At 36.9% G+C, this 142,105-nt stretch overlaps 13 protein-coding genes, 1 long non-coding RNA gene and 1 pseudogene across 29 annotated transcripts; 4 read left to right on the top strand and 11 right to left on the bottom strand.

Annotated features, from left to right (window-relative positions):
* Window positions 1–9,459: 9,459 nt before the first annotated feature.
* Window positions 9,460–19,827, bottom strand: LOC131666054 (large proline-rich protein bag6). Of its 6 annotated transcripts, none has more exons than XM_058938399.1 (21): window positions 19,652–19,827; window positions 19,161–19,301; window positions 18,902–19,022; window positions 18,048–18,248; window positions 17,754–17,952; window positions 17,550–17,665; window positions 17,207–17,417; window positions 16,907–17,033; window positions 16,597–16,797; window positions 16,329–16,527; window positions 16,015–16,158; window positions 15,728–15,932; window positions 15,413–15,666; window positions 15,180–15,311; window positions 15,023–15,104; window positions 14,811–14,943; window positions 14,429–14,732; window positions 14,226–14,359; window positions 13,792–14,145; window positions 13,588–13,713; window positions 9,460–11,629 (listed from the first exon to the last, which is right to left on the bottom strand). In XM_058938399.1, exons 2-21 carry the CDS (start codon window positions 19,221–19,223, stop codon window positions 11,180–11,182), a joined length of 3,756 nt encoding a protein of 1,251 aa, XP_058794382.1. In that variant the 5' UTR covers window positions 19,224–19,301; window positions 19,652–19,827; the 3' UTR covers window positions 9,460–11,179. The 6 variants fall into 6 exon arrangements, with proteins under 6 accessions (XP_058794382.1, XP_058794386.1, XP_058794385.1 ...); XM_058938403.1 differs by having other exon boundaries at window positions 13,588–13,692; XM_058938402.1 differs by having other exon boundaries at window positions 16,015–16,149.
* Window positions 19,828–25,330: 5,503 nt separating this feature from the next.
* On the top strand, window positions 25,331–39,989 carry LOC131666055 (chondroadherin-like protein). 3 transcript variants are annotated; one of them, XM_058938407.1, is made up of 10 exons: window positions 25,331–25,822; window positions 26,372–26,524; window positions 26,603–26,751; window positions 29,960–30,128; window positions 31,750–31,883; window positions 32,237–32,498; window positions 33,829–34,107; window positions 34,269–34,544; window positions 35,075–35,276; window positions 38,541–39,989. In XM_058938407.1, the coding sequence occupies exons 2-10, from the start codon at window positions 26,381–26,383 to the stop codon at window positions 38,762–38,764; spliced, it is 1,839 nt and encodes a 612-aa protein (XP_058794390.1). In that variant the 5' UTR covers window positions 25,331–25,822; window positions 26,372–26,380; the 3' UTR covers window positions 38,765–39,989. The 3 variants fall into 3 exon arrangements, with proteins under 3 accessions (XP_058794390.1, XP_058794389.1, XP_058794388.1); XM_058938406.1 differs by having other exon boundaries at window positions 26,372–26,751; window positions 34,302–34,544; XM_058938405.1 differs by having other exon boundaries at window positions 26,372–26,751.
* Window positions 39,990–41,077: 1,088 nt separating this feature from the next.
* LOC131666122 (uncharacterized) lies at window positions 41,078–42,512 on the bottom strand. The gene is made up of 5 exons (XM_058938521.1): window positions 42,495–42,512; window positions 42,088–42,342; window positions 41,778–41,999; window positions 41,500–41,706; window positions 41,078–41,359 (listed from the first exon to the last, which is right to left on the bottom strand). The coding sequence occupies exons 2-5, from the start codon at window positions 42,248–42,250 to the stop codon at window positions 41,205–41,207; spliced, it is 747 nt and encodes a 248-aa protein (XP_058794504.1). The 5' UTR covers window positions 42,251–42,342; window positions 42,495–42,512; the 3' UTR covers window positions 41,078–41,204.
* Window positions 42,513–49,531: 7,019 nt separating this feature from the next.
* LOC131666059 (porphobilinogen deaminase) lies at window positions 49,532–51,412 on the top strand. 2 transcript variants are annotated; one of them, XM_058938412.1, is made up of 3 exons: window positions 49,532–49,687; window positions 50,032–50,853; window positions 50,923–51,412. In XM_058938412.1, the coding sequence occupies exons 2-3, from the start codon at window positions 50,049–50,051 to the stop codon at window positions 51,117–51,119; spliced, it is 1,002 nt and encodes a 333-aa protein (XP_058794395.1). In that variant the 5' UTR covers window positions 49,532–49,687; window positions 50,032–50,048; the 3' UTR covers window positions 51,120–51,412. The 2 variants fall into 2 exon arrangements, with proteins under 2 accessions (XP_058794395.1, XP_058794394.1); XM_058938411.1 differs by having other exon boundaries at window positions 49,534–49,687; window positions 50,032–51,407.
* A 2,081-nt stretch (window positions 51,413–53,493) lies between these two features.
* Window positions 53,494–55,274, bottom strand: LOC131666108 (puromycin-sensitive aminopeptidase-like). Its single transcript, XM_058938498.1, has one exon. The coding sequence runs from the start codon at window positions 54,092–54,094 to the stop codon at window positions 53,543–53,545; it is 552 nt and encodes a 183-aa protein (XP_058794481.1). The 5' UTR covers window positions 54,095–55,274; the 3' UTR covers window positions 53,494–53,542.
* Window positions 54,342–55,630, bottom strand: LOC131666083 (puromycin-sensitive aminopeptidase-like; annotated as a pseudogene).
* A 1,634-nt stretch (window positions 55,631–57,264) lies between these two features.
* Window positions 57,265–59,189, bottom strand: LOC131666082 (hydroxysteroid dehydrogenase-like protein 1). The gene is made up of 4 exons (XM_058938447.1): window positions 59,138–59,189; window positions 58,802–59,038; window positions 58,393–58,736; window positions 57,265–57,594 (listed from the first exon to the last, which is right to left on the bottom strand). Exons 1-4 carry the CDS (start codon window positions 59,187–59,189, stop codon window positions 57,373–57,375), a joined length of 855 nt encoding a protein of 284 aa, XP_058794430.1. The 3' UTR covers window positions 57,265–57,372.
* A 2,649-nt stretch (window positions 59,190–61,838) lies between these two features.
* On the bottom strand, window positions 61,839–63,405 carry LOC131666124 (hydroxysteroid dehydrogenase-like protein 1). Of its 2 annotated transcripts, none has more exons than XM_058938523.1 (4): window positions 63,240–63,405; window positions 62,787–63,023; window positions 62,374–62,717; window positions 61,839–62,247 (listed from the first exon to the last, which is right to left on the bottom strand). In XM_058938523.1, exons 1-4 carry the CDS (start codon window positions 63,379–63,381, stop codon window positions 62,032–62,034), a joined length of 939 nt encoding a protein of 312 aa, XP_058794506.1. In that variant the 5' UTR covers window positions 63,382–63,405; the 3' UTR covers window positions 61,839–62,031. The 2 variants fall into 2 exon arrangements, with proteins under 2 accessions (XP_058794506.1, XP_058794507.1); XM_058938524.1 differs by having other exon boundaries at window positions 62,107–62,225.
* Window positions 63,406–65,629: 2,224 nt separating this feature from the next.
* On the bottom strand, window positions 65,630–69,534 carry LOC131666099 (hydroxysteroid dehydrogenase-like protein 1). Its single transcript, XM_058938481.1, has 5 exons — window positions 69,256–69,534; window positions 68,190–68,365; window positions 67,780–68,016; window positions 67,294–67,637; window positions 65,630–67,156 (listed from the first exon to the last, which is right to left on the bottom strand). The coding sequence occupies exons 2-5, from the start codon at window positions 68,320–68,322 to the stop codon at window positions 66,941–66,943; spliced, it is 930 nt and encodes a 309-aa protein (XP_058794464.1). The 5' UTR covers window positions 68,323–68,365; window positions 69,256–69,534; the 3' UTR covers window positions 65,630–66,940.
* A 2,812-nt stretch (window positions 69,535–72,346) lies between these two features.
* LOC131666100 (inactive hydroxysteroid dehydrogenase-like protein 1) lies at window positions 72,347–76,783 on the bottom strand. The gene is made up of 4 exons (XM_058938482.1): window positions 76,346–76,783; window positions 73,980–74,216; window positions 73,353–73,696; window positions 72,347–73,279 (listed from the first exon to the last, which is right to left on the bottom strand). The coding sequence occupies exons 1-4, from the start codon at window positions 76,503–76,505 to the stop codon at window positions 73,073–73,075; spliced, it is 948 nt and encodes a 315-aa protein (XP_058794465.1). The 5' UTR covers window positions 76,506–76,783; the 3' UTR covers window positions 72,347–73,072.
* A 5,314-nt stretch (window positions 76,784–82,097) lies between these two features.
* LOC131666104 (carbohydrate sulfotransferase 11) lies at window positions 82,098–86,155 on the top strand. Of its 2 annotated transcripts, XR_009302075.1 has the most exons (6): window positions 82,098–82,342; window positions 83,801–84,160; window positions 84,284–84,568; window positions 84,629–84,858; window positions 84,932–85,485; window positions 85,557–86,155. XR_009302075.1 is itself a non-coding variant. In XM_058938489.1 (5 exons), the coding sequence occupies exons 2-5, from the start codon at window positions 83,852–83,854 to the stop codon at window positions 85,095–85,097; spliced, it is 990 nt and encodes a 329-aa protein (XP_058794472.1). In that variant the 5' UTR covers window positions 82,098–82,342; window positions 83,801–83,851; the 3' UTR covers window positions 85,098–86,155. The 2 variants fall into 2 exon arrangements, 1 of the variants encoding a protein (XP_058794472.1); XM_058938489.1 differs by having other exon boundaries at window positions 84,932–86,155.
* Window positions 86,156–89,916: 3,761 nt separating this feature from the next.
* LOC131666085 (uncharacterized) lies at window positions 89,917–94,498 on the top strand. The gene is made up of 3 exons (XR_009302066.1): window positions 89,917–90,186; window positions 90,374–90,545; window positions 91,334–94,498. It is a non-coding gene; the product is annotated as an uncharacterized LOC131666085 (long non-coding RNA).
* Window positions 94,499–94,542: 44 nt separating this feature from the next.
* LOC131666084 (cytochrome P450 9e2-like) lies at window positions 94,543–97,548 on the bottom strand. The gene has a single exon (XM_058938448.1). The coding sequence runs from the start codon at window positions 97,413–97,415 to the stop codon at window positions 95,904–95,906; it is 1,512 nt and encodes a 503-aa protein (XP_058794431.1). The 5' UTR covers window positions 97,416–97,548; the 3' UTR covers window positions 94,543–95,903.
* Window positions 97,549–102,340: 4,792 nt separating this feature from the next.
* LOC131666066 (cytochrome P450 6g1-like) lies at window positions 102,341–104,470 on the bottom strand. The gene has a single exon (XM_058938425.1). It carries the CDS (start codon window positions 104,353–104,355, stop codon window positions 102,691–102,693), a length of 1,665 nt encoding a protein of 554 aa, XP_058794408.1. The 5' UTR covers window positions 104,356–104,470; the 3' UTR covers window positions 102,341–102,690.
* A 584-nt stretch (window positions 104,471–105,054) lies between these two features.
* LOC131666067 (cAMP-dependent protein kinase catalytic subunit PRKX) lies at window positions 105,055–111,403 on the bottom strand. 6 transcript variants are annotated; one of them, XM_058938427.1, is made up of 6 exons: window positions 110,805–111,060; window positions 109,855–110,066; window positions 107,589–107,751; window positions 107,050–107,313; window positions 106,037–106,367; window positions 105,055–105,857 (listed from the first exon to the last, which is right to left on the bottom strand). In XM_058938427.1, the coding sequence occupies exons 2-6, from the start codon at window positions 109,946–109,948 to the stop codon at window positions 105,711–105,713; spliced, it is 999 nt and encodes a 332-aa protein (XP_058794410.1). In that variant the 5' UTR covers window positions 109,949–110,066; window positions 110,805–111,060; the 3' UTR covers window positions 105,055–105,710. The 6 variants fall into 6 exon arrangements, with proteins under 6 accessions (XP_058794410.1, XP_058794413.1, XP_058794411.1 ...); XM_058938430.1 differs by lacking the exon at window positions 110,805–111,060 and adding an exon at window positions 110,646–110,667; XM_058938428.1 differs by lacking the exon at window positions 110,805–111,060 and adding an exon at window positions 110,563–110,584.
* Window positions 111,404–142,105: the final 30,702 nt, after the last annotated feature.

The following is a 142,105-nucleotide window of genomic DNA, read 5'->3' as shown; positions in this document are numbered from 1 at the left end:
GGAAATAAGCGACTCTGATAAACCATATAGTTATATAATTTTACGAAGCGTAAATCCACGGAGAAGCGTACTTTGCATATATCATCGTGTACAACGTTACTTAATCAACGACAATTTACTAGATGAACGCGAGGGGACGCGGCATTTTCACGTCAGCGTCGCGCGTGCAGCGAAAATAACATTGTCATCAATTCATTAAGCAATTTTCAATTCTTTTTTTTTTTCTTCTTCCATGACGACGTGCAATTCCAAAAGTCAAATATCCCACATTTTTTTTCCCCCCAGTGTAAATCCACACGCACGGCAGCAGGCAGAGTAGCAATTGATAAATCGACGAGCGTGCGGCTCTCGTCGTTGACGACGAGGTAAACACGAGCAAAAATTAATTGGAGGCTGCCTGTGCGTGAGCGTCATGCTACACCCAACGGATCATTTTAAAACTCTCGTTATCGGTTCGATCTGCGATGCTTGTCACACCTATTGTTTCCGCTCTCGCTCTTTGTCGTCAATATGTATAGTACCGTTTGTGTGCAACTGTTTTTTTTCTTCATCCGGTCAGGTTTCATTAGTCCAAATCAGCGATTTTCAAAATAATTTGCTGCCGGTCCCATTGTTATAAAAGGCCACCTCTATTATTCGTAAAATCATCGTTCTTCAATTTGCCTTTGTCCCGATTTGCATGCACACGCCTCTCGCGCTTTTTTCGTGGCTGCACACACACACACACGTGACAATGCACGCGAGCACTTTTTTCTGCACGCGGTGCGCGTATATTATTATGATTCCAATTTCCGTTCGCTGCACATTTTTTGTTGTTGTTTCGTTCAATAATCAATTGTAAAAGCTATTATTTGCGATCACCTCGTTTTTCAATTTGCAATATATTGGAGCATCGCGCTGAGGTTTTCGGTTTATCAAGTTTTCAATCAAAAGACTAATTTCTAAAGCGATCAGTCCATTAATTAATCGCGCTCGCTCTTTTATCAAACATTTTCGTAATACCCCATGAAATTTCTGCGCTGCGAGCTCGTGTGATACGAATTCATACGACATATTCCCGTCTGTTATATAAGTTTTGCCGCAAGTTCGAAGCCCTCGCTGTAAAAGCATACTTCAATAATCAGCTCTCGCTCCAAACTGCTGTGATAACTCTGCGGATGATGAAATAAAATCCAACCCACTTTCCGCGGGGACGTGCGCTGGGAGCACCCCGTCCATTTCTAATTTCAAAGTTAAAATAAAGCGCACGCTCGACAACCGAAAGGGGGAAAAAACGTATCCTCGCTCTCTTCACGCGGGTGGCATATTAAACAAAGCTCGCGTAACGCGCGCGTCGCGAAAATGCTCGCGCGAATGCAAAAGGCAGCTCCGCGACGTTATATTATTACATATGCGAGAAAGCGCGACGCGGAAAAAAACTCTCGAGGATCGCGGAGGATGAAGAAGCGACAAAAAAAAAAGAAAAAAAGAAAAAAAGAAAAAAAGAAAAATAGAGATGTGCACGTAGATGTAACGCTATCCCTCTATATACGAGTGTACGCCCGAAAAGTTTTTGCACTCGACCTCCGTGCTGCTGCATGTGAACATATAGCAAACCAACGCTGGACTTCTTTTATTTGTAAGAGTTTTTTTGTCCAAGACCGAAGAATCAAGAAAGAAAGAAAGAGAATAACAGAGCAGGAAGCTCATTACATATCGAGCGTGAAAGGAAAAAAGTATCTCGCCCTAAGTGCATGAGCTCGGGGTAAGAGAGAATAAATAGAGCGAGAGAAACAGCAAGTTGAACGCTAATAATTTGCACACGGGAGGGAAGGGGCGCGGCAGTCGGAAGAACTCTCTCAATTACGTTCAGTAGCGCACGGCGGTGAACATCCTAATTAACCCGGGTAAATCTTGGCTAAAGCTAAAAGCTGCGGAGCGCGATGGCGAATAAAAAAGGAGCAAAAGGGGTAGGGAAAAATCATTAATTCCGACTCTCCGCCTCGAAAACCGCGACGAAAAGCTCTTTGGCTTTTTCTCCGCACTTGCGCCCGCGACCGCTGCTATATATAGCTGAACCGCAGCCATCGATGATAGATTTCAAAAAAAAAAAAAAAAAGCCAAAAAAAAAGAGCAGATTTCATAATTAGGCATTCGACCGTGCGGCATAAAGAAGATAACGGCAATTTGGTTGTCCGCTCGACAACAACAATAATAATCGGCAAAGTTTGACACGGCGGTCGAGTGGGATAAATAATTTGGTGGATTTGGTGCTTGCTCGCGCGGAATATATTTATCTCCGACGTGTCAGTGAGCGAGCGAGCGAGAGAGAGAGAGAGAGAGAGAGAGAGAGTCGAATTAACGTAAATTCAGCGGCTTTTACAAATAGATACGTATTCGGCACATTTATTCTCTCATAAACTGCGCTGTCTGCTCTGCGGCATATTCACTTACACACGGGCACGGGCAGACTCACAGAGAGAGAGAGAGAGAGAGAGAGAGAGAGAGAGAGAGAGAGAAGCACTGCAGACACGGTAGTAGTATACTTCCTCGGCGAAATAGCTAGCGGGCCTGTTCGTAACCACCCATAACCGCCCCTTTACGTCGGCCGAAGGTTCTACTTGATTGCCAAGGCATCTTAAACCCCTCGCTCTCTCGCTCTCTCTCTCTCTCTCTCTCTCTCTCTTGCATTCATACAGCCGCGGCAGCGGTGCCGGCAGTCCGCACGGACTCGAGCTCGCCAAGCTTTAAAAACTTGGCCGACCTATCGGCGCGCGACTTTTACCGGGGCGACCTATGAAAAACCAGCGACTCCGCCCACGGCGAAAGAAAGAGGCGCGGCTTGCGCGCCGAAAAACTCCAATAACGCGCGAGTCTCATTGAACGGCGACCAATCGCGGCCGACTTGCAGTCCGCGCGGATTCTTGGGGCCGACGCGCACAGACGTCCGCCGCTGCCGCTCCGCGGGGTCTGACCTTTATTCTACGGACGCGTGTATAGGCTCCGTCTTTTTCTGGCTTGCGCGCACTCGCGAGAGAACTACCGAGCGCGCGATTTTTTAGACGCCGCAGCGAGGTTTTCGCGCGCGCAGAGGCACAGCTCCGCGAGCCAATTAATACCCCCCGAGAGAAAGAGAGAGGGAGAGAAAGAGAGAGAGAGAGAGAGAGAGAGAGACAGCGCTAGAGGCAGCGTTGCCTTTTGTTCAGCGCTACACCACTATACACGCGCGATGCTCTTTTCGACGGCGCGCGGCGCTGATGCCCAGTCCAGGCCCCTTTCGCTGTCTTGTTTTTCTCCTTTTTTCTACAAATTTGTCGAGCTTTCGGATGCGAAAGCTTTAACAAGGCCGGTCGGAGCGATCGTTAATTAATCAGAATTAACGCGCGGCTCGAAATGATGTTCGCTCGATAAAGTGTAATAATGATTAATTTGGCATGAAACCAAGTGGAAACTCATCCGGCGCGCTTTGCACAACAGCTCGAGAGACAAAGAGAGGAGTTTCAGCTCATTATTCAAGCTTCTCTCTACAAGCGCGTTAAAAAGCGAGCCCCGAGAAACCGAGCCGGGTAGGCAGAGGAGCCGGGGCAAAAGAATATAATGAAAAAGCAAATGTACCGGGTATGTATATAAGCAAGGCTAAGAAAACGAGCGAGTAAAGAGTGCGCGCGCGCAAAAAGATGAAAAATAAAGGGAATAGATTAGCCTCCGCTCTCCGGCTGTGTATGCCTTGGAACGTAGCCCGGCGCGGCGTGCGCGCGTAAAAATTTTATTCAGCGAACCGCTCGTTGCTGTTCCACTATCGGAGGCAACGCCAGCGCAACGCGAGCGTGCAGCTAGAGCGCGAGACTGAGAGAGAGAGAGGAAGGGAGGGAGAGAGAAAAGAAATCGAAGCGACGTATAAGTATACAATAACCCAGAGGAGAGGACGAGCAAAAAGACGGAGAGTTGCCGACGCGCCGCGAGAATAAAGTGGTTAGTAATTGATGTTGCACTTTTTCGAAATAATGATCGTCGTGTATTTTCGTGGCTTTGTTTGCGCGTCGTGTAAAAAATGACGAGCAATCAGATAAAAGCTCTTAACGTTTCGTTTATAAATTAGACACGCACTCGTCCGACAGCGCCGACTCGTTATATCGTACGATTCCGTTCAGTTTTTCTTTCAAGACTGCGCTGCAGTTTGTCGTACATTAATCATTTCAAAGTGAAACTGAATCGTTTTGCGCTCGAAGCCATGTATAGCTGTTCGTCAACTGTAAAAACACTGTTGCGTGCACGCGCGAGATAAGAATTTATTATGCTCGTTAAAAAAAAAAAAAAGACGATGAGGTACGGTTGGCGCTGATAAAAAGGTGTTATTCAATCTAATTATTGCAATTTGACGTAACGCGGAGAAAGGAGCTTCAACATTCGCGCGAAAAGAAGAGGCAGAAGTTAATGACCAGGCGTGCGATGCTCGCTGTGAACAAGTTGAAACTCTTGCTTTAGAAATGGAGAGCACGAGTCCGAAAATAAGAAAGAAGGGAAATGATGATAAATCGGGGATTTGGTACAGAAAGTCGCCATCTGTGATTGCCAGCGCGAAGCAGCGTTCGCTCGCCTGGCTCGCGGTCAAGCAGCGGCGGCGGCGGCGGCGGCGGCGGCGGCGGCGGAGTGGCGTTGACATTGCATTCGATTTGCGCGCTCGGCGGACTCGCACCTGGCACTATACGGCCGCGTCGCGCGGATGCGCGCGCCGCCGCAGGCCTACTACAGCCACTTTGCGGCGCGTCCCCAATCGGCAATCGCCGGCAATTGCACGTTTCTATTTAGAAATTGCTCGCGGCCGGCGCGCGCAATTTCGAAGAATGCTCCTGAATTGCCGCTCATTGTCGCTGTCGCGGCCAAGAAGCCTCGATTGAACATCCCAGATTCTCCTCTCTTCTAATTCTGCCTCGCGCGCCCAAAGGCGTCCTTGTTCTTTTGTTGCGATAACACTGGGCGTCTCTCGCGTGCGCCGACGGTAATCGTAGCGCTCGCGATGTTTCGCCCGAGAGCACACCGTACTAATCGTGTATTATAAGTGCGCGTGTAAAAATGGCAGTGTACGGGTGTGATCGTCGGTCTCGTAGTGCGAGCGCGCAATAGAATTAATTTGTCGTGTGCTCGTCTCTGCTCGTTGTGCATCCGCTCGATACGACGCGCGCTCACATTCTCAGCACAGAGATGTCACCGGTTAATCACCTTTTACGCAACTCCCATCCGAATGCCAACCCTATCCTTATTTATTCGTTGCTTGAGTCACTGTTTTGATTAATGTCGAGCCATTCGTTTTCTTTCGTATACATTCTGACACGGGTAAACTGCTTTGAAGATGAAGCGACTTTTGGTACAGAAACTCTTGGCAAAGACAGTTGTGCCACAGCATAAAATAATATTCAATCAATTGCTTGCTCCATTTGAATTTGACGTCTCCGCGTGAAAACCTATTGAAACGTATAAATCGACCGAATTCGCACGGAAAATACTCAGTGATGAATGGACGATAAAATATCTTCTCTAAGACATTTCCACATTATGAAATATTACTCTGTTATGAATATTCGAAATATGCCATACCACACTGTGTGCAGCTTTGTTGAAGAAAGTTTATTCGACTATTGAACTTGAGCCTATTAATAGCATGTCACAAGAGCTATATCATTCGCGAAATGAAGACAAAGTCTTTAATCTGAATTGCGGATAAATAGATAAGCAAATCGACCAAGCAAACAGAAGTACTCGAGCAGACGCGCGAGCCAAAACGTCAAGAGAACGAAGACAAACCGCAACGGGAGCGGAAAACTTTATATAACATATCAATTGTATCCCTGTCCGCTCAAGCGAGTCGAATGAGAAAAAGAGACTGTTTGGCTTCTAGCCAAGTTATAATTCACGACGTTAAAGCACAAAATCCTGCGTTGCGTTGAAATTGTAACGGTGTAATACGGTCGTTTCCACTACGGTTAGCTCGCGGCCGTCCGCACAAATTATTTTTAAGGAGGATTTGGGAGGCGCGAACGCTTCCACGACTAAATGACGAGCCGAGCTATGACGCGTCAATCGCGCGGACTGGATTCAGGACGAGGAGTGATACTTAGGAAAACGAACGTGACAACAACTTTATATAAAGGCTTTTAATCATAAAACAAAACAAGTAACAACGAAAACAAATCAACAACAAAAATAACAGCTCAAAATAGCGATCTCAACGCTGATTCTCTTACTCGCGGAGATGAATTGATGGTGGTAGGGCTGCCACCCGATTTACTATACTACTCTTACTTCTAACGCAACAATGATACGACGCCCGTATGGATAAATCGGCGATCGCAGCCGACGGTATAGCTGGTAGGTCTGTCGCGCTACCGGCAACAAGTAGACACTCAAAGCATGTGTGAGAGAGAGAGAGAGAGAGAGAGAGAGAGAGAGAGAGAGAGAGAGAGAGACGGCATCGACCTCGTACATCGCCTCCTCGCTCCGTCGCTGTTGTCGTCATCGTCGTCTCCTGTTGCTGTTGTTGTTGTTGTTGCGATCGCCGTTGGTCGCTATACACCCCGCTGCCTGCTTCTCCTCATCCACATTTTTCGCTAGCGGCAATGGTCGCTCTAGTGCGCACCTACGTCACTTCGCCGCTAAAACTCACACGCGCACCGGTGTAGAGTAACAATTCAAAAGTGGTTGGACGTGACCCAGCCAGTACCACACCTCAATCCGCGCCCCTGGCGTGTCTCCAAACTATTCCTTGTCGGCGAGGGCGCGGGAAAAACTCACAGAAAACCATAAGAAAAACGCGTGCGACAGCCTTCACTAATACTCAACGAACACTAAACTAAAAATCGGCTCGAGGGTGCGCACGCAACTCTCGATCTTTCCTTCCTATCTTCTATCTTCCATCTCTTCTCGTTCTTCTGTCTCTCCCTCTCTCTCTCTCTCTCTTCGCTCTTCTTTTCCTCTGGCGCTCGTCTTCGCGTGGCACCTCACAAACAAAGACAAGTACGAGTGTGTACTCTACGTGCATACACTCACAACTTGGCATGGCGCGATTCTCCGTCACAGTCCCTCCGAAGTAACCGATCCTTTCCATAGGATCGGGGGCTATTTCCCGCTCTCGCCGTCCGGGCACCTTGCCTCGGCTGGGACATTCTGCCTGACTACACCCGCCGATGATAACAAGGACCAAGGGACCAGACAGCGTCTCGCCGGCAGCGTGTGGACTAACTGCCAGAGAAAAAAAAACAAAATAAAATAAAATCGAAAACGAACGCAAAAAGAAAATACATCTAAAACTCAAAAGAAAAGAAAAACCTTCCCCGGGAAACCAAATTCAAGAAAAAACAAAAATCAAATGAAAATACAAACCTGAAATTAAAATAAATCCATCACCTAAATAGAAAATCAAAAGAAAAATGAAAAACAAATCAAATAAACCTACCACCATAGCTCCCCTTACCTCATTGCTCCTTCACCCCTGGTATTCCTGGCGGGGGGAGGCGGAGAGACCTCGCTTGCCTCCGCGACGAAGCACAAGCGATATCCTAGGGTAGACTAAATCACTCTCCTGAAACTTGACAGACCAACGTCTGTCGATGTCGAACCAATGCCAGATCGTAATACCTCTTCCGTTTGTTCTGCGCCTGTTCAATGAGATTCACCGTGAAGCTTCGTAGCACGTTCAAGCACTTTATAAAGTCTGCCCATTCCTCAAGAGAGAGACGCACAAATTATCCTCGCTTCTGGATTTCTCTACGTAGGTTCTTTGCTTGACACGATTCCATACTAAAATTTAAGAACGCAGGCGACACCCTCGTACTCGCCTGAAAAGCCGTGTTCATCGCGTGTCAAAACTCGTCCAGATGCTTATCCCAGTCGTGATGATCACGATCTACGAAAATCGAGATCACGGTCTTCAACGTCTTGATCGCTCGCTAGCAATTGGTGTTAGGATGGGCATGACACATGTACAATTCCGTACTCCTTCCGGATACCCTTGAATTCCGTCCCGCAGTAGTTTTTACTACTGTCGCTCACCAAATATTCGGGGACTTCTCGCCTGAACAAAATAAATTTTTCAAGGGCACTCCTCAAGGTCTTTCCGGTAGCAACCGTTAGTGGCTGAACTCCACCCACTTGGTGAACAAATCTTGGAATACCACCAGATCCACCTGCTCGTAAGACCCTTCGGTACGTCCTTTTCGACATTGTACTGTTAACATGACTGCTCAAACAGTTGCACTATGGATTGGACTTTTGAATATCAATGGAAGAATAGAATATGGATTAGGGAATCAGCTTAACAACCAAGAACACGAATTGGTCATATATCAAACCAAAAACCAAGTTGCCAGAACAAGAACAATGGTAAATGACGGAAGCGTGGTAAAATGCGAGAAACGAGTAACTTGTCACCACTGCTGAATGATGAGCAATTCCAGTCCGCAACTAAGCAGCAGGACATCCTTACTGAAAACCTCTGTTACTGTTGTCGTTCTTGTTGTTATTACTGTTGATGTTCCAGTTGCTATTTCTGTTGTTGTTCCCGTTACTGCTGTTACGGGTGCCGCTGGTTGCTGCGCACCTCGTTGCCTGCTGCTGCTGCTCGCCCGTCTTTTTCGTTACCGGTAATGGCCGCTCACGCACGCACTGATGTCACCTCGCCGATACAGCGCACCGGTGCTGGTGACAATTGAAAATCAGTGGCTGGGCGCGATCCAGCCAATAACATACCTCACTCTGCGCAACGTGCGTGACTCTAAACTATTCCTTGTCGGTAATAACGCAGGGAAAACACCGAAAACCTATAAGAAAAGCGCGCGTGACGGCCTTCGCCAATACTCAGCGAATACTAAACTAAAAATCGGCGCGAGGGTGCGCGCGCAAATCCCGATATTTCCTTCCTATCATCTATTTCTTACTCTTCTTCTCTGCCGCTCGTCCTCGTGGCATATATCTCAACAAAGGCAAGCATGAACGTGTGCTCTACACGCACACACTCACAGCTTGGCACGACACGTGGACCTCGGCGAGTGCCCGACGGCAGATCGCCGGTCATGCCGCATATCTCCGTTACAAAATATACAATGCCAAGTAGCTGTCGCGATGATAATTTAATTGAACTTCGCTTAGCTCTTTCTCTTTCTCTCTCTCTGTCGCTAATGACTTTGTTTTCGAGTGCTCAAGTACTTGAGGAAATTTTGATTTAATGATTGAAGATCAAATTGGATCGACTTTCAAATCAGATATTCGTACACAAACTTCTTTTGAAATAAATCCGCCATGCTTTGCATAATTCCGAATTGATCTGTTTTTTGAGGCTCCACGTTATTGATGCATCTTATCTCTGTAAATTCGTTTCGTAACTTGGCTTGGTTAATCGCAAGTTACGTCAGAATTGATTCAAATTCGTTTTGACTGGGTTTTATATGGCAGTTTGGTTTGTAATAAATCAATGGTTTAAATGGAAAAAGTAACATTTTATTTGCAAATTAAGGTAGGATATCTGGTTTTTACAGACATATAATGAATTAGATTAGACACGTTATATTTTTTCTTAATTTATAAATAAATTTTAGATAACTTTCCTCGTTCAAGTGACGACTGACCGTGTTAAGAAAATGTAATAATTTTTAAAGAAAACTACCTGTGAAATTTATCGATAATGAAGGTAGTAAATTAAAAGAAAGGTAGTATTGGTTACAAATAATCGAAAGAAATGGTAAATGCTTGAAATTCATAGACAAGTTCTCAATGTAATAATTAAAAAATTATATGCTAAATTTCAAATTCCCTTGTTAACTGTAATTGAAGTGTCTTCAATTTAAAATTTGAAAATTAAAATATAATTTTAAAGATAGACAAACTTTATCTGTTACAATCTCGTTTATAAATAATAATGACGGAATGTTACTATTATGTTTTTTTTTTAGAATTAATGTAGCGAAGAGCAGATTAAATAAATACAAAATTTTAATCATTAACTTTAAACGTAAGCTGCCATGTAAAGTCAATTGATTGTTCAATAAACGTTTATGATAAAAATCATAAAAACCGCCTCTGTAGCTGCCGTATATCTTTTTAATTGATCCATCACTTGTTTGACAATAATCCATCACAATCAATCAGTAATTACACTTTTTATTACATAGAAAAAGAATTTTCGTCGTATTACTAATTTTTGATTGCCTCTACTACCTTAATATGATTGAAAAAAATTTGAATTTTTTGACTGGTCATTTACTCAAGTAAATCGATGTTGAAAAAGGAAAATTATATTAGATATTTCTTAAAATACAAACTATCGCCTTTAAATAAATTTTTTTTTTCTTTTTTTAATTAATGGACATTCATGTACATCAGTGAGAAGTAAGAGTTCATCGCTTTCACATGATTTCATTAATATTTGCTATGATTATATAAAAGACAGCGAAATATTATGAAATGACAAATTATGTAAAACATTATCCTTACTATACTTACCAATATTGATATTATCGTTATTGTTGTTGCAGAAACTATAAATAAAATGTCAAGCACAAAGTTAATAGTGCTACTTATATTTATTATATAAATCTACAGTAACATTTTAGATGTGACGACGCTCTTGGACAAACAAGTACCACAAACTATATTATTTATATTTTGCCATCGAGCAACTTTGATTCAACTTCTACGTTCTTTTGTGTACAGTACATCATCTTATAAAAGAGAAAAAATTGACTTGATTTATATTTATAAAGTAAAAATAAGTTAAACAAAATGTTTAGAGGGGCATCAAAAATTCTAAGAGGCCTCGTGAATTCGAGACTCGTAAAGTTAATTATTTGTAAGACAAGCTATCTTCTGACTTGTGTGAAGTGTATATTCAGTACTAGGAGCACTTTAGAAAACATTTATCAAATGGTAATAAAATTATTATAAAATGTTTTTTTAATGTCAGAAAATTTTCAGAGTGCTTCCATTGCTATGTTCTATAAAAAATGTAAGCTCAGAGCTGTGAACCATCAACAACTACACTCTTTTCTTGCCAAAGAAAAGAAGTGAAATTCTCATGTGCAAGTTTGATACTAAAGTCATTATAGGTTTCAAAGTTCGCATCACTTATCCCAAATGCTCATCTCCAAATGGAAGCGACAATGAGGACAATAAAACAAAAACAAATGGCGGCCAGCTGCATCCAGGCCAGATCCTACTTGCTGGAGCTCGACGCTCCACTTGGCGCCTCGTTGTCCTGCTCTCCTCTGGCAAACACTTTCGTCGCATTAGGGAACCTACGTGAGTTAGGAAAATCAGGTGTACTGAGTCTACTTGGATGTATGCAGTCTCTGATGGCATGACCAAATGCACTTCTGACAGCTGGTGCATTGGCAACAGCATTAGCTGAACCCTCGACTTCGTCGACACGTGAATGCGAAATGCCTTCACGAACTAAACGTTCTACAGATGCTGCAATAGCTGTGCTAGTTGGCGTTGGACTCATAAGAAGCTGAGGTTTTTGCTGCTCAATGAGCTTGCGACGCTTTGAGGGCATCGAACTTAGATAGGCGTCGCTGAAGGGAATCGGACCTCCGTTTAATGCGTCTATCTGTACTTGGCGCCGCTGACGTATTGAATCACGGGCTATGATTGGCACCCACTCCTGGACAGAGAAATCAGATTATTTTAGAAAACTAATTTATTAAGTTTTGATGTCTTGAAAACGAAATGATTGACGGTTAATTTATGTATTTACAATCGATCAGTCCAATCAGTCTGATACCTTAGTGCAAAGCCAGCACTGGGTGTAGCTTGAGAATCTATGTTATATATTTTAGTATATATCACTTATTGTTAAGTAAAGTCTAAAAAAGAACTAAATTTTTTTTCTGAATTTAATTCTTATTTAACGCTTGAGCTGATTGTAAATTAACTCATGCAATGAATTCTTAACGTGGTAGCGCTACTTTATTTTGATGAGGCATGAAGAAACCTTCATACCGAATTGATGCTAAGTTATGATTTGTGCAGAATATGTATAATAATTTTTAACATATCTATTTTTAATATGGATGTTAAAAGTAAGGCTGTAATTTGAAGATCAAGCACAAATCTATTAATATTTAAGCAATCTAACGTATTTTTTAATCTTGCGAAAAATTATATTATTTTTATCACACAGTAAACTCAATTTATTTAAATAAAATACGGTTTAATAATCAAATTAAAAACAATTGTTATACAGTTATGAAAATGATGCAAACGCCAGTATTTTTTTACATGCTTATAATAAATTCTCAAGGAGAGTGTGAGGGACCGAAACACCCGGTTTTCTAAAACTTGAAAGAATAGTCTCTGGTAATTACAATGTACAAAAAGTGTCAGATATATCTCAGATGTCTTCTACGCCTACATATGCCATTAATATGAAAAATTATGGAAATGAAGATTTATATCTTTTGCTCATATCAACCAGCATTTATTTACTATGATTTAAAAAATAACATATGGATAGTAGAAACCAAGAAATTCCATTTTGATCAGTTTAGTTGATGTCTTTGCATAACCAAAAATAATGTAAAACGACTATTGCTGCTTTATAAAATAAATAGAAAACAACATTAAAATTGATATTGTTTACAAAATACCCTAAAGTATCCGATGATTATAATGATTTATGATTAATGTTATCTCAGTTAAAATTCGCTGTTTTAAGCATATAAGGTATCGAACTAAAGCTTTTGATTTCTATTATTTATATTATTTCTTAAGCTTATAATAAATAGATTGTTATTGTTTTATTATTGTGACTTCAAGAAGTATGTTAACGTGGAACGCTGTGGAGGTAAACTAGGTACTTGTACGCATTAATCTTGTTTTCCTATAGTTATGAATATGCACTCACCTTCCCCACCATTCTTTAAAAATGATGTAGGAGGATAAAGTTTTACTCGAATCATGACTGGTCCTACAGTTTATGGTGGAATCTGAACCACCGGAATCACGGTAACAGACATGGGAAAATTTAATTTCTCAAAATCTTCACATGCCCGGGGCTCGAACCCACGACCTCTTACACAAATGTCTGGGCTCTTACCAACTGAGCCATACAAATCCTATTTTAAACTACGGCGATAGAAGTCAGTGTTAAGTTAACATTATACGATATCTAAGAATAAAAAGTATATGAGATAGTTCTAACACTTTTTTCATACAATGCGCGCTACCAAAGACTATTCCTCCAAATTTAAAAAAATCGGCGATCCATAACCCTGATAAATCTCTCTTCGTGTAAGTGAGCTTTATGATTAATATTAATCGCTATAAGTAACAGCTAAAAGGCAATGTAATTGACTACTTGTATACTAAGACTGAAATATTGTAAACAAACCTCAATTAATTGCGTCTGCGTTTGTACCATCTCACAAATTTAATTTGTCAATCTATGTAATAAAAGGACTTAATCTATATATTGTAACATAATAAGTTAAATATTACAATCTCTTTAATGTTTAATTTTTTCTCGAGGTTTTTCTAGTATAATTGTGAGATTTTTCAACTAATAAAAACTTATAATTGAATTGTATTTTCGTAGTTTTACAAATGTCTGATAGTACTTACAGGAGGTACATTTTCTGCTCCAGGAAATGTTTCAGGTATATCTTGACCAGCAGCGAGATCTATAAACCCAGCTATTTTATTTTCCGATGCCTCAGTTTCCATTGGCTGTTTAGTGAATAAAGAAAACTATTGAATAAATAACAATTATTGAACGCACTATATAATATTCATGCAGCACATTAAAGTATGGTTTACAATATTTACCTCAGATTGAACCTCCTTAATTTCCTCGGTTTTTTTAAATTCTGACTTGGCTGACGGCTGCTGTTGTGACGGAAAAGCTTGAGCTTGTGCTTGTGGTTCTGATTCCGGTTCAACCTCTGGCTTTCTATCAACTGACACACGTGGGCATGCACGTTCAGGAACAGCAGCAGGAGCCGGTGCTGGTGGATCTTCAGCTGGTGGTGCACTGGGTCGTTTGTTTTTGAACACAAGTAGAGAAACGATTTCATCCTCTGACATTTCAGTTGTTCTTATCGCATATGAATCGATTCGTTGTCTCAGCATGTCTAGGATTGTTCGTTGGAAGGAAGTAGGAAAACCACTAGTCAAGCGAATCTGAAATTAAATTATGTAGTATCAATACATTTTCAATCGTTTTCGATTTTTTGAATTTTAATGAGATTGAATTATCTTACCACAAGAAATCTTACTATGATATCAACTGTGGCTTGACTATGTTGCATAACATATTGAAGTATTGCAGTAAACTGGTCGTCTAATTTCCTCGCCAGTGCGATTGCGCGTTGTGCAAAAGTTGCATTATCTAAGTCTGTAAAATAAGTATTTATAAAAATAAAAACTCATGAAACTTGAAATTCAAATGAACTAAAAATGATACCATTATTAAACAAGAGTTTTAAGAAATCAAAGCAAAATCTGCGCAACACAGCTTCAAAAGTCGCCGCTATATCGACTGGTCTGCGTACTAAGTCTTCATGAGGTATTTCAGGTATAATGAAATTCCGCACATATGGCCGGTGAAGTAAAATAATCTGTTCAATCACGAGCTCTTGAAGAGTTTCTTGTGATGTGTTAGGGAAAGAATGTTCCAAAAATTCACGAAGAGGTTGACGCAGATTCATTAACGGTGTCGTTTGACCAATATTTAATTGCACCAGGTTTCCCATTGTAATATTTCGCAACTAATAAAGAAATAAGGGATTTAGAATACAATTTCAAATGTGTTGTAAATATTATATTCCGTTGGATTTATTACGCACCAAAAACATCCCAAGATCATTTAAAAAGTTATGTCTAGTATTCGATTCATTGACACGGAAGTTCATCGACCGCAATAATTCTATTAATGGTAAATCGTTATTTGGTGTCAAGTGTACCTCGCTAGCATTTGGCCTACCAATACCGTACAATTATAAGTTTATCACAAAAAAAGATCGATAACAAAATTTAAAAATTGATAACATTCACTTACCCTCCTCCAACAAACGAAATATGTACATTATCACTCATGGAGCCTTGTAATAATTCTCCTAAATGCAATGGTAGATCCATGGCTGCAAATTTATACAGTCAATTTTGGTTTCGATACAAATAGTATATTTTGAACTTAGTGATAATTTTTTCATTACCTCCTAATCCCTGTCCAGTGTTGTCAAGAATATCACGAGCAACGTTAGAATGATCAACTAGAGTAAAAGTAACTGAAGTACCGCCAGGCCCTTGCCTAGTGGATGTAGATGTTGATGCAGATGAGCGTGAAGCTAAAAGATTACATACACGTATGACTTACAAAATATTAGATACCGCATTAAAAATACGCTTTCGAGTTTTAACATCAATATTTTATTGGTGTTTTTCTTACCAGACTGGGAGCGATTGTTACTTTCCGTAGTAGAAAATTGATTAGGTTGATTGGACTGAGAAGTAGACGTAGAACTGGTTGTCACTGGAGGATTTCTACGAACGTGATGTGAATTGCATGGTAAATACGGATCAAAATCTAGATTTTGACCCATGCCCATTCCCATGTTCAATGGAGTGTGTGGATGCAAAACGTGCGGTCGTGACGTACTACGAGTTTGAGTGGATGTCGTGGGATGCGTACCAATGTTACTCCTTCAAATAATAAATATCGTTAAAAAAAATTAAGTTTTAAAAATTTACCGCAATACCATACCTAGCTTGAGTACTTTGTCCCGAGTTTGAAGCATTGATATCCATCTGCTGACCTATTATGGTCACAAAAGGTACATTGGACGTTGCATTCCCTCCGCCTGTGCCTCCTGAGGCATCAACTTGGAATGCACCTCTATCGCCCAATACACTTTGGAGAGCGTCACGTATCAAGGCAAACGGTTGATGCATATACATATTACTAGAACCTAATAAAAATGAGACAGATTTTTTGTATGCCGAATTGAAATGCAATTTATAATATAGATTTGAATATTAATTGAAAAGTACCATTGTTGCTAGTACTATTATTGTTATTAGTTTGATTCTGATCATTTTCGGTAGCATCCATTGAATTAGAAGAATTTAAGTCAACTGTATTTTGAGGACTTTGTTCCGTGGACATTTGTACTATATTTGAGAGATCTAGAAGACCTTGGTATTAAAATTTATCATTAATAATAATTGTTTTATGGTTAAAAAAATTAAAAAAGAAGGAAACAAATCGATCAAACTCAATAACAAAAGAAGCCTCATACATTATGAAACTTTCACAGAAAAATAATGGCTACAAAAATTTTAAAAGTTTTAATATGTAACATTACCTAACAGAGATGATTGCCCTTGACTTTGTTGTTGTCCGTTAGTACTTTGAGAAGTCGTTCGATTATTAGCACTAGTAGATCTGTTGCCTGTCTGATCAGAAGTTGCAGAACTTGGTGATGACGGTCTTGTAGCTTCATTTCCTTCATCCATAGAATTATTATTGGTGGAGGCAGAACGTCCATTGAAATTGATATGGGACTACATTTAACATTGCATCAATTAAATAAACTGTAGTAGATTAGTCTTCATGAGTTGGAATGAAATTACCTCGACATGAATAGGTATTCCTGCTTGTAAGATAGCTGAAGATTGTATGATGATCGGTCGACATCGCAAATTTCTTGGAGGTTGTTGTCCCATGTCTACAATAATGTCACTCAGTGCGTGAGAAGCGTGAGACAAGTAATGTAAACATTCACTGACACCATCGATAACTCTTTGATTTTCTGCGACCCCTTCTGGTCCCGACTGAAATAATTTATAACGTTTATAGCTGAATATCGTTTTGTTAATTTAGTTTGAAATAATGATATCTGGATAAACAGAAAGCGGAAGGTAGAAATAATCGTTAACTTACAGCTCCTGTTGTAAGAATAGGATCAGTTGACATTAAATGGCGATAACGGTCGATATATGGCCTAAGTCTATCTTGGGTAGCAACTAATCTTTCTAATAGTTCAGCCATTAATGGTGGACGAGGAACGCTAAAAAGATTAAATATAAATAATTTCACAGTTAGTCTTTCATTTACTTGGCAAATGCGGCAAAAGTTGCCAATTGTACGACAACGTAAAGTAAAGACACGATACAATATTATCAAAATATTGATACATAGTTGATAACATATATCGATTTTCTTTATTTTCGGTAAGCTTACTGAAGTGTTGCTCGGCGACTATTTTGACTATCATCAGCTGTCGAAGTTTCCGGCCTGTCGGTTTCTACTCTTTGAAGCTCTGCTTCATCTGGTGTTCCGGAACTCTGCGCTTGAGCATTTTGTAATTCTAATTCCGATTCTATTATTCGAACTTGGTCATTTTGATCTGACTGAGTTGAATCCATTACATTCATAGAACCTCCGTCATCAGCTACAAGATAAATTAGCATTATACTTATAATTATTCGTAACTACATTTTTTACATTATTAATAATGTACAAAATAAAGTTACGAATATTAATATGCTGATTAATAAGTTATTTTTATTTTTTGGCTATTCACCTGGTGATAATCTTATGTTGATAAGAGCTGCAGCAGAGAATGCAGCTGCCATTTCGGATGCTGCTTGTGCTATTCTATTGACGTCGCTAGTATTAGTTTCATTATTACCTGAATTACTGTGAAAACAAGATGTTTTAGTTATAGTAAAAGTTATGATAGAAATTACAAAAAAAGCTTATGAAAATGTATTGAAAAATAGCTTACTTTTCTTGTTCTGTTTCACCACCAGGTGCCGAAGCTTGGGTTGATGATTCTGATGAATTATTTTCAGTTGGATTAGGATGAAGCGGTAATGAAGGATCGTCTAATCGATCCATTAATTGAGAAGCTTTGTTTAACATGTGTCTAGCAGTAACCAAACGACTATTGGAAAGAGTGTTACTTAGTTGAGGTGCTTGCGATCCTATAAAAACAAGGTAAATGAAATAAATATAATCATTGAAATGCCTAAAATGACAAAATTGACACAGATGATTTATTAATCAGAGTTTTACTTACCATGGTTTTCAACCACTTCCGTAGGCAATGATACTGCACTCAAGTACATTGCATTTCGAGGAAAATGTCCTCGAAGATGTAGGCGCGATCCACTTTGCCATCCTTGGTTATTATTTTGTCTTTGACTTTCATTACTGGTAGTGCGTGACTCCGCTTGTGGAGGAGCACGCTGAACTAAATGTATAACTTTGCCATCAACATCTAGATAACAAGATAATTGTAATTTATATTATATTATATGCAACGGTAAATAATGTTTTTAAATATCCTATAACTTTTAATTTATTAGAAACTCAATTAAACTATTGTTAATCATGGAATAGTGCAAAATAATAAATATATAGTCCAATAGAATATGTATTAGAACATATTTGATCATAAAATCGATATTCAAATAATGTTCTGATTCAAAATATTGAGTAAAAATTAAACTGACTATAAACAAGTTTAAGAAATATGTTCTTCATTTAATTTAATTTATTAATTTATCTTTATAGTAAATAATCATAAGAGAAATAAAATTCTAACCTACATTTTAATTGCAGTAAAGAAATTTTTCAATTATTAGTAATAAATAATATTAATAAATTACTTAAAAAAACTGATTGTTTATATTTCGTTCAATTTTGTTTATAAAAGTATTATTACTTTTTAATACTCATAATTAAAATGTTTAACTGTAAAATTTGAGAAGGATAATTATGAAGTTTCAATAATTGATTTTACATTAGAATATTTTGTAAGTTTGGTAGTAAGTTTCAGAACATACGATGAAAAAGAATATACTTAAATAGTGATGAAACAACTATAATAGAAACCAAGTGAATCTTGAAACAATTAAGTGTTAAACATACTACCGTAATCGGTGAGTTTTTTCTCATCATGCAAAACTCTTCCACAGTAAATCAATCTTTGAGAATCAGCTGGTATGGAAACAGTTTCAGCTATGTGTTCCTTGAAACCACGTACTGTAATCTGTATTAAACAAAATTAATACTACTAATAAGCTACTGAACAATGAAAATTTGAATTTGTAATAGATCAAGCATACATCAAAATTCAATATGATAAAATGTGCAATAATCTAAAAAAATTAATAATAGTAAACCTTACATCGTCATCACAACTGAAGGAATGATTTTGTGAATCCAAGGTCTTGACTGTCAATTGCAGCATTTTTACGGCGTAGCAACCTTCTTAGGTGTTTGTCAAAGTTTTATTCTGATAAACATGCAATAGCAGCACGTACAAATCCTATTAAAACAGAAATAGTGATTGATTATTCAATTTAAAACTTATCAATTAGCTGTGCAGTAATGTAAAAGGTGTGTACCTAAAGATGCTCACTTCGTAAAAATATAAAGGCAACGATCGCTTGGTCGCGTTGCTCTTTAAGAGAAATAAAAACGAATTTTAGGTTAAGCGATTAGTGGGATGCCGACGCGCGCACATATTCAACCACAAATTTAACAAATATGTATATATATGTATGTACACGTCTTTATTTATATGTATGTGTATACAATCCCGCGCAGTGGATTTTCTAAAATAGCGATATATGACGAAAAAGCTTGGAAATATAAAATTAGATTCGAAACACTCACGATTTAGAAGCAAAGGTCCACAGTAGTTAATATCAACTGGATGAAGAGCAACACACATGTACGTAGAGCACGTAACGTAGTACTTTTTTGTTGTTGCAATTTCATGCAATGTTACGCCAATTAGATCAACACTTGCAAACGTGGGTGTCTACTTTTTTACAAGAAAAAAATCAACAACGGCAATGGATGGAATTCATGGAATGGAGCTAAATAATTTAGCAAGCTACTTCATTGGTCGACAGAAAGATGGCGTTGATGGTCTCAACTCGTGGACGATCAAATATTTTATTTGTCTGACATATTGTAACAATGTACTAGAAAACTTTTATTAGAATTTTATCGTTACCTCCGTTGTGCTAACATAACCATAATTATCGATATATATTGAAAAAATGCATTTAAATCGCAAGTTTTTCAGTATGAACATATAGATATTTCGTAAAAGTCTTGATTTAAATCACATTTGAATGTTATTGTCTTAGTTTTACAGTTTACGTGTAACTATAAATTATACGTTTTGTACGCTCAATACTCCAAAAACCTGACGTTACCAAAAAACATACACACTTTACTTAAGTGAGCGACGGGCAATTTTAATACGCTCATAATGTTACAAAGGAAAAAAGCTCATTAAAAATGCACAAAGCGTTACGAAGAACATTTGAATATTTATCCGTTCAAGGTAGAAAACACGACCAATTATGACTCTCATCGTATAATTTACAGTTTATTATCCACGCGTGTTTTCAGGATTACACGCGACTGTACTTTATACATCGTTCGGCGCCTTAATATGGAAAATTATATATTTCTTTTTTAATTCCTGTCGCAACTGGAGATTACGCGTGTGATTGATGCTTATTTTGGCTCTTCGGGCTCTTAGTCGATCCGAAATAAAAACAAAGTTCGGCTGCAACAGTTTTGTTTGTTTTGTCTATTGTTGCTAATACATTTAAATTTAGCGGCAGAATGAAATGCAGCAAGTCTACTATAGTTCAGCCGATCGCTAATTATAATCGAGAACCGTTAATACAGAGAATTGTTTGTTGCGCGCGAAAAAAAAAGTAGAAGAAGAGATGTCTAGTCTGCTCGATTTAACCGGCGTACACAAGAAGGCCCTTTTTGTTCTGTTTTCCTGGCCTGGTGCGCGAGCGCCGAGTTTTTCCAATACCGGCATCAGGCATAGCCAGACGAATAAAACGACACGGTATGGAAAAACGGTTTCTAAGCGGCGGTGACTTCGACTAGATGTGATTTTTTTTTTTTTTTTTTTCACGCTATCCTATCTGGATTGAACTGAACGTTAATTGGAAGATTAATTCAACGCTCGTATTCTGTTTATTTTTATTTCGGATCACCACGATATTTGTGGGGGAATTAGGTTTTCCTAAATAATTTTCCTAGTGTGAATCTCCAGAATCGAGCCGAATTCGGATTACGCTATTACGTTTTGTTGGCACGCTCAAATATTTTCATTATTTTTCATAACATAGATTGCCTTTTGCTTTCATGCTTGACATTCTCAAGGGTAAAGAACAAGAAGTCTTTAATAAATTTCGCGGAAGAATATTTCTTTCATTAATCCAACTTGATCGCGTAAAAAAGACTATCCTGAAAACAGGATGGCGACTCGAGCGAGCAAGAGAGATTACAACCGAACTAGGACTTGAGTAGAGAGAGAGAGAGAGAGAGAGAAAAGCTCGAGCGTGTGTAAGTAAAGTTTTCTTTACAAACGCAAAGCCCTCGTAATGAATAACCTGATAGCTTATTCAAATGAGCCATCAACGTGTATTTCCTGCTGTCGCGGACGCGCTCTCGCAAAGTGGAGCACGCGGAAAAGCCTGGATCGAGTTTTTTTTTCTTCATTTTTGTCTCTCTCTCTGTTTCTCGCAACAACGTCGCGTGCGCGAAGCCTTTTATTTTCTGGCGCGTCGTGCCTTGGCGCCAGGCCGCATTCTCGAGCGACGACTGTACGCGCTACTTATCTCTTTCTTCGCGCGGCGCTCGCCCGCGCGAGTTATAAGAAGTTGAACCAGTAGCAGTAGCAGCGATCTTTGTAAAACGCGAGCGAGCGTGTCCAATTGCTAATTATAGGTATGGGCTTGTCTGTCCCCTAATTTTCACGAAATGCGGTCTTTGTTAGAGTCGCCCAATGCTTCATTTATCGGTAACAGCTTGAGATCTGTAATTTAGCTCGATCGAAAAGCAGTGATGCGTTATTCTTTTTAAAAACTCGAAAAGACTTTCAACTTCACTTTAATATTACAATTAAATGAAAAAAAAAAATTAAATAACAATATTTTTGCCGTCCAATATCCTCTGCCAAAGAAGAAAAATGCTCGATCTCGATATCAGATGCCATAATCGCTCGAGCTGAAAAGGATAGGTTTTCCATATCGATCACATCCAACGTTATGGAGAGCTCGAACGTTTCCATGTTTCCACGATATGATTATGGAAATGCCGTGAAGGCGCAGGCAGTAGTTTAGGATAAAAGCTTGAGACGTGGGGGTGCGCCTCGTAGTGTTCTCCATCAATCTTAGGTGAAAAAGGAGAAGGCTGACCTTCTCGCGAGACAACGTTGTCATGCACACAGAGAGGAGAAGATGAGCACGCGACGAGAACGTGGACGCAAGAGGCAATCGACCTGAAGGCTTTTCCTATTCTCTGATTCATCACATCATGCACACAGCCTTCCGTCGTCGACATGCGCTTTTTAATCCGACGCTATTTCATGTGTGCATATTTCTGAAAAAAGGAGAAAAAAATAACAGCGGGCCCAAGCTCGAATACTCTCGCTCTTCGGTACAGTGAGCCCTACTAAATTTGTTATTTCCTAACATGTTAGAGCGCGAGACGACTGCGCGCGATGCACGCGACAAATCGTCTGCGAAGGCACCCTATTTCTCGGAGGAAACTGTGACCCTCGGGACAGCTATGGAAATCAAGTGGTTAGAAGATTTACGAAGTGTTTCGGGAGCTTTTTAATGTCAAACGGCAAGACAATAGCTTTCCACTTTGCGTACACGTGCACCAAGTGAAAACAGTCGCGCGACAAGTAAGCGCGCGAGAGAAGAAGAAGCCTGCAAAAGAGACAGGAAATTAAAGAGAAGAAGCAGATCGTAGACGTTAGTCGCGACAGAGTCCGGTCAAGGCGCGACACATGGGGTCTTTAACGGTGCTAAAAGCTCGCAAATGCGTACTCGACGCGGCCTCATGTGCGTCTTTATTTCTTTAATTGTTCATGGCGACTTTATACCCTTCTTTCTCTTCCTGATATTATGCAGGTACATAGGCTTGAAACATATTTTTCGCACCTATTAAGCATGTTGTTTTTGGCGTTACATCAATTTCGGAGCGACGATTTTGATAAATATCGTGCTTCTGTTGCGACTTTTCGTCAAGTTGTACGTTGTCGGTTTCGCGAAAGCAAGCTGCTGCCATCGCTTGTTCATAGCTCGTACGTTTCGGATTTAAAGTTAGCTCGAGAGTTAGCTTGTCGTTTTGCAATTTTACGAGACTGACATTCCCGAAGCATACTCGTGCATTCTACTGCTTAATGGTTATTTTTTTAACACTTCATGCGCAATGTTTCCCGCACACTCGCGCAAACAAAATCGAACTTTGCACATTACGTATCAAACAATGCCGGAACATACATGTTCGGGAAAAAGATTACAGTTTCGTGTGCCTTTCCGGTTTCGCTTCGTTTGGGCGTTAACATTACGCGAGTCAACAATCTACTTTTCCGCACTTGTATCGCAACGTACTATTTCTCAAATCTGTTTCAAGATTTGTAGGAAATGTTCGTTCTTGAAATCATTGCATACATTTATACTCCACTATTTTTATGAAGCTGCTATGAAGTTCACGATAATTGTTTCAATTCTTAATTATAAAAATTTGTTATACACAATTGGAATAGAGGCACGTGTTTTGAATTTAGTACTCTGCGAATTCCGCCGCGGAAACATATACGTTTCTTAAGCTTCAGCAGTGAAATTGAAACGTTCAGTAGTTGAATTGATATAAATTAAGCTGCTAGAAATCTCGGTACAGTCATAAAGGTCACAGAGTGTTAAGAAACTCGGTGCTATTGAGCTCATAGCTACAAGAACTTTATGTACTTTGAATAACTGTCTTTCCGATAAAGATTTTTCATGGTTGAATTACGAAAACAACTTTTCTTATTGTACAAGACAAAGTGTTTTTTTTACTTTGTAAATTACACACCTTGTCAGGAAATTGAGCTATTTGTACTTTTCCTTATTATTAAGGATAAAAACTTGTAAATTCTACTGAAGAATGTTATCATTCGGGAGGTGATATACATCAATTGAAAAAAATTTTTTAAATTAACAAGATAATTTACTAATCAAATTAAAAGTTATGTGAAATACGTTTGCCAAAAACTGACATAATTGGAAACACTGTGACAAATTGTTGAATTCTCTTGATAATAATTACAACTGACTTTAAGTAGTTCAACATATTTTACAATTTAACTACGCCTTGTTAATTCATCGATTAAAAATCTATTGAACTGGAAAATAAAAACAAATCGATTACAATTACATCGTCTTGCAGACTTCTTAAATTTATCAATATGGTTTTAAAGTAAGTTGCAGCAAAGTCAAGAATGTATGAGCATGAGATTCAATAAATTGTTCGTGTAATATTTGCGTTTCTTGATGGCCTCAGTCGAAGACTGAACGCACTTTAGGGGCAATTCTACTCTCATCTGGTGTACACACTTTAGGTGGCGTAAATGGCTTTAATTCACAAAGGGGAAAGAAGATATCCGAGACACACTTAATATTATGAAACATCTCATCAACTGATTCGTTTATATAACTTATCTCACGGCTATTTGGTACATACATATACATGCCGTGCTTTCATTAAAAGCCTGATTTCCATTCATAGATTCTTCCAATTGGAACGATCTGATTTTTTTCTCTCGCTTTCATTTTGTAAATTTACTGAACCAATGAAGAACTCCTATAAAAAAATCATAAAAAATAAATAGCTAAAAATAAAGTAAACATATCGACTTTGTGGGATATCGAGTGTACATTCCGATGCTCTATATTTGTATAAAATTTCTCCTACTCCGTTCGCCTCCACTGAAGTATTTATGGATCGTTAGGATGATAATAAACGACATTTTGATTGTTTAAGCTTCATAAAACTTCGTCCATTGTCTCAGAATTTTTTTGTTCTTCTTCGTTCGTCTCTGTAATAATATGGCAATAAAATTTTTTTCCCTGGTAATATTTTTTGTTTAATTATGCGATTATTATCAATTGAAACATTTGAAAGATACATAATTATTGGCTAAAATCGACGAACAATGTTTCCGGTTGAATGCGCGAGCACATTTGTCGAGAAACGCATAGGCACCGACTGCAGCTTAACCCAAGATCTTCCACCTTCTTCATGGGACATGTGCTTTGGAGACATGCAGTGTTATAGAAAATTCCTCCTCCCCCTCTCATGTCGAAAAAACGCAGCAGAAAGCCCAGCTGGGCTGTCTTCCCTTCTTGAATATCCCGTAGAGGGGGAGGGAGAGAGAGAGAGAGAGAGAGAGAGAGAGAGAGAGACGGAGAGCGGCGGCGGCGGCTGGACTATAAGTAAGCGCCGCTTGGAGGCTCGCGGCTTAATGTCGTTGCCGCGTCCGTGGCGCCAAGAAGGGAAAAGTACGCACTATCCGTAATAATATTCCGACAGACGCACTGCGGACTAGAAGCTGACCGTCAGTCCTCGTCGTCGTTTCGCAGCTTTTCTCAAAGCTGTGCTTTTTTTTCCTTTTTGTGCAATCAGTGACAGTGCGTCGATCGTTAAGAGTGCGCTATTTTCTTTTGTTGTGCGAACGCGCATGGTCCTAGCAAGGGATCATCGCGGGTGTGCGACATTTTCCTTTGAAAAATTGAGATAACTTTAGGGAAAAAGCGACGCAGGAGGAAAAAAAATGAAACACTGCGGCTGTTTTTCAATGAATGTGCATTAAGAAAATTTGGTCCCTTCAAAGAGCTGTTTCTGATCAATTGACAGTGACACTAGTAGTTTGGTAGTTTGTTTTTGTTCTTCGCTGGAAGAGTCGTTCGCTGTAGAGAAAAAATTGAAAAAACAGTCACTTATCGATTGAGAAATACCAAGATTTTTTCCAAGGTAGGCTTGCATATAATTTATATTTCAACATTACGATTATACAATCGTGCATTAAGATTATTCGAGCAAAATTTTTAACACATTCTGAAACATTGTCTGTTTAATGGATATCGTATCATTTCACATTGATAAAAGCTTTGACGCATTCAGAAAAACTTGGCATTTCAGTTGACTGCTTGGATTTAGTCAATAAATTCGTTAATTATCAATCGTCATTGAGTGAAGTCAAAGAAAAAAATGGAGCGTGCAATTAATTATCACTGTGGCGCCATACAGTTGCCACTGTAAATGTTCATTCGTCAATGGGCTGATCGCTCAACACTGAAACACAATGTATTAGTGGTCCGTTTGTAAGTTGCTCGTTTTTTATCGCGATTCGGCTGTTTGCGGTACTTACATAAAAGTACAGATATTACAAGCGAGTTATCGCATTAAAAAGATTTCGTCATAATTTCCATGACATTATAACATTCCGAAAAGAATGTTAGCATGCACTTTCTCTGGTGAAATGAGCAATGGTTGACGCTACGAAATCACGGTGATTTGCAGGCATTGATAATGTCGGGCCTGCTATACACGCTGCTGGGCCTGGCGGCGAGTACGAGTCTGCATTGCGCGGTACGTCGCGAAATAAGCCCATGCACTTGCCGCCAAGAGGATTTTTCAATGCCGGTGATCACTGGACCAACGTCGAGTCAAGGCGTAAGTCCAGTTGTCCATCCGGTCACGCACGGCGAACGAATCGAAGTGGAATGCGAGAGAATGGAGTCGTTTAATCAGGTGTCCGAGGCACTGAGAGGGAGGTTTACGTTGGACCAACAGATTATACTCAGGGTCTCGCATTCCCAGCTCAAGGACATCTCCAAGCACGACTTCAAAGAGCTCCAGATGTCCATTACGCGGCTCGATCTCAACTACGATGGCCTCGGGTTCGTACAGATTCTTCTCTTTCTTTTTCTCTTCTTCTTCTTCTTCTTCTTTTTTTTATCTTATCTAGTTTCACTTTGTCGCGAACTATCTTACTGCTTGAAATTGTTATTTTATTTGGGGTGTAAAAATGTAGCAGTCGCTGGACTGTATAAGCTTGGCGAAGACTTGTGTTAATACCTAATCCACATTTAGTAACGTAAGCGAAACAAGCGAAATAACGAGTGCGGTTGAAAACTTATTCTCGAATTTCTCCAGTTATTTCTCATCAATGAAACTTCCCAATGGTGACATTTTTTGAACGCCACTTAATTATCACTTAGTGACGCTCTGATAGTGCGCTATCGTTCGAAGCTAAACGTTAATAGTTTGATACTGCCCTGAGGCAATCGGTTAACCTTTTGATTGAACCACACGCGTGTATTAAGTCCGAGCATATCTTCACTATACTACTTAATTCCTCAAAGAGCGACACAATAAAAAAACCAAGCTATACTTTTTCCCTCTAGAATCAAGTTCATAATCGTAAACTCTTGCCCAACAATGTGTCTGAGAATGTCTTTGAAATCGTTACGTTAAAAAGTTCAATTTTTAGCGCGAAGAAACGTTCGGAAAAATCGATCATTGGCTTTTATTATTCCGCGCGGCGGGTGCGAGTGCATTCACGCGATTTGCATGTGCGCGCTGCAGTTGTTTGCGATGTGTGCGCTTTGTAAACACGAGGCGCCGCTGTCTGTCTAACGTGCAGACACCGAGGGGTTGATTATTGACAGATGCTTCATTAAATGTCATTATATAGCGATTTACGACGCGAACACTTGGGTAACAGGTCAAAGTTAAATTTTTGCCTTACTATCGTCAACAACTCGCAAGAAATAATCGCCAATCACGTGACTACTCTTACAATAAACTCTCAATTGTTCACGTACGCAGGCGAATTTCCGTGAAATACGAATCGTCGCGTTACGATGTCGCTCGCGGCGTAATGGAAGCGGTTTTTATTTTATTTTTACCACCTCGTAGCAAACAATTTTTCATGCAAGATTAGTGTACGAATAACACTCGTGGCGCTGTGATATTCAAGAAATGACAGAGGATTTAATTTACATTGTTTTAATATGATGCACGCGAAAAAATAGATGACGTAACAATAAAGGGCAAAGAGGAAACCGGTAGCATCGCGACAAATTCCTTCAGACGTATAGGCGGCGCCGCCGCCGAGTACACGAATGCCACGTAATTAATACTTAATCTTGTCTGACCTTTTGCGGTGCGCGGGCCGCACGCGAGTGAGAAAAGTACCGATGTCGCGACGATCGACCGCGCGCCTTTATCGTCGCGTGTAGTTAAATAATACGAGCCACTCTGGCGAGCATCGCTTCGACATGAATGATGAAACGTTACGATGGAACTTTCAATTGCATCGTTCATGCGTTCGCCATGGTGCCTGTGCCTTTCAGGCTTTCCAGTTCGATTTCGTTTTTATTCAATTTACCTTGCAGACACGTCATCGCATACACAAGAATTTGATCAAATCAGTGGCTTTATCTCAAGTGACACTTTTCGAACATAATTTTCTTTATCTGGTATACCCCATCGAACTACGTCAATGCGTTTGGAGATTATTCGCGTCAATCGTCGACATTTTCTCTGCCTCTCATCTCATTAAGTATATTACTTCGAATGGAGCGTCTGAGCAGAAGCTCTTACTGGTAGGATAATAGGCTATAAAAAATGTCTAAGAGTCGTGGGCAAATGTCGAATGGAGTAATTTTACTCTATTTTTTCTGATATTTTCAATCTTACAATTCATTTTTTTATTTTATAAGAGAGCTTTTATATAATATTACATTTATTCTCATAGCTGCAATTGCTAAAGGTGTCTTAGCGTAAATTCTGTTAGCGTTAATCTTTCAGTTATTCAACAAATTTAACACATACTATAATTTAAAAGTTATGTGAAAAACAAATTGTTTTTTCAAAGTCAAACTTCTACTATTGCATAATGAATTTTATAACGAACGTATTAACTTTCTAGAGTAGTGAATTTTGAATGACTGCATAATGCACTTGTTCAATAAACAATGATTCGAATTCGTAATCGACTGCAGCATGTCGAAAAAATGTAAAAAAAGAGATAAGGTGTATATATAAGAAAAAGGCGATAAAGGATGCTGTAGCATGAAACGTGAGCAGAATCTCGACGACGATAGCGCACTTATCACTTTTCTCGTGGCGAGCGGCGAAAAAAAAATATTCAGAGTTTGTTTATTGCTGAATCGTCACTATAATCTCAGGGGTCCGGCCTCCGTCGAATAAGCGAGAGAGGAAAAGCACAGATAAAATCGTCTATTTTATCATCCCCCGAAAAACACGTCGATACTTCGAAGGTTAATTTGATTTTTCTTGGTGTATCGCGATGAATCGTCCGCGTGGTTTTGACGTTTGATCGACGGATAATTCGATCGCACTCTCAAGTGTATTATAGACCTCGTGGAAAATCCCATAGAAAACAACGATTGAATGTTGATTTTTTTTTTCGTTTTCGACACATCGCTCGACTGCTCTGGTATTTTTCACGAGATGTGCTCGCGTTATCGGAGTTGAAACTCCTTTTTTATGCGACGCGATAACAGCTTTAACGTTAATCATTCGCGATTGCTTCTCTGTTCAATAGGAAGTTCAATACACTGCGCTAATTGCAAGAGTTCAATTTCGTGGTCGAATCTAGCGATCCGCTCTGTGGCAGTCTAAACATCGCATTATACGTATCGGTGTAGTTGAGCGCTGCCGCGACGACGTGCAGACTGCGACTCTGCCTTCGTGATCGTTATCCCGCTACGATGCGTCATTCTATCTGGTCAATGAGTTTGAAAAGTCTAACGCTTCTACGACTCATTGACGATCAATCGAATTAATAGTTCTGATGGCAATTGATTTTTCATTACGGAACATTCAATGTCGCTTCATTATCATTTCATTTGCAATACTTTTATTTTTTCCGAAGAAGATTGTAAAATTATCTAAATTACACAACGCAACAATACGTCTATTAAGCAATTTTCATTTTACTACAGACAGTATGTTTATTGTAATTGGTTTAAAAACCACTTATTTTGTGTTTTAAACAATTGATCAAGGCGACTTATGAAAATAAAAATAATTTCAAAATAATTTCCTTTTCTAAATTGTCCGACTTATTTGTTACAGACTCTTAGATGCAGAGGTGTTCGCAGGCCTGGGTCGAACGCAATACTTGAGCTTGGCGGACAACGAGGTGCCGACAATACCGCGCCAGATGCTCTCGCATTTGTCGCTGTTGCGGACTCTTGACCTCAGCAGAAATCGGATCAGCCGCATTGAACCTGATGACTTCAAGGTAATTCGTTATTACATCTTATATGCCTTCGCTTTCACAACGCCGATATAAACATTTTTTGTCGAGCACCATAGTGAATTCGCGTGACAATTAAAAGTGTCAATAGGAAGGATTTTGTAAAGCATCTTTGACGTTTACATCAATTAAATTTTATTTGTGCGTAACCTAGCAACGAATCTATGATAAATCGAAAAAATATTGTTTTTCAAATCATCAATACATGTTTACGCTTTGCTCGGTGTAGAAAGTTTGGAGGATCCTCGTACGAGATTGAGACATTGGATAACACGAACACAAAGATATCGGATTATGCACTGAAAACCCAAACATTAGTTTCTATTTTTCCGATACATCCGGAATCGCAGACAAACTAGAATAACTGCAATAAAAATCGTTGTTTATCATTAGCGACGAAAACAATACAGATTTTTACATATACGTATACGTCTATTTGTATTCAGTCGCTTCTGTCTAATAACTCGGTCAAATTCATGAGATAGCCGCGCAGTTAACATAGTTATATTCACACTTGGAGCAGGCGGAGAAAAGTTATTTACTAGATAGAGCACGTGATAAGTCACGCATCGCATATGTGCATTTTCGACGCAGACGTATATACGTTTGAGTTGCTTCAGAAATGCAAAAGCCTATGGCTTAATGACGTTTGATTAAATGATTATGCGTGCTTTGCTGTCGAGATAAGTCACTCTTCTCGCTGGAATCGTTAGGGTCAGTGAATCTGTTGATCTTGTTGTTGATGTCTGTCGAAAGCTGCGTATCTCGGTTCGACGCACATAATGCTCACCATAATTTGGAAATTGTTATTGCAATTGGGATGAATTGCGATCGAACTCGAGTAGCGCCGATCGTTATCAGAAACCAAAGTCAATGCCCGGATTCAAAACGTTCCTTCGTGTGAAAGGTCCACCTTCGAAAACAGTGCCCTCGCTTATTTCTCTACGTCAAATGAATGCTTATCGCGGCCGAAAATTGAGCCTGCCACCTCGTCAACGCGATACAGAAGGATTTTGAAACTAGCCACATGCTGTTTGGGGGCTTCTCCGCTCTCTGGGTCAATCTCTGATCCCTAGAGGAACAAATCCGAGAGAGCGAGAGAGAGAGAGAGGCGCATCTACCGTCACTGCTATCGCGGCGCCTCTAAACTTTTCAATGTCAGTCTCCGCGGCGCTCTCGTTATCGTATTCCAGACGACACATACGCAGGGGCGAGAGAGAAACAAATTCGTGTGGCAACGTTCATTTTGTAAATGGCCGAGGCACGTTTCTTTTTATCGCCGTGCTGTCTCTCTGCTGCTACTGTTGTTGAGACTGTACGGCTGACCGATAGTCCAGACGACAGCCTATGTTTATCTGATGTGATCGTTGAAATTACTCCTTTTAATGCATTAGATTTTCGTCCAATGGAAGGTAATTGACGGAAACGTATTGTGAAAAATGCGGTCATGTAGGATTTTCACGAATAGTAAATTGGATAAAATCACTAGATAACATTTATTTTTTATCTTGAACTTTATTAACAAAATTAATATCGATTTTTTAACGTGTTCGCACACTGTTTGAACATATGTTGAAGTTTGTTTCTTAAAACATTTTTTTTGCAGTATAATCCAACCTTACAATATCTTCTTTTGGCTGGCAACATGATATCTGAAATGTTACCGGGATCCTTGCCTCCTTTGATCAAACATCTTCATGTTGGAAGAAATGAGCTATCGAGCCTCAATCGTACTCTCAAGTAAGTGTTCGTTAGACTTGGTCATAAATAAAATGACACGTTCTCGCAAACAAAGCAGGACCGCGAATAATGAAAAACGTGAAAATCGTAATTAGAATCAAGGCCGATAATAGTTTCATAAAAGGCAATGAAAAGTCGATAGAAATGATTTATTAATCTTTCTTACCTACAAACTAAGTCGCAGAATGAATTATTGCGATTATTTATTGTACTTGATTGTGCGTGCATGACGTTTGTTCGCGATTCTTAATCGAGCGCTACTCCATACATTTGCCCTCTAAAAATGACGCTTGAGCTTGCCTTCACCAGAACTCTTTGCGCTTCATAAAACAATTATTTTCCGTGCGTTTTAGAGATCTGAATCAACTCGAGTGGTTGTTGATTAATTCGAATGAGCTCACGTCGTTGGATGGTGAATTGCCATCTTCGGGACATAATTTGAAGATGCTATATGCAGTGGACAACAAACTGACTCACTTACCTGCTGAATTCCGCTTTCTTCATCGCCTCGAGTCTCTATTTCTTCAGCACAATGAGATAACCAGTCTTGATGGTACCCTGCAGAAGGCCCGCAAGCTCAAGTTCCTCGAGCTTTCTTATAATGATCTGCAAGTGGTGAGTTTAATGTGATTCGTTATTGCTTTATTTTCGTAGACTTTCGTATGTCTAATAAACATTAGTTTTGAGTTCGTGCACCAAGGCGATACATAATTCGTGCAATAATTGTTTATAAGCGCGCAAAGAAAAATCGATTTTTCAACTCTATGACTTTGAGAATAGAGCGCGCGGTAAAGTTTACGACGACGTGACATTAAGAATACGCAATTGCTTGAATTTTTCGCACTAATAATATTAGCAAAATAGATTTCACGAGCATCCGGATTGGTATAAAATCGGTCGCTCAAGTCCGTAGAAAAAACTTGGGTCACAGCGAGGAAGAGAGGCACGCCAAAGACATCAGCGCAGCGCGCGAATCTCCTTCTGGGCTGTTTGATAAGAGAGAGAGAGAGAGAGAGAGAGAGAGAGAGAGAGAGAGAGAGAGAGAGAGACAGAACGTGCGCGCGCGAACGGGATATTAGGTGCAATTACCGCAGAAAACGTAATTACCGAATCGAGTGTTTCCGTCGGCGTGTGCGTTTACGTCTCATTGGATTAAGCTGGTGCTTCCTCCGTAAGATGTGCCACTTGGCAACTGTCTCTTCTCTCTCGTTTTTTTCTTCGCGAGGCGAGAATTCGAGACGCTCGATTAAGGCGCTTATCAGCACTTCATTTTGAATGGTTTTAATGAAGGAAGGATTCGATTAAGCACTCGCTTGCTCGCTGATTCGACAATGACTTTTTATTCGCTTCGTTTCCATTCAATGATTGTGGGCCTTTTATCATCGCGAATTGTTACTTTTTTTTATTTTTCGGGTTCTCGTGCGCGATACTTCATTGGTCAAGTGATTTAATTGATGCCTCGTGTATTTCGCTTGCATGTGTATGGCCTACCGCGATTTCATATACTGGTGGCTGATATTTGGCAATATGCTATGCTACTGTGATAAGAGCTGTTATATAAACTCTTTTAAAAATTATTAATTGGCACTCGGTGTCGAATTTTTGATAAATTATTGTCGGAAAAGATTATGCTTACAAATAAATTTCAATAGTGTGTCTTATCATTCAGTTCCAAAGCGACACGTCGTCGTTTTAAAGAACACGCTGACTATCTGATACCTCTTCATGATACTGGCAAGGCCATTTATTTAGCAGTGTCAATAATGACTTTTTCTTTTCAAATACATGATCATTTATCCAAAGAGTTACTCGCAGTGGGTTTTTACCGGGATTCGGAATGAATCATAGAATACTAAGAAGTTTATTTACCAAGTCAGTTTTGAAAAATCAGTTTTATTGAAGGTCCCAGGCCTGTCGATAACAAAAACAAAATGTATAACTTCAGCTTAGCGAAGATGACTTTGTCGAAGCTGAAATGTTGGAAGACCTCGAGCTCGGCCACAACTCACTGAAATCATTGGGCGGTGACGGCACCTTCAACCCCGATGGTACATTCAAACTCAGTGCTCTCTATCCGTTGAAAGCTCTGAAATGTTTGAATCTAACACATAACCAACTCACCGAATTCTCTTTCACATCTCTGCGTGGGTTGCGCGAACTGCGTATGGTGGACCTTTCCAGCAATCAAATCAGCAGACTTATGCGCGCTAGACCTCCCACGGAGGTAATTAGAACAATCAGTTTTCACCCTTTTTCTCTCTAAACGGGCACAAATTTTTATTACCATTAGATTCTTAATAAATCGCTCGATGGTCATCGATTTATTTTGAACATTTCCAAATCACGAGTTCGACAAGTTGAGCGTGTATAAAATTGTATTTCAAGCGAACGATCCTTTCTCCCACGGTGGTATTGCAGAATTTGGTTGAGGAGGAGGATGACAATGCCGGAGCGAGTATTCAAGATTTGCGATTGGAACACAATCGATTGGCGAATATCGAGGGTTCGATTTTCACCGGCATGAAGGAACTGGAAAGGCTTAATCTTAGCCACAATGCTCTTGGACCAACACTAAGCCTGAGGGATCTCAGGGGTCTTGATGGTTTGCGTGTCTTGGATTTGTCCTACAATGAACTTACTACTCTCGAGGATACGTCTGAGGTGATTATTAATCCATTTTGATATAAGATTTATTATTTTTATTTGATCAACATTTCATTAAGGTTATTTTTTAAATATTTATATACTGATACTTTTGATATCATGAGAAAAGAGGATTATTAGAAATTATTTTACATAGAAACTAAAAATTTGCTGTGTAAATGGGGATATCTCATTTTAAAGCTGTCCCGCATGTGAATTAATTTTTTTTCAATGTTACGCGTATGTTAATATTTGTTAATGTTCCACAAATTGCTGATGTTAGAAAATATTTCACGCATATTGATTTTTTTTAATACTCGTCATGTATATGGATTTTTTAAGTGTTCGACGATTGTTAATTTTAATACCATCCGTAACCGATGAAACACTTTATGATAATAAAATAAGCTTTTTACGTTTCAAGGAAAATATGTTTACATACTGAATTAATCGTTTACTTTCTTTGTGATTTTGTCTTTAAAAAAATACTTTTCCATTTTACTGAGATTGAATAAAAAATTGTTTGCTTTATGTTTGATTCAAAGCAGACGTGGTTACCGCTTTTAGAAGAGCTCAATTTGTCTCATAACAAGCTGGCAACCCTTTCGGAGCGCGATTTCCGCGGTTTCCCTGGCCTTTGTTGGGTGGACGTAAGCTCCAACAAAATTAGCACCTTGAAGCCTGAGCTTGTGGCTAACACTAGGTGTACCGTTCATGGTGTACCAGACGTCTTACGCATCTATTTACAAGGTAAGACGATACGAAATCATTTTTTTTTATTGTGTCGAAACGAAACAATAATTGTCACCGCATTTTTAAGTACTCATTAATTTGTATTTTGCAAATTTCAGCGAGCTCAGCGATTTTCATTGTAAATTTGTCGTTCGATAGTTTGATATAAAAGTTCTTTCTTTTTAACGAATGCAATTTCCACGATAAAAGTTTGATGTTATTTGACGATAAATAGACATATTGATCAATAGTCTTGGTAACATAGAAATTGTGCACACGTACAGAAGATTCCATGTTTGTCATAAAAAGTAGATTAAAAATTCAAAGTCATCTAAAACGCCAATAAAATTCTAGTCGAAAACATTCGCTTACTTTCTATAATTAACAATTGATAACTGTATCTTATTTCCAAGCAGAATGAATTCATTTCAAGCGATTGATTCTAGAAACCTTGTAAAAGTCCATCAACCGTTTACGCATATATGCATACGTCATTATGCAAAATGACAGATACGCCGCATAAAAAAAAAGTCTGACGCGCGCGTGACATTCGACACGAAGTGAGGAATTTTTAGGTAGAACTATATCAATCGAGTCAGACGGGACATGTCACACATATTGCAAATTGAACGTCTTTTTTTTTACTGTCGCTCTGAAATCGGATAGGCAGTCTCTCGAGCAAGTGCAACTGCAGTTTTCATGCCAATTATCTCGGCCATTGAACTTTTAAGCTTAGTATGCAGAATTGTAAATATAAATATGCATTGGATAAAAAATATTTTTTCTGTCTAAAGAATAACATACAATTATAATTAATAATTTGATGAATTAGGTCGTTGTGATTTGATTTAGTTAGAATTAACAAGATTTTATGGAAAAAATATATTTAGTCCAGCGTATTTCATGGCCATCGCAATCACCGATCGACGCTATAGATCATTGTTCGTAGAAAAGTCATGATTTTTTTATTTTTTTGTTTGTCATCCAAATCCAAAAATTATAGCCAGTTTAATAGCACAAGGTTGCAATCATGAAACAAAAAAATTGAAATTTTATTATGTTCGTATTTTTAGGAATTGTACATTAAAAATTAGAGATAGCATCGGCAAAAAGTTCAGCAATTAAGTTAAAACAAAAGAGCAAAAGAAGCGAGTGCAAATCGATTGATTCAAAGTCATCGTAAAACTGTCACCCACAGAGCTCGGCACACGAACACATTACACGCAATCATAATATCGACCAGGCTCCATAGCGCCGGCGACTACTATATCTGTGGTCGCTACACAGTCAATTGAGCGCGACCGATTCTCTCTTGATATGTACACAACTTTTTTTTGCCGTGTGTCCAGTGATGCAAACCGTATCCTCTGTCAACGTGGCACTTAATTGCTCGATGAAAATAAATAAGCTTCTACTATTTTTTAATTTCATTTTCAAGGGTATGAATAATATTTGCTTTAGTGACGTAGATTTTTTGAATGCTAACCTTGCGGTGCTTGGATTATCTCAACAACAATGTGTAATTGCGTCAAGGGGAATCTAATGTTTGTTAGGATGTTTCGACGATTTACAACATTGAAATTGAACCTAACACTCTTTTCGTACAGATAAACATTGTTGCAGCTCTTTTTTTGTTTCCCACGCGCGATTTCTTTTTAACATCCAAGTATAAATATTTGATACGAATTTCATCGACATACGCGATATCATTATTTTCAAGTATTAAAAAAAATGGAAATTTCAATTGATATGCTCAACATCCCTGCAGGCTTGTCAGAATTTCAATTCCGGTTGCAACGGATGACAAAAAAGCGAAAATATCTTTGTTTTTCAAAGTGGTATAGCCAAACACCGGTCGCATTTTTCACACCATTGTAATCCCCCACGAGTCGAGCGAAAGATAGGCTGGCGACGATAACCCTCGGACATGCGGCGCCGTCGATCCGGCGTATTTCATAAGCCCCCGTCGTCGTTGCGCGGCCGCCGGCGCCCGAGCTTGTCACCGATCGACTTTAATTTATTGTCGTCCGGCTTTCCCTTTCTCTCTTTCTCTCTCTCTCTTGAAGTGTGCGTCACGTACTATCCAAACACTGTAAACATACTACTTGACCCATCCTCATTTTTTCTCTTCTTCTATTATCTTTCCCAAGCTGAATCTTCCATTTTCTGAAAGATTTTTAATAGGCCGGCTTATTGATGGCGCTTCGTTGCAATTCTGGCGATCAAATAGACTTCTCACCGAGTCCTATATTTTATCTCACTTGAGGTCATTTAGAAAATTTGAAAAATTCTAAGCGATATTTCAGTAGTATTTCCCTTCATCGATTATTTTTAATAGGATTTATAAAAATCATTTATCATCAACACTTGTATTACAGTGAAATAAAAATACCGGTCATGAGATGTGAATTATCTCGAGGGCACAACTGGATGAATCCGGTTAATTGGATATTCAGATTTCATTCTATAAAAACATTCTAGCATGTAATATTGCACACGTGGAGTGCAATTGAATTATTCCGATAAAAAAATTTTTTACGTCCAAAGATCAAGCAATAATTCTTTTCAAAATCAATAACCCAATAAAAATAATAGATTACATAACTAGAGAGGGAAAGTATTGTTAAGCCCGTAGTACGTGGGAATTGAAAAGCGAGGCGAAGCTGTGATCGTCAATTTCCCGGGCGTGGTGCGTATGCTACTTTTTTTTTGCCCGGCGAGGCCGAAATTAGCAAGTTACCGACCGAGCTGCGGCCGGGAAAGTATTGGAGAGCTTGCCAAAATTAAAAATTTCTTGGCCTAGGTATGTAATCACTATTTAATGTGTAAGTGTATCGTACGACTATTATCTGAAGTCTCTACGACGAAACTTTGTTGCTTCTCGTACGCACAACATCGATAACCCCATTGACACGAATAAATGAAAAGAACTAGTGATAACGGAGTTTTCCTTTTTACTTTTCCCGAACGTTTACGATTATTTACGGCCGCGCGCAAGCACGAACAAACGTCATTGATTTCTCGAAAAATTAGGGAAACAGCTCGTCTAAGACCCATGTTTTCTCAATGAAACAAATGAAAATTTAATTGATCATTATGCGACAATCATTGTGCGCCGTGGTCAACAAGAATCCCTTATTAAAGCACTATCATTTGATTGCAGAATCTTCAGTTCAAAAGCATCGTGAATATTTTTCATAATACGATGTACAAATTTACAGTTACAATAGAAACATTTTACGTAAAGCGTGAAACACTAACGATTTTCATTTTATTTTCCAGATAATCCAATACTATGTGACGCCGGACTAGCAGATTTAACAGTAGCTCTGGAGGTAAACCATGCCAAGGTTTATTGGGTAGCAAACGAATGCCCAACAGCCACACCCCCAAAGACGACAACAATTGAACCAACACAGCCACCTCCGTTGCCACCGACTTTGATATTAGCAGCTGCAGCAGCTGCCTCAGGTAGCAATGTTTCGTTTGCTGCGACGCTCGAGTAAAGCTATACATGTGAAAATTTTCTTTTTCTAAATGTTATTACCAATCCTCTTGTACGACCGACACTCCGTTGTCGATGATTTATAAAGTTGAAAGGAAAAACGAGATATTCCGACGAAGCAGTATATATGAAACATTAACACTATTTTGTCATAAGTGTTTAAACAAGTTGTTAGGTATTAGGGTGAAGCTATTTTTCAACGGGATCGATAAACCAAGATGAAGGTCGGTTATTACGAATTGAAATTATCGAAGACGGTATAATACTTTGTGCAAACTACTTGTTATGAAGAGATATATATTTTTTTGGATAAACCTTGATTGATGATTTTTACACGATTAAGCATTCCTTATGAATTTTTTGAAATTTAAGCTGAAAAGATCAACATGAAAGTTTAATCGACATTATTTAATTTATAAATTTAATAGATTTGGATTTTTCTAACTCGAACGAAATTTAACTCTGCTTAAATTTTTATTTAAATTGCGTGGTCTTATTAGATTTAAATTATTATATATTAAGATTCATTCATTTATAATACATCCAGCGTTATTATCACATCTTACGTGTAAATTATTGATGAAAAGGATTTGTGAGTTATCTTTTGAAATATATGTTGAAAAGAAATTATTTTATCGGTCAATGGTTCTTTCATATGTTCAAGTGCGACTATATATACAAGTGTATTTCAAAAGATAATTATATTTTACTATACAGAAGCATTATTTATAGCTCAATCTAGTTCACAATATCAGTAGCGAAGATAAAGAAAATGGAAAAAAAAGAAATATTTTCATGTTATATGGAATACAATATAAAAATGATGTGCTATATTTTCTACAAAATATATGTATTATAATAGTTCAATTACCGTATCAAAAGATTAATTTTTTATTATTCAAAGTACTTTTGAAAGCAATCATTCTCAGTAATTTTGTCTGGAAATTCAGCACATATATGCATATAAGAGACTTTCGAAGTAATGATATACATTAAAGTCAAGCAAATGGCGAAAAGATAAAATGTATGAAACTCATGGTAGAAAATCATGTAGTTCTCGATAAATATTTATATAGACATATGAAGAGTAGCACTATACTTTTAGGCCAAAAAAATGTGTAAATAATTTTAATAGATTTCACGACGAGCTCCTTGTAAAATTACACTATTTTACCGTTCCTTACATTGAGCGATTCTATCGGACTTTCAAACAAAAAAAAGAATAATTACGTTATTTGAGATTAAACACAAATGTACCATTTGTTGGTACTTTTACTGTTAATTAACGATGTAAAGTAGGCGTGAGGTTAGTCTTAAAATAGATAATTCATTTTATGCAGTATCAACATTTCATTACGATTGTAGTTCATTTTTAGTAATTTCTTTTTTAATTTGTATTCTTATTAATTCAATGAGTAATATATGTATAGTGATAATTTTAAGACGCAATAAAATATAATTATTTTATGAGCGGTTTTACTTTTCTTCTAGTTCGTAGATTATGAATTTTTTAAATACCCGTTGTCTTGAAGAAAAATGCTTTCAAAAGCATACTTGAACAAAATTCACAATATCAATCATATGTGACAGCAATAATATTTCGAAAATGAATTGAATGTCCCGTCTGATTGAGACGGTGAGCAGAGGGTTAATAGATGGGAATAAAATCTTCGAGTTACGTGGACCTTCGCGACGCAGTGTCTGATTGACAGTGGACGATCAATTGACCTCGCGCGACGACTCGTCGGCTTATGTCAATAAAGGAACATGAATTATTATCGGCACGTGTGCTTCTGCATACGTAATTTGAAGTCATTGTGCGCTTATAGGTAAAGCTTATGGAACGTACCTTGCCATTGATGTGTCAATAGTCTAAAATTAAGTGTTTTTGTATAAAACTTAGTAGTTTTGTTTAAAATCTTATATTTTAAGACAAGTTTTGAGGAAAATACTGACGTTTAATACACAGAAGTATTAGTATTATATCGTTATGATTATTGAAATTCTTTTCCGTCGAATTTTATTCACTATCAGTCAAAAATTCGAAAAACAGAAGTTTGAATAACGAAAATTGTTTTTCATATAAGAAGTCGCTTTTTACAATAGTTCTCATAGAAACCTAATTGACATCGAATTCAAGAAAACCATGTTTTGAAGTACAGGGCAGAAATCAGAAATTATCTAAGTGATAGTAAAGATAATTACAAGACCAATTATATTAAAAATAATTCTAATTTATTTAGTATATATATATATATATATATATATATATATATATATATATATATATATATATAATATACAGTATTAAAAATTTAATATTTATAATTACACATATTCTACAATGATTTTAAATGTACAGATAAAATCATTTTGACATAAAAAGTCAATTAAATAGGAAAGGCCTTTATAATATACAAAATTATAAGGTTGTAAATACTTCAACTGGTGTTGTTTTTGAAATAATTTTTCAAAAATAATTCTCTCAATTCACATAATAGTGAAGTGACATTGGCCACTTCCGATTGTTTTGAAAATTGAACATTATTCAATTGGTACTTATTTTCCACACTTAATTCAGGTTCAATTTTTTTGACTGAAAATAAAAGTAAAACTTAAATAATAAGGATACAGTAATCTAAGTATTTATAAAATATTGTAAATTTATTATCTTTCAAAGAACTATATTTGCTTATTTGAATGCCTTATTTCATTATATAAAATAGTAAGGTTTACCTTTCCAACAATCATTTTGATGTGTTAAAATGACATAAAATTTTTTGTCCGTTGGATTTTCAGCCCAGAAAAATGTGACAGTAACATTTTCTACATGGTCTATAATTTCTAGATCAATGTGGATATCTAATATATTTTTGAATACTCTACATGCTTTCTTTACTGCATCCCATTGCCTCTTCATATGCTCTCTGGATTTTTCTGATTCTATCCAGAATTATTAGAGTTTAATTTTTAAGAATATAATTATGTGCTATGATCTGAATAATATTCCTTACCTTGTTGGAGATCCACAATATCAAGTGATAATTTTTCTCTCATCTCTTTAATACTTTCTATTTCAGCTTTCGTTCTCTCAATTTCTTTCATCATATTAATTGTTTTCTTCTCAACTACTTTTTGTTCAAGTTTAATCTTATCTAATGAATTTTTTAATTCTTTTCTTTCATTCAATAAGTGAGATATCGTTTCAAAACTTTTTTCCACTTGCTTTGCACATTCTGAAATGTAAAAAAATAAAATAATATTCCATACTATGCGATCATCTTATAAAGAAAGCTAAAGCAGAAAAATTAGTTTATATATTACCTGAAGTTTTTGAAATAGAATCCAATACACTCCGTTCAAATCTAGTATGGAAATTATTACAAGCGTCTTTCAATTTTTTCAAGTATACATGCATGTCTTCTCGATTTAGGAGCAAGCTCTCGAAATCATTGTACGATATATCTTCGTTTTCAGTAATATCCATGATTACACTATGATAAAATTTTATCTTGAAGCATGTAAATAAAAATCAACGAACACCAAAAAAATAACCCGCGTAATGTCTTGATTGTGTTGCTATGATCAAGATCAACCGTCATTGGCTATTGCCCGCCAGACTATATGTTGCAGTGTTGCCAGCCATGTTTAAATCATAGGTCTTTGGCAGTGTTGCCGCTGGAAAATTTTTTTTCAGGGTCTTTAAAAATTATTCCATTTAAGGCCCTCACCACATATGCGCATACGCGTGCGTACAATGGCGTACAAACGCGTACAAATCGCTAAAAATGTTGATAGTGCCAACAACAGAAAGTTACTACTATTTCTCGCATACCCCAAACGAACACACACTCCCGAAACAAACGTATTATAACGCTATATTATTGAAGGTTATGATACGTTTGTTCCGGGAGTGTGTGTTCGTTTGGGGTATGCGAGAAATAGTAGTAACTTTCTGTTGTTGGCACTATCAACATTTTTAGCGATTTGTACGCGTTTGTACGCCGTTGTACGCACGCGTGTGCGCATATGTGGCGAGGGCTTCAGTTAATGCAAGAATTTCTAGGGACCCTAAGAAAAATGTTTCCAGCAACCAGCGGCAACGTTGGTCTTAAGACTCCTTATATTAGGCCTAGGCAGACTTGTGAAGCTGACGCCCAAAAAATTCTTTTAAACATATTTTTGAGTTTTCATGGGCTAAAACATTTTCTCCCTTTTTCCGGATTAAGTCTCCGGTTAAAATTTTATTTCCGGATTTTCCGTTTTTAAGAAAATTGCGGAAAAAATCGGGCTTTCGGACAGCGCGCAATATGCATGGAACATTTTTCTCCTGTTTAAAAAGAAATAATATCTATAGCGGATTATAGCTCCTTATTTCCGGACCGCGAAACAATTTTCCTTTTGTTTTTCTATCCAAAATTGAGGAAAATGTAAAGATTAGTAATATGTGGCAGTTAGTCGATAAAACAGATCAAACATTTTCTAATCACCAGATATCCCTATGCGAGTTCTACATTGCGTACAATCACTGTATTATACAAAAAAAGAAAACCGATGAATGAACATTTACTATTATTTACAATAAAATTGTGGTAGTTATTTTTTTACACCATTTTTTAAATAAACCATTTATGACGTAACAATAAATCATTGTACTTTATTTATACAGTCGTGTTTAATGACAAATATTTCAAGTCATTGATTATAACCACTGGCATATATATAGCTAAAACGAAAATACTTGCAACGAGCTCAAATACTTAATTTCTTATTATTTACCATTCTACTACGTCATTATTGATTACTTAAAATAATTTAAACGCACGAATAGTTTTAATGCCGCCTAACAAACTTGAACTGAACTTAAAAATTGAATTCGCATGAAATAAAAATTATGTTTTCTTTTTAAAATCAGATATTTTTACGTAGTTTACATATTGAATGATACTTCGTTTTTATAAAATCAAATTGTATAGATTCATGGTAGTTTTAAAAATAACGTTATGGCTGTTATTAGAAATATTACCTGACACAAATGTTTTGCTTTGATATTAGAAAAATGTTTGTGTAATTTGAAATGAACAAAAGTTTTAACAAAATCATGTACTATTTATGTAAACAGACTTTTTCAACGTGTTATAACAAAGAAAGTAAACATTTAATAAATTTGTATCAAAAAATAATTTAAAATCATTTACTATTATTGCCAAGATTTTAACTGTTGATCATAGTTTCAGTTCAAAAAGTAATTGTGATTTAATCATAAAAATAGTCTATTAAATGTATAAACAATTTGTAAGACCGGGCAAGTAAATATTTTGACAAAATATAGATATTTACTTAATCGTTGATATGTTACAATCAACCACTATTTATACGCAGAGACACATTAATAAACCAATCATTAGCATTTTGAGAGTGTACTATTCAACTCAACATCTTTATTTTGACAGATCAGATATGTTAATGTCGTAAAAATACAAAATAAATTAATTGTAGCTGAGGCAATTTTCCGCAACTCTTACAGCCCGGATTCAATTCCAAGTTTAAATAGGATTGAATCTAGGAAGAATCGAATACTTATTTAGGAATCGAGTATAATCGCTGATCACTATTTCAGTTTGTGCACATGTAGACGAAATTAATTGAGATTATTTACTGGCAGCAATCCTTAGAGTATATTTGTTAACACAGACTCGTTTCTGCAGTTAAAACCTAAATTAGGAAATATTTTTATTTTTTAATATACTATATATACTTGATTAATTAATTAAAGTACTTATTATTTTTCACATGGCCGTGTGCAATATGCATTTTTATTTTATGAATTAATGTCAAATAATTAATTAATTTTTACACTTTTGTGCACCTCGGAGGTCCGAAATCCAATAGTTCTTATGTAGAAGAAAGTCCCTAAATATTTTCATAAAATAAATTTTAGTATACAAGAAAATTATTAGGAAATAATCATTTTCGAAAAATCAAATAGATTTTCACACTTTAAAGCAACATTATTTACTTGACGATCGATGACAGGCCCGGTAAAAATATAATATACATTTTTGGCTGTTGTTGGTGAGTGCAGCCACACTCGCCACGGATAGAGGAAGTGGTAGAGGTCACGCGGGAGATCACGCTGAATTCGAACTTCCTTAGACACTGAGATTTCTTTATTTTTCCTTGAAACAACGTTGTACAGCGAAATACGACAGCTCGTCCGCGTCGGGGGGCCGTAAACGTCACAAGCAGGGCAAGCCTGCTTGGGAAGAGCGACTGACGCTGGGCTAAGCGGACGGTGGCGTTCCTCGACGGCGATGGTGTGTCCTGGCGAATGCTTGGCAGCGGCTGTAGGCGATAACAAAGGCGAGCGGGTCGACGACGGGCAGCAGTTACTGGTAGTAGGTACAGTATTAGGCTGATACTGTGTTGTGCGTCGCGATGGGCGACCTTATGTAGGCCGCCAGGCCGGAGTTTGATCCGCCTGAGCCACTTAAGGATGACCCGGGAGACCGAATTATTTCGCACTCATCCCCCTAAGCCTCGCTTCCTAATCCGGCTAATTCGAACCGGAGGCGCCTCTCCCACCGCTGATTTAGGCCCGCAGGTGGCGGCACCAACCGGGGCTCGACCACCACACATTATTTCAGACTTGTGAAGTTGACGCCCAAAAAATTTTTAAACATATTTTTGAGTTTTCATGAGCTAAGACGTTTTCTCCCTTTTTCCGGGTTAAGTCTCCGCTTGAAATTTTATTTCCGGATTTTCCATTTTTAAGAAAATTGCGAAAAAAAATCGGGCGTTCGTACAGCGCGCAAAATGCATTAAACATTTTTCTCCTGTTTAAAAAGAAATAATATCGATAGCGGATGATAGCTCCTTATTCCCGGATTACGAAACAATTTTCCTTTTGTCGATTTTCTATCAAAAATTATGGAAAATGTAAAAATTAGTAATATGCGGCAGTTAGTCGATAAAACAGGTAAAACGTTTGCTAATCACCAGATATCCCTATATAAGTTCTACATTACGTAATTATAATAATAAGTAATTTAAATTCTACTCAATTAACCATTCACATTTTATGTACATATACATAAATAATTTTTTTTAAGGTTTTCTATAAGTTTGTCAACATGTCAATTTTATAATTAATATTTTAACTATATAAAATAACATAATTCTGAACAAAGTAATAAAAAAATTGAATTGACTAGTTAAAATTGAAAAAAACAATCATTGATTAAAAACTTATAGCTTAGTTTTATATTTGTTGAATTATTTAATAACGAACTTAATTTTACTTCCATTCTTCTTAACAATATAAAGTAATAATCCATTGTAGCATATTATAAAAATACTTCAATATACAGGTCAGGTTAAAATAAACTATATTTGTTTTGTCAAAAATATATAATTTATTTTTCCTTGCTTATGTTATATATACAATATTTATTGATAAACATTGTGAACAATATGTCGTATTATAAAATATATTAAAAACTATAAAACAATAAGGTTGGATTATTTATATTTTTTTATGCAAATACCTAATCGTAATCATTATCCACAAAATTAGCAAAAGTGTTGCTACGTTGAAACAAATATATTTTTGACAAAACAAATATAGTTTATTTTAACCTGACCTGTATATTGAAGTATTTTTATAATATGCTACAATGGATTATTACTTTATATTGTTAAGAAGAATGGAAGTAAAATTAAGTTCGTTATTAAATAATTCAACAAATATAAAACTAAGCTATAAGTTTTTGATCAATGATTGTTTTTTTCAATTTTAACTAGTCAATTCAATTTTTTTATTACTTTGTTCTGAATTATGTTATTTTATATAGTTAAAATATTAATTATAAAATTGACATGTTGACAAACTTATAGAAAACCTTAGAAAAAATTATTTATGTATATGTACATAAAATGTGAATGGTTAATTGAGTAGAATTTAAATTACTTATTATTATAATTACGCAATGTAGAACTCATATAGGGATATCTGGTGATTAGCAAACGTTTTACCTGTTTTATCGACTAACTGCCGCATATTACTAATTTTTACATTTTCCTCAATTTTTGATAGAAAATCGACAAAAGGAAAATTGTTTCGTAATCCGGGAATAAGGAGCTATCATCCGCTATCGATATTATTTCTTTTTAAACAGGAGAAAAATGTTCAATGCATATGACGCGCTGTTCGAACGCCCGATTTTTTTTCGCAATTTTCTTAAAAACGGAAAATTCGTAAATAAAATTTCAAGCGGAGACTTAACCCGGAAAAAGGGAGAAAACGTCTTAGCTCATGAAAACTCAAAAATATGTTTAAAAATTTTTTGGGCGTCAATTTCACAAGTCTTGTTATCTGGGACTTTATATATTGAAATTAGAATTCCAGTGCGCTAACATACCGACAGTTTTATTTTCCCGCGATTTAAGCGTCGAAAATGATTATTTATTGTAATTGAAAATCAATTGTATTTACAACGAATGCGATAACAAAGGAGAACGAGGAAATGAGAGTCATTATTTAAAGTCCTTAAACGTTAAAATTCATCAATAATTTTATAAGAAAATCACCATATTTTAGCTACGTGGAAAAATTTGATTTCCATTTTTTTCGCATTCACGAATAAAAAATGGGAAATTATCACCGATACCAGGGAAAATTAAGGCAATTTATGTTATTTACCTTTTTTAGCCAACAATTTTTCTTGAACACCCTGGGACCTATTTTTTAGTCCTCGCCAATTAGACTACATATGATAAAAAAAGTAGGAAAATATCGTTTCAGTAGGTTACGCAATAACAATTATAATATTCAAAGATGAAGATTATATATCATTTTGATTAGTAAACTGAAAAATTGAATATTATGAGTAAAATAATAATGAAACAATAAGATCAGTCTAAAACAAGTATTTTTTATTTCATTTTAAATTGTGGTGATATTTTTTACATTTCGATCCTTGTAAATAAATACAATTTTCACACAAGTATCTATAATTACAAGAAACTTCTAAAACAACATTTATTTATTATGAGTCTTCTCAGTAATTTTAAACTATACATCAACGTGATTTAATATAAAAATTATATTTTTCCTGTATGGATAAATAATTTTTATATACACATCAAACTGACAATTGATATAAAGTGAAGGCTTCTATAGTATGTAAGATTTGACATTCAAAAGTTTAAGAAGCTTTCATTTGACTACAATACAAAAATAAATTGCCTGTTATGAGTAGTTTTAAATCACAGTTGAATTTGTGAGTACATTTTTTAACTAGTTTTTAATGTTTTTCTTTTTTATTCACAACATGGTCCATGACCATTTTGTAAACCATTCCTAATGTCAAACATCCTACTGCAGTAGCTTGAGCACCAACTCGAAGTTGAATTAAATATAAAGATGGCGTAAAAGTCAATCCTTTTGTTTTATATCTGTAAAATCCATAGCTACATGCTCCAATAAATCCCAGCATACCTAAAACCATTCAAATTACAATTGGGAAAAGATAATATTTACAAAAACTTTAACAATCTACAGATCTGCTAAATAAGATCACTAACTTGTCATGACAAGCGGCCTTGTTTTGAAATTTCTAATCAATAATTCGGTAAAATCTTCCTCATGGAATGAACTAACATATCCATCTCCTTGTTCTCCTTGTTCACCCATTTTTGGTATTTAATGGAAGATCTGCTAATCTAATGGTAAATAAAAAAATTAAATATAATAAAGAATAACCTGTGTATAAGTTGAAAATATTTACTTTCACTTTTATTTTCATGAAAAGCATCAATATAATATTTTGTATTTTTTAAAACATTGTAGATTATATAATTTATTTTAATTATTAATTTCACAATATTTCGTAACAACCTTGAAGACCAAAAAATTGTAAGGAAAAAAGTTTATTACATCATAAATAATTAAAGAAAATAGGCACATGAAAAGTATTTACGTTAAATACGTAAAAACTGTAACCTTTGTATTATGCAAAACAATTTAAAAAATCAGTACCGTGAATCTCAACTTGAGATTTGACAACTTGTTCTATAGCAATTACACCAACAAAATCAATACAATATTAACAATAAGTTATACAATAATATGTGAGAATCAACGATTATAAAGTGGTAACTTACCAACGATCTTTATAGCAGAAACAGAGTCCAACAACCAACTTGAAATGGGGAAAAGGGTGAAGGTCACGGTTATTACGCGTCAGCAATCAGCTATGCGGACGTGATCTTGGCGTTCTATTCAAACAGGAAATCACCTTCTAAACACCCTTGCACGACTGTTGAAACTCCGAATCACGTCACTAGTTCGCCTCCTAGCTCGCTAATTACTATAGTAGCTAACTCTAAGTCGCTGGCCGCTGTCACTGTCAGTGTAACGTGTATAGTTTCTGCTGTCCCCCACCACTTATATATAACAACGAAAATTTTATTACTTACGCCTGATTTATCACGTAAACGTACTTGTAGCATCTTGATTATATATTTGAAAATAAACTCTAGACTTTTTATTTATTTAATTTTTATAAACACAATGGTTATCTTTTGGTGTGGAAGCTGCGGTTTCAACTATCGTTTTACATTGAAGTATAAAAGCACAATTTACCGCCATCACGACCACGTGGTTGCAACCATCTTGTGATTTTCAGTTCAGTGAAAGTCTGCTACTCGCTTTCCTACGTGACTTGTGCACCCATCTTACCTATACACGCACACGCACGGACGCACACACACGCACACATACACACACACACACAGAATAGGTAGACGATTTTCTGAAAACATAAGTGAGGGTACGTAAGAGATTCGCACTCATGATGACTTATACGAAAATGTAAATGTGTTTACGTGCTAGTTGAATGATTATTAGGACATTGTGACGACGGTAAGTCGCATAAATACATTCTTAAATAAAAATATTTATTTTGACTTTTTTTTACGTCTACATATTGTTAGCGATTATTAAGGTCTTATTAAACCATAAACTTCGATATTTTCCTTTAAAAAGTAGCTTCGATTATCGCGAAATTAGAGTATTTTTTAAATTAGAGTAATTTTATTTTTATAAATTTTATTGATTATCTAATCTTTCATCCTGTAATTACTTTAAATAAAATTGGTTGAAATGATTGCAAAATATCTTGGCCATATTGTGTAAATTTTCATTTCAGAAGTAAGTCTCGTGTGCTGCTATCTTATGTTATTTCTCACGTGTTACTTTTATTTTAGGGAAGAACTCGTGCACAATGGCAGCGGGACAAGAAAATGTCTTTCGAGTTGGATCTCGAAAAAGTGAATTGGCTCTTATACAAACAGAATATGTAATTAAATGTCTCAAAGAGTGTAACCCAGATAAAGAATTTAAGATAATTACTATGAGCACAAAAGGAGATAAAATATTAAATGTTTCACTGCCAAAAATAGGAGAAAAATCTTTATTTACAGAAGAACTAGAAAATGCATTAGAGAATAATCGTGTTGATTTCTTAGTACATTCACTAAAAGATCTGCCAACTACTTTACGTGATGGATTGGCTATTGGTGCAATCTTAGAGCGAGAAGATCCTCGGGATGCAGTTGTAATGTCGAAAGCTTACAGCACATTCACATTAGAAACTTTACCTCATGGAAGCATAATTGGTACAAGCTCATTACGACGATCTGCATATCTAGCTAGGAACATGCCTCATTTGAAAGTTGAAAGTATTAGAGGAAATCTAAATACAAGGTTCAAAAAGTTGGACAATGAAGAAGGAAATTATGCTGCCATTATCTTAGCTGTTGCAGGACTAAAAAGAATGAACTTAGAACATAGAATAACTCATTATCTAGAGTCTGACGATACTCTCTATGCTGTAGGTCAAGGTGCCTTGGGAATTGAATGTAGAGAAAGGGATCCACGTGTTCTTTCCATATTAGAGCCACTAAATGACCTTCACACTACGTTGAGATGTGTAGCTGAAAGATCGTTTTTGAAATATTTGGGTGGTGGATGTTCAGCACCAGTTGGAGTAGCATCAACATTGAAAAATAAAGAATTGTCACTGTCAGGTGCCGTCTTGTCACTTGATGGTAAAGTGCTAATTAAAAATTCTTTAAGTTGTAAATTGTATTTACCAGACAATGATGGAGAGCCACCAAAAAAGTGTCCTTACAGAGAGCCAAGGACTTATGTTGGTGTTATACCAGGCCCAACAAATTCGATCAGTCTTATTGGTGCTGAACAATTAGGGAAAGATGTTGCTGAATTGCTTATTAAAGAAGATGCTATTGAAGTTATGTCAAAAGCTCGGAAAGATTATTTAAGTTCTGTTTAATATATTGAAAATCTAATATATTGCAGGTGGAGGTTTAATTTTGCATATTATATATGTAAATTTGTCTATAATCTTTATTATTTGTAAATTGAATTAAAGTGGTTATTGTTTAGTATTGTTATATTTTAAATTGTTATATTTTAAATTGTTCCAAATTACAAATAGATATTTATCTACATAAAAAGGGGAAAATGAATAAAACAATATTTAAAAAAAACATTTATTTTTATTGTTTAATCATGAAAAATGCAATATTTAAAAAAACTAAATTAATCTAATAATAAATGACTATACATGCCTTTAAAAAATAAAATCATCTTTTTTAATGTCAGTTGTTTATTATGAGTTACCTACTATATTCTTAGTAGATACTTTGATAGTATTATTTTCTCTAAAAGTATCAATATTTTACAGTATTCCGCCTAAAATATCTTGCGTATATTAAAATGCCGTATCTTATTTAAGTAGCTTGAATTTTATCACATTACAGATAAGCGCTTCATCTTTTGCTCGAATCTACGAATTCTTTGTTTGCTATAAATACACATTATCATTAAATCGTATGGAATTATAAATGACAGTACTTTGAATATAACGTACATCAACAGAAAACTGACTCTAAAAGATCTATCAAGATAACTGTGCTACATAATACCAATGAATATAGAAGCTTCAAAAATTGTTGGTCTAAATAACCGATGTAAGAGTATAGGAAAAAAATGGCATCGCAGTACTTTTCCAGTCAGTACACATTTCTTCAAAACTAGTGCCTAGCTCTCTTCCGATACGTGGAAATTTTTGGCACCGTAGACTGTAGAAATTCAAAAAAATGTCTAGAGAAATAATGCATCTTCGCCGAAGAATATACGGGGTGGCTTATATGTACTTGTTCAAAAGGTCACTATATACCAATGTATAGATAAATATATAGTAACTGACGCTCTCTAAGATAACTTATTTTCGTTTTTAAATTACATTTTTTTCATCAGAGTTCGATTTAGAAGTAGTCAATAAGGAGCCATGTATAATCGATCGTTGCCTTTTCCATTTGGATAGAACCACCAAGATTTTTAAAATAAATTTATAGGATATTGTTCGTGAGGGTAATTAGGAATGGCAATTAATGTGTACTCTAAATCAATCGATTACAAATATAGCAAATTATTATTATTTGACAACATACAGACTAAAACCTCAATAATAAACTAATTACGGTTACTATCTAAAGCCTTTACGTAGCCGGGTCTCACTCAAAACTTCCCTCCAAGGGCTAAACAGCTCCGCTTTTCTATTTTCCACGCTTTCAACTCAGACTATTGTTATCCGTGTTTCTCTCTCTCTTTTTCTCTATCATACTGACAACCGACTGCATGCTATACCCAAATCTCTTTTTACATATTTTTTTAAATATTTTTATATTAAAAAGCTGTCAAAAATTTGAAAAATTTTTCAAGATTTTGACACTGTATGACACAACAGCACAATTAACTTTTTTTCAATCTAAGTAATTCTCATACATCATGATGTGTATGATGAATAAAACATATTTCTATTTTCTATAAAAAAATAGTTTATAGCTGAATGAAATCAAGCGTTCACGGTTTCTCAGTAAGGGTCGTGCAATATAACAGCACTTGATGGTCGGATGGGTTACGTCAAGTCCTGAGCAACTTTTTCATTTTATATGTGTATGTGCATTTGTCATTCAATATTTAATAGTATATATATTATTTTAGAACATATTATTAAATCTGAAACAAAAATAATTTTTGTACTATTGCGCAATATGTTTCAAGACATTTTTAAGGTCGACATCGCGCTTTTTTTTTGGTCAAGTATAATCTAACAATTTCAGCGGTGACACATTTTGTTTAGAATAAGCCTTTCCGAGGACACCCTATTCGCTTTGTTTAATTCAGTTATGTTTCAAAGTTTAATTAAAACGGTGTATTTTTCTCATCCTAAATACACTCAGTTATTCATTTTTATATTTTATTTAATTTTATTATTTATTTTTACCTTTTATTTACGAAAAAATAATTATAATTTCATGAAAGTGCTTGTAACCGATTGTATCAGATATACATTATGATTTTGAACTATTGGTTTATACAAAATGAAAATATTTTTTATTTATTACACACATGTTGACATCGTGTATACGGCCCTAATTGCCGAGCTCCTATAAAAATTAGTCTTCTATAAGCTTCTATCTTCGTTTAATAATATTCATCCAAAAATACTATACCAAATATATAGAAATATCAAACTTTTTATTTTGGGTATAAAAACTTGATATTTTTTATGTAATCTTATGATATACAAAAAGATATATAACGTATTTTATTATATAAATAATCACTTATCACAATCATTTAATATTTTTTTAAAAAGTCCTCTATAGACAAATGATCTCGTTTTAACTAAGCAGCATTCAATATTACCGATTCAATGCTTTGTTTAATACTTTTTTCAGCGCTTGGTGTAGGATGTTTTTCGAAGAAAACTTTAATTTCTCGTGCATAGTTTTCAGTAACAAAATCTTTTGTTATAGCCTTAATCAATCTTATGAGTAAAAGACCATTTTTGTATCTGTCGATCAATTTTTTATAATTATCTTTGAAAAATTGCCACACTAAAAGACGACCTTTGTAACTCATTTGAATAGACGTCATTATAACTACTGTTTCTTGCAATCTGACTTCTTCGCTAATCGAAAATTCGAGTGCATGTTTGAGTAAATCTTCGTCTTTCGTTGCTCCCAATGACCCCAGGATTCGACTTTTTTCTTCAAGTAAATCAGTCTCGCGGTACAAACGTAATAAAGTGTTAAAAGTTTCAGTGTTACCGGTCATCAAAGCTGCGCAGTAGGCTGCTTTTCGTAGATCGGCTGGTAAAATGCTCTTTTTCGATACGTGATCTTCAAATCGACGCTTCGCTTTCTTAATTGTGGCTTCGTCTTCAAAAGATACCATACGAAATACTATCACAGCTCTGCAATCACCAATTATTATTACATGATATGTTCCAATTTCATAAAATATTTATATCAAAAATATATCTTAGCAATGTGTCCAAATGGCTTTCCTTTGGTTTCACATCCCATCTAAGGCGAGCATAAATATTTGCAAAAAGCTCTCGACCAAATGCTTGGAATTTCGAATTTATTTCCAGATGAGATACAAGTAGGCCAATCTTGCTCAAAATGTTGACAACACAGGTTCATACAGTATAGTCTACTTCTTGTTTAAATGACTCCATCAACTTCAAAGTCTGACTTGTTGAAATATGTCCAGCTTCTGATAGAGCAGAAAAATCGTCCTAAAGTCCTAAACGGTCCAAAGGGGGTAAAGTTTGATTTTTGATGGCGGGTATAAACTGTTCAAGTAATTCATTACTGTAGTGTTCTACAAACACTGACAGTTCCTGAATTGATTTTTATCCAACAATCTCTAGTTACACCCTCAAATTTTATATCTTTAGATTTGGTTTCCAAAAGTGCATTCATTATAATTTTTTTGGGTCACTGGATTGGTCAATTGACTGCTATTGGAATGACCCACTGACTATTTTAAGTCAGCTGAACCATCAGCAAAAAATCTTTCTTGAGAAATGTTTAGAACTCGATTGTTTTCATTGCTGGAAGGCTTTTCAGAAATTTTAAGAATAGGAAAACCCTGTTTTTTAGTCCATACAGACATTACATGAGCAACAGGCTTCTTACTGGCTTCTTCCAATGCTTGCCACAAGTTAATAGTCTCAGCATTAGAATAGCAGTACTTCTTTAGATATAAATGCATGCCTTTTTTAAAATCATCATCACCAATATAGGAATGTAACATTCTTATTATACTAGCTCCTTTATTGTATGAAATGCTATCAAAAATTTCATTTATTTCAGAAGGATTGTTAACTGGTACTTCTATTGGATGACTACTTTTCAAAGCATCTAATTTCAATGCAGTGATAAATGTATCTGTTACAAATTGAGTCCATATGTCATAATCTTTATAATGATAATCTACACATAGAAACTCTACAAATGAAGCATATCCCTCTTTTAACCACAAATCTGTCCACCATTTAATTGTCACTAAATTACCAAACCATTGATGAGTACCACATTTAAGGCCCCGGTCCTATAGCTATCGTATGAATGCGGACGGATACGGACGCGAATCGCAACTCTAGCAACATCACTAAAAATATCTAGTTCGATTATTTAGTACCAACACTACCGGTAGTGAGCAAAAGTAACTGTTGTTAGAACTCTAGCGCCGAACGTACCACATTTAATGTTCAAATGTCAGGTCTACCATTTACTTTTTAAATTCTCATGAATATTGCTTATTGATGAGTATGCTAATGTAAAAAAAGCTTTTGGGATGATTAATACATATCATTTATATATATTTTCTTCTTCTTCTCATATATTCAAGTACTTCCATAAAATTAAGGCCTAATTCCACTATTTGTAGTTGAATGTCTATCAATTCTCTATCATTTGCCATCTTATAGACTGCAATAATGTAAAGGTTAAATAAGCGTTCATTAAATGTGGTACGTTCGGCGTTACTATTTTAAACAACAGTTACTTTTGCTCACTACCGGTAGTGTTGGTACTAAATAATCGAACTAGATATTTTTAGTGATGTTACTAGAGTTGCGATTCGCGTCCGTATCCGTCCGCATTCATACGTAGCTATATATATATGTATCGGGGTCTAATGAACGCCTATCTAAACCTTTACATCATTGCAGTCTATAAGATGCCAAATGATAGAGAATTGATAGACTTTCAACTACAATTAGTGGAATTAGGTCTTCATTTTATGGAAGTACTTGAATATATGAGAAGAAGAAGAAAATATATATAAATGATATGTATTAATCATCCCAAAAACTTTTTTTACATTAGCATACTCATCAATAAGCAATAATCATGAGAATTTGAAAAGTAAATTGTAGACCTGACATTTGAACATTAAATGTGGTACGTTCGGCGCTACAGTTTTAAACAACAGTCACTTTTGCTCACTACCGGTAGTGTTGGTACTAAATAATCGAACAAGATATTTTTAGTGATGTTATTGCGATTCGCGTCCGTATCCGTCCGCATCCGTATGTACCTATGATCGATAAGAAATCGGTGACCGATATTTCAGAAATCTAAATTATCTGTACGTGATTATGAATTCAATGTATAGCGGAAAAATATAATTAAATATTTTTTGTTGTAGTAAAGATAAAATGAAATGTTAAAATATAGGTTATTAAATTTGTAAGATGCTTTTATTGAAGAATAGTCAAATGTAGTATATATAACAAAAGACAAAATCAGTATTCTTTATTGAAACTTAATTATAAAAGAAAATCACGTATTGTTAGCTAATCTTCTTAAAGGTCTTATTGATTTAATCGGTTGATGTATGCGCATATTTAAAAAAATTCGATTATTTATGTTTGGATTACAATTCATTGTATTATTGTATTTTGATAAGATAATATAAACTATTTTAATTAAAAACTTGACTTGATTACGCATTTATGTTCATACTTATATATATATATATATATATATATATATATATATAGTATGAATTCATAAATAAAACCAAAGTACACCGAATGTATTAATATTAAGACTATTCCAGACACTAATATTTTTGGTCACCTGATTTCTGTATACTCTTGTTTATTGTATGTACTTATTACGCATATGTAGTGTGAAATGTATAAAAACTAATATTATCACAGCTGTATAATTCGATTATTATATATTTATAATTTTAATATCTGTTCAAAATTTGAATGCAAGTCCGACCTTTCTATATATTGATTATTAATTATTTTGTAATAATAATAATAACAATAATAATAATACACTTTGTTATAAATGTATTATAAATCAAAGAGGATGATACATTTGAATAAAATATGAATAATGGAATTTATATTGATCATATAATATAATTTCAAATGTTTCATATTTTGTCACCTCGAGATGAAAGTCACAGCTCTTTTTTACTGGTAAAGATAATTTTTGAATTTTTATTTACTTCAACGAGAAATATGAAAAGGTCATGATTTATAATCAACTTAATGCATGACTTCTTACGTTTAATATGATAAAATTGTTTTAGTAATCTACATCACGAAAATTATTAAAAATTGTATTAGAAGTCAATATTGATATTCTTAGCTTGACGCGATGCCAATCACAATTTTGTCAAGAAGTCGTACAGGGAAGTGTCTACTCTTCAATTACTTTCGATTGCAGCAATTTCAAATAGGCGTTTCTTTCAGCATTTGTGTGAGCAAAAATAATTTTTTTCTTCAAAACCATTGGAAGAAATGATACAAAGAATTTAATCACGTCATGGATCCAATAACCGCTCCCAGAATTCAATTTTCCTATAATTTCGATAGCATTTTTTACATAAGTTGCAGCAGTAGGAAAAAGTGTTGAAGATTTCTAGATAAACAGAAATATGTTGTTATCTATGCATCTATAAATAATTAAATAAATAATATAGGCAATAAATAGATTTATTGTGATTACGTAAAATAGTGTGCTGATGCACCGAAACGTTATTATTGATTATTTAAAATTATAAGATTTGATATTTAAAAATTTATAATGACTTAATATATACTTAGTGATATTTATATTTTTCACATATATTGCTATTTATTTTATGACGAAAAAAATCTTGAACTGAAGATTTTTTAAAATAAATATATACAAAAATATTATCATCTTAGCAAATAATGTCCTTCCAATTTTTCAAAATAAAAGTGAACTATTGTTTAAGAGACTAACGAGCAATTGTATGATATATACACGTAATTTTCTGTGGTATAAAATTAGATAAAGTAGCGAGGTTAAAAAAGTCCCTTGTAAATATTGAAGGTTAAATATGTCACGTGTGCTCTCATCGCGAAACATGGTGACTTATAGCATATAAGTATAGCATGAAACGTCCATAAGAAGAATGAGAAGCAACAAAGAGTTTCGATTAATATAAGTATATCGTAATGGCTATGGTCTAGTGATCCAGAATCCAGACTTGAAAGTTCCGGACTCTGAGATTGATTGCCGGTTCCGTCACTTCTTAATTCAGTTTATAAAGATTTATTCACATGTAACAATACAATTTACTCGTTTCTTTTATTATTCATGATAACGAATTCTAGTGTTCACACGTTATTATTCAACTCAAACCAATTAAAATCTATTTACCAGTTTGTAATATTTCTATATTATACATACCTTAACTAGCTGGCAATAAGCAACCATTTTTGTGTTTACATAGTAAGGCGAAAGTCTTTGTATCATAATTCCATATTTAGAATATTCTTCACGTAATGCATCCGTAAAATATCGAACGTATGTCTTAGTTGCTGCGTAAACGCTTAATAAAGGCGAAGGGTACGTATCCAAACTCGAACAGATATTGACAATAGCACCTTTTTTCCTTGTCTTCATGTCTTCGATAATTAAATGAGTCATAAACGTCGGTGCACCAATATTAACGTTAATCATTTCCCACAAGTTACTTTCAGAAGTTTCTCCAAAATACATTGGATATTCAGAGAGTGCCCCAACATTGTTTACTTATAATACATATAAATGATATATTATTTTAAGTAAATTATGAAAAATGGGGTTTAATGCCTACTCAATATTCCAACAGGGATATCTTTCAGTTGATTGCGAATTTTTTCATATTCGAATTTTCCTCTGCTAAAGTCAACTTCAATGACTTTAATACGAATATTGAAATTGAGCAATTGTAATTCATCCTTGGTCTTGCATAGTTTTTCCATTGATCTACTAATTAGAATAAGATTCATATCTCTTTTTGCAAATTCTTTGGCATATTCTTTTCCAATACCATCTGTTGCTCCTGTCACTACTGAAATAATGAATGTAAGACACTTTACACTATTTATTTAAAAGCGCATTGTGATTTTTCGTATTGAGCATTTGGTAGTTACAATTTAATTCACTTTACCTGCCCAGTCACCGAATCGCTTCTTCAAATCACCTGATTTGGAAATTGACATTGCTAACTTATAAATGAGGCGCATCAATTTTATGAAAGGATTCATAAAATATAAAATTATAAATATTATAAGCGATAATGTCACACCTTCAACCATAATTCTTTAGCTAGTTGTTTTCTAAAAGTATATGTATAAATTAGATAACATTAAAACATTTTCATTAACAGCAAATTATTAATATATGTTAAAAATTATTCCCTGAAAAAGCTTTCTTCAAAATTATTTTATTACAACAAATGTTATGGTACATGTTATTGATTATTGAAATGATATTTAAATACATAAATCGTATGTTTTACACAAATCTGAAGGTGACCTACATTTTATACGTAATCTGTACGTTCTTTTTCAGTTACTTCATAATGAAACTTTTCGAATATGTATTGATATTTATCTTATAAGGAAACCTCTCCCACCCTACCTCACTAATTGCAATATACTTTTAATATGTTGTAGATAATATAAGAATAAGTAACACGCGCCTTTTTTTATCGACGAAAAAACACTGTGAAGGGGTAAAATCCGCCCAAAGTTCACTCGCAAAAATGAATTCATTTTTTTAATTTATCTTAAATTCTAACTGATTTTTTTTTCAGTGAAATAAATTTCATTGCATTTATCAAAACTAAATATATTAATTTACATTAGAATAAGCCATACGCAATGTATGAAATAGTAAATTATTAATTAAAACATGTAGAATATTAAAGAACGTTTTTGTGGGTGGTTTTTTACATTTTATGGGGTTTTCGAATAATAATCTCGAACGGGTAAACTTTATTATTGTAATCAACCCACGATAATATTTTTTCCAGTTTTTTTCGCTCATTTAAAAAGAAATTTTTTTTATAAAAATAGGCACAAAAGTGATAAATCTGTCAATAAAGAAAATAAGGGTGCATCCCTTATGGTCAGAACTGCATGCATTAGTTCCGCATTTACATGAGAAAAGAAATTAAATTTATTTTATAGTAAAATATCAATTAGAACTTGAGATAAATTGCAAAATTCATTTATAAGGGTGTATTTCACCTCTTCAAAGTGTTTTTCCGCAGATGAAAAAACAGGTAATATTTATTTTTCTATGATCTACAACATATCAAAAGAATATTAAAATCGGTAAGATCGGAGTGGGGGGTTTCCTTGTTAGTTGAACGGTCGAACGGTAAAGGCAATATGAAAAGAAAACAACTTTTGACATTTCGTTAATCGATTCGTTAACCTCTTTAGAATAAAATAACTATCCGAACGTACTATGGTCAGAACAAATGCAATAGTCAACTATTAACGAAATGTCGAAACTTGTTTTCTTTTTGTTACCTCCATGGAGCACAGATTCAACTAAAAAAAAACTATGGCAAGCAGGAACAGCAACTAAAGAAAAGAACAGATATTCAATTTAAGGAATTTTTTCTAATAAGAAAATAATTATATACTGCTACCTATATAAAGCTGATTTATTTTATAACAGTTCTATAAAATAATATATTTTAACATGAGCTCTTATTTTTATCATAATTAATTGACGTCTCTTACAATAAAAATAAAAGCTCATCCATTGATTTTAAATGAGCTCATCTCCATTGAAATCGTTCCAAAGTCATAGGCCAGCATAAAAGAAAAAAATTCAGGTTGAACACAAAGCCTCCTCTTTATTGAAGTTGACAAAACTGATAGATACCTTGTAGTTATAGTTTTGATGATAATATTATTTGACAAAAATAAATTTACAAGCCCAATTTATATTTTAGATTTTAATTATCGTTTAAAAGATAAATAAAAATGTTTTGAAAACACCATTTTCGATCTATAATTTAATTATATTCTGAATAGATATAATAAAACATATTGAGCTTCTTTACAGTCTTTTGATAAAATATACTGTATTTGGTTTGGCGCAAAATAAACTAACTGTATTTTAAAAGATAATATCATAATATTATTGCTATATACAGTTATTGGTTACTTACCTAGAAAAAACGAATAAATAATATAATTTAATTATAGAGCGATGTTCTTTTGCTGACAGTACACTTATAATTGATTAAATTTTAATATGAAGAAAAATTTCAACACATAAATTTGTTTTAATTAATGTATAAAATAGTCTATTTGTCTTTTTTTTCTTTGCGGAGAAATAGTTTAAACTGCTTGTACACGTTGAACATTTTATCACCTGCAGTGCTTTAGCAACAGCATCGATATTATAATCTTTTATTCACAAGTGTATACCCTACAACTTTTACACGGTCGTGTTGCCAATTCTAAAGTTGTAATTGCAGTCCACTTCACGGTGCTAGAGTACATTAGTTATAAGAATCAAGGTAGCTTGGATACAATATACCTTCATGAGTATATAAAATTATTGATTTTCTCAAATTAAAATGTTTTTTATCCTGGAAATGGTGCTTTCTTTATTAACGTTCCTTCGCCCTAGTCGAAAAGCGAAAGTTGCAACAGGAATTCGAATTGAACTACATTAATAGTACTTATTGGAAGCTTTAGTTACCTCATTTTCATGGTAAACATTCATTATATAATACTATACTTATCAGGAAAGGTGCATATAGCATTTCTTTGAAGAGTGAAAGTTTAAATTTAAATATCTTTGATTAGATTTTAATTTGCTTTTATTAGTACAATAATTGTTATTATTTGAGTTATTAATTTTTAAATATTTCATAAGCTGATGGCAGACGCGTATATTTGTAATAAAAATTCATCTTAATATATACATTAACATAACTTTGAGTTTTTATGGTCTATAGACAAGTGCATTAATATCTTCATTTCCAACGTCATAATAATCGAAGTATACAGTGTTAGAATATCATTGAGTTTATCAATCGTTATTCTTTTTATTGGATTTCAAATAATTATCCCGTTCTTCTTTAATGACGCTGTAGATGTATCTTATCGTTAACCACCTTGGCAATATAATCACGATGAAACGCAATACATCGTGGATCCAATAACCCGCAGTAGAATTCAACTTTCCTAAGGTGTTTACAGCACTTTTAGCATAGGTTGCTGCGTCTGGATAAATTAATGGACGTTTCTGAATACCAAAAATATTTGCTCAGGTTATGTTATCAAAATTGCGTCAAATATAAATGAAGTTCATTCATTAAAAAAAGTAAATTAGGTCTTCAGGTATAGGCCACAATTTAGTTAAAATTTTTACCTTTATGCCATCGACAAAGCTGACCATTTTTGTATCAATATAGTAAGGTGCAAGAGTTTGTATAGTAAGTCCATACTTAGAGTATTCAGCACGGATTGCTTCCGAAAAGAAGCGAATAAATGTTTTGCTCGATGCATAAATTGACATCAATGGCATTGGTATTGTATCAATGCCCGAAGAAACATTGACTATAGCACCTCTTCTTTTCTTTTTCATCTTTTCAATGACCAAATGAGTCATTAATGTCGCGGCTGCAATATTTATATTGATAATATCCCATAAATCAGTTCTAGAATGTTCTCCAAAATACATGGGATATTCAGTTAGTTTGCCAACGTTATTGACTGTAATTATATCGATAATCAGATTATTGTAGTTCAATAAAACTTGAATTTTGTGTTATTAATCCGTACCTAATATTCCGACTGGAATATCTTTCAATTTATCAGCAATCTTTTCAATTTCATTTCGATTTTTACTGAAATCTGCTTGAATGATTTCAATTTGAATATTCGTATTAAGCAAGTGTATTTCGTTTTTCGTTGCTTTTAATTTATCAAGACACCTGCTAATTAAAACAATGTTGATATCTTTTTTTGCTAATTCCTTCGCGTATTCTTTTCCAATGCCATCAGTCGATCCTGTCACAACTTCAATTTTAATATTATTATCATAGACTCGAAGATACTATTTATATTAATGTAAAAGTAAAAATGCCGCTTTACATAAAATTTTTCATACTATATTATCGTAGTACCCGTATGTAAAATTATTACGTAAGTTTTTTTAAATGATAAAAATAAGCGTATAAGGTAACTGCATTTTCCAAATAATCAAATATTTGTTTAGTAAATTCATGAATTTACCTGCCCAGTCTCCAAATGTCCGTTTTAAATCAATTGGGTTTGAATTACAAGCAATTTGCCACAAACTATGTATTAATATTATTAAAGGATGTAATGTCAGAATAATGCAAAATAACAGTAATCCTGCAGTAATAGTAATCATAATTCTTTGTGAGACTCTAATAGGCAATCCAACCGCGATTCAACTAAAAACAAATGACACGATTTTTAACCAAAACCTTATATTTACCGATTACTTAGAAATTATTCACAATTAATGGAGGAACCTTGACGAAAAATTGCTTGCAACGCTGTAGTAATTAGTAACGATAAGAATAACTACGCTACACGGAGCATTATTTTTTTGTTCAGGCACTCTCTAGTACAACCTGAAAGTATTGAAATAAGTAAATGTATGGAAGAAGTACTTGTTTTATATTTATAAGTACTATAATTAAAATATGTTGAAGTAGATCTAATATTATGCTTATTTTGATTTAACAGGCATTATCCCGGATTCAAACAAATCAAAACAGTCTAATTTGATGTAAATTAAAATAATAACGTTTTTACAGGTAGAACTTCAATACAAATAACTGCCATTCATATGCAAATCGAAAAAAAATCTTTGTTTTGTTTGATTGAACAGAAAATATTTTTTTAGCGATTCTAAAATTTTTCATATTTCACTCCAATTGTTTTGTTGTCTAGATTTTAAGTTAAAATTCTTTTCTGCTGTTGTATTTAAGAATACTGCATTTAATTTCAAAAGTTATATTATTATTTTATTTGAATTCAAAAAATATCTACAAAATAATTGTTTCTCGTTGTTGGCTTTTTCTGTATCTGCATCAACATCTGGCAATTTTATGTTTTTAAAGATATCTTGCTGGAACTTTATGAATATGTTCGATCAGCTAATATCCACACGTAGCATACTATTTATGTAAACATAGGAGTTCCTGTTAAAAAGGTATTCCATGTTTAAAAATTATTTAAAAAATCCCTTTTTAAGATACCTATTAGTTTGTCTTTGTTATATGAAGTTTATACTTTTATGTTACATTTTGGTAGATGTTAAAGATCACGATGAGTAATAGAAAGCTTTGAAATACATTCAGCTGCCGCATAGGTACATTTATTAAACTAATTGTATAACCAATTCAAAACAGAATCAGACAATAAAGATCGCAGAAAAAAGAAATATGCATAATTCTTTTCAATTTTTAAGGAAATACCCCGCTAATGACGTTGTCATTTGCATTTACATGTGAAAAATTATTCCAACAAACTATAATGAAAGTTGTTTTGTTTTAAATACTGATTGTATCAATTGATTTTATAAAAAAATCACTAAGAACTTGAAGTTATTATTATTAAACTTGAAGTTATCAGTGTAAAACGGTCATATAAAAAATAGCTATTTCGAAGTAAGTGGGTAAACTTAATTTTTTCGAATTAACTTCGAATGGAATAGTTAGTTTAATGCTATCTGAATCCAGTTTTTCTAGGAGATTCCTTCTTCGATGAACTAATTTTTATTTTTATTTATTACTATATTAAAAACTATGAGGATGTTTTCTACAGGATATTAGCTTCTTTATAGTACTATGTCGCTTAAATCAACACTTAAAATTTTCGTTTGGCTCAAAGTCTCTTTGTTTGACTTTACAAGATTGTATATATTGGCGCCCCTTCGTGTTTATCTTCCAACCATAATATGCTATTTCTGGGTGTGTACAAAAATTGAAAACTAATAAAATCGCTGAGCTAAAATGTTTGAGTGAGGTTTATATATTTGTGATCTAAAATTCGAATTAGAAGTTAGATTAATGCTATCATTTTTTGTTTCTTATTAAATTACAAAAACTTATAAGATAACCATACTTATTTATAACTTGTTGGATTTCCTTCATTTTCAATTTAATCAGCCGAATCGATTCCGCGTCACTTACTTAACAATCAGCTCTCATTTTAAAAATATACTGGAATTTAGTTTAATTTAGCTTTTAAATACATGCGAAAGGTCCATATATGTACCTAATGTAGGCACTATATATATGTAATAGAAACTTTTAGTGTTTGAAAAACTTCAAAATTAAAATTTTCTTAAAAAACTGAGTAATCAATTTCAGTGTTATTTTGCAAAATAGAAAAGCGAATGAAAAAATAATTTTTTTAAGTTGTGTTCCTGACGGTGACACTATTAATATATAAATTAAACGTGAAAATCTTATCGGAATGGAAACATGCAGATATCTCGATGTATATAATCATTGATTATTGGCAAGACAAAATATGTGATATAAAAATAACAATAAAATAATTTCATTTTTAGTATACTTTTATGGAATATTAAGATATGAAATTCGAGCTTGGGGAAGTCTATATGCAAATACATTATATCCATTGTAGAATCCCTGAAATGATTTATTTAAAGTTATTGATAAAATTACATGTAATTAAATATAAAGAGAAGAATAGAATAGGTCATTTTTTTCAACACATAAAATTCATAATAATATATGATTTTTAATAAATTTCCAAACAACTTTTATAATGTACAATTTCATTTTAATTATTATTTTGCAGTATCGTAGTCACACATCTCTGTTCGCCCACATAAATTTGTTATTTCTGTGCGTTCACAAATTTACTGTTATAAAAATATACGATAGAATATTGTTTAAATTTCCTATGTATCATTAAACTTCTTTATAGTACTATGTCGCTAAAATCAACACTTAAATAACGTCTATCTGTGATTTAAGAAGCGGACGTCCCTCTCACAGCGCGCGAGGCTCCTCGCCTGGCGCACCACCCCGCATTACCTATAAACTCGAGATTCATATTTTAATTGATTTACGTTTTTCTGTGATGACTTTAGGTCAAACTTTGGAATTAGGTTTCCTAATATTCATTTTACATGTATTAAGTTTTCTTTATTGCTCTATGGATTTCTTTTGCGTTTACACTCTAAGTGAATCGATCGTTTGCAATACTACGTATCCCATAAGAGCCCGTGTATAAGAGGTAAACTTTTCAAACCATTTTCTTTTCATTTACGATGACAATAAATATTGAAAAATTTCTGATGCATTTCTGATGTTCTAATTATTATTTTGATTATAATTTTCAATTTTATTACGATTTGACTATTATTTTATATAACTCCGAAATCTCTTTAAATAGTTCATTTTGGCACCGACTTAGAACACCCGCTGGTGCTCGAGCGCTAATCTTGTGGCGCAGAAGCAGAACTAACCTATCTTAACGGTCTGTTGGAGTTACTAACTGAGCAAAAATTTTTTCTGAACGTACATCAAACATGTACAAAGAGTCATAAAGATATGTTATTTTAAATTGTCTTAGAATGTCTCTATTCGTAGTTTTTATTTTGTTTTCTCTATTTTCAAGACAATTTTCAAAAAAGCAACTCATTACGGCTCTTTGTTTATATGCACTATGTGCTGAAATAGTTTCAAGTTGATTAATTTATGTATTTAAGAAAATACCTGGAAAAACTTGTTTTGCTCTTTCGGTGACGCCAACAGAGCCCTAATTTTCATAGCACACATAATTGAATCGAGTACTGATTTAAGATCGGTAGTACTATAAAATGTTGTGCGACACTTGCGATGCAAATATCTCGCTTGCGCTTGGGGGCTAATATTATGCCTGATCGTAATATACTGCTATATAATATATGATAAATAAATTGATCAATCAATATTTTCCTTGTGTGAATTGAAATAATTTTTTCGTTCTAGGCTTGTAATAATAAAAGCAAATTTCGTTCTAATCCACATTGGTACTATTAAAGCCAAAAAATGAAACAAATCATGCACCCAGTAGCCAGCTGTAGAATCTAATTTTCCTAAAGTGGTGATTGCATTTCTGGCGTAGGTTGCTGCATCGGGGAACATTACTTGATGACCCTTTATAATGGAAATTTGAATTTATACTCATTAGTAATGAAATAAATAATTAACATGTTTCAGTAATCAATCGAAGTAATTAAAATTAATAATATAAAACTATGTTATTTAATAACTTACATAAATGTTATACAAACCTGTACTACAGGATTATATTTGACCATTTTGGTGGTGACGTAATAAGGTGAGAGAGTTTGTACTGTGAGCCCGAACTGTGAATGTTCAGCTCGGATTGCATCCGAAAAATAGCGCACAAGTGTTTTACTCGCTGCATAAAATGACATCAGCGGCAGTGGTGTGGCTTCTGTACCTGAAGAAACATTAACTATAGCACCTTTTCTTCTTTTCTTCATCTGTTCAATGAACATATGAGTCATCAATGTCATTGCTCCAATATTCACATTGATCATTTTCCATAAATCAGTTCTCGAATACTCTCCGAAGTACATGGGGCACTCGGAGAAGGTCCCAACATTGTTGACTGTAAAATAAGTTTTGTTCATCAAGGATCGTGATAAGGAGTTAGATTAAAATAAATATTTATATCAATTCGAATTAAGCATTTTTCATTATAACGTTTAATACTATCGTATAACGTCAAAACAGTTAATATAATTTTTTACCTAATATTCCGATTGGAATATCTTTTACTTCATTGGCAATCTTTTCGATTGAATCTTTTCCTTCGCTAAAATCTGCTTGAATTATTTTAATTTTAATATTTGAATTAAGTGAGCTTATTTCGTTTTTTGTTGTTCTCAATTTTTCAATAGATCTGCTGATTAATATAATGTTAATATCTCTTTTTGCCAATTCCTTTGCGTATTCTTTTCCAATGCCATCAGTCGATCCGGTCACAACTATAAAATAAATTAATTGAATATTATTCAAGCCTTCTTTTTTTCAAATAATGTAGTATAGCAAAAATTCGTAGAAGAATCAGTGTAGTTATCGTGTGCTGTTGGCGAATATGAACATCTACAATTCTAATTTATAAAGCAAGAGAGTTTACCAGTACATTACTGATATTTACCTGCCCAGTTTCCAAATTGTTGCTTTAGATTGATCGGTTTAGTATTAAAGAGGTACTGCCATAGAAATCGTATAAATCCTATCAACGGATTTGAAGATAGAACAATGAAAAATAATACTGCTATGACAATCATGATTCGTTTTATGTTTTTAAACTTAATCAATTGTATTCGGTGTCTATAAAATATACAAAACATTAGGACCGACATGGCAATATGTCGTGAAGGTGTATGATGTGTCGAGCAGAGAAGGGTGTTTACAGAATGGTTCTGGCACTCATGAAATTGTAAGAATTCAGACACATGAAGCGTACATCAAATGATATTTTCAGGTTGAGAAACCTTTGAAATACTCCAATCACCATTTCAGTAAGATTGTAAGTACTAATTATGATAATAAAATATTTTAATGATTTTCGTGGGAGCACAAAAAAAGTGCAAACAAAATGACCTGCAAAACCGCTTAATCGTGTCATCTAGGTATATAATTTAAAGACTGTTTATAATTTTATTTGGCGCAAAATTTGTAGAATATTTTATTGTCAATATTGTGTTAATAAAACGCTAATTTAAACATCTTCAGGATTTTCAAGCTTAAAAAGATTCTTTTATGCACATGCCATGTATATATGTCTGATTCCGTAACTTTTCGTGAGTGTCAGAATTTGTCTGTAAACACCTAAAGTTAACTAGCGTTCAGCGCGGTAATGCTCAAGTGGATGAGTGATTCACCGATGACACTTTGTTCATCAGCTAGCAGTAATTATGTATATAACAAAGTAAGCGAGAGACGTGTTTGATGTTTTTTAAAATAAAATTCTAAGCGTTCGAATACACCAGCCACATAAAGCACGGATTTTCGTAAGCATATGCTGTGCGACTGTGATATGGAATAGGTTAAGGTACAGGTTTAGATAGTTTAGATTAAGAACATTTAGATCGCAGAAAATAATAATTCTGGAACATGGCAGTTCAAAGTTCGTAAGAACCCCTGGCATAAGCTTTCTAAATGAAAATAGAGATAAGCTACGAGTAGTGTTAGTGAATTTAGAAAATTTTGAAACTTACATAAATCTGAAAAGAAACTATTAATAATAAACAATTGAAATATTTCGTAACATAGCTTAACAAATATTTTAATGAGAACTTGAATGTAAATAATATCTATGTTCAATTTTTAATACGTTTAAAATAACTTCACTGTGCAATAGAATAATTGAATCACTTCTGCACTAAAAGAAGTCAACGTGTCAACTGGTGTTTTCTCTTTTAAGTCCAAGATAAGTAAAAATCTTCATAAACCTGAAAACATTATTATCAGTTACGATTCTTACGTTTCTTTCTTTCAAAGTTGCACAGAAAAACTATAATGCTAACACACAGAAACGTCAGCTAGAAAATGTGATAAAAAAGTATTAACAACAAGAATATTTATCTAACCGATGGAGCATGAGGAAATTGATTTGAAGGTTAACTTATTAGATAATGAAAAATCATGTCCGTAATGAGATTGAGAAGTTCACAAGAATCAGAGTTTTTAAATTAAGAGCTGAGCGATAAATTTTTTTGATCATATAGTCTTAATGCCTTTAGGTTATTCAAAGTCAAGATATTTAAGTCATATTTTGTATTGGTTTAATACAGAGATAACAAAGATTTTATAAAAATAAAAAATTCAGTAAAGTATCACATTCACTTAAGTAACTCGTAAAATCATGACGTACTTAATAAAAAATTTAATGAAATGAAAAAGAAAAATAAAACAAAATGATAGTAATACAGTGCAAAAGAGTTATTCCTATTATTTTAAGCGTGTATGTTTTATGTTATTAAAATGAAGTCAGTATGGTGCGAATGATTGATATACGAAAAAAAAGTAGTAAATTTCGCAAACCTAGAGTCTATTTTATGAACTATGACTTGCATGGGTTAATACAAACTATACTTCTCAACGATATTACATTAGATTATTAAAGTAAATATGGGATTATAAAGAAGAATTGTCAATTATTTTAACGTAGGCTCTATCATATATAAAATACTTGAAATAATTTAAAGTATTGACAGTTTTCGCCAGTTACTGATTATGTACTGCGCTAATATATCACAAGGTGAATGAATCATTGAATATGAATTAAAATTTCAATTTATCTCAATAAAAAGCTATAATTTGACTATCGGTGTATTATTTTACGAAGTATTTTTGCGCTATCAATAAGAAATTAATAATTGTGAGGAAAATCTGTTCAATTTTTTATATGGAAAGTGGATACTTTCGATATAAAATATTTCAATATAAATATTTCATATCTCAATTCGTCTCTTAGTCAATACTATATTACTTTATTATGCTACATCGGTACAGAAAATCTAAAATAAAAGTCATGCATCAAAAGCTAGATGTCTAATTTTTCTCTTGTTTTAAATTCAAGGAAGTTTCGTGATTTATAGAAACCTGAACTCTTATCGAATCAAATTTCCAAAAGTATTAACTATGTAAATAAAACATACGCGAAATAAGTAAAAAAAATCTGTTGTCCAATCTTCCATTTGACACAAATTAAGTTAATTGATAAATAAGATTAAATTGTTAAATGAAATGCAAACGAAAGACGATTATCGTTTACGAATGAACGGTATATAGAGACGGAAAATCTTTCATCAATTGAAATTGAAATTTACTACAATGTTGTATCATTATTTTGAATTCATCCATGTTATAATATATTTAGTAAAAAGTATGTTTCAACACGAACTGCGGAAAGTATGGTTTTGCCACAGGCTCAGAAAAAAACGCACCCTACAATTGGCGCTTTCCTTACATCGTTTTAAAAAATACCATAGATCTATATAACAAGTTCGGAAAAGAGATTCTCGCCTCATGTGTCTTACCTAGTAAATCTCACACGATACACAAATTTACTTTTCTGAACTATTTGTTGGTAATGTACTATTTTCAATGTTGAACACGTATTGTGCATTAAAAATAAGAGAACCATGTGCGTATGCAGTGATTGTACTGCATTTATTCCTGCACTTGATTCGCTAGCCATTAGAGTGACCTCGTCACATTGACTTTTTCTTTTAAGAGGACGTCAACTACCCTCCGGGGAAATAATTGAGTGGTCTGTACAATACCAAATACCCAGCGGAGGCTCTTTTCTAATTTGGCGGTGCCTGTTGTAATTATAAATCATTCCAAGGCGTTTGCTGCATTATCCTTACTCCGTTTTACCCTTATGAAAGGACTAGAAGTCTCAGGACTGTCTATAGCGCTCATATTATCAGTCTCTTCTCATTATGTCTCCGTATCGTTCTTTTCCAAACTTGATTGCTTTCCGGATAAAGGTTGCTTTTCGGTTCATGAATTTGCCGAACCACACTATAGTTTTGTCAGGCACAAAATATGTTTATTTAACTTTAACTAGATTAAAGATTTTAATTAAGTTAAAATAATTTTATTAATAATATCTTTGATTACTACTTTTCTAAACGAAATATTTATTTCGATTTCTTGAAGAAAGTAACAAATGTTCGTTAGAAAATAAACACGATGTAAATATTTCGAAGCTTTTTGCAACATTATAAGACATCAACAAATGATACTTGTATGATCAACGGATTTCATAAGACTAACTAAATGGTTGTATGTTTTCTATTATTACTAGAGATGTAAAATTCTGACTAAAAGTCGCAAGATATGAACAATCAATATGAATAAATATGTGAACATTTAATAAACCAGGAACTGACGCTATATCATTGATTCATAGCTTCTTAGTGAGTAAAATTTTCGGTGGCAACATCATTAGTTCAGAGTATCTGTTCTACCATTACGAAGTTCTACCATTTTATAATTACGAGAACGCGTCCAAAAAGTACAAACTATTAATTAGCATTAAGTTTTTTCTTTTAATATTATTCAAATATTTGTTGAGAAGATTAGTTAGTATACTTTGTTTTTAATAGTTCGTAATTTTATAGTTAAATTCTTCCAAGGAAAAGTAGGTGTCGGTTAAAAATGCTTCCAAATAATTTTTTATGTTTAAATATTTTTTTCAACCTTGTTATAACCGAAACATAATTAAATACGTGAATAATTAATTTGATCACCAATTAACTGAGAGTCCAGTAAAAGTTATCTCGGTTTTTTTATTATTAAGAGTAGTTTTACAACAGAAGGCCTAAAAGATGTAAATAGCAGGTACTTTAGATCGTAGATTAAAGTGTATTAAAAATATGGTGTCATGTCTTTTTGACGTTTAGATTTTTATTAAAATAAACAAATTTACACGGATAAAAATAATCGTCACGTCAAATGCAAAAAATGAACACAGTTACAAGAAAACTGCCGTTTACATTATTTTCAGTTTACTCCAGTCACTTTCTCAGTCATAGAATACTTATTTTTTTAAAGTTTGAAGTAAATTTCATAAATTCATAACAACTTCACGTTTACAATTCCAATTCATTCATTACCATGATTATGCTCTTACTAATTTAAAAATATATTTTTAATTATATTACACCCATGTTATTAGATTTAATTAAGAATAAGAAACCTTATACAGACTTGATGTAATAACATTTATCAATGCTTAAGTACATAATTACAGTACAAGTGTTTAATATTGACAGATTATATTTTACATGAATTACATGCTTGTTATTCTTTTATATGCTCCATGTCGAACGGTAAATAGTTTACGATTCCAGTTCATGCATGTTTAAAATTTACATGAATATCGCTGATATAAAGAAAACTTGACTTACAAATTCAACAACAGTAATCTGCAATTAAACGTCATTAAACTGACTGTTTAACTTGTTGTTTAAACACAAGCATACTCATCTTGTTCTAAAAATAAATCGATAGCTTGCTGTATCAAGCGTTTTTTTGCTTGAAGTAATCGTCACGTAAAACTTGATTCATAAATTGACCGATTCTCATTCTTATCCAGACTGGAGGAATTAGCGTGAAAAAGTTCTGTATGCCGTGAGCCCAGTATCCAGTGCTGGAGTTCACCTTGCCCAGGGTCGTCACCGCATTTTTCGCGTACGTCGTCGCATCAGGAACGAATAAGCTCGATACCTACATTTTTCATGGTTTTCATTCTATCGCATGCATTGTTCGAAACTATAACTAATGGATCGTGACAATTTACCTGCAATCTCTGGCTGAAAGCGTTCATTTTGGTATTGACGAAGAGTGGAGTAAGATGCTGAATGGTAACTCCGAATCTCGAGTATTCGGCTCTGAGCGCCTCGGAAAAGCTACGCACGTATACTTTGGTAGCCGCGTAAACAGTCATTAGGGGCAACGGCTGCAATTCCGAGCCTGACGATATATTAACGATTGCGCCTTTGCCGCGTTTCTTCATGCCGTCAATGACCAGTCGCGTCATCAGCGTCGTTGCGCCGACATTCACGTTTATTATGTCCCACAGCTCGTCTTCTGGTACCTCGCCTAAGTACATCGGATACGTGTACTGTTTGCCCACGTTGTTTACTGCAAAGTATGTCGTTCATATGAAGTTCCGGAAGATTCCGAATGTATACATTGACGAATTGTGAAAGCTACGGTGAAACTTGAACGAAGAAACTTTTATGCAACAAAAATTCTCACACAATAATCTGTAGAGAAATCTTCAAATGAATTTCGAATTCACGACCAATAAACGTTATGTTTTTGATTCCATTTCAAATTTCAAAGTGTAGAATCTACTTCGCTGCGTATTTATGTACAAGAATATTTTAATAATGTGATGGTAATTACAATGTGATTTCCTCACCTAGAATTCCGACAGGAATATCCGTCAATTCGGACTTAATTTTGGTATAAACTTCTTCACCCTTGCTAAAATCTGCACAGATGATTTTCACTTCGACCTTAGGACTGACCTCTAAGATTTCTGCCTTAGTCTTTACAAGCCTATCAAGCGTTCGGCTTATCAGGACTAAATTAACATCTCTTGCCGCTAACTCCTTGGCGTAGGCTTTACCGATCCCGTCGGTAGAACCAGTTACCACTAAAAACAAGAGAATGATAATTTGTAATTAATAATTTTTCAAGTTACGTCATATTTTCTGAAATGCTTTGAAATCATGCGGAAGACGCGACATGGTCATAGGTTCGGCAAAAAACGTGCGTTCAAACTGTCCTTTCCACAGGTTATTTAAAAAAATACCGTAACTAATATCTTTGACAAGGAGATTCTCATTTCTGTCTTCGCTCGGGCGTAAAGCTCACCCCGAGATAAGAATTTATTTTCCGGCACTAGTTAGCTGGTGTACTGTATTAGTAAGATTTCAATATGAGCAAAATAAAGACAGTCACTTAAAAAATAAGCAATTTATTATAACAATGTTTTTGGCTGAATACTGTGCATCTAAAGTAAACGATATTTTTACCAAGATTATTATTTGAAATCAACGGAGATATATCTCGCTTTTAGTTAACTAATGTGAATACAAATGATCGCAAAGTCATAACTTGTCTTTTTTCAATAATTTTGTATTTTTAACTTGGCTACTCCACTGTTCTGTTAACGTCTTGGAAACGGTCTATACCTTGACCTCCTGATATTCGCTATATGTTTGTCCGCTGTACTTATAGTTATACACGATAAAATAATATTTGATGATGTCTGTTTGAAATGACAGCTGTTTAAAAATAAATGCGCCATGCTATTCAAATTACTCCCGTAGTCTGGTTTTATCGCCACTCCTGAGTTATGATTTTTCTTAAAACTAGCATTATTTAGCGCGTATCGCACATTCTTCTTTCTTTTACTGTTATTTATTATACTAGAAATTCGCACTGCACGTGTCGCATGCGTGGATCAATTTGTTTATGAGGAACATTCATTTAATCGTCATATTATTTTTTTATAATATTATAGAATAAAATAAGTATAATAAAAATCTTAATAATTTTATAATTAACAGAATTTGGAATTTTTGAACTAAAGTTACATTTCTGGATATTTGTGAAAAAAATTATATAGTATAAAACAATTTTCTGGTATATTAAGTTCAATTTTCTTTAAATATTAGTTATATCTCCGCAATTTTCAAAAACTACTTTCAACTAAATATGCGCTTGTGTCAACAACGTTTACGTTTGTTTTAAAAAAAAATATAATGGAATATGGACAATTTCTATTTAATAATAATAAACACAAAGATTTATTACATTCAAATATTTCTGAATATTTGAGTTTTCAGATTAAAATCGTGCTTTCCTTTAAAGTAGAAAAATTTTAATAATTTTTTTGCAGAATCACCTTTCGTGTACACACGCACACACACACATACACACATTTACGATGATGGTGCTGTTAATCGGATGTAATGATCAGAAATAACAAAATCACCAGTATGATGTGTGTATATCACCAGTGGTTTTCTATGACTAGTGCTATAGTAGCCTTAGTAATAGATTTCAACATCGTATGTTCTTTTGTTGCCTCGTTGAAAACCCCCGTGAAAATTTGACAAATTTAATATTTTGACAATTATTTTTCATTTCCCGTATACCTCTAAGGTTGAAATGTAAAAAAAATAAAAATATAAATAAAATAATTTCATTCATTTTATTCTATTCACTTTTTTTCTCTTACAATCACATTTGAAGAAGACAAAGATGATAATCAAATTATCGATTCATACTAATTATTCTAGCGTAATTTGAAAGGATAATTTCTTATTTTCTTAAATCGATTTATTAACGGGATATTTTCATTTCTCCAGATTATTATGTATATTAATTATTAATAAATTGAATTTATTGCTGAAATATTAATCTTATATTTATATATAATACAGGTGTTTCAAAGTATATGAAAATTAAAAATTTCGCGCTCTTTTTTTGCATCAACCAATTACAACGCTGAATATCGATGACTCATTATTTTTTCAAGGTAGGAAAAACATTCAACTTATTGTTTCACCTATTTGAGTGTGATATTCAAGAATGAAATTTCAGAATTCTAATGTTAGAAGAGGTTGTGGAAACGTGATCATTACAGAAATGCAATACTAATAATAAAAGTCCGCTTTAAAAATATTTGCAATCCAAATCCTTCCATGTTTAAATTTTATGCCATCTCCGAGTTGAAATGGTGTAATCTAATTGCACTCCAACCGGAATAATTACCAGCCCATTCTCCAAAAGTACTTTTCAACTCAACGGGTTTCGAGTCAAAGATTGGCAACAGAATCTCCCACGCAGCATTTGCAACTCGGCTCACAGGATCCAATAGGGCCCAAAAAATAATGAGGCCGACTACGAGATAGAGTGCCACTTCCAGCAACATTTTTTCACAACAGCACAATTCAATCGTTCATTGCACAAACACGCGCGCTCGAGAAAGAGAGAGAGAGAGAGAGAGAGAGAGAGAATGAGCGGTGAAAGGAGCGAATCCTTGGACACTTGTATTGGAATCGAACAATGAATAATTACGCGAATTTCATAAAAATATTGTATCAGCCTTGCTCATAAAGTTATGCACTGTGCCGAAGACGAGCACAATTAATGGAATACTAGTTTTATCACAGATTCCTCTTTTATCCGGCAGAATGGCAACCGATATTGGTAAACGCGCGCGTAAGACTAAAAGCAAGTCTGTAGCTTTACGCGAATGAGCTGCTGCTGCTGCCGCCGCACTTTCTCCGCGCTCTCTCTCTCTCTCTCTCTCTCTCTCTCTCTCTCTCTCTCTCTCTCTCTCTCTCTCTCTCTCTCTCTACGCCGAGCGCTCAGGCCGAACACACAAAGGTCTTGGCTCTCTAGGTCGCATTTTGAACAATAATTATAACGCAAGATATGGTCTCTGTTGCTTTTTTGAGTCGAATTTTCTTAAATCAATTTCTAGACAGGTTAGTGACTGAATTATTGGACCGAATAGCCGTATATAAAAAAGAGGAATTGTTTTCGTTTTTTTTTTTATATTAAAAGTCGACCTATAAAGCATTAATGTCGGTTTTTAAAGGACTGCGAGTTAGATTTGTGAACAATCTTCTCTTCATTTGTTCAGTCCTAAATAGCATTATTGTACGTTTTATTACACAATATGATTGGGAAAAACCCATTGTTATCATAATCAAAGAAGTTATTAAGTCATTTGACTTCATGCGAATGATTTTCCTGTATATCAGTTATGAAGTTTCCATCATTCTCCCGATAAATTAAAAGTAATCAAAGTATCTTTTTGAGTTTTGAAGAGATTGATATTTTCACGCTTTCCCTTTCAAGCCATATTTAAAATGAAATATCTGCAATTAGAGATTTTTTAAACGAACCGATTGTATTTTAAAGTATATTAGACATTTTCGATCTGTTTGAGATGAGAATAACAACTTACATTTTGTGACTATAAATCAGCTCAGTACCAACATGGTTATATAAAATATACAGCGTGGGCGTGGATTTCATAACTATGATACACTATATAATAAAGCGGCGAACGGTTTTCTATTTTGATTCTGTTCTTTAACGCGAAACAGTATTGTTACGCTCATCATTATTTCGTATTGAGAAAATAACTCACGTATACCCGTGGTATGCAAATTGCAAGAACACGTTCATAGTTTTGAAGTTTGTCGAATCATTTTACGAAATACGTGACATACATTTTAATATTATTTTAATAGAATGAGTAGTTGCTAGAAACGAAAAAAAGTCAATGGAGTTGAGCCACTGTTATCAGCATTGTCAGTACCCACTTATCGGCTATTTATTTGATAATCGTATAAGAGAGCGTAAATATTATAATGGTATAGAAGGTTTCCCAATTTCCAACATGATTGGGAATAAGCAGCAAGTTTGACTTGAACTTTAGGATATGAATCTCAACCAAGCTTCAACGCTAATCAGTCGGATTTTGACAATCGATTGTAACGATCGTAAAATAAAACAAGCAGTAATACGCATAATCGGTGTACACGCACTTGAAAGGTTTGCGAAATAAATGAAATTGCGCGAAGTCAAGATTGAATTTCGCGAGGCAATACATTGGTGTAATGTGACCTCGTTTGAGGTGAACTACGACCGTGTACGCTATGTTAGCAAGTGCGAGAGAGGCAGAATTCAACTGGTTTTCTATTGCGCTACGCACAGCCGATAACGCGGATTAATTTTGCTTTTTCTCTTCGATGGCTTCATATCCTTTTGCCCGCGCCGTGTTCGCACACACTTCGTGGACGAAGGTATCTGCTAGCTCGATTATATTCGTGAACGCGAGAGTGTAAATTATTGAATGTCGAGCGATACGAGAAGGAAGTTGAGTAATGATTGGATTTTATGTTGTAATTGATTTGTCGTAATGAAACAAAATGTAAACTTATATCGGCTCGGTTGGCGCGCGAAAGTGTGTCCAGATTTTGTCGAAAGTTGTATATAATTCCGCGGTACCTTGTAAATGCTCTGAAAAGGTTGCAACAATTTAACCACTTATACGCCTGTTCGAACACTGTCGCGTATTCTTAACATACGCGTATGTATTCGTTCACCTCGTGTTCGCTTGTCGACCTTGTATTCTCAGCAAAACCGAAAGAAACTGAATTTTGACCGAGGACTTGTTCTTGACCTATGAGCATAATTCGCGTCAAACGAGATCATTTGTAACTTTGGAATTGCTATGTTAATCTTGATTGTATGTGCAGGCCATGGAGACGCTACAGTTCTTATTTTCAATTATTCGCTGGTATTTTCTGTCTAAAAATTTTTAACGTTTCTTTATTTGTAACTACAATTTGTACAATGTGATTTTGTCTCATTTGTCTCAAGAAAAAAGAAAACGTGTAACGTTGTACGTTCACACGTTTGACTTTCATTATCGAAGAATGAAACTTCTTAAAAGTCTTACGAAAATAGAAATGCAGCTGGGTTACATTGCGATTGAGTAAATAATATATTATTGAATGTCCTGTGTGTCTCAATTTTACAACAGTTCGAAGACGTTTTATGATACACCGCGAAATCGGTAGATTAAACCTCATATACATACGAATTTCATAAGAAGTTTTGTGTTTTACTAACGAAATAAGCGACACGGTTTGGCGAAAAAAAAAGTTACCTAAACTGGTATCGGTCAATGATAATCCAAAGATTGACGAAATTAAGAACCGGTTATAGGCGCGACGAGTGTAATTTTCTTTTTTTCGCCAGTCAGTGTAGCCTAAAAGGTATTGCCTAACCTCATATAGTAGGCAAATCGACGTCTATTCGTACTCACTTTGTCCTTGAGCATTATTAACCAGCATAAAGCCTAGTTTTCCTCATTGTGCGCGTAGTAAAAAAGTAGCATGACAATCTTCTTCGCGCCTAGTTTTTCCTCGTCGTATTGTCTGACTGCTTGTTGAGAATCGTTGGTTTTCAGAGCGTGCAAAGAAACAGTTGTTTTTTGTTTGACCAGTTATTTTTGTTGCAAAGGTTCTTTACTAACTGAATTGCATTAGAGCAATCAACCACTGAATCTCTTTTACTGTCTCGTAATAAACCGAGTTCAAGAGATTTACTCGTCAATGTCGAAAGACTATGTTGAAATGTGGATGATTATTATTTTATTATTTTTCGTAAAGTAAATTGCCGGGAGATGTTAAAGTAAATTTTTTTTAGAATAACAAAAGATTCTACTATATAGACGTTTATTTATGTAATTTATGCTACCATGTTTCATTTAACATTCTTTTTATAGCGAATTATTTAAAAAAATGCGTTTTCTTAATCCACTGTGTAGTTCTTCCTTCCCGAGTCGATTTTCGCGCTTCTCAGTAATCTCTCGATTCGGTTGAACATCTTCCGTAACAGTACTTTTTTGTGTAGTTTCGAAGAACGAAGTTACATGTTAAAACAAAAAATCGGTCGAAGCAGCAAACGTCATTCCTGCCCGAACTCGTTGTGTTAGTTATCTATATATTTGTTCACTGTTATTTTTAAAATTCCTCTCGCTACTCCAACTGATACTGAAACCTGAAACTTTTTAGGCAATAAACACAAAACTAATATATGACAAATGTCGATGGTACGCATGTCATTGACTTGTGTCCAAATGGCGTGCGAAGTCAATTTGAGATACACGGAAGTAATTAATAGTACGTCGCGCGACAGGTGCGGAAGGTGTAGGTGATATCCTCACGCGTGGAGCTTGCCGCCCGAGCGAAGGGTTGCAACATGGTCATCTACTACACGCACACGTTGCGTATATTTCGATCCTAGTGCGAGAAAGTAATTCCAGTCTCGCGTAGACGTTTGCGCCCAAGCGAAGCGTGGGTGAAGATGCCACATGATGGTGAAATCACTTTCTCGCTGATCTATCTAACTTTATTTTTTGATACGACGTGTGTTAATTTTTAAGAGGCGTGATTTCTCGATCGTGCGTAAAGTCGAGTCTATTTTTTCAACGCACTTTTCCATCGTTGCTTCATCGGGCGTCGAACTCACACCAGATAAGAGTCTACTTTTCCGCACTAGTTAAGTAATGTACTATTCTACATGAGCTGGGGAAAGTTCGATCTCTGCCAAGAAAAGGTGTTTGAAACAATAATTTAATAATGATATACGTTAATCTTGTAAAGTAAATCAATAATATAAAACTATAATGGAACTTTGGCATTTTTTAATATTTTTCTCTACGGCGTGAAAAATAATTATTTTAGCGAAAAAAGCTTCAGATAAAAGTTGTTCATCATTCTAAATACATTGATTTACTTGTAAATTAAGGTAAAGCGCGGCGTTTCCAAAATTGTATCATGTTTTATTTGATTTACAAGTAAAACAAAGGATTTAGACTGGTGTGCCTGCACTGACTTTCTTTTAAGATAATTGATTAAGGATCAACTTTTATCCAAAACATTGCCCGCTAAAATGATTATTTTCCAAACCGCAGAGCTAAATAGGGCGACGATTGCTAAAATTCAACTGTAGTTGTATGTCGCTGACTTGATTTGCAAAGCGAACGCATACGATTGTTAATTTATTGCTGTAAACTTTCTTTGGCAGCGATCGGACTTTCCACAGCTTGTGTGGAATAATAGTGTTCGCAACCCGTTCGTAAAGTATAAGCGATCACGCACGCCTGGGAATTGCCGCCCGAGCGAGTCGATGTTCACGTGTGCAGGAATCCGCCTACGTCTCGCACGTGTTTCGTAATGCATTGTAATGGCATTCAATATTATGGATCAACTGAAAATCCATTTTCATCTCATCAGAGTCATTAAGGAAAAGTAAAAATTCTTCAGAACAGTCACATCTATTGAAGTTAATGTTGACTTAACCTTTTGGTTATCAATACACCTGCATGTCTTTAATCATTAAAGAATCTATATTTCTTCATTAGTTTTGAACCATCAACATTAGATCCATTCGGATGAATCGTTCGCTGCAATTTGAAACTATTAACGAGTATAGATACTGCTGTTGCTTTTACCACGCCGAAGTGAAGAGAGATAAAAGATGATGTAAAATATCTAAAGTCCCGCGTCGAAGAGTTTCTTATTCGTAACATTTCTAAAATGCAACGGAATTGTAAAATAAAGTATTTGTTGTCAGTAGTCCTAAAATCAATTTTCAGTCGACTATCGAAGCGACATAGGTCCGGGGAATAAGGCTAGCGGACAGCGCGAATCAGCGTGTATCAATCCGTACGCTAAGTTACTGTGCACAATAATTTGCGTGTACGATAAAACCGTGCACAATTGTCCGCACGCCCGAAATAGCCGTCGAATTAATATGCGTACGATGCGGCAGGCCTTGTGCTGCCGATAGCGCGCGGATCACCGAATCGCGCCTTTCACTGAGCATGGGTTTGATGTACCAAGCGAGAAATGCCATCGAGCGTAAGCGGGGCCCTGGCCGCTTGCTCTCGCGAAGAGTAACGCGCGCGTAGCAAGAGAGCCAGATTGGCCGGGGACGGTGAAAGAGTGGGACATAGCGCCTTTTCCTTGCTCTGAAAGTCCCCCGGAAAGAGGCGACGCGCCTTGATCTTGAACCTTCGATTTACTCGAGGAAGAGAGAAAAAAGCACGCACATTTTCGCCAGTCTCTTCGTCAGCTTCGGCCGGTACGCCAAGCTCTCGTAATTATCTCCGCTAATAAGTATCTTATCTTCGTAAGGTGCTAGTTCTTCTGTTTTCCTTGCGGCAGATTAGAGTTCAAGGTGAGTCCAGCAATATTTCTAGTCTAATTATTGAGATTTGTGCATTGAATGGTGTTTACGCGGTACGAGACGATGGATCAACCGTATTCTTAACTTTTTACAAGTTTTTTTTTATATGAAAGCTGATTATTATCATTGACTTTTTGCTGAGTGTTGTCGTAAATAAGTAAGCGAGGTAACTTAAATTCCGTACAACTCCAAAGAAATAAACTGTACGTTCATCTGTAATCGTCTCGTGTATAAATTGTAGCGTATGAGATGTACCCGTATAATGATAACTAGGTGACTAAAAAGCTTGACCTAGTTGGCGAGTTAAATGGGGCGCCGCGTTCTTGTTCTTCAAATTTTTTAAGAAGCTAGATAGAAAAGAAAATAACATAAATAAATGTATCGGGGTTACTCAGACAAGACTCAAGACACCTCCTGTTTTCATTTGAAAAGCGATTGTTTTCTCTTCGAAAGATAAGCACGTCGTTGAACTTTATTGCAACATTTATAAATGACCATTTTGTATGCGTTACGCGTACGCCAACTATATAGGTAACGCGAGTGCACCTACAGCACCTGACAAAGACGGTTTGGGTGTACTAGACGCATGCGTCATGTACAAACGACTTACAGGAATGCTGCGTCGGTTTTTGTTCTAGTGCCCGATGAGTGCCAGTCGCGTATATGGAATACAGAAATTGACCTCATTTCAAATTTGACTTCATTGCTTTAAGATTTTCTGTAGCTCGTGATTTTTGACGTTGAATATTGATTAATTATTAATTATATTAACATTTTGTATTGCAAAAACTATCGTATACATTATTCTAAGGTAATGCAGAGGTTTCCGAGTATATGGTTCAATTAAATCGTATTCAAAGTCGTGACAAAAAAGCTCAAAACTTTATCTTTTACCAAACAGTCATTATATATATTTTCCGAATTAGATGTCCACTTGTATGTAAAAGTTCAACGACACAACTTATGCACATTTTAAATTTTAAGTTTATTTCGCAAATCACGTACTAATTCAACCAAGAAATTTAACTGAACATCACGTCAATTTAACCGATGATTTTCATTTAGTTGCTGACCTACTTGTTCGAGTCAAGTTCGATGTCTTTTCAAAATGATGACGAACGAATGTGTCTTTGTTGCCGTCTGTCTGAAGAGCACTTTGTCGCAAGTCATTATTCATAATTAACGGTTCCTGATCGAGTGAAGCGAAATTATTCTTGAATAACGGCACCTACTTAATAAATAAATAAATTACCTTTCGGAATGGAAACGATTTTGTTTCGCTTTTATTGCAGTTTCAATATTGAGCATTGAATCACGTGATTATGTATTCAAAAACATTTCATTGAATTACCTTATTAAGGAACTTTATCAGTTACAAATACAGTGGTACGTGGAATTTTAAAGGTAATGAAGATATATTTTCAATTGCAATTTTGTTATCATTTTCAGATCATCGTCTAAAGAAGTAGCTCCAATGACTCAACAAGTTCGGGTATTAAAATGAAAGGATGGTTAATCGCGCTGTTTGCGATCCAAATTTCTTTCAAATGTTTGACCATCAATGCTCAGAATATTTGGGACGACATTGGAAATGGCGATGATAACGATAAAATTGAAAGTCCAGATAATTCATGGTCAGAAAGGAATTCGTTGGCACGAACAACGTTGTTCGATCGCCAAGAAAGGCTTCAGCAGAGATGTGAACAGATGACAAGAAATGAACCAACGATGACTATCGATGATCCAAAAATATTTCATAATATTCTAGTCGACGATAAACATAAGTTACTTTATTGTTATGTGCCTAAGGTAAATAGAAAAATAACGAAGTAGTTTTAATGGAACTGCAATTTCTTTAGCGAGGTTTTATTATTGGCTGACTAAATTCACTTATACTATTTAATTTTAATCTGAAATTGTTGAATATTGCAGGTGGCCTGCACAAACTGGAAGCGCGTGCTAATGATGGCGGCGGGCAAGTGGAAAGGTAACTCGCCGTTGGAAATACCAGCTAACTTAGTACATGCCTCGGGCAGCTTCGTTCGTTTGAGCAACTCAAGCCTGGCTGAGATCGAGGACAAGCTCGCTAGTTACGATAAATTGATCGTCGTACGCCATCCATTCGAGAGGCTACTTTCGGCCTACAGAAATAAATTCGAAGCCAGATACCAGAGCTCCGCTTACTTTCAGTCGAGATTCGGCAGAAAAATAATCAAGGTATAAAGCTTGTTTTCTTCTCCGGCAGAATTGTTTACCCATTCCGATGTTGTTGTTCAGAGATACAGATTGAACGCGACGGCGGAGTCGTTGGCGAAGGGGGACGACGTGATTTTTGCAGAGTTTGTCGATTTCATTGTGAATGACAAGGGCTCGAGAAACGAACACTGGGAATCTATTAGTGAACTGTGTCATCCTTGTTTGGTCAATTACAATCTTGTCAGCAAGTACGAAACTCTCGTCGAAGATGCCACGGAGATTTTAGATAGAATCGATGCCAGCTCCATTACGTAAGCCTGATGAACTTTGATGAAGCTATATTACTTGCGTTGATTGACACTTTAATGATTTTTTTCGGCACAGGTTTCCAGTACGACCACAAAATAGTCAACCGACTGGCAAGATGCTCGACAAGTACTACTCAAAATTGACTTGGGCTCAGTTACGCGACTTGGCTAAACTCTATCGCGATGACTTTTACTTGTTCGAATATTCGCTCGAACAGGTTCTTGGTTTCTCCGTAGCTTAATGTTATTGAAGTCGAGATTGCAAGACAAAATGTAAATAAATGTATATATAGGTGATTGTCGCGACGGTTGAATGGAGGTATTCACGAACGTTCACCTTGCGTCAGAATTGAAAACAAAGATTGGCGCAATTGGCTAAAGTGCTGTTATAGCGCGTTTTACCTTTCGTAGCATCTTGACGTGATTATTTATTTTTTTATTATTTTTGTTGCTTTATTTATTTATTTATTGAGAGTGAAAATAGATGAAGGAAATACTAGTGTACGTTAAAAAAAGTGCCAATACAATAGATGTAACACTTAAAATCACATATCAGTGGGAGTACTATATTCATTTATTACAATAGATCAATAGTCAATTTTGTGTAAGATCTGTAAGTCGTAGCAAAAGGTGAGTTGGAGCAAATGCTTGAATGTCTTTTATTATTGTTATTATTTATTCATTTAATTATTTATTGACAGAAAGTCAAGTTACCTCAATCTAAACTCCGTCATAGATGTGCCGCATTGTGGGCAAAAGCCCTCAATTCGCAATAGCTTCGTGAAAGAAAGCCAGATAGGCGCTATTTTGCGTGCCGCTGCACGCGTTCGTCATAACATTAAGCGCGATGCATTATCGTGCGCTCACCATATGCGCGCAACCACGTCGACAGGAATCGCCGCGCAGGCGCCCGGCAGCTTGCTTTTTCATTTCATTTTTAGGGTTTTTCCCCCACTCACATTCATCTGATCCCACGACTTTTCTTCTACTCGGCGCGCTTTGTCGTGTCGTTTGATCAGCGATTACGTCTGTTCTTATCAGTAAGTCAAATATTTTCCGACTATCAATTATGAAAAGGTGAACGATAATGCGTCTTCTGGAGTACATCACGTTTTGGCACGAAGAAAAAAACGAATATAATTGTGCATATATTTACATTAAAATAAGTAATTTCTTTTTTACCTCCTGACGAGAAAACGTCATATCAATAGACAGTTTGATGCGTCTTATTTCTTATACATTTTTTGTTATCAGAAGTTTGATAATAGAAACGTTCAAATAAACATCTGAGATATTTGTTTTTAATAAACAAAATTTTTGGACGATCTTTAGCAAAGTAATTGTATATTCCTTAAAAAATAACACCAACAATTACTTATCGATACAATTAAGTTCGTGCCGTTGCTCAGCACTCGTTAATTATGAACATGCCACTTGACTGTGTAAACTTCCCGGCTAACTAAGCGCAACATTCTCAACGAGGGATCGGTGCAGCAAGATCTTATCGCAGAGGCATAACCATGGTTTGCCCTAGTAAAAACACGGTATTTCGCAAGATACACCTGCAGCGCAAACGGCAAGTCGTCAATGTGCGCGTGTGCCGTGTGCGTGTCTAACCCGCCAGTTGCGATATTTTCGTCCACATTCCGATTTCGTTGCCGCGAAAATTAAAAATTGCGAGCGTATAATGCCAAGGTGACGTCAGTTTCGAAATCAAGGTCCATTACACATCGAAAGTCATTGTTACACCGATGAAAGCACACCGTTTGGTCAAGCGTCTTTTTTTTTTATAATTATGAATTGCTTTTACTGTAGAGCTCGTTGTTTCAAGTTGATAGCCGCTAGTGAAATAATCGCGAACGATTGCGCTTGAATAAGGCAGGTATGTTTTCAACATTATTTTTGTAAAGAATTCTCGCACTTATTGTCGAGCGAGAACGACGAAAACGAGTGGTATAAAGCTTACATGACCTCGTCGTTCGAAATTGATAATCGCTAATGAAACAGTCGAATGCAATTCGCGACGTTCGGACAAGCTATCAATGTAATAATTCGCGTGAATTCCTTCGATCGAATGCGAATGAAAAATCTTACTTGCAGAAGCATATAAACGGTAATCTAAAAATACGAGGACAGCGAGTTTTTAAAAGTTATGTGATTCACACGTGAATGTGAAACAACTGCCATGCTATTCGTGGAATCGAGTTGTAAACATTATTAGTCAGTGTTCACAAATCCGAAAGTTTCGGATGCACAGGATCGTGCGCGCGCACTAGTCAAGGCTCTGGCATCGGCACACTGGCGAATACGTCGACGAACGCACTATGCGCGGCAAAATACGGACACGCAATTCATCACACTCGATAGCGACAAAACAGAAAACAAAATTGTAAATCACGCAGACTTAATTGATTCTCTTCGTACGGAGATAGTCGCGGCTGGGGATCAATCAATATTGATCGCAATCGTCGTAATGCATAAAGTCCGCGCGAAGAGTGGCGCCGCGGCCAATCGGGCTCCGTAAACGTCACGCTGCGGAGTACAAAATTAAAACTGAAAAGCCCCTCTCGCGGCGCGAGGGACGCGCGGAAGGGAGGCTCTTCGAAAGAAAACGCGTGTTTGCGCGCCTCGTCGGAAACTTGCCGCGGGCTCGCTGTCGATTCAACTTTATTTATTGTTTCGAGCACGCTGCGCGCGTAATCTGCCCCGACTATCGCGGCTAAAATTAAAATGGCGAAATCAGGATAAACAAACAGATCTGTCAGCAATGCACGCGCACGCAGCTTTCACTTCGATTGCCGACTGCGGGGCGCACGCGATCGCGCTATCACTGTATCAAGCCGTGCTCGTGCTTGGCTTTACTTATTTGCTGGGAACACAGCAAGCGACAATAAATGCTGAATTATTTGGCCGCGATATCTTTCTCTCGGTCGGCTGAATTTCGCAAATAGTCTGAGTTACCGATGAGTTAAGCAAACTCGTACGTTTAGAATGCACGCACTGAGTTCGAATACTGCTTGAAAAATATTTGAAAAGAAAAGAAGATTTGTGCTGTCAGCCAACATCAGTAGGCTAATCGGAATCATCGAGAGAGGAGAGAACCAAACGAAGCAAATTCTATCTAGATTGGATCTTATGAAAGGAGTATAAAACGACGATTTTTTTACTTGTACCTATAAAATTTATATGTTATAAACATCGTTTAAAAAATATTAATTAAAAATATAAATATAATTCGTCGCAGAAGCTGTTATATATTTTTTACTATCTTTCAGTCTAGCTCTAATTGGACTATTTTTTATTTTGTTCGAATTGCTTGTTAATTGTTTTGTTAGAGTGCCGATAGGCAACGAAATAATGACCTTTTAAATGGCTTTAGTATCTACCAACTGATTTTTATATTCTACAACGCCTTTATTGGGACCGTTGGATTTACGATTGTAGTCCGTTCAACAGTTGATTATGAACCATTTTACACCGCATTCTTTCATTTATTCATTCTAAGATGCGCCCATTCTCCCACACCAATAACTCATACATTCAATAGTAAGCACGTCATTTAATCACTTATCTTTCAAAATACTCTATAACGATCTCAACAATTACCATATAAAACGTTTAGTTAATAGTTAAGGGAATATGTATAATAATTTTAAAAATATGAATTCTTTTGACTCTTGTTTTGTTATTTGAGTTATTATATTTTGAACTTAATTAATTCTAATAATAACACATGTCTTGATACCTATTTGGCTCTACTCTTTTACTGCGTTTATTACAGATGTTCATCAAAATATTTGCTGGTACATTTACTTCATTACTGCCAAAAGTCATAAAACTGTTCATCAGTGTTCAATGATAATTTATTTACATTTAACCAGTTAACTATATATTCTAAAGGTTCATTTACTTTATATATTGAAATATCTCAACTTTCATCCCCTGATATCACGATGTCATCTACGTATCTTGGCATAGAATCTTTTAATATAGTTTCAAGCAAGTCATTGACATATAATATAAACAAGCGCGATTTAAATATTCTATATTCGTTGTCGCTCATTTTTACATTTTTTATTTTTAAAGGTTATATATTTTTCAAAATTGATTTATAATCAAAGTAATATCGTTCAGAAAACATTTGATTTTACCAAAAAATTGCAAAGTATTTGGTTTGAGAGAACATTTTTGATAAGAAATAAATTATTAGACCATAAGTGAAAATCAAGTATTAAAGTGAATTAACCACTAAGATCAGATCAAATATTCGGACTGGAATCGCTATGCTATCTCTGTGATGACCTTAAAAATCAATTTTCAAGATCAATACGCTATAGTAATATTTTAGAATCGCATGAATATTGGTTGAAATATATAAAAAAATAATGAAATTATGAATAAGGATATATATTAGTCTAGACTTAGTTATTAATAGTATAGAGAGAAGAAAAATAAATCACTGATATTGTTGCTAAATATTAGCCGTGTTTACGTAAGCAGTAGAATATATATTCGAACCGTTCCTTTTCCGGTGAGTTAGTCTAAAGTGCGAGCCAATCGATCGTGGCCTCGAAAACATGCGGAAACACAGGCGACGAAGGTTAATTGAGGGGATTTTTTTTTCCACGGCATAATTGATAATTACGAGGTAGAGTTGAAAGCTGCACGATGCTGGTCGCTGAACCGCGATGAACACTTGCGCAGCGCTTGCATCCGATAATGGAAATGAATCTGCTTTGTTTGCCTGGCATTGTCTACGTTCTCTACTACGCGTTGCGTCGCTCGCTGCTTTAGTGCGGGCGGAATGTCATTTATATACGCGAAATCGTTAGAAACCAGACAAGTCGGCTAATTACGACGTGGACAGGGAAAAAGAGCGTGTAAACGAAAAAAGCGACATTTTCCAAATGATGTTTACGCGTCGAACCCTCCTCTTCCTCTTTTTCACACACACACACACACACTCTCTCTCTCTCTCGCTGTCTCTCTTTCCAAAATCGCACCTCGATACAACCGGCAGTAATGCGCCGCGAGCCAATCGAGAATAAGTCGGCGAAGGGCATAAGTGCCACGAGAGCGTGACAACAAGTGCGTGAAAAAAAAAATAATTTCGCTTCGCGCGAGATACACAGCGGTTTACAAGGCTCCAGGAAGTCGAGCTGGCGGGTCTGACGCCGCGACGTCGGCTCTTGACGAGCTTGCGCCGAGCTCGGCAGCGTTCAGTCACCGACGAGACGCAGCAACGCGCAATCACACGATCCTCTTCCTTTCGCTCGTCTAATCAGCGCTCGTCTCTCAATCCTCATCAGACCAACGACGATTCTAACGCCAGTTAGTCAAAACATCGTATTTCCTTCAAGCTTCAGTCCTTTTTTTTCTTTTCTTATTACTTTTTTCAGTTTTTAGATTATCTTAGTTCTATCTAGCTGATGATTATCAGCACATTTTTTCAGTTATTAAACGTGCGATGTTATTGCTGTAATGTAAAGTGTTTTTAACATTTGTGATATCTATAAAGGTATGACGAATACAACGACGCCGAAGCGAAAGAGTTCGCTGAAGATTCCTATACAAAATGACGAGACGAGGAATCTCCTGACGACCTATTGCATCTTATTGCTACTGCTAATCTCACTTTATCTACTGTATTCTGGCATATTTTAAAGCACATATTAGAGATTAGTATTATGGTAAGTTTTGCGTTTTTCATATAGAGTTGAAGAAATTCATTTCTTATCTAAATAAAATAACGATTTGAAAGGTTTGAGTTTTGAAAATTATAATTTAAAAAAAAACATGCAAAGCTCAATGAAAATTTTATTCAACTTATACATTTCCAAATACGCAAAGTATTTTGTATATTTCATTTCGATTGGTTAGTTTTAGTATTAAATCGTTCAAAATTATATCAGCCATAACTAGTTTTTCTATGATTTGAAAAAAATCAACATTAGAAAATATAGTAAATAGCGTATAATACCAAGGATTTTATCGATTTTGCACATCATGCAATTTGATTTAAAAAAATGAAGAATGAGCAACATTTATTTAAATTCTCATAGAATTTATTTCATATGACATGTGTGTATACTTTCCGAATATTTAATTTAAAGTTTAAAAAGTATTTAGGAAAGATTCTGAAGTGTTTGAAAACCAATGCGCACCGAATTGTAAATAAAGGTGTTCTAGATTCTCGTGTAAATCTTATTTTGATAAACTGAAAGTACTTTTAACCGACTTGATGTTACCAAAACAGTCTTGAACATAAATATCCAAAAGTCTCTTTTAAATGAATGAGCTTTCCTATCTTGTAAACTTAAATTTATGCATTACAATGTGTTTTTTTTTCTTTTAAATTGAAACGAGACTTTTCCATCGACGCGTTTCGCTACTTCAATGGGATATTACACAGCTATTCTTATAAAATTGTCTTCCTATTTAAGTGTACGCCGATAAATCAATAGCAATATAATTGCAGGGTTGACGCGCGAGGAAGCGGACTATGCATGCGTGCGAGTATGAAACTACACATTGAAAAAATAGAAAAAGCAGAGCTCTACAATAATCTCGTTAATGGATTAAAATTCAACATACAAGAGTGAAGAAGAAGAAAAAGCTGAGTCGAGCCGAGTAAATCGAGGAAGAAGCGCGAGTGGCTAAATTTAAAGCGATCGTTTATGAGTTTAAGACGCCAGATAAATATTACGAAGCGTTAAACTCCTGTCCTCTGGATTCCAATCGAGAACGATCTGGATTGAACTATATTCGCATGCGCCGCCTCGAAAATCTCTTCGCTGGCATTCCACTCGACCTTGTCACCATTCCGATTGGATTTCTTTTTCTTTTCTCTATCCCCGACGCGACGACGTTGCTCAATGCACTTTGTGCCCATTCGACGCTAATCGAAGTCAATTGACGGAGAGCCCACAACTTATTATTAAAATCGACAATCTTTTTTGGATACTTTCGAATTTTGAAATACAAACAAGCTTTGATGAACATTTATCTTTCGACCAGCAAGTCCAACGGAAAAGAGAAAGAAAAATAGTTTCTCTCCGAGTAGACAGTAAAATAACAGTTCGGAAGACGTTTCTCCCGCCTGCATCTCCGCGCGCGTGCGTCAAAAAGTACATTTTATTTTCCACGTGGGGCAGAGAGGGGAAGGGGGTACGAAAGCTCGCTGCCGGGTAGCGAAGAATTCCAAAGTAAAGGAAAAACATTGAGGCGCACGCATGCATCGCTGCCGCGCAAAAGCCGCCAGGCGTGGGCGCGATCGCTCGAAAATAGCCGATACTTTCAGATAGCCGAGCGCCACCCAAGAGAATCCGATCTATATTTTCTGAGCTTCCTCCAGAAATAGACGGGCTTGGCCAGTGAACGCTTTCATGCGAGGAACGAGAAAAAAAGAAAGCCGATATCACCTGGCTACATGTAGGTAGGCGACGGATAGCACACGCGAAAAATACTCTTTGTTATACGTTCGTTTGGATCTTCTTGTTTAATGTAAGGTACGTATTATTGTAAGTTTGATCGTTGTTATGACATTTTTTTTAATTTATAACGTGTGATCGCGCCACAACACGCGCTTCCCGTTGTGTGACTATTTACTTTAGAGCTTATCGAATTTCATGTTCAACAGAATACGGATGGAACTGTGTAACGCTTTTCTCGCTGAGGCTTAAACAGTTTTCCTACACGCATATTTTGTCGACAAATAACATGTATATTTTTATACAATAAGCCATCAATAGCTGCATAAATAAAGCAACAGATTACATGAATATATTTAGTCTACAGAGTTCGAGATTTTTGTATAATCGCAAGTTTTTATACTCACACGTAGGCACATACTAATTTGCTACAAGTGTACGTATGGTACTTCGTGAGTGCACATCCAGAAGCTCATTGAACGTTGTTACGAAGCGAAAAATACGCTGATACGATGGCTATTGAGAGCACTATTTTTAGAGTGTATTGCAGAGGTGTTTGACGTATTAAAAATCCTTGCTCTTTCCTATCGAGTGTGCTTATTTTTAATACATCCCATAGATATCTAATTATCAATTCAGTATGTTGGTCAAGTGTAAATTCAAAAATTACAAATGTAAAATTGCAGAAAAAACATTTTTATACGTGATAAACATTTTATTACACGGCCGTTAATTGGTCAAATCCAAAATCTCACTCTGTAATGCTATATTACACACAATGCATGACTAGTTTAACCTTATTATATTGTTGAATATAACAGATCATATATATGATATAATTATCGTTTGTGCCTCGTCAAGTTATGTATTACATTTTCTAAACTAAAGATTGTATACTAGTTTTATGATATATTACAGAATAAATGAACGAAAATACTATTTGGAACAAACTGGTCTATTATCAAGTGTGCAGTCCAATGTTTAACATTTTGGATATTTACTCGACTGTAATAGCATAGCATGCTATTCTGGATAAGCGATATTCATTTGTTTCTTAAAATCGAAAATTTATTGATAATATTATATATCATTCATATTTATTATGCCATATGATAATAACATGAGCATTCAGTGTTACAATTAAATTACAATACTGGGCCGCTGGATAAAAACAAGCTATTGCGGCAATACTAATTCAACGCTATACAAACCATTTAATTAGATTCATTCAGCTCTAACTACTTGTGAAATTGTTCATTCGCTGACCGTAGCTTTGCATTTATTTATTTCGTTGAATGTAATAGACTATTTATTTATTTATAAAAAAAAACAAGAAACAAAAAAATTTCAGCACTACAATATTAAATGACTCTTAAATAAGTACCTAAATATCTTGTAAATTTTTTTTCATTAAATTAAACTTTCAAAGTGTGAATTCATAAATGAATAGTGGATTCAATGTTATAAAACCAAGTAAGGCGTAAGTTTTTACGAGCACAAGCTTAATTTTCTGAAGAGTGTCCACAAGCCCCCTTGTACTCTCAAAAAATTAGAGTGCCTCCTATGCCAGTAGCACCTTTATACTTAATCGTTAACGACAGTGCATTTTCGTACAGATCTTCAGTCTCTCGCCAAGAGTTAAAAATTCTGTTATTTTTAGAGCGACTTGCCGGATTAAACGTATCCGGATAAAAAAATTTAGGATTCGTCTGATACTATCCATGGTGTTGAATCTGTGCTACCGGTATCATAATTGTATCTCTAGATTTTTGACAGTACGTCATTCCATCGTTACCTATTAACATTTATTTCTTCAACGTAGCATTTTGATTTGAACGCTGTCAACGGCGTGAAGCGCATAGACTCGTGTAACACCTGATTGAGTTAAGTAATGTTTTTCAAAGACTCTTAAATTATATATCAGTTGGTATCTTTTAGCACAGATATAATGTGATCTCGTGATTTTGTTTGCATTTTGGAATTCCGGGACAAAATATAAAAAAAATTGACAGCTGCTAACGGTAGATAAGACTGTATAGATATGTTACAAATTCTTCGAAGTTTATTTCAATTTTGCACGTCTAAGCAACATAACTTTATGTATAAGTTTAAATCGCTTAAATAAATAAACATTTTGCATGTCTCTTTTAATAAATGTCTTTCATATTTTGTTATATATTGAAGTAAGTAATTGTATTTAGGAAAAGAGAATAGGTAATAGAACATTGGTCCCATTATAAATTTATAATAATTTAATAATCACATAAAAAGTATGAGATTATTAAGTGGGCTTCGTTACGATGAAATCTCTTTATAGTTACATATAACTAGAAAATTACTTACACTTTATAAGTAATTGACAATCAGTTTAATTTAATGTGACTCTATAGAAGCATAGCGGATTAAAAATCTTGTCATGCATACTAGATCTTTAATGACTTTTTTCCCTAGCTATAAATTACAATAATGGCTCTTTATAATATTTTATAGACCATATTATGATTTAAAATATAATTGCAATAAAATCACATTTTAAATCACTTATCAATAGTGATGTAAACCTGATAAGTTTGTACATAAACTTTATAAATTTTCCATGTTATCGCGATTTAAAATTGTTTAAAAATATGTATTTAAAGGTCATTATTGTTTTTTTTGTCTTATAATTATTTTCATTCAATTATTTTACATTGGTTTGTGTTACTAAGAAATTGAAAATGTATAAATGTAATCCATGACGTATATAAATGTACATTTTAGATACAAATTTCTATTAAAAAATGCTAAGGTTGTATGCATCTAGAAAAAAATAGTTATTGAATTAGACATTTCTTTATAAACATTTATCAATTATTCTTTATTTTTTTCATTAGAAAAAATAGTGTACATGGAAATTACTATAAAAATGAAAAAAAAAAAAAAAAATACAAATACTTATAAAATAGATGAACTCATAATGGGATTATTTAACGCAAATAATCATAATTTTTTACCGGGAATACATTTTTGAACATACACCAACTCATGTTCAAGGTTCTTTCGTTCGCGTTCAAAGATTTCTCGTAGGATCAATTTAATCGTATTTTATCTGTATAGCATTTGATAAAATTGAATCGCTGGCGTATATTTTTTTAAATTTTTTTTATATTTTTTTTTACAGAGCTTGAATAATAAATAAATTGAATTAAATGGGTATGTACAGCTTCTCTTTGATAAAAATAGCAGAAAGGCTGAAAACAAAATTCAAGCAAAAAAATTAACTATCTTGAACGTGTAATAGCGCCTGTGAAGCAATTATCAGTTGATTAGCAGTACTAACATAATGCCTTAGCACGCTACGGTTATAGAGCGCGTCAAATTTAAATTTGAATGAAGCCCCTTATTAGTATCATTGCAATTTGGATACGCTTACATTAATATATACGTAATTTGCATAGAATGAAGGCTAATTCGTGTGACATTTCAATACTGCTTATTATATCAGCCTTGACTATCGATTGATGGTAGTTACAGGCCAAAGCGAATTCGTAAAAATTAGAACTAAATGTATTGGCTTAAATCTATGGAAGTTAATCAAATAAAACAAATTACAAATACTACATAATTCCGGCTCGTATTTTATAACTTGGATTCTTGCGAGCTTAGGCTTAATTTTTTGAAACGTCCCCACAATCCTCCCTTGAAACCGAAAAATATCGGACTGGCTTCATACTCCAGCGGAACCTTAGTTTTTGAAGAATGTTCGATAACAAATCTTATAATCAATGAAGCAGTAATTTGTTTAACTAACATTAGTGCAAGACGTATACCGACACAGATCCTTGGTCCTTCACCAAAAGCCAAAAAGGTATATCTATTATTCTTAGCTCGATTTTCTGGGCTGAATCTATCTGGATCAAAAATTTCTGGATTGGGCCAATATTTTTCATCGTGTTGGATACCCACTACAGGTATTAAAATAGGATCTCCCGGCTTCAGATGACAAGTCAAACCATCATTACCTTTTAACGTAATTTCTTCAGTGCAACGTTTTGGTTGAAAAGCTAATGAGGGAGTCATACGCATAGACTCATGTATGACCTGCTCAAGATAAGTCATGTTCTTTAAAGACTCATAAGTTACTTGTCCGTTTGCATCCTTCAAAACAGACATAATGTGGTCTCGTAATTTTGTCTGGATATCTGGATTTCGAGATAAATTATAAAAAAGATTGGCTACTGCCGAGCTCGTAGTATCATAAGTGTCAACATAAAAATTAACTACATCGGCAAGTATATCGTCAAAATTTGCATTTAACTCCGTAGTAAACTGCAGATAATCGTTTGGTGCACTGCCAGTCCGTTGTCTCTTTTCAAGAATGCTTTTGATATTTTGTCGCATATATTCTTCGGTTTTTGTCTGCAACAAGGATACACCAAAGAAATGTGCTATACTAGGGAAAAAGAATAAAAGTATTTCTTTCACAAATGATGATTCAAACAAAGTTTTAGTCACTTTAGTAAAGGACAGATCTTCTGGATTGTCTTCAAAACTTTGACCTTCAATCGCAAATGCAGCGTTAGCTACCAGTTCACCAGTACATCTTGTAAACAAGTTCTTCAGATTAACCTCATACGATTCGCCGTTTTCCTGGATCTTTCTTTCCATAAACGTACTCATTCTATTACAAACCTCTTCGGATACGGCAAATAGGTACTTGAGTTGCTTGGCCGACAAATGGTTGGATATACGATTTCTTCCTTCTTTCCAGGTATTAACATCATTAGTAAAAAATGGACTTCTTGCCATAAGTGGATCATTTTTTTCACTTAATGCCACGAAATTATCGCGAAAACTCGAATAATTAGTTTGTAGCACGCACTTAACAAGATCTGGATCGCGTACAATTATTCCCGGTTTATGCATAAAATAAAAGCCGACAAAACTTGCTTTGAAGTTATTGTAAGCTCTCTGGACAAAATCTGATACATTTTCTTTCATAATTATTGCTGGTAGCATGTGTCCAAAAATTGGAAGTGGATCTGGCACCGATGGTATATTTTGTTTTGTCCAATGACTGTGAATACTTTTAAAATACCAATACGTTATTGCGCCTATAAGGAATAGGTATATTAAATACGTCAAATCCATTTTGCTGTTACTCAAAGACTGGCGCTATTTTCTTTTTCAGGCGCATTCAAAAAAGTTAAATCATACCGATCTGAGTCGTGTAAAGGTCGCGATAAGAAACGTGTCGATAACAATAAGCTCATCATAGCCTTCAAATGTTATTCTTGTTTACAACACGCTTAAACTTCCTTAAATGATCTGATCCCATTTTAAGTAGATATATTGAGATAAGAACTTTTATTAAACTCATAGTAAGAATTAGCTTATTTAGCTTTGATGCTAATAAGTCAGGTGTACGTAAATTTTTCATTGCCAAATGAATAATCACATGCGCTATATTTCAGTAGTTTCTAAAGATTATAAAATTGGTTAACATACGGCTGTATATAAATTACTATTCTTATAAAATCTGAAAACTTTTGTGATCGAACTTTTAAATGTAAAATTATAACAATATTTTCTTGTAAAACACTCTATCAGTGTCCAGCTTAAACTTTGATGCAATACTGAAATTAAAATTATGCTGAAGATATGATTTACTTCGAACCAAAAGCAAATGCTCTCACAATTAGGAGAAATTCTTGTAATCTAAAAGTAGAAAAAAATATAACACTTATAGCTCAATGTAACATTTACAATTGTATTGTTTTGTCAATAAATTTAACATTTTTATCAAAATTTATACAAGTTTATTTTTATTAGGAAGTGGCTGAGTTTATTCATCATCATTCATTATAATCAATGAATTTTCAGCATTTATCAATTGCGTTATTGCTTGATTTATACAAATATTGAAATCGCTACATGTACTATAATTGTTTGTTATATTATTTGTATTGCACTAAGCCAATAATAATCTTAATAATCTTCTTGCACTCATAAAAGGGAAATTCCAATTTGTTCATTGACATTTTTATATATCGATATATCGATTCAAGGATTTGTAATAACAAAATTGGTACCGATGTTGATAAATGGTAGTCAGCTTACATATCATGATCGATGAACAATTATTTTCTCAATAATCTTTATTGAAAATCGCGCCCCTAAGAATGTTCGCGTGTGGTCAATTTAATCCTATCGCTCAAGTTCGATTGTCTGACTCATACCTAGAAGTCTTTTTTCAGAACAGCGACAACATTTTCTCATTTTAGTATGCTATAGATATTGGTATAGCGCCCTTATATTTTTGCTGTATCTCCGGATACAGTGATAAGTGCTAGACAAGGTTGCTCATGACTGAGCTGAAGTTTCATAGATATCGACATAAAAATTTTCTTCGTCAGTAAGAATGAATCACTAAAACAAAGTTAATTGGAGACCCGAGACCCAATAACTTAATGCAAGATCATTTTTTAGTCCAGTCAGTGCAGGTAAGGTTTATAGGGACCCTAAAATTCAATGGATATACAGACATTGAAGACAAACTCAATTTTAATCAGCCATCTAAGGCATGATAAACTACCTGTCATGCGTCTGATTTTATTGCGTTTAAGGTTATGGGGTTATAGAACACTTCGGTTCAGAATTACGTAGCCCTATTTCTCGTTAATGATCTTTATTCGTATAATACCTCTTCTATCAGATATAGGAATAAGAAAAAAAGTTTAACTTCCTAGCATTCTTTTCTTCATACATATCATATATATCATTGCGAAAACTGCAAATTTTTTTCAAATGGCAATATCTTCAGTTTGAAAAATTAAGATCATAAATGTAAATAGCGAAATGGAAAGTTGAAAACTGGCGGAAAATAATGAAAGTTGGCGAGGTTATTGGTGTTGAAATATAACGAAAAACCGTGTTTTTTCGCACTTTTAGGTTAGGAATACTCAAAAACCTGACGTGATAGAGCAATTCGGAGCCCGGATTCGATTTCTACACCAAAAATTACTTAAGAAATGACTTTCAGCTATTCCATAACAAAACCATGCAGATCTGTATAATCATCCCCATTAGAATCTTCCTCATCTGTTGTTTTCTTTGAAAAATGATATTTAAAAAAAAAGTTTGCAGTATTCGGTAAAGTTCAATACTATTAATGAATGACGGTACAAAGTTTTAGCTATATTAGAGCGAAATAGTGGATTATCCTTGAAACTTTGGCTTTTGATCACAAATGCAGCATTGGCTACAACTACGTGGGATATTTTTCATACGGTACTCGTCAAATTTAACATTCTCTTGAATTTTTCTCTTAGTGAATGCGCTCCTTTTACCGCAAACGACTTGAATTATGACACCAAAAGATAGAGTTTTCTTCTTGTTAAATGGTCGGTAGTTCGATTTTTCATCATAATTAGATAAAAATTCAAGTATGATAAAATTGTTGTTATGATTATTACAAAAACTATAAGTTCATAACAATCATGTAACTCCTAGTGAAAAAGAATGACCGAATCAGTCTGCAATACATTTTTCACGGGGTCCAAATCGTCCACTACATAAATACTACAATGTAATACTGTATACTAATTACTGCAATGCAATGCTATTACAATATAAAACTGTATACTAATACACTACATAACGTTACCACTTGACATAAAAGCCAACAACGCTCGAATTAAAATTCCACAATATTAAAACTTACAAAGCTTTATTAACCAATTCCGCCAAATTTTTTTGAAGGGTAATTATGATTAGAATGTGTCTAAAAATTGTATTTTGATTGAGAAATGACGGTTTATTTTAATTTTTCAAGGGAACGAAAAATATACACTGACGGAATTGATATTATAAGATTTACCGTAATTCATAGTAAAAATTGTTACTACAAAACATAGTGATCGTGATATATACTCTGCTTTACTGTGTAATATAATAAAAATTAGTAGTAAATACTACTATAAACTGAATAGAGGAGATTAGCTCAGTAAATTTTACTGTATAGCAATTTTTACAGCTTCGGGAAACTAAATTAAAATGTTATACTGATGCGAATAATTATAGGTCACATTAATCTTAAAATTCTTTTTTGGAGTAAGACCTGTACACAATTAATTAATCATTACCGTCATTATATATATGTGTGTGTGTGTGTGTGTGTATGTATATATATTGTGTATCTTATCTACTTATTAATTCACAAGTTAATCTTTACGTGTAATTCACCTATTAGCTGCTTGATTGCACGCATTTTCACATGCAAGATTCAGACTGACGTTTTCTCATACAGTAATCTAATAATGATTTTACCACTTGTGGGAATTGGATATTACCTACAAATTATTAAATTAGCAATGTACAGTTGCTACTACTGACACACTAAAATCCTTAATCCGACCCCAGTAATTTTTGCTTTGTTGATTGTAAAAATTATTAGTACAAGTTATTAGTACAAATTATTAGTACAAGTAGAAATTGTTGCTAGATATTCTAACATGTTATTATAATTATTATAGCATATAACTTATTATTTGAGTATATAATAATTGTTAATATATGTTATATCAACTCTTCAATACATTCATCTAAAAGGTATTATGTATATAATAGAAACTAATAAAAGCTTAATCAACTTTGCAATGACTAGAGTATATTCCACAATTAATATGTTTTGTAGTAAAATTTATAGCATTCATAGCACATTTTATTATAGCAATTCTCTCAGTGTAAATAACAAACAACTTAAGCTCATCGTGATGTAACGAAGTAACTGTTATGCGTTATTCTGTTTTCATAAGGTATGAGAATCTAATTTTAGCAGAGCGATAATAACGTTACTAACGCTTAAAAGTACAAGTGGAATGGAAAATGTAATCTAATCCAATGACATCAATAAAATCTATAAAAATTAATATCTATTAAAAATCTATAAAAATTTTAACGTAGTACAATATTTATTCAGAGTTATTTTAAATTACTAAAAAGGGTACGTAATTCTTTAGTTAATTATGAGGAAATTAAATTAGATTGTTCATATGCATGTTCATCTAAGATTTCAATATAAAGTGAAAATGAGAGATAAAGAGAGAGTGCGTATAAAGGTACGATCGCGACAGTTGATTTGATAAATTTTGATATAAATTTCAAAAAACTACGAGTAATACATAATATTTGTATGTTTCATTCGAGGGCATACTCCTTCTTAAATAAGCTGTAAATTTAATTTAACTTTTTATGGGTACGGGTTTAAGTTTTCAAAGCGTACCCACAAGCCTTTTATGAACTATGAAAAATTTAAATTGGTCCATATTCCATGCGGCGTATGAGTTCTTAACGAATGTTGTAATTAATAGTTCGGTAACTTATTTCATTAAAATTAGTCAATGAGGTATACCTGAAAAAGTCCTCGCTAAAAACTGAAAATATTAACTTACGTTGTGACTTCGATAATGTGGACTAAACTGAACCAGATCGAAAACTTCGGGATTCGCGGCACTTAGTAATGTGCTACGTCAAGGGAAAAGAATAAAAGCATTCCTTTTATATAAAATGAATGGAATAGAATTTGGAAAATTTTTGTAACGGACCAATTTTTTCGGTTGTCTTCGAAGCTTCAGCCTTCGATTGCAAAATACAGCATATGCTACGAAATTACCAATATATCTAGTAAAGTGCTTTTTCGAATAATACTTACAAAATTTCGCCGATTTCCCAAACTTTTCTTACCATAAAAACACTAAACCTATTTCAAGCTTCTTCATTTACCATATAAAAGAAAGGGATTCGTTGTTTTGACAAATCTCTGGACAAGGTTTGATACGTTTTCTTTCATAGTGGCTGTTGGTAACGTCACGAAAATTGTAAGAAGGTTTGGTACCGATGGTTACAGTTCGTTTAGCCCAATAGCTTCAAATATTTTTCAAAAATCAGTATATTATTACTTCTACAAGAAATAGATACAAGAAGCAGTTATAATTCGTAATATGAAAGATCCAGCATCTGATAAATAAAGATATTTTTATTAGTAATGTGCACTGTGTTACAGTGTTCCGGTAAAAAATAAAAGCAAGTGCAAGGAAATATCCATAAGTAACGATGTCAATGTTTTAGAAAGGCAGAGACTTTGGTATTATAAACTATTGATCACTTATCATGTCAAATTAAATACACGTGTGGTAATTTATCAATTACCAATTAGAACGCATTAATTATATTGAAACGCATATTACATGCGGAGATATAATACATACAAAGATAACGGATTTTGATGGACTTTCGAAGCATTACTAAGGAAAAATAGCAAATGTTGTACTAAAAGAAATACGTCAAAATTTATTTCGAATTAATATTTTTATAACCGAGAAATATAGCATACATTGTAAATAACGACATGTACAGTATATGAGCACTAGTTCAATTTTTTAAATCGCCCCCACAAACCTCCCTTGTACCCAGTCATAATTGAATTTGGATCAATTTTCAGAGGCATTTTCGTCATCGGTGAATGTTCAATGGAAAATTTTGTTATCAGCGATGCAGCACTTTGTTTCACTAACATGAGGCCAAAGCGCATACCAACGCACATTCGTGGTCCCTCTCCAAATGGCAAAAATGTGTACTTGTTGTAGCGCTTCTGGTTTACCGGACTGAATCTCTCTGGGTCAAATACTTCTGGATTGTGCCAATATCGTTCATCTTGCTGCAGGCATATACCAGGAATGAAAACTACATTGCCGGGTTTCATGTGACAAGTGATGCCATCGGAACCCTTCAATGTTATCTCTTCCGTGCAATATTTCATTTGTACACCAAATGGCGGAATCATGCGTAACGATTCGTGAATCACTTGATCGAGGTAAGTCATATTTTTCAAAGATTCATAAGTCACTTGTCCGTTGTTCTCCCTCAACACTGCAGTAATGTGGTCACGTAAGTTTAATTGAATCTCCGGGTTCTGTGACAAGAGATAAAATAGATTGGCCATAGCTGAACTAGAAGTCTCATAAACGTCACCATAGAAATTAACTACGTCAGCGAGAATATCGTCCAGATCTGAGCTACATTCCAGACTGAATTGTAGATAATCATTCGGAGTCTTTCCAGTCTTTTGTCTCTTTTCAAGAATCTTTTTAATATTTTGTCGCATGTATTTGTCGGATTTTTTCGCCAAGAAAGCAACGCCTAAGAAATTTGCAACACTAGGGAAAAAGAATATAATTGATTGTTTAATACCGTTGATTAATGTCGGTTCTAATAGAGTTTTGGCGATGTTGGTGAAGGACAGGGGATCTGGATTGTCTTCAAAGCTCTGACCTTCGATTGAAAATGCAGCATTAGCTACAATTTCCCCGGTACATCGAGTAAAATACTGCTTTAGTTCGCACTCGTAAAATTCACCGTTTTCTTGGATTTTTCTGTCAACAAATGCAATCATTTTGTTGCAAACTTCTTGACTGATGACGAAAAGATACTTAATCTTCTTGCTCGACAAATTATTTGATATTCTATTTCTTCGTTCTCTCCATAGATTAAAATCACTCGTGAAAAATGGATTTTTTATTAAAATTGGGTCGTTTTTATCACTTATTTTTATAAAATTGTTATGAAAACTTGAAAAATTAGTCTGTAATACACTTTTTACGAGGTCCGGATCGCGCACTATTATCCCTGGTTTCCGCATGAAATAAAAGCCAACAACGCTGGAATTAAAATTTTTGTAAGCTTTACCAACAAACTCTGCTATATTTTCTTGAAGGGTAATTACGGGCAGCATGTGCCCTAAAATAGTATTTGGATTGAGTAGTGACGGTACATTTTGATTTTCCCAATGACTGTGAAGTCTTTTCAAGTAACAGTATATTATTAAGAGAATTATGAAAAGTATAAATATCAAGTACGTCAAGCCCATTGTGATGAAGTAAACTAACTTATGAATGTTGTTATGATCTCGTATTATGAGAAGCGAAATAATAAAGTGATGGTAACGTAACCCGTATTGAGCATAAATATTTAATTTTATCTTACTCAACTTGGATAAAACATAACGACATGATAACGAAAACTCCAAAGTCATGAATGATAAAAGATATCGATGAAGTGATTTCTTGTTAGAAGTTAAACAGACTATTGGATAATTAATATAATACTCTAGATTTACATATTTATACGAACAATTTGAGTATGTTTGCTTTTTTAATCTAAATGCCACAATATCATATAACCGTTCGGCGTAAAATTTTTTTATTGTTATTTTAAAGTGAGAATACTTTTAACATTTGCGATGTCTATATTTTTTTATATAGATATATGCATATAGTGTGCGAGCTTCATCATTATTTGTTCTATAAATTATAACAGTTTCAATTTGATTCAAGATTTTCTTGAAAAATAGTAAATATTAATATATTTTCAATTTTATAAACATATTATGTCAGAATCAGTTAAAATCATCAATTCGGCAATCAATATTAACTACACACTTATCTGAATTATTGCCTACTAGCTGTTTAGCAGCTCCCGAGAATAATCATTATCACATAAAATTTCTGACAATCAAGTTTTAGCACCTGCATCGTGAGGTTGAAACCAGTAAAAAAAATTGTAAAATATTTGATAAATCATCTTTATTAAAATGATATTGAAAAAGTCTGCTAGATTTTCAGTCGATAAAGAAGGTCGCATCTTCATTATGACTTATAATTTATAAATTTTAATACGTGTGTTATATTGCATTGATATAATAATTCTTTTTATTCAGAGTATTTCTTTAAAAATAAATTCAAGACAAAGTGCAATTACTCGATAAAACATATTTAAAGCAACTATTGTAACGAACAAATATATAAGATATAATTTAGATTGATAATACAAGATAAAAATTCAAATGAATATCAATTATTAAATAACGTTTTAAAGTCGCTTACATTCGTAGTTTACAAAAGTACACTTTATCACTGTCTGAGATTAATCTAATAAATTATAACAAAGCATAAAATATAGCAAAATGATAAAAAGGTATGTATGTACAAACAGCATAATAATATGTTAAAAACATTAATATCGAAAAACGAACTGCCACCGTTAACAACGTAAACGAACTTTTTCAGGAGAGCAATCGCCTATTTTTCATTCTCAAGGATAGCTACATCCACATTAATGTTATGAAGGATCATTATATACCTTGCAATGTATAATGATGATTGAAAGATACTATAAATATTGTTTTTTAAACATCACAATCATCAACTTGACTAGAGACCTTTTTACAAAGAGCCTATTGTTTTCGAAAGTACAAAAATAGCTCTAAAAAGGAAATATGTTATTTCAAAAATATATAGGTATATCCGCGTATTACGTAACTGTGTCATTTCTTTCTGTCACACGTATTTTGTACTTTTAATTAACGAGTTATTGACCATGTATCATTCGTCAAAAATCTTGAAACAACGCTAGTTGATCGGGTGGTAAAGCTGGCTGCGATCTCCAGTCAGTTTCTGGGTAATCGTCGAAACAACTTGGATCACATGGTGCTTTCAATCTTGGACTTATTGGAGGAACCAATGCTCGTAATGGAACCTGTGATAAGTAATCACTTGTGGTTACATCATCATATTCTAGTTAAAAAATGTCAAAGCCATAAAAGGATTATTTTTAAGTTTCCTACAAGTTGCATGGAAGCCACCGATCAAGAAATGCATGAGCATAAATTTTCAATGCAAGAGATGATTCGCTAAGACATAAAAATGCATCATTACCTGTGTCCAATCAACAAGCTTGAACCATCGATGCCTTTTAATATCGTCGGCACCTTGTCGCATATTTCCAAGTCTCTTCGTTCTATCGGCGACCAGTAATTTTTTCACCAAATCCTTGGCAATGGGGTCCATATGTTTTGGCCACTCGATTCTACCGCCGAGAATTTTCTCGTAGATGCCAAAGGGATTGTCATCGAAGAACGGTGGAAAACCAGCTAGCATTTCGTAGATAAGAATGCCAAGTGCCCACCAATCGACTGCTTTGTTGTGACCTTTGCTCTGGATGATTTCTGGTGCCAAATATTCTGGTGTGCCGCAGAGTGTCCATGTTCTATAATTAATAATCACCGTTAATTCTGTGCTCATTTAACGATCAACATAGATGTTATGTATTTCAGAAACATTTAACTATGTCTAGCTTGTAGCATAAAAAACGTTCGCGGAAGTTGCACACCTCAATGCGTCTATGCACACTATGTTGCAGATGGTATAACCAACTTTCAACAGCATAATTTGGGACCTTGCCAAATAATTGATGAATGTCGAGATAAGTAGGAGCTAATTAAACGTCTCATAGGCAAGTTTATTATTTACAGTAATTTTCTCAGTCCATTATGTACTCTAAAAGTGGATTGCTCGGATATAAAAGACAACTGATAATTTCTAATCCCAATCAATCGATTCGACGCTATTGCATCGTTGCCGAATAAAAAAATGAAATAAACGGCAAGTTATGTGAATGACGTCGAAGATTTATCGTCGCTGGCTCAAATTCAAGTGCCTTAATTGCTTTCGACGAATTTGTTATGATCGCGATATAACTTTCTCTATAAAATTATTTTCATTTTAATGAGCTTTCGTGTTATTATTATTATTAATATAGTCGCTAATTAACACTGTGATTCGGAACATTGCATCGCTCGGACTGCTGTCAACTGAAATGAATACAGTGTGATGTACGGTTGAATTGAATCAACGGGTTTGAAAATACGACAAAATACGGCGATACACACCTGTCAGTCAATTTTTTGGAGAATCCAAAATCGGTGATCTTTAGATGTCCCTGACTGTCCAGCAATAAATTTTCAGGCTTCAGATCTCTGTAGACAATGTGCTTGCTGTGCAAGTACTCGAGGGCGGAAACGATTTCGGCAGCGTAAAAACAGCTAGTCCTACCGGAAAATCGTCCTGCCGCGCGGAGATACGAGAAAAGTTCACCGCCAGCGACGAACTCTAATAGCATATAAATCCGTGCTTCGTCTCTTCCGCTCCAGAGCCTTAAACAACACAAAAGCCGCTTTAGTATGGTTAACAATTCGTTTCAGAGATGCAACTGTATGTTTGATGCCTGGTCAGTTACAAAAATCAAATAATTTCGAGTTCGAAGTCGACAACAAAAAAATTAACGTTTACGCGGTCGTCAACTCGAATTTCTTCCAGTCGGCTGTTAGTGTTTTTGTGTATGAATAGAGAATCGTCGTTGTGTGTTTCGTAACGCGTAGCTCGGAATTTAAAATCGGCTGCTTTCAGCCTGCGTCTTAATTATGCTCACATGTTAACTATAAAGGGATGTTTGACTTCTTTCAGCACTGTGATTTCGTTGCGTACGTGATCCACCTGCTTCAGCCGGATGACGTCAACCATCGAGAGGATTTTCAAAGCCAACGGCTTTCCTTGATGTCGACATAGTATCACTCTGCCGAATGTTCCTGTTCCTAATAAAAATAATAAGCATTCATGTACATAAATATTTATTGAGATTAATTTTAAAAATATAATGTTGATGCTTATTAAAAATGCCATTTCACTGAAATTAGACAAATTAAAAAATATTTCTTTTTAATTAAATTATAAGTGAATAGCATGTAAAAGCTAAAGTTAATTTGTAAAAGTTTGTAAGAATCTCTTTTTTCAATTAGTATTATGATCAGGTCCTCGGCTAATCAAAGGTACCTGACTTGAAAAGTCAATTGATAATGTCTTCATTTTATTTTAATAAACTTCTTCAATTTTTATGTATCAAAATCAACTTGATTGAATCTAGACTACACCCACTGCAATTTCGAGAACAGAGAAGAGTCGAGAAAATAAACAGACAAACATTGCTTTTTACTGTGATAAAACCAAGGTGAATGATTAATCAACGACGCAGTGCATCTATAAAAATACTCGAATGTAGCACAATGCAGGTTAAGTATTTTATTACGTCTCCCGCACAACAGAAAAAGAAAATAATTTTTCCCAGCATGACAATATTTGTTATTCATATAGGCTAGAAGCCAGCTAGAATCAGCGTTCACCTCGATAACAAGCAAACACTTGGTCGAAATTTTCCGCCGAGAACAACAACAGCAAAAGATTTGCGTCCTATCAGTAGGTGTGACGGCAATGCGAAGCTTCGACTGCAACGTTGACTTTTCTTCCGCGCGACGCGCGTCGCATGCGCGCACCTTGCGCACGCACGAAAACGATGTTGGCAGGTCCACGCCCACGTCCGCTTCAAGAATAAACCGCGAGAGAAGCTCGCGTAGAGTGCATGCGCGCGACCGATACGTTTTCAGTGCATCGCGCGCATATGTATGCGCGTGCACTTCCGAAACAACGCCAGTGAATTTGTCGAGAATAGCATTCCCACGGACGACCAATTAGCAGCCCGTCAATGACTGCGCGGCGTCGCTGTCGGGCGACAGGTGTCACGATGGCCACCGTCCGACGACGCGATCGGTGAATTTAAAACGGCCGGCTCGCTTCTGCTTCTTCGTTATATAAAGTTTGACGACTGGAGGTGAGTTTCGGGGAATCGTGAGGCTGTCCGAAAAGCTCGCCTCACGTATACACCGCTATTTACGCAACGCAGGTGTCATTATAACAGCCGCTGCAAGCTATCGTCGTAGCTTCCGAGCAACGATATTACAGTCAGCAAAGTATCACGACTTTACGTAAAGCTTTCTTGCGCTGTGCAGCGGCGAACTATCGACTTACAACGAAGAACAAAAAAAAAAAAAAAGAAGTTGGAAGAAAAGGGGGAGACAAAGACGGGAGATTTGCTGTGTTAGAGATAAAGAGAGGAAAAAACGGCGCCGGCCGACTTTCACTTCGATAAATGCACTTCGGTTTCGGCGGCGCAGAGGGGAAAAAAAGCTCGATCTCTCATCGACGCGAGCCTCGCGTATGTACTACGGCATTTTAATGGCAATCCCCTTCTCCCTCCATTCGACAACTTCATTTTGGAAGCGCGCGCGTGTGTTGCAATCTCGCCTCGAGATCAAATTACAACTCGCGAGCGCGCGACCGCCGCTGAATTTTCTCCTTTGCCCCGCTCGCAATAATTATTTACGGCTGCTTTTGCGACCAGACAAAAAGCCAGCCAGTTGAATGATTGTCGTCGTTGTCGTGAAAGCATGACCACGCGAAATCGTTTGAAACGAACGGGCTTTAACGGGACCTGAAAGAAAAAAAAAAGAAAAACGACAAAGACGCGTGAAAAGGAGGACGAGCATCCTCCGTAGCTGCTTGTTTTCATTTTCAACTTGTAAGCTACTTCGTTAACGAGAATGAGCATTGACAATTGCTCGTCTTCGCTTTCTTTTTTTTATCGTTTTTTTGAGAAAAGAATCCACTTATATGCCTAGCATGAAACGACTATAGGTATGAAAAAATTTATCATTAACATTAAATTATCATTGGTATTGCTCAGTGCACCGGTGTGCTCAGAATAAATATTCAACGAACCAACGTGCAAGATTCATGTGTTATTCGTTGAATGCACGTGCGGAGTGAAAGTGAACGCACAAATTAAAAAAAAAAGTCTATTATACCTATAGTCCTTATCATCTCCAAGTCGTCGATATCATATCTCTGCGAATCTTCTTGGGATGATTCTTCCGAGTCGGACGTTGCTTCGCTGGACATCTTTCTCACACTTATGCGTTGGTGGTGGTGGTGGTGGTGGTTCAACGATCGACGCTCTCCTTTTCTCTCTCACTCGCGAGAGCTATACCGTTTCACAGCCACGCACTTTTTAATACGCCTGTAAAACGAAGAGCAAACTGGTTGATGACGGTGACGATGAACGTCGATGACAGATTAAGCAACACCTTCTGCTCGTGTGATAAAGCCTGGTTTTAATTTCGGAGCGATTGTTATTGATGAACATTTCTCAATTCGGAGCTTTCAATTACTGTTATCGACGCTCGTTAGTAAAAGTGCCCGAGGAGGTGACCGCATGTGTATTATAAGATTGTGAGAAACCGCAGCAAAACGCGCGACAGACGTGCCTCTCGAGATATATAAAACGGACACTCGCATTTAAAATAGATGTATGTGTCACTGAATTCTTTTCTTAATTTTTCGATCGCTCCGAGATAATCCTAGAGCATTAAACTGTTTATAGAGAAAAAAAGCTCTCCCGTATTTGTGCCATAAACAATGGAGAGTGTAGCGGTTAAACAATTATCCGCGTTCGACGAACTTGGTAAAAAGGGAAAATAATTAAACAAAACAAGGCGGTAAAAAAATTGAATAACCTTGTAATGATATAACGGTGAAACAATGAAACAATGAAGCACTGACGGCCTATGTGTAAAGCACTTTCAAGACTGCGTTCTACCTTCACCTTCTTCTTCCTTTCTCTCGCGCGAATATGTACGATTTTTTCTTATCGCGAAAGAAAAAAGTGCCCGTAACAAAGGCTTTCACTTTCCTCGGTATGGCAGATTTTTTCATAAATTCTTTTGCAAACGTGAAGGCGAAAAAGCGAGCCACTTACGAGAGACTCGGCCAGTTTCTCTGCGCGGTCTAAGCTAACAAACTGGAAAAGGCCTTTGGAGAAGGAACGACGAGAGAGACATTTTTCCGAGTACAGTGTGCACGAGCTCGCTGCAACTGTGTGCCACTGGCCCGTTCCAACGAGGGCCGACGCGAGCGCGCGCGTCGAGCCACATTAACTTCTCGCGGAGTAGCTTTCCGCGATAACTCACGACGGCACTCATCGGCAACCGCCGTTACGGCGATCTCACGGCTCCTGCGGGCGTTCGCAAAATGATCACCTCGCGTTCCGGCGCGTGCGCGGCAAGCAGCAGCGGACACGGGCCGCTGAGCGAAGCAGGGCTTACCTATGCTCGTCCGCTCGTCGTGCGGGCCCAGCGCGAGCACTCACGCGGCGTGGTGCGAGGCGCGCGGGGGCCAACGGCGCCGGTCGCAGCCCGCAAAAATCGAGGCAAAGAGTCTCGGCAGCGAGTCGCGAGCCGGCGCGACTACCTTCCGCGATCGAGCATCACGGAACTGAGAGCTCCGCCGCGCGTTGTGTGTGTTGCGAGCGAGCGCGCGAGATCTCCCTCGAAAGGCCGTCTCTCCCACTACCGAATGCTGCCCGCGCTCGCGCGCGCGCGGTTTTCTCTTTCCGCGCTCGCGCGCCGCTTTTTTTTCTCTCCTCTCTTTTTCGAAAGTCGCTAAATTTACAGGGTGAGAGTGCCGCGAGCGTCGTCTCGCGCTTGCAATTGCCTCGACGACTGATTGCCGGCAGCGTCCGCGAGATGACGTGCACGCACGCCGCTTCCTTTATTTATTTTTAGACGCTTTCTTATTTTCTTCTATTGGCGAGACGCTCCGACACCGAATATGCTTACCCGCCAGTTTCCTCGTCTCGTCTCTATTTCATTTCATCGAGCAGACGTGGCGCGCAACAACTGCTTTCGTAGGGGATTTCGCTCGTGCACCTGCACTCAAATTCGCATTATAGATAAGGACAGTTTCCTTATAGTTTCCTAACACACAATTGTCATTTTTGTTTCCTCACACGCTGATTGCAAAGCTAATTCAACTGAATGCCGCGTGACGCAGCGAATCGGGGATATAGCTAAAGCCGTTTAACGTTCGAAACTTACTTAATATTATACAGTAGATAAATGATAAGCTGTTGTCGGGTAACAGCTATTGCTTGAGAAAAAAAAAGGTAAAAGTTGCGGTTCGAATAATGCTCTCCCAACGTACAATTTATACATTTTTTTAAAAACGCGATGGAAAAGTATTTCGAAGGTAAAATAATTTAAGGCATGCAATAAAAGTACTTTAACACTCGGATTGTACACCAAGCATAATATAATTTTTATGAATTTTGTTTAAGATCATTTCATTTGTCAAGCAATCAAAACTACGTGGAAATATGGTGTAAGAATTTTATTAATATAACGGACGTTTCTCGAAACTTTATCGACGAGCGTTTCAACTTGACATTTCCAAAGTAACACGCAAGTACATGTTAAAAATAGTATCTACTATCAATATAAATACCCTCAATCATAGTTAAATACTATTCGTTATATAAAACTAGAAAACCATCGTCACTTCTCCGACTTCGTAGAATAGAAATCTAATTTACTTAATCGATACGATTAGCTATCGAACAGTTATAATGGTTACAATCGACTTGTGCATTGGGCTTCTTTTGAATGAACTTGAAAAGATAAATAAAAATACAACAAAATTAAAAGCCCCTTGAAAATCCACGTTTATGCATTTATTTTCACGCCTCGGCTATCAACGCCAGCTTACATTTTTCATCGTCGTCGCGACACGTATTAGAAGTAAAAAAGAAGCACACGTGTCGCGCGTTGTGCCGTATATAGAGGTTTCAGTTTAATCGTCGATGAAATTTGTGAAAAGAAGGACGTCTCCTTCCTAAACTGTTTATCGGTGTGGCGCCGACTTTTCATATAAAAAGAATTGGTAAGGCAAGCTCGCTCTGCCACCAAGTCGCTCGGCGCTTTTATTTTTCGCCAAATTGGCTCGATTCCAATGTGCAGCGAGCGTCACGCAATCGCGGCAACTTCGTCGTATCGCCGTAATAATACAGACAGCGTGAATGAAAGATTTTCGTTGTCGCTTCTTTACGCGCAACAAATGTTTGTTGCTGTCAGTTTATGTGTTGCTTACCACCAATCGTTTTCTGTGTATTTTGTTTATCTGCAGTTTGCCACTAGCCAAATAGATGACAGTACAAGTGAATATATGTATATATATATGCCGAAGCTTCGAGTGAACAAAATAGTTTTTTTTTTATTTGAAAAACATAATTTTGGAATGTAGTCATTGAAAATAATTTTGATATCGAATCTTTATTGCAACATCTTTAAACATTTTATGTGAAACTAGGAAGTCTATTAGTTAAGTTTTCAGGCATCGGCAACTCTTTTTCATTATAATACTTTTCGAACAAGTTTTTCGTGGAATTTCGTAAAGCAACATTTCAAATTTCCGAGAACTGCTTAAAAACGTTTTAAATGAATTAATTTTAAGCTGAAAAATCACATTTACAATGACAAAAATGACCACTCATCGCTTCACTTTTCTCTCTCTCTCTCTCTCCCTCTCTCTCTGTCTTTTAAACTGGTTCTCATGCTTGCGCTACATCCCGTTATACTTTTTTTAGATGATGTATGAAGCCATTACGCAGCTTTTTATTCTCCGAAATGTTATTTTGACGCGAAGTTTATTATGTTGTAAAAAGTTGAACGAAAAGAGTTCTCATGTCGCACTTAAAAATTAAAGTTTAATAATGATGCAACTATATAGTATTTTATATTGTATTTATAATCCTTGAAAATAATAATTTGTATAATCACATGATGTTTCGATTAATTAATATGGAATCAGGTTTTATTATAAAAGTTTAGTTACAATAGTTTTTGTATTGTACATCCGTAACAAACTAAAATTGAATAATAAACTCTATACTAGGAAACAATAAAATCATATAATATTGATACCAAATTTCACCTACAAATTCCGATCATTTTCCAGTAGAGGGATGTTGGTGCATTAATAAGCGTCTTCAGACTTTTCATGTTCGTCCGACATAAATTTGTATTGTCATTGCTTACGATCTTTTTGGGCAAATTTTTGTTCGAAAAGATCGTAAGCAATAAAAATATTCTCCCTTGTACATGTGCGTATACGATCTTAAACTTTTTGTAAATTATTAATTATTGGTATTACACATGCCTTTTACGTGTATTTTTCCCGAGAGGTCTGATAAATATTTTCAATATTTTTTCTAGATATATTGTATATTTTAATTGATCGATGAGTAAATAAACGAAAGTTCAAAGCTTTTGATCGTTTATGATGACAACCATTAGCTCCATTCGAAATACAAACAAACAATATAGTGATATATAAGTGAATGGCGGTACAGAGAAAATTGCAATGAAGCGCAATCGCGGGAATTTTTGGCTCTTCTCATTATCCCCTTAAATGTGAACTAAAAGAAATAAAGATCATAACGAAGGAAAAGAAGTAAAGATCATAACGAAGGGCTTCGTTTGCTGCACAGGCGAAATCAAGATTCGTCATTACGTCATATTTGTAGAACACGATTCGCGCTAAGTAGCTAAAGCTCGACTGCAGCAGCGCGCTCGTTGCTACTATCGCGTCAACGCGATCGAGTGATCCGCGATGTCGATTGTCGCTCACGAAATCCGCACGCGAACGAGCGCTCTCGTTAAAGCTCTCAACCGTGTGAACGTCGCCTAGGCGCGGTGGCTCACGCGCGCGAGCGCCGGAAATCGCGAGAGGGAAAAAAACAACAGAGAGACACTGCAAGGCCGATAAGCCAGCGTTGTTACGGTTGTTACGGTTCATTAAGGTATGCATGCACTCACGGACGTTTATGAAGAACGCGCAAAAAATAAAGAAACGAGTCCTCGCTGGCTCGTCGTTTTTCCCTCGGTTTCTTTATTACGAGGAAAAAAATAAAGGTTTTCGTTTGCGCTCGAATGAGAACTTGGGAGAATTCGTTCGCCCGGCTGTTGCCGATGGATCGATTAGTCTAATAGCAAAGAAACGCAACGAAGAACAATCGTACGAAAATAGCGGCGAAAAGTGAATTGTAGCGAGTTTCCTTGGTGCTTTCTGAAAATAGATAAATAGATCGACAGCGCAATAATACTTTGCTACATTTGAACTGAAGATGTAGTATTTCATTCGGCTTTATCGTGGTTTTCAGTAAAATAAAATCGTGTGTTTGCAAATTTTTAATGATTCGGTGAAACGAGCGACGGTTAATCTTCACTCTTGTGCGACGTAAAATTTTTCCAAACAAAAGACGAATAAAAACTAAAGCACGTACATCAGCTGAAGATTTATCGTATCGCGTATACATAAGCACGAGAAAAAAAAATTCCTCTGGATGATTAATTGTCTTCAAAGTGAGGTATTGAAGCTTCAAAGAATGTGCGGTAATTCATGAATCGTCGACACGAACATATATATACAGAGCGCAATAGCGGTGGTCTGTCTGTCGTAACGATATTTTAATTACCCCAATTTTCCGTGAGTGGCTTTTGCGCAATACTCTTCTTTGCCGCTCTATGATTAGTATTATATATCTATGAAAAGTCGTCATGGTCCGTTCTCACAGCATACTGCTCCGGCCAAAGTAAACAGGAAAAAAGTATCGGCTCCACCAGAGAGAAAAAAATTATTATAACCCTCCATTTCAGCTGTGGTGAATTACGTCTTTCCTCCTCTTTTTTCTCGTTTTTACCTGATAGAAAGTATATAATAATCCCTTGATGCAATTATACCTTTACGATTTCGTTTCAAGTGCTTCCTTTCACGAAATATATCAATTGTACGTATAAAACTTTGAAAAAGTTTAATATTAGAATCGAGTACGAGGACAAAGACATTCTTCGAATCGAATAATCCCGCAAAGCTAAGCCAAGCCTATAAAACCAGCTGTAATGCGCTGCGCGGTTTTACACTACATTTTCGTGCTGATACAATGTATAGGACATATATTTCCATTCGCTCGCGCAATTACATCGCGCATTTACCATTCACTATCGGTTCGAAGTTTTTTCCTATTTTTTTTTTTTTTTTTGCTCCAGCAATTCTCTTCCACCTTATTAAAGAGTGAAGACTCCACGACCGCCCGCGCGAACAACGACACCGACAATAAGACTTGAAGCGACTTACACATAGTACTTGCGATTTCCAAGAACGACAAACGGTGATTTGGTTTTGATTTCCAAGAAGCTAATGTTAGAAATTTCGCAATATATATTTCGGATGGTGGTCGAGCAAATGAATATTAGATTTTTGAGAAAACCTCAAGTGACTTTCTAAAGTTTATCACCCTACAATAAGATGGTTTCACCGTGATTATAGCTTCATAAAAAAACATACTATCTTGGATTAAAAAATGAAATAACAGTCGCCAAGTTTCTTTTTATCGTTGTAATTGTAAAAGATAAAAGTAATAAAAGCCGGAAAGAAACAGTGGATGGCGTGAAATCATTTTAATGTAACCTTCTTTTTTCAAACTCGAATAAACCGTGAGCTTAGAGCGCAAAAAGTTGTAGCTATAGTTAAAAACTAGTCGAGGCCACCTCACTGAGCCACATTTGTTTTTACGTGTAACAGTTAATAATAGACTTTACAAAAATAAAACTAGCAGCGTTATTGTTTTCTATTCTCACAGACTGCACACACAAATATCTGATTAAAAACGAATTCCCGAGCGGAAAATAAGCTTTTCGAAGCTGCGCGCATCTCAATGAGCTAACCATGCTCCTCGCACGAAAATAGAGTGGGGCTACGACATGGCACATGCACGAACTGAGAGAGAGCAGAGTCGCAGGGAACAAAGAAAGCACGGAGGAAAAGAAAGTACGGTCGAGAGAGAAAACATGGTGGTTGGCCATTACCCTACGTCACGTAAAACGCGGAGAGAGAAGAGTTGCGCGCGCGGGCGCGAGGAGCAAGAGGCAAACAAGCATCCGTGAGAGAGGAGCCGCAGGTAATTACCTAGTATACGGCTCGAGGGTTCGCCGAGTACACACACGCGCGCACACGCACACAGACCCTTTCCTCGCGTGAGCTCGTCTCTCGGCAGGGCGGCAGCGTCCATTCCTCGACACTTTTTCCACTGTCACTCGCTGGGCCCGGCGACTTAGGAATTCACCGTCTGCAAGCTTCCTTTGTGTACGCGACGATGACGTCGGACGATGTATTGATTTGTACTACGCTACCCCGCTCTCTATATTGGGTAATGACTCTTACGTGCAGTTTAAAATCTCCTAATGATGCTACCTGCGCGCCTACCTTTCAATTTCGCTCGTTATATATGGACGGGCTATTCTTTCGTTGTGGGCTGCAAATCAGCACTCGCGCTCGTCGTGAGGAGCTCTAGAAGAGAACGCGCTTTCTTTGTTTTCGTGTCAAGGGCACTCTATGATTGATCGAGCTTTGTTACCTTCTCCTACGCAGAGGACGCATTTTTTTAATTATACTTCTAGAAATGCTTATCGCTGCAAGCTCGAACGCAAGCTAAGTTCTTTTTCAATAAATCCATTGTTCCGTCCTCTACAGATTTCCTACTGTTCCAACTCTCCATGCCTCTGCTTATCAAGATTAAATCATTGAGTCACACTCGACCATTTTAAATGAAGGAAAATTGAACTCGATCGGTTTCGGCGATGAAAGGATAAACCAATTATTCGACTTTGCGTCCATTGATTCGTCAACCTCTGCAGAAAATTCAAAATCAATGACAGCAACGCGCTAATCGGAATAAACTGTTTCGTCAGCTGAATCAATTCACTTCCGTCGAAAAATTAATTTATCACTTCCTACGCCGATCGAGTTCAATCTTCCTTTACATACAAAAATGCCAGTGGAGAAACAAACTCCAAATATATTGTCCATTATAAGTTCGATCATTGTACACTTTATTCATCGTTTTGCGACAAAGTAACGTTGGTTAATCAAGTTTTACAAGTCTTTTTAAGCTATCGTACGAATGAAGATTCTTATTTAAACAATGAATAAACAATAATTATCCTTAAAGTTTAGTACGTGGAAAAAAGCAGTGCTTACGGAACGTAACGTAACTGGAAAATGATAACTAATGAAAAATTGTCAAGTTTTCAAAAGGACAAGCTGACTTGCTTCAACTTAATATCATTTATTCATCGCGCTACTTAACATTCAAGTACAATCCATTACACGTTACGCGCGCGTTCATTCACGTTCCGCGAGCACATTTCGCCAAGCAGACGCGAGGAGAACAAGAAGGAACGAAGCTAATTAAAATGTTGGCTGCGTCACCTCCCACGTGTTCTTAGAATATACTTACTTCTATCTACGTGCGTGGCGTATAACGGGACACGAAAGCAAAAGTTTCGGAGCGGCTCGGAGAGAGAGAGAGAGAGAGAGAGATTACTACCCGCAGCTGACGCGCGCGATATGCTTTTATCTACCTTCGACTTGCGGGTTGCGTACTTGCGACTCCACGGCACCGATGTCTTTCGTTTTATTTTTGTTCCTTTCGAGTCGAACGTCCGTCGCCAGGAGTAATTAGCACTCGCAAAAGCGAGGATTAACAATGAAGCTTACGACGCAACCCAAGTCGTTTTAGATTATCGTTGTGCAGCGCACGCGTACGAGCGAGCGGCGCAGCGAGCAAATGATTTATATATACGTATACGTACGGTCGAAGGAAAGAGAGAGAAAATAAAGGAAAAAAATGCGGGTACGGCCGTGTCGCGCACTCGGCAGACCGATATGCGCACACGTGCGCGATGCGAGCTTTCGCGCGCGATATTGCAAGCGCGCACGTACTCAACGGGACATTCGCTCGATTATGACAAATGCTAGTATTGGTAAATCTTGTAAATCGAGTCGATGTTGCGTGTGCGTTGTCAAAGTTTTTTCTTGTTGCAACTTTCATAGCATTTTTTTATCTGCGAATGCGTACCTTCGACAATGTTAGATACATAGCAGGTGGAATTCATGTGTCGACAGTACTATAACTGTCTGTGAATGAAATATCGCTGTTACACTTTGGACGGACAGATTGATAAGAATACCGAGCATAAATTACGTACTTATTGTAGAAAAAAACCTATTTACCAACGGTGAATAGAAAAAACAATTCACGTCATATAGTAATACTATGCTTGTGCTATAAAATCCATCCTGATAAATTAAAAATTTATTTTAAAAAAATTTAAAGCTCAGCAATTATCTCATTTTGTTAAAAACATCACTATTAATAGTGTATTATTCATGTTAAAGCTCTTGCCACTACGAACTGTCAGTTATTCCCTCAACGTAAAGTGCAATAAATTATGTCATTGAAAACGACTTAAAATGTTTAAATTACCCGTGATAGTATGAGAAAAGTATATAATTATTCATTCAAACGAACTTCCAGTACAACAAACAGTGCGAAGGATTAACCAGATAGGAAAGAAAAAAGTGAATTCCCATTAGGCACAACCAATCGAACTGCATCTCAGTAGAAAAGAACGCGTACATTTTTACGTTTGAGGCACGCGTTATAAAATCGCGCGCTCGCGTTCCCAGGCGCGAGCAAAAGCTGTCCGCGCCGTGTAGTAAGCTGTACGGCTCCCACGGATCGTTGCTTCCGGTCTTCTGCCCCCCCCCCCCCCTCACCCATCTCTGTTGGGTAACAGCTAAGCGCTAAGCGGCGCGCTTCCATGATATACCCTTCGTGCGTTTTTCGGAAAACGCGTTTCGCACCTGTTCCGTGTGCATAATGAGTTACCACGAGCTTCACGAGCTGCGAGCGTCTTGTGAAGTATACGCTTGTCGCTGAGGGTTTAAACGTGCACTTGAGAATTCATTCCGCATGCCCAGAATTTTCTACTCGAAATATGCGATCAGAACGATGTTGTATTCCATTTTTTGCGTCTTCTAATTATAAGGTGCACAGAAAACTTTCGACATTTTATAGTATATTCTTTTCTCGTTATTTCACTAGTTTTCGAATCTACCGTAATCCTTATCAATATCGTAATGATTTCACGCACTCGTACAAATAAGTAACACAATGTTTATAAAGAACGGAATTGTGTTTATTGAATGGGAACACAAAACGAGAAAATCAATGAGTTTAAGCTTTCAACATCAAGCTCGGATCTCAACTGACTGCAAAGAAAAGAAAGCAAACAAAAACGAAATACAAACGAATAATAATCTCTGTAGCAACATTTTTGTTCTTAATCGACTTCAATAAATTATAATATTCAATTTTGGATGATTCGCTAGACTTAAAAAATGCAATAGTGATGTGGAATAAGCCTGATTTAGTTTGCTGTATGTGCATGGCGAAATAATACAAGAATCAGTGAACGCTAATTATCTTTATTAGTTTTTTAATTGATGCGTGACACATGATATGGGTATATAGGTATTAGCGATCTATCAATCAACGCGAATAATCCTTGCGAGAACCTTCAATTAAGTAGAAAATTCATATAAATCATTGCGTTTGACAGATTCGATTACCTTTGACTAGGCGAAACTTTGTGACGTTTATTTATGTAAATAAATTAAAACAATTAATTAATGTACTACTAGCGCCGTTTGGTTAAACGTTTTTTTCCTTGTCAAACACTCTTGGCATTGCGTTTGGAAGGGAGAGAAATTTATCTACATTAAAAAGCATGACATAATATTTCATCACCTCGCGCCCGATCATTAGGATAAATTTATGGATGTGGTTGAATTTCGTCGAAACGTATTACACAAGAAACATACATATTTAACTTCCATTGATACAGTTTAATCAAGAGGAAACAAACTGTGTCAATATCCATTCATTGAATGCAGCATTCTTTAGCTTACTGTACTCATTTCATTGACACATATGATACGCGTTCAATACAATTTTTAATATAACAAAAATCAATTACTGACTCGCAAAACGTCGTCGATTGAAAAATTTCTAAAGCTCCTTCCGAGCGGCGTAACCGAAAGCTCTCACAGAACAATTCAAACGAACTCGACCGCAACGAGTTACACAGCAAGCAAGACGGCAGTTGATGACGACGACTGTTGCCTAATGAAATTCATGACTCTGAAAAAAAAGTAAGCAGGCAGGTAGGTAGCAATGAGTTGCGGATGGGAGGGGAGGGGGCAAAAGCGGAAATGCCACTTTCTGGGCTGCTGCCCGTGAACAATGAGAGCGCGAGCAGATAGGACTGTACTTTAACTCGCTCTCTCGTTTTTTTTTTCAATCGACATTAACCTTGACTTGTGCGAATCGCCGTTTGCCTCGCAGGTGTTTTCTCTCTCTCTCTCTCTCTCTCTCTCTCTCTCTCTCTCTCTCTCTCTCTCTCTCTCTCTCTCTCTCTCTGTTCGCGGCTACGGCTGTAATTTATTTGCGTTGGAAAATTATAGAATGATATTTTTCAGCGATGCTAGATAAAAGCCGTGTACCTTCGTAAGAGAGAAAGAGAGTTTTATTATAGAAATAATCTCGAGCGCTGTGCCTGCGTTGTTGTGTGCCAAAGAGATAGAGAGAGAGGGATATGTTCTGCGGCTTGATTTTTCATGCTTTAGAGCTTTGCCTCGATCGCCCGACACACCGGATATGTTTGCCTTTGCCTTGCCCTGACATTAGATTTACTATAGATGGGAGAGGGATACAGCTTTCGCTTCGCGAACGTTTTACAGACTCGTGCAACGTGTGTGTCACCGTTATTCGCATTCGTTTTATCAATACATCTTTCGGCCGGTGTTTCAAGGAAACCTTGCGCGCTCGATTTCATGATAATCATTGGCGAATTCAGCTGTAGAGCGCACATCAACATTCGCCGCGAATGGCGCGATCTAGATATCGAAATCGAAATAATTGAAACACACTTGACCGCTAATCCTCTCAACTCTTGGCGCCAAATAAGTTATTGACCGACAAGAAGTGATCGTTTGACGCGAGATATCGTTCTATTGATTGAAAGAAACGAAAAACGACAAATCTAGCTCGCGCCCGCATATTAACAGTGAGTCACCGATTTTAATTCCAGCCGCGCGTGAATGAAACTATACATCCCATCGTGGGGAATTAAACCGCAAGCGACGTTCGCGCGCAACAGGTGTGTGACGCAAGCCTGCTCTTAATCTATTGGCGTTTGAGCACGAGTCCTTTTTCTTTTTCGAGTTTAGGTTTAGTGGCACGCCACGCGATTTCACTTGATTTTTCGCAACACTTCAAGACTGTTATTTTGGACAATTTTCATTGTTGATGTGGTTTATATTACGATGAAGTTTGAATTTGACCATAATGATTGGTTCGGCTCGTGCTTGAATATAACGATATATCTTTGAGAAACGCTGCCGAAATGGAAAAATAAAAATTCACGCGCTTTTTTTCGCTTTCAAGTTGTAACGATACGTATTACATGCAGACTAGCACGTCACACAGTTGAGTTCCAAGAAGGTTGAGGCCAGAAGTGAGCAAAACCCAAGTGCAACGTTCGCTCGACAGCTGCAGGCGCACGCCCTTCCTTTTAGTAGTTAAAGCCTCGCTGTGTGCGCGAACTTTTCCAAACGTAATCGACAACGACAAAATGTCGAGACTCTGGCAATTTCACGTGGAGGTCTGTTCGGCAATACGTGTTTCCTTTATACCCCGAGTGCTTGACTTTTACAGCTGAAAAAGTAAAGCAAACAGCAGAAATGAACGTCGCTCGCGTTTTACTTTTTTACGTGGAAAAAATAGCACGCGCGACAACTCATTGTTGTCGGCTGGATTTTGCACAACACGCGCGACGAACAAAACAATTGTCCATCTGGGTACAGGAGTGAAATGCACGATCGAGTTGCAGGCTTTTTGTTGTGTCTCTTTGTGCGCGCGGTGGCGTTCGATGGCAATTCGCTGGAGTGCAGCCGTTGTTTTGCATTCGACGGAAAATCGTCGGGATCGGCTCGCGGGCGAAGCCCAAAGGAGCGCGACGGAAGTGGGGCGCCCGTCGAAAATGGGAGCAGCGGTGCGCCGACCGGGAGCAACGCTGGAAAAGTGTGGCGAGCGCGCGCGGCCCGGGAAAGTGCGCAGAAGCTGTCGGCGGCGAGCGAGCGAGCAAGCGAGAACACGTCTATGGGAAGAGAAAAGGAACGCAGGAACCCAACCGAGGCCTTATAGCAGCGGATAGGTAGGTTACCGTCTCTCTCGGCGCGCGCTCGCGAACGTTGAACTTGGCTCTCTTCGCGAGTTCAGAGCGATTCGGTCACCGCGTTCGCGCCGCACGTATACCTCCGTAGTCATAAACCCGTATATATACTCGGCGCTCTCGGTTTGTGCTCGCGAGGCTTGCCTTCCTCCTCCTCGTCCTCCTCCTCCTCTTCCTCCTCTTCCTCGCAAACGTGATGCTCGCGCACTAACGCCGTACTATACGTTTTGCTCCTCTCTCTCTCTCTCTCTCTCTCTCTCTCTCTCCCGCTCTCTGGCTATCTGATTCTACCGCGAGCGCGAGCTTCTAAATTGTTTTTCAGCTAGATTCGCCAGATGGATACTTTCTGCTTTATCCTTTTGATCTGGGAAAACAATTTTTTTTTCGTTTTTTTTTCATACTTTTTGACGATTAGTCAAGGTGTGAAAGCCACGCGTCTCTCTTCTTTGTCCGCCAAATTTGTTCACGTTCAGTCCACCAGTTTAAATTGTCTCATTGAGCTTGTTTTTTGTTCCTTCTGGTTTTTACTCGCATTACTCTCTCTCTCTCTCTCTCTCTCTCTCTCTCTCTCTCTCTCTCTCTCTCTCTCTCTCTCTCTCTCTCTCTCTCTTTATAGGTATCAAGTTACACTGAAACGACGTGGTGACTGGGAGATCAGTAGCTACACACGCGTGACTGAAAAGAAGAACAAGACAATGGTGAAGTTGAACGTATGCGCGCTGGTATCGCTCGAAGTATGAAATAAAAAAAAGAATGCGACAGTTAACGTCGTCGGTGCAGTAACGCTGTTTGACGAGTGGTCTTTTACACAGTGGTAAAACTCACTGCACGCACGATTTATAATCGACACGCCGTGTATCAGAGGCCTACTTTCCACATACGCGAGAATAAAAACTTACCCTGTGTTCGCCGTTCACCGGGGTGATGATGACCGGCGGCATCGTGTAATCCGAAGAAAACTGCAGCAGCTATCTTGCGGTCGGCCCTTTATTTTTTTTTCTTCTTTTGTTCCCTTCCTTCGCGCGCGCGTGGCGAAAGGTTCAATTAAAAGTTATTTATAATGCTTCCTCGCTTTCTCGCATGGTAGCCGCGCCACTGCAGCTCCGAGCTTCTTGTTCGTCATTTCGTTTTATTTTTCGCTTTCATTATCATTTGCACGCCCAGACCTTTGCTCGTGCCGTGGCACACTGTGGAGACTCTTACAATTCAATTGAACACGCGCGCGCGAAACGATTACGTGTCACTGTATGTTTTTCGGCTGCCGCTGAGTAGCCGGACGCTGTGTATGACACGGGAGTTCCACGGGTCCGTTACTTATTCCCCCGTGAATTCTTCCAGTGCCATTGACAGAATCCAAGCTAAGTGCTTCTTTACAATTATTCTCTAATCTTGATTCTTTGCTCTTCGGCTACACCAGCTGAGATCCCAAATGAAGATTTGGAATTGACGGCAACTAAGCGGCATCAAGCTCACCAACGTACACCGAGTAAATTATTTCAGCCCAACTGAAATGCACGTTAGCAATTAAGAAATGTATCACGACAAGAAGGAGAAGAAAAAAAAGGAGAGGGACTAATTAGCGCCTGTTTCACACGAATTAGCATCATTAGCTTCGAGCAACATATTCCTCGCGCCTCTTTCACACGGCCCTTGAATTCAAGCAGGAAGCAAGTAAGCTATACACGTATACAGCGTCGGCGAATGAAGTAATAATCTGTCCGCTACCTCCCAACGATGTTTCTTCTCCTTCTTTACTAGGCTTTTATAATCGCGTGCTAATCTCGAGATGAAAGATAGACAGCAGGCTGCCTCTTCGTCGTCCAAAACTCACTCGCGCAGATCAGTCGCGGGGATAAGAAATGAAGAAGTCACGCGTGGACAGTTGCGCGAGAAGTGTGAGCGCTACGTAGAAGAAACAAAAAAAAAAGACCAATATATACACCAGAGGTGGACAGTTACATATATTCGCGGAGAGGGAGAGAGTTGAATGCTAAGACAGACGAGTGTTCCTGCGGGCGATGCGCGTCTTGCGTTACATTATCTTCTTTGATTTGTGCGCGGACGTTTAGCTGAGAATCGCTAGGAAAAAGAACAAGGAAGACAATGGGAAGTTGTTAAATTTTTACAGCGAACGAAACGAGGAAAAAAAGGAGAAGGAGCCAGGAGGGTCCAGTAATAGTAATAATTGTACGAAGAAAACTCTCTTTTTCACCTTGCGGCGACCGCTGAAAAGTTTCCAGATCGACGACTCTCTTCCCGGAAGCGTGGCGTTCTCCACGCCTTTCGTCGTCGCATCCTGCACCGCACAACTATATACGCTTTCCGCTCGATCGGTTCCCTCCGAGCTATCTCGATATCCGTGCGCGCACAGTTTTTCCCATGGAGCTTTTGTCGCTCGCTCTCGTTTCTTTCTCTCGTTTTTTTCTTACTTTTTCTCTCAAAGCTGTAGGAGATCGGATGGGAACGAGAGCTTTATGAAATTATAAAGTCTTCCGGGGAGAACGATTTCAAGAAAATATCGACCATCTCCGAGAGCCGCATCTGCAATTGAGATTTTGAAGCTGTGCCACTTTGAGGAATAAGAAACGCATTGCTGCGGTTGCGACGGGTCGGAACAATTTCCATCGAAGAAAAAGAAAACGAGTCTAATCAAATCTCGATAGTCACTCTTCGATGAATCATCCATATAAAAGGCGCGTGCGAAGCTCTGAATAAGGCGCCATGAGATCGACGAGCAAGAAGTTACGTAAGATCTATAAGGCCCCGCAACATATATTTAGGGTCTCCAATTGAGCATCAACTAAAAATATACTGCTGCTGCTGCTGCTACTGCTGCTTCTAGAGAACAAAAAACCAGTTTTTCTTTATAAAAAAAAGGAATTCGCTCGACCTTCGCTTCATTGCTGACGCGAGAGGGGGGGAGGCCCACGCGACTTCTATTCGCGTATTGCGCCTGGCGTTGTTAATCGATTGGCTGCACGCTCGGGACTCGCGAGTGTGCGAGGGAGAGAGAAAGAGCGTGGGAGATTTTTCGCTGGAAGACAAATCTAGGACAGGCTTTTGTGAGGGATGCAATCATTTCGTTCCGCTCGTTCTTCTCGCTTCGATTTTATTCGCTATTTATCGACGCTCTCAACTTCACCGTCTGCTAGATTGTAGCGCCGATTGTTTCTCCCGCGAACGGAACAAAAAAAGAAAAGAAAAGAAGAAAAAAAAAAAACACGCCCGGTTTATTGACCTCTCCCGCGGTTTTGTCGTCCGATCGGACCGTAGCTTCGTTTTACTTTCTGGGACGTTCGATCAATCAAATCTCTCGCGCGAGGCTTAATCAGCATCGCTCCGAGTGAAAAATGACGGGAAATCAATCAAGTGACAAGCCGATGTTGACTGGGATTTTTCGCCGGCAGAGAGGAATGAAAAAGCAAAGAAGCGTGTACGTCGGAGATGCGATTTCACGGCATCAGCAGAAGAGAAGAAGAAGCAGCCTTGTACAGCCGACGTTATTGCCTTGCTCTTTCTCGTCGTAATGGCCATCAAGAGAAGTTCATCAGCGTGTTTTTTTAGCGAGAGCTTTCAACAAAGCTCGTAGTTTCCCCACGATGCAAAACAATAAAACAGAGAGAGAGAGATGGCCGATAGCTGCATGACTGTGGGACTCGTGAGAATCGAGGTAAGCCAGAGGCGAAGAGTGAGAGAGAGAGAGAGAGAGAGAGAGAGAGAGATGACGATTGTGTCTTCGCGCACGTTTTCTCTCGCTGAAGGGCGATAATATAGCCCCCAAGCCTGCGAAGGATGCAGCTTCATTCAATTTTACAAGAATCGGCGTGCGCACGCGATTCGGACGGCGTATGCGCTTATGTAAATTCACGTTGGTCCCCGGCCGCTGTGCAACCATCCGTCGTCCCCGGATTTAAGCGTACTCGGACTCGTCGACGACTGGCGGCACGGCGCGATGCGGGCGTGAAAAACGGGCCCGGTGAAAGCCGACTGCGCTCGAGAGCCCAATGAGGAACCTTGTGCTCTAATTGCGCGGGCGGCGAGATAAGCGAAAAATCTAACGAGGCTAGAGCGCGAGAAGCGGATGAGAACAAAAATTCAAGTCACGGTAATACGTTTCGGAGAAATACGCCGACGTTTCATATTTTTTTCCCTGCCTGTCGGCCTGTTCGGCTTGGAAAGGAAAAAAAAAAAAAAAGAAATAACGCGGATTTCTCGTTATTTGACTTCCAAGTATCTGGAACAATATATTACGCAATCGGAAAATTAGCCGCGAGGCTAAGCGCAGAAGCCGCACGCTCACGTTCTCAAAAGTGCATTATAACGCGCGCAGGCAGAGAGAGGAAATGTTGTGGAGCTATGTTTTTACACGCTAGTTTTTTTTAGTTGGTTGTGTACAGTACACGTTGAGCACTGATTAATCTTATTAATTATATTAATGTCTCGTTTATAGTAATTTTTGGACGATGTACATGTGTAAATGTCATCGGTAACGAAGAAACTTTCTCGCGGGTGAATCATTATAACTACACGCGCGAGTCGGGTCAAGTTTGCAAACAATTATTGTATGTAAGCCATCTATTTATCATCGAGGTAGGTAGGTGCGATGCATTGCCCGCGAGAAAAACAGCGCCTTTCCTTCACCACAGTACAGTACACAATAGAGCGTGCAACGAACACAATAAAAAAGAAGTACACGAGTCGTTAAACTTTCCGGCTTGGATTCTCATGGAATCACGGCAACTCCCGCGGCGTTTTCTCTCTCTCTCTCTCTCTCTCTCTCTCTCTCTCTCTCTCTCTCTCTCCTTCCGTTTTACTTGGCTTTCCGTTTGGTCTTTTTTTTTCTTCATTCGTGCTTGAGTTTCTGATGTCTTAATGCTAAAATGAAATACAACGAGACGACGTTAAACAGGTGACCACCGGGGCAAACAGATAATGGTACTTTGCTCGATTTTTTTTTTCAGACCGATTTGTACGAGGGAAAATTGGAACAAGTTGTTTTCTTTCTTTTGCGCGTGGGACTTCGTGTGTGCATCGTGTGAGTCATTCAACTGTGTTAGCGACGACGAGGAAAATTGATGAAAACTCGCAAACGACTGCAGAAAAGACAAAGAGATCAAGGGAAAATCCGATGCGTAAGGTTGCACGCGAGTGTACTGGCGTTTAACCTTCGAATACGATAAACCCTCCACCCCCCCCCCCCCTTCCCCTCCAACAAAAAAAGGAAAAAAGAAACGCAGGTACGTGCGCGACCGAAAAGCTTAAGCGATGGAATTCCAACGAAAAATTATCTGTTTCTCTCTGTCTCGGTAAAAAAGAAGGCGATGGAGTAAAGGCTATACTTAGCATTCCTCGGAAGTACATAGAAACAGAGAGAGAGAGAGAGAGAGAGAGAGAGAGAGAGATAGCGCGGCATATCTCGTGGCTCTTCCTTCGTTCGCCATCGTCGAGTATTTTTTTTATCGCAGCACACAACGAGCGCGATAAGCCATCCACATCATCATCGTAACATTGTATCAATGAACGTCGCATGCTAAAGATACACGTATACAGCAACGAGCGAGAAGGGGGGGGGGGCAAAGAAGAAAATAACAAAAGGCACGCGCTGCTGCTGCTGCAGTATACGTATAGCTTATGCAACCTGCAACGGTGCACGCGTGACACGTGTGTGGTTGCGGGCTGTGCCACACTGGCTTTTTCTTTTTTACCGATTTGTACTTGCGAGCCGTGCACACGCGTGGGAGAGTTTTTCGACCGAGCCAACGCGGAGGTTGGTTTTTTCTTCTTTCTTTTAATTGAACAATTGTTCGCGACGCGCGTGTCTTCGACGCTGCGGACTTAGCTGTATAATTGTGTCAATTTGTTAAATGGCGCTCGTTTTTCTTTTTATTTTTCTTATTTGTGTTCGAAAAGATGTCGAGCGTTAAAATAAGTGATTTGAAAGAATGTAGGTAAGAGAAATCGTGCCATGAATTTCCGAAAAATCTATGACGAAGTACCGTAACAATTCGGATGTGCGAATCTCGCTTAAAAAAGCAACCTAGGTAAAGCGGGCTTTTAAACTAATTACAAGATACGCGCGTCGACGTGAGAAAAAGCCAAGTAAGCAAGATACACTCACGTACACGCGGAGTGAAGAGTCAGGTGTACACGAGAATACATGTATCAGCGTTGCGTGAGAAAAGTGTGAGTTGGAAATCGGAGCGAGACAAGTATACGTAAGAGAAGCTTGAGCAAACCTTGTAAAATTCCACATGTCGCTGGCGGCATTCGAGAGAGGATGCATTTCCGGGCGGACTTGTGTCTATGTGTGTGATGCGAAACTCGCGTGACGTAACTGTATATTGGAAGAAAACGAAGATGAGGAACAAGTCTCGAGCGAGAGAGATAAAGAGAGAGTGAGAGAGAGAGAGAGAGAGAGAGAGAGAGCAAACACAACCGGTTGGTCGGCGCGACGAGAGCGAACTAAGGCCTGAGGCCGGCAGGTAACGCCAGGTAACCTGTGCGCACCGCCGCCACCTGCGCCGAGAGAGTGAGAGAGAGAGAACGAATGGTAGAGGGGAGAGAGAGGATGAGTACAGGAGGCAAGGGTCCCGCGCTCGCAAGCGTAAGTAGGGACTAGCAACGTAAGAGAGGGAAACCCACCAGCGATATATAGACACAAGGCGAATTAGAAAAGAATGTAAAGAGAGAATGAGAGTGGGGATAGAGAGATACGATAGATAGGTGAGTCAGGGCCCTTTTTTTCTCTTTCTTTCCCTACTACTATTATCTACTGTGAGGGGGCGTTCAAACGAAACTTTTCTTCTCCCCCTTCCCCCCCACTCTAAGTGGCAAATTCGTTCGGGACTTACAGTTCGATTTTTTTTACTAAGAGATGACACGAGCTGATTTTGCTTATAACAATCTTACTTGTTAACCGGCTGATTATTTCTTTCAGGCTAATAAAAAAAATTGCGATTGTTAAATAAAAAGTATTATGTCTGCTTTGCCATCAGTTCCGGAATGCGTCATTGAGAATATACTTGTTCACTTATAAACTAAAACATACTTTCGACAATAATACATCGTAGCATTGCCAAGTGAAAAGCAACCGTTATTTTATCATGTTGATTCACGTGGCGTACGTACGCAAAAGATAAATCGTCGCGAAGGATTAGCTGGCTGGTTTGAAATAAATTTTGGCTACATAACGATTGTGGCGCGGATAGATTGGCAAGTGCGAGCTGTGTCAAGCATTAGCAGCTGTTGCAAAATTGGTCGTAACCAATCGGACAATCTATAAACCCTGTAACAGTTTGACTCACCGTCGTGTCCACCTCAAAATCAGTATCGTTTGCGTCCGATCTGCTTTTATTTTCAATCGCAATCCGTTTTACCGTGAAGATCGCCGTCGCGCGAGCTCGCGATCGAAAAAAGTCGAATGCCGCAGCGTCGCTGTTACCTCGAAGAGTAAGAACGAAGAGAGCGCATTCGATGGAAAACTTCGCGTTCGCGTCCTGGTGGCAATCTCGCGCTTCGAACGCGAAAGTACAAGCGTCGCGAGGTCTTACTCGTTCGCGCAGCCGTCGCACACTAGCATCCATTAGAGTTGCCCATTACCGATCCATTATCGGCAACAAGATCGTTAAGCGTGTGCGCCTTGTCTCGGAGAAGAAAAATAAATCCATCGGAGCGCCCCCCGTATAGGTGGCTGATATCAATCAAACATAGCCACCCCCGACGTTACGTAACGCACAATATGCTGGCTACCGTTAACTGCTTTCCAAAGCGACCGCGGCTCTCTCTCTTTCTCCCTCTCACTCTGCGTTGTTTTGCTGTGTCAGGTGCGCCAGTGAGCTTCATGGCGATTAGTGCAGGTGAATATTTGGCATTGACCGCAGCTGTGCACGGATAGCGGCTGCGAATCCATACCCTTTTCCCCATTCTTCTTCTTTCTCGAATGTTGCCTTTTGGTAATAGTAATAAATTTTTATGGGGATGCATTGTTCGCTATTCCTGGCCATTCTACATGGCGATGAAATGATTTATTATCCGTTGTTAATGGAGGCTGTTGGCGCATTGATGCAACACGTTTCGCTTTGCATTTTTTTAAATGAAGATTACAATTACAAAGAAATAAAACTTCATTGCGAATTACTAAGACTAACATTTTGTGCTTGATTTTTCTACAATAATAATTTTTTTTTTCGTAATGTAAACGAGAAGTGGTAAGCAAGGGAATGAAACGAATTGAAATCATGATAGAAGATATTACTGATCATTCAATGAAGTCTCAATCTTGATCAAATTCAATTTGATCTTCTCGAATTCAATAATGGTTCGATTGAACCATCTGATTATTTTCACATGATGGAGTAGCTACTTTTGATTTTATTTTTCTCTTGCAATGATGATTCTTTAAAAATCATTTTTTATGTTTAAAACCTTAATAATTGAGCTATTTTACACGTGATAAAGAAACAAGTTGAACTGTCAAACAATTATCGTCCAACTTACAAAAAAAAACTACAAATGTATACCGAAATTGAAGATTATTCCATCTCCCCAGCCAAATGAAAATATCAAGCAGCAACATAAAAAATCCAACGCTCAAAAACCTTGGTGATGTTTGCACGACAACGGTCTCTCGTCAGACGGTTATATATATACAAGTATAATACGCGTGCATGTGCACGAGTTGCGAGCCACACAGTTGCAGCGGCGGCGGCGAAGCGTGACGGTTTTCGCGTTGCAGCAGTTGAATATCGGTGGCGTCGTGACCTGCGAGGATACTCGGCAGCGCAAGCCAAACAGACCGAGGCTAATCGGATTTGTTTGCCGATTCTCAGTGGCTTTTTGTTTTCGATCTTTTCCATTGCCGTCTTTTTTCCGTCAAGGGCGGCCCCTTTTGCTCTGCGGAAATGAACGTGACTCTCAAAGCTGACTCTCTTGGGAAATCGATTGCGAGTTTTTCTTACGCGCTGGATTCTTCCATCGACTTCTTTTTTTTTCTTCCCGATAGGCGAATTTGGAAAAATTCGGAAGCGGATATGTGCTCTTCGAACAAAAGACGCATACCTGCTGTTCGGTAAAGAAAACTTAGTCATTACGACGTTTTGAACTTTTTTTTTTCAAACGATTTGTTGTATCCGGTGGGACGCGATAGAAAAAAATTTGTTTTTTATACGTTATTTGAATTTGTACGCTGAAAATTATTGAGTTCAATGATGACCAATGGTGGCGGAATCGCATTAGATAATAATGTGTACTGCGTGTGCAATCGGTAACGGGGATGGCAACTTAATTGCGGAACATAATTCTAGCGTCTGAGAGGAATTTACGTAGAAAATATAAACAAATTAACTTCACTTAAGTGCATACCGGAGCTCTTTTACTACTACTGTGTGCAATTCAAAAGCCACGCGCTCGCGAGCGCAATTAAATGAATAATCATGAAAATTTGTGTATTAAAAATTTAATTTGAATTTTTATAATGGATTACGAAGAAAAAAATAATAATTTGTACCATATTATAGCGTGTGTGTGCCTGGAAAAAAATTTTCCAGACTAATATATCGCAGTCATGCTCTCTGATTTTATCACCCGTAGGCTCGAGTAATGGCTTCCTCTAGAATAAAAATTACACCAGGAACACCTTAATTGCATCAAATACTTTTATGAAAGTATGCTACACGAGAAGAATAATAATTTTTATTTCGCCATATAAAATTTCATTCAGCAGGCGCGAAGATAAGCAACCGTAAGTATAATTTTATATATTTGCTGATAAATTATTTGCTTTAACTGTAGGAATCGATTGAATGCTGCGTTTGAAATATACACGTTGTTCGGCGAGCTACTTGTATGATGCGGCTTATTTGCGAAATTTTAATTATTCAACAAAATTTATCCTCAACAAATTACTTTTAAAGCCAGATGTATAACAAGTATGCCTTATAAATTTTCTTTTGCTCATGTGTGTAAAGTTTAACTCTTTTAGTTCAAATTATCCAATGAAAACGAGCTTTATTGGGTGCATTCACGTTTGAATGCCAAAAAAGTTGTTTATTTTACAATTGCTATATTCTTAGCTAAATACCTAGCATAAATATGAGCACGTACTCGTTCTGAAGCTGCTCATACGCTTTGGAATGAGTTTATGGTCAAACGTTATGGCTATGTTTGCGAAAAAGATTACCGTATTGTACATCCCTAGCTTTAGTTTGTTGGTTTCTAATTCAAGTTGGAAAAAACCCGTAGATTATTGAGTAAAAAAATTAAACGAAAAGAAAAACTTTAAAGACCGTAAATCTTTTGTGGATCGTATTTTCTAATTGCACAAAAAACTAATCAAGTTTTAAACTGTGTAGACAATACAACCCAAACAAACCAGCGCAAGACACGCCTTTATCAGCAAACCCATACTCTCATGAGCGGCGAAGAAAGCTTTCGACATTGTTGCAAAATTGGCGCGGTATTCCAAGGCCGCTCATTAGATAGATTTCCGTTGAAGCCTATAAGCGCAGTCGGCAACGTTTTGTTTCTACTTCGGATGAAAGCAACAATCGGCAAGATGAATGGAAAGCCAATGCATTATTTCTATTTGAATAGATTCATATATACGCGACTTCAAATGAAGTGGCGATTTTGCAATGCTGGTTTTAGGTGAACGGTGCATTGAATGATTTATCGTTTTCGTCATTCGATGTCATTCATTTAGAGTTTAGAAATCAAGCGCTGACTCGTAGAGCTCGCTCGATGTAACAATTATAACAACGAAAAAAGAAGAGTTGTATAAGATATAAATAACCATTTATAATCGATTGAATGCTGCGTTTGCACAATATAACACCAACAAAGAACTCGCCAATGTATTGCAGAAAAAAAAGGATCCCAAAATTGTGTCGATCGAAGAAACGGTAAGGTATCGATAACTTTTTTTATCTCAAAGCGAAAAATGATCGTGATTCAAGCGCTTTCGACTCGTGCAAGAAGATCGGTAACGAACTCAATACCGATCAACTAAACCAATTGAATAAATTGAAGAAAGAATTATCGACCAGCGTCACGAATTTCGACAAAGCTTGATTTAAATCTCTTGAAATCTGCAAGTTAATTTCGGGAGTTTGCCGATCCTTCAAGAATAATTTGGATTCAAAGGTTCAAGGAGATTGTTACTAAGCCCAATACCAATTAACCTAATCAAACCCGAAGTTTTCATAAAAAAAAAACAGCCAAAATCTTGAAAATTGTGCAGGAATATCAGTCAAAAAAATGGCCAACAATAAAAAGAAGAAAAAGAGCAAAACTCTTACCCGGTGCATCGGAGCTCTCGCGGTGCAGCTGAAGCTCGTCCAATTCGCATAGATATATAGAGAAACAGTATGTAGTATAGGGCCGGCGTTGCCAATGAATAAACATTGAATCGCTCGGTAAATCTCCTTATCTCTCTCGGGAACACAGCAGCAGCCAGCAGCACGGCATCGGAAAGAAGCAAAGGTATATATGTGCTATCCTGCTACCTTCGCAGCCAGCCGTGCGCCGTGCACGGCTGCGCTCGCGATGCCGGGGTCAGCGGCCTCCTAGTCGCTTAGTGGAGCGCAACTCTCGAGCCGCTGCTGCTGCTGCTGCTGCTGCCGCTGCCGCCGTAGCGAAGCCTATGAATTGGTGCGCGCGGAAAGAGAGAGCAAGACAGCGAGAGAGAGAGAGAGAGAGAGAGAGAGAGAGAGAGAGAGAGAGAGAGAGAGAGCGAGAGAGAGAGAGGTGAAAAGGGACTTTTTGATTGACTCGCTTAGAGGCCTTTGCCTTGAAGACGACGACGACGCTGGAGGTTGTTGACTGGAGCTGTGCCGCCAGCTGCAGCTCCGCGTCGATCTCTCGCGAGCGGCGCAACGAGACCGTCCGCGTCGTTGTCTGTGCAGCCGAGTTGAGCGCACTATGGAAAATTGGATGCTACTTTTCTTCTTCCTTTCTGTTCCGTTGCGCCATGGGGATATAAGGAGAACACGCCTTGACGGACGTTTTTCAAGCGAAGCTCGCTTGGCTAAAAGAGGTACGTTCTTCGGCGTGGATTTGGAGCTTGTAATTGATCGCTCGAGTATTCGTCCTTCGCATTCTCGCAAATGTGCGTATTTACCAATTATCAAGGGCATCGCAACACCGACGATTGGACCTGAATATTGAACAATATCTTATACGCTATGTTGCATAAAAGCCGTTTATGCGGGAATGGAACTGTCGAGTATTAGACTGAATTGTTGGCTTTCTGAAATAAGAATGATTTTCATAAATACTGCAGAAAGAAAGCGAACCAGCCGAATGAATAACTACGTACGGTAAAATAAGAAAACAAATGCATAATTCATGGCATTCTCTCTGCCCATAGCTCAATTTCCATTTAAAAGCAATTATTTAATTCAAAGCATAATAAAAATTGCATTTTAAGACTGTATATACCTCGCCTCGCCTACGTGCACTGCACGGTACACATACATGCACACACATACGCGCGCGCGCGCACACACACACACACACACACACACACACACACACACCAGTGTACTAAGAATGCCCTGAGCGCGCTCAGATAACATCGAGCAAGTGGACTGCGGCCGCGCGGCTTCAGCCTCTTGCTTTTTTCTTCTTCGGCGTATGGTCGTTAGATAAATTTCTAATTAAAAAGCCCGGCAGAGAGAAAGAGAGCTCTCTTCTACTAAATTGCCAGGAGGAGAAAAAAAGAATCCGAGGCTTATCCATACAACGAAGCGCATCCGCGTGCGCGCGTCTCAATCGGAGCATCAAAAGCAGAAGCAGCAGCGATCTAATGAGTGTACAGTACGGGCGCGCGCGCATTCATGACTTCTCCGTTTTCATCGCGCAAAATGCGCGCGCGGGGCCATAATTATTGCGCTTCTTTCCGCACCGACTGCCACGCCGCAGGTGCATTAACCGGACGCTCGCGAGCCGCCGCTGCCGCCGCTGCCGCCGCCGCCGCTGCCGTCGCGCGGCTACGACGGCGTGACGACGCGATGCCGGACTTTATTATTGCCACACCATCGTCCGTTTCTACCATATCACCCCCGCACGAACTTCATCACTTGTTACATTTCAAATGGTTTGGCTGCGCTTCTCCTTCGCCTCTCGCCGCGCTTCACTGTATTTAATTGATCACGGACGAATATTTAAGTACGGAGATACCAATGTTTCACGAGATAATCTGACTAAGGTTTTACAGTCAACAAAACTAATTATTTTACTAATGCAATTAAAATTGACGAAAATTAGTTTTGCTCTGCGTACGATTCGGAAGAGATGTGCGAAATTTCCTCTCTTCGTTTTTCGACGCTGCTTCTTTCTACTTAGATGTATCTTTGATTTTTATCTCGAAATTATGATGGTTGTTTTTGAATTAATCACATACACATTGAATGCTTGTACGAAGCAAATGTTGAAATAGGCCTGTAAAAAGTAACAAAGGCCAAAATACATTATCTGAAAGAGAGAGTGTGAAATAGCACAGGTGATTCGCATTAATAACAAACAAATCAGAGCTGACTGCTGAAAATCGATCCAGTAATCTCTTCTGAATTGTGTGCAGAACAAACAAACGTTCAAAATGTATGCGTAAAATCCGCAAGCGAACAACCTTGCGACGACGATGGATCCCGGTCAATCAATTTGAATTACTCTCAAGTTTTTCGCTGAGCGAAGAAGCCCTTAAACCTATACATTCTCACGAGTGTTTTTGTCAAGGAGTGCGCATAAAATTAATGAAGTAATATCGTCTATCAGCTCGTACAAAGTAAAGTGCTCAATGTCACGTTGTTATAATAGCTCGGCTTGTTGCTGCGAAGCACAAATGAAAGCGGCAACAAAGTCAATGCGATTCACGTCACACGCGCACGCGGCGACGAAAGAAACTTGAATTGTCAGGCCACATACCGAAACCTGTATCGCGGTCGTACGGATTGATGCGGCTTAATGATCGTCAATGGAGCAGCTAGGAGCAGTGCTGCCTCGTATACGCTCTCGGGAGAAAATGATCAATGACGCGAGAGACTGGATTTTCTTCCTACTTATTCATTAGCGAGCTGCGCCTGGCTGCGGTACGTCGATGCTGCGGGCAGACCGAGAAAGCAAGAAAAAGACATTAATAATCGCATATGCCCGTACAAATTGCTTTCGTGCCCTTTGTCGCTCGCTCTATTATACGACGCGAGCGACTGTCTCCTCTGGCTGTTTCGTATGCCAAAGTTATTTGCCGCGAAGGGATACTCTTCGTCACTTCAATTGACCGATACCAGCGTGAAAATAACGCGCGTCACGGAGCGACTATTTCGAATGTTATTGTGCAATTTTCTCGCGAAATCAAGGCTTTTTATAGAGTCATTAGATGACGCGTATACAAGGGTAAACAAGCCAAGCTGCACGATGTACGTTCGAGCGAGCTGGTAATATACGTATATAACACGCGTGTGACGCTAATAAATCGCCAAAGCAGACACGCTTAGCCGAAAATCCCAGTCCAACTTTGAAATCGGTCCCCGAATTACATGTGTTACTTTGGCCTCGCTCCAGAGCTCAAGTCTGCACTAAATCAAGGTAAAATTGATATGCCCTCGGTCTTGCCAATGACGAGTAATAGTTTATTCATAGAGCTTATGTGCCGCTTCGTCGAAAATATCGCGCGCACCTAAGACCGTGTCGACGTGGCAGCATTTTTTTTTCTTTTCTTCGGCTTTCCTTGTCCCGAAAACATCAACACCGTGTCACATCCGACACCTTGACAAATATCCGCCATCCTGCGAGTGTATTTTGGCCCGATGCTGTTAACTCGCTATTTCAGTTTTCGATTCTTCGGCGCGCCTTGATTTTCCACTCCCAATTTCGTGCGAAAAAAAAAATGCTTCGCGAATTTTCGCTGGCAGCGTGATTCGTCGTTTCTTGCGCTAGAAACACTTTACTACGGTTGCTGCGCATTGCACGCGTTGCCACCGTCGCTCGTACTTCGGTAATCGGTGCGATTACTCCACGCGAAGTTTATGCAAACGCGAACTATGACGATGCGGCTGCGTCTCGTATAAAACGTGCCTCGAACCCGCGGATCCGCAAAGTTTATTCTAAAATAAGCGAGCGCGGCTAGCTGAAATCATCAAACGACTTTCCAAAATAGCCAAACTGAAACAATTGTTTGGCCAGAGCAATATACATAAGTCTTTCTTCCTACAATTATACTCGTCACGGCGCAAGAGCCTCGAGGAACAAGAGCGCTGGCTGGTCGCCAGCATGAGAGAGAGAGAGAGAGAGAGAGAGAGAGAGAGAGAGAGAAACAGAGAGCTCCGGAAATATATAAAACGACTTTGATGCAACTCAAGTGCACGCGTAGACGCACCATTCAGCCTCGTCTCCACGAGAGCGTTTGTTGCCTTCTCTCTGCCTTGCGTTCGCGCGCTTTCGTCGATATACATAATAATGCACTCCTGCGTGAATTTGGTCAGGACCGATATGAGTGCGTAATGCTGTTGCTCGAAACCCATGAGTATGTATTCCATTGCGATTGTTGCAGGCCCTGACGTTGCTTCAGCGTAACTGGCGAATAATTGTGACAAGGACTCATCAATCGAAAACGCAACGTCAGCGATGCCATTTTATTTATTTTCATTGCAAATCATATATTTTGCAGCGTCGCTCATTTAAAAGCCTCGTCATCTGGGTCACCGCCATCATTGTTCCTTCAAGGAAAAGACTTTGTGGCTCGTCTCGCAAAAGAAAACGTCAATCGAAAAGCTTTCCGCCACTCAATTGTAAGTGGAAGAAAAAAAGCGCACTTTGAAAAAGTAAAGCAGAAACTCGATAGCCGCATAATCGTCATCTACAAAAACAAAAAAAGAAAGACTCGTTTCCCGTTCGCCAGAGCGCAGCAGAACTATCTAACGAGTATCTTACATCTGATAGTGGCAAAGAGAGAGAGAGAGAGAGACCCTCTCACTTGGTGCAGCTACTTCTCTTTCTTCGCGAGAAGAGCGCGTCTTTTCTACTGTCTCTCTCTCTCTCTGTTGGCGACGACGCTGAATTGCCCACCACCGGCGCGTGGTTAGAGGCTTTCTGTGTACTAATTAAAATTGACGTAATGATTTTTGTCAAGCTTTATGCGCGTTCGGCTGCTTCGGAAAGCATCTTCGCCATTGAAATTACCTTCTAATCGACGTTGATGATTCGAGATTCTACAAGCAGATTGCGCGAGAAAAAGAGAGAGAGAGAGAAGAGCAACGATTGCAACCCACTTAAATCTCGCGAGCGAGAAAAAGTAAGGATGCGGGTATATTTCCCACAGAGAAGGAAAGATTAGCTTTGTAGATCTTAATGCATTCTTAATGTGCAAGAAAAGCAGCTCACCGCGCCACGCTCATTGCCGTTTTACGGTTGCGAGCATGCTTATAACTGAAATACTTTTCTTTCCGCGTTATTACTCGCTGTTTGCGAGTGGCGGATTATTCCATAGCGGAAGAGCGGCCAAAATCATCGTTTTCTTCGCTTTGCCTACTTCTATATATATATATGTATACACTTACTTTTGCCGCTTGGAAATAGAGTGCGCTCTTGATTTAGTTCGTGGGAAATTCAGGTCACAGTCAAGTTCAACGACGTCGGACACTGGTTTTGTTGAAACGCGAAGCAGCATGGGAATGCAATGATTGATCTTTCAATTTGTTTTTGGATTTTTGCATTTGCGGTGGCAGACGTACCGAAGGAAAAGCCACAACTTTCCGAACACTAAATAAAACAAAACTCTGACTTACTAGAACTAAATAAACTTGTTATCACACAACGAGCTACAATTAAAATTGAATTATTTGCTTTACCAACATTGATGTTCCCAACGCTCGATATTAGAAAATACGAGAAGAGCCACGTTAGATAATACTTTAATCTACATCGTACGCACAGTGACTTGAGATTTTTCTCGCCGGCTCTTGCGTATTTTGTATTTGCTCGTCGCAGAGTTGAGTTGAATTTGTCGGGAAAACAAGCACAATACAGACCGGAGTTCCAACAGCTGTTCAATCAGCGATAGTAATAAACGTCGCAATAGAACGGCGCCTAGCGCAACTAAAACAAAGAGATAACCGAAGCACGACAACGAAGCCGACAAGTTAAAGGAGCGCAGCGAAAGGAAATTTGCGTGTCCCCGTCAATTTGTTCTCTCTGTCCGTGGCAGATCGTCATGGGCTCGCGCGCGAAACCCGCCAGGCGCGCAACAGGTGTCGTACGTATACGACAATACCGTTTCTCTCCGCGCGCACAGGTGCTCGGATTGCGCGCGCGCGTACGTTGGGGATGCCCGCGCGATTAAATGCTATTAATGCACGTTACGCGCCTTGCCGCCCCATGTAAAGCGTCGCAAGTGCCGTCTCGTCCGATTGCCGCTCGGATATATACGCATACGCGTATCCGTAACTGCCGTGGCGGTGCTCCTCTCCTGGTGGCGCTCTCTTCGTTTTGTCCGTCTGCGCGGGATACCCCCTACCTCGCTTTCGATAGTCATCGGCGCCTTGGCGCGCGCAAGTATTGTTCGCGCGCGTTGCCGAGCTTTTCCGTCGATGAGCGCGAGCAAAGGTGAATCGGGCCGATGTTCGCGGATAACTCGATACCGCGCTCCCGTTAAGCCGCGTGCCTCGCGCCACCGCTGCTTCGGGAACAATGAATAATACCAATAATAATCGCGCAAGAAACTCCCACCGCGCGAAAGAAAACTTCCGAGGCGCGCGCGCGCGCGCATTGTAGTCTGAAAATTGACGCATTCCTTCGCTAAAGCATCGCGCGTTCAAAAGTCATACAGCCGGGCGTGAGAGAGTCGCGCGCGATGCTCCTGAAGCGGCCGTATTAACGCGGATGCGGCGACAAAGGGAAAAGAAAACGAGAACTGTGACAAATCATTCCGTGCGCGGCGAGGGCATGTACATGGTAAACCAGACGCGCGCGAGAAGTCCAAATCTCGAGGCAGATAAAGCCTTTAGAGGGAGAGAGTGTTATGGTCGACAGTGGGCACACACCGGAAAAGCCGTTCGAGTAGAAAACAAAGGTCGAGTCGCGAGTGAAAAGACAAAGGGACTGAATACCTTGGAAGGGAGAGAGAGGCGAACTGCAGAGGTAGGTAAAAGGGGGCATAAATACACATGGAAATGGAAATGCCTCTCTCTCTCTCTCTCTCTCTTGCCGGGCAGAGAGTTTGCGCAGGAGATACGGCTGGCCGCCTGTCGCCCCCGATCCGCTCTGCCGCTTTGCTCCCACCTCCGTTCCAGCACTGCTTATAATGCACTGCCAGAGCCACTCGCTCTCTTCTCACCTGGAACCCTTTTTATATATATACATGCCCCGCACCGCCGAGGAGCTTACGCCGCGGAGCCCCGCTATCTCTTTGCCAGCTCTGCCTATACGTACAGGCTCTGCCCGCAGAATTCTGCATATTATACATCTATGCTCTTCTTCTTCTGCTTCTTCTTCCTCTCCCCCTGTCTGTGTAACTGGTATCTTTCTTTTCGTTCTTGTCGTATTTATTGTAAAAGCCTCTGCCCGAAGAATGCAACTTATTTTTTTATCGGATAACTATAACATTTGAGAAAAGACAATGTTAACGTTTACATGGTATACTAAAACGAAGTTCTGTTGCAATTATAACATAACAAAGACGTCGACTTAATACGGAGGGATGACCGTTTATTATGAGAGCATCTGTTCTTCGTTATTGTGAAATATTTTATATCGGTTTGAGTTCGCGAAACAAAATGCCATCAGAAATTAATAAGAGTCCGAAAGAGAGAGAGAGAGAGAGAGAGCTTTCGAATGCAGTCGGTAAATTGAAAAATGGTCGTGATGTCTATAGAAATATCAGACTTGATACACTTTCACACGCACTCCAAAATAAAGAAAGAAAAGAAAGCACACAATGGAGAGACGATGTTTGCACACAAAAAATAAAAATGACAAGCGGCGCGAGCATGGAGCAAGTGTAAATTTCAGAATCACATAATGAAAACGTGCTCACAATTCCGAAAAGAAGCGCCATTGTATCACGTCCACGCACACAAAAGCCCGCCAAAATATAATCGTC

Source organism: Phymastichus coffea, unplaced genomic scaffold, assembly GCF_024137745.1.
Source record: "Phymastichus coffea isolate CEN01 unplaced genomic scaffold, Cenicafe_Pcof_1.1 PCOF00056, whole genome shotgun sequence".
Classification (NCBI taxonomy): domain Eukaryota; kingdom Metazoa; phylum Arthropoda; class Insecta; order Hymenoptera; family Eulophidae; genus Phymastichus; species Phymastichus coffea.
This window is presented reverse-complemented; position numbering and strand designations above follow the sequence as displayed.

Excerpts from the sequence above, each read along its gene's own strand:
- LOC131666104 (XM_058938489.1), top strand. The coding sequence starts at position 83,852 with ATGAAAGGATGGTTAATCGCGCTGTTTGCGATCCAAATTTCTTTCAAA. Across the intron at positions 84,161-84,283 it reads TTTATTGTTATGTGCCTAAG|GTGGCCTGCACAAACTGGAA; the intron begins GTAAATAGAAAA and ends TGAATATTGCAG. Across the intron at positions 84,569-84,628 it reads TCGGCAGAAAAATAATCAAG|AGATACAGATTGAACGCGAC; the intron begins GTATAAAGCTTG and ends GTTGTTGTTCAG.
- LOC131666059 (XM_058938411.1), top strand. The coding sequence starts at position 50,049 with ATGGCAGCGGGACAAGAAAATGTCTTTCGAGTTGGATCTCGAAAAAGT.
- LOC131666066 (XM_058938425.1), bottom strand. The coding sequence starts at position 104,355 with ATGACTTTGGAGTTTTCGTTATCATGTCGTTATGTTTTATCCAAGTTG.
- LOC131666084 (XM_058938448.1), bottom strand. The coding sequence starts at position 97,415 with ATGGATTTGACGTATTTAATATACCTATTCCTTATAGGCGCAATAACG.
- LOC131666067 (XM_058938426.1), bottom strand. The coding sequence starts at position 109,948 with ATGTCCAGCGAAGCAACGTCCGACTCGGAAGAATCATCCCAAGAAGAT. Across the intron at positions 107,752-109,854 it reads GGAGATGATAAGGACTATAG|GAACAGGAACATTCGGCAGA; the intron begins GTATAATAGACT and ends TATTTTTATTAG. Across the intron at positions 107,314-107,588 it reads CATCCCTTTATAGTTAACAT|GCTCTGGAGCGGAAGAGACG; the intron begins GTGAGCATAATT and ends GTGTTGTTTAAG.
- LOC131666108 (XM_058938498.1), bottom strand. The coding sequence starts at position 54,094 with ATGGTATCTTTTGAAGACGAAGCCACAATTAAGAAAGCGAAGCGTCGA.
- LOC131666054 (XM_058938399.1), bottom strand. The coding sequence starts at position 19,223 with ATGCTGCAATTGACAGTCAAGACCTTGGATTCACAAAATCATTCCTTC. Across the intron at positions 16,798-16,906 it reads CTATTCTTACAACAGGAGCT|TCGGGACCAGAAGGGGTCGC; the intron begins GTAAGTTAACGA and ends AAATTATTTCAG. Across the intron at positions 15,667-15,727 it reads GGACAAAGTACTCAAGCTAG|GAGTAACATTGGTACGCATC; the intron begins GTATGGTATTGC and ends TATTATTTGAAG.
- LOC131666082 (XM_058938447.1), bottom strand. The coding sequence starts at position 59,189 with ATGTCAATTTCCAAATCAGGTGATTTGAAGAAGCGATTCGGTGACTGG. Across the intron at positions 59,039-59,137 it reads GCGATTCGGTGACTGGGCAG|TAGTGACAGGAGCAACAGAT; the intron begins GTAAAGTGAATT and ends TCATTATTTCAG. Across the intron at positions 57,595-58,392 it reads CTTATTGCCAGCTAGTTAAG|AAATCTTCAACACTTTTTCC; the intron begins GTATGTATAATA and ends CTGTTTATCTAG.
- LOC131666099 (XM_058938481.1), bottom strand. The coding sequence starts at position 68,322 with ATGATTGTCATAGCAGTATTATTTTTCATTGTTCTATCTTCAAATCCG. Across the intron at positions 68,017-68,189 it reads ACAATTTGGAAACTGGGCAG|TTGTGACCGGATCGACTGAT; the intron begins GTAAATATCAGT and ends TTTATTTTATAG. Across the intron at positions 67,157-67,293 it reads AATATAATCCTGTAGTACAG|GGTCATCAAGTAATGTTCCC; the intron begins GTTTGTATAACA and ends TCCATTATAAAG.
- LOC131666055 (XM_058938405.1), top strand. The coding sequence starts at position 26,381 with ATGTCGGGCCTGCTATACACGCTGCTGGGCCTGGCGGCGAGTACGAGT. Across the intron at positions 32,499-33,828 it reads CTTATAATGATCTGCAAGTG|CTTAGCGAAGATGACTTTGT; the intron begins GTGAGTTTAATG and ends GTATAACTTCAG. Across the intron at positions 35,277-38,540 it reads CTTACGCATCTATTTACAAG|ATAATCCAATACTATGTGAC; the intron begins GTAAGACGATAC and ends TTTATTTTCCAG.
- LOC131666124 (XM_058938523.1), bottom strand. The coding sequence starts at position 63,381 with ATGATTACTATTACTGCAGGATTACTGTTATTTTGCATTATTCTGACA. Across the intron at positions 63,024-63,239 it reads GACATTTGGAGACTGGGCAG|TTGTGACAGGATCGACTGAT; the intron begins GTAAATTCATGA and ends TTAAAATTGAAG. Across the intron at positions 62,718-62,786 it reads TATTCCAGTCGGAATATTAG|TCAATAACGTTGGCAAACTA; the intron begins GTACGGATTAAT and ends ATATAATTACAG.
- LOC131666122 (XM_058938521.1), bottom strand. The coding sequence starts at position 42,250 with ATGGATATTACTGAAAACGAAGATATATCGTACAATGATTTCGAGAGC. Across the intron at positions 42,000-42,087 it reads TTCTATTTCAAAAACTTCAG|AATGTGCAAAGCAAGTGGAA; the intron begins GTAATATATAAA and ends TTTACATTTCAG. Across the intron at positions 41,707-41,777 it reads TATTGTGGATCTCCAACAAG|AATCAGAAAAATCCAGAGAG; the intron begins GTAAGGAATATT and ends AATTCTGGATAG.
- LOC131666100 (XM_058938482.1), bottom strand. The coding sequence starts at position 76,505 with ATGTTGCTGGAAGTGGCACTCTATCTCGTAGTCGGCCTCATTATTTTT. Across the intron at positions 74,217-76,345 it reads TACTTTTGGAGAATGGGCTG|TGGTAACTGGTTCTACCGAC; the intron begins GTAATTATTCCG and ends TCTTGTTTTTAG. Across the intron at positions 73,697-73,979 it reads TATTCCTGTCGGAATTCTAG|TAAACAACGTGGGCAAACAG; the intron begins GTGAGGAAATCA and ends CATACTTTGCAG.